The 113,288-nt window shown below is 46.3% G+C and overlaps 2 protein-coding genes across 2 annotated transcripts; both read right to left on the bottom strand.

Annotated features, from left to right (window-relative positions):
- Positions 1 to 31,429: 31,429 nt before the first annotated feature.
- On the bottom strand, positions 31,430 to 49,417 carry LOC8026244 (ATP-binding cassette sub-family A member 2). The gene is made up of 11 exons (XM_042289331.1): positions 49,411 to 49,417; positions 49,145 to 49,259; positions 47,068 to 47,353; positions 44,328 to 44,478; positions 41,071 to 41,328; positions 39,775 to 40,001; positions 38,252 to 38,578; positions 37,045 to 37,226; positions 34,985 to 35,158; positions 33,842 to 34,064; positions 31,430 to 31,674 (listed from the first exon to the last, which is right to left on the bottom strand). The coding sequence occupies exons 1-11, from the start codon at positions 49,415 to 49,417 to the stop codon at positions 31,486 to 31,488; spliced, it is 2,139 nt and encodes a 712-aa protein (XP_042145265.1). The 3' UTR covers positions 31,430 to 31,485.
- Positions 49,418 to 52,908: 3,491 nt separating this feature from the next.
- Positions 52,909 to 91,738, bottom strand: LOC121047064 (phospholipid-transporting ATPase ABCA3-like). The gene is made up of 10 exons (XM_040501938.1): positions 91,729 to 91,738; positions 89,340 to 89,614; positions 87,468 to 88,269; positions 58,439 to 58,627; positions 57,441 to 57,625; positions 57,014 to 57,139; positions 56,651 to 56,768; positions 55,898 to 56,052; positions 52,980 to 53,263; positions 52,909 to 52,915 (listed from the first exon to the last, which is right to left on the bottom strand). The coding sequence occupies exons 1-10, from the start codon at positions 91,736 to 91,738 to the stop codon at positions 52,909 to 52,911; spliced, it is 2,151 nt and encodes a 716-aa protein (XP_040357872.1).
- Positions 91,739 to 113,288: the final 21,550 nt, after the last annotated feature.

The following is a 113,288-nucleotide window of genomic DNA, read 5'->3' as shown; positions in this document are numbered from 1 at the left end:
TGCTATTCTTGTTAACTCTGATTATTCAGGTTGTATGTAAGCTTTGTACCACGTGGCTCGTGGCAGACAAAGACGTTGGCTTAAAGAGTTGGGCCGGCACTGGATTGCTAAAACTTCTTAGATAAAGATGCGTTAATTTTTTTTTTTTTTTTTTTTTTTTTTAGGAATAACAGTGAAAGGCGATAACGAGGGTTCGGGGGACCTTCTGGCGGATTCTCTGCTTGGATAGATAACTGAAAGCACCTCTTGTTAGGGTTTTTTTTTTTATTGTGAAGCTATGGTAATATTTTTTTTATAATTTTTTATGATATAACTGGATTATTTTATATGCAGCTTGTCTTTTTAACTGTTTGTGTTTTTGATGCATTTACTTTTTGTTATATTCATCTGGTTGTATTTAATTTGGTGCTGTTGAACTGTAATGCGTGGAAAGGACTCGTCAGGCCGAAATATCTTTTTCCTCTACCGCCCTGCCGCCCTTGGTCTGCAAAACCAAATATATATATATACATATATATATATATATATAGACAAAAAAAAAAAAAAACAAGCACCAAAGCTTTAATGGATGTGAGGAAGAAGACCTTTTATGAGCCTAAAGCGCCGTTCCATCGTTGTCACGTGGTTCTGTAGAAGCCAGGCAAGCACGCTGGCTTTTTGATGACTTTCCTTCCTGGCATGTTTTCTGTAAGTCCCAAATTTTCTTTTGTGAACGCTTTATTTTATAATTTCTTTAGTCTTGGTGTACTCTTGATGTACCTTGCTTATGCCTTGATTCAATTTTGAACATTGGTACATCGAATTCTAGTCCTTAGATATTCGAATGGATTTTATTCTGCCGACAAAATCCTGCCGACACACTATAAAGGCACGCTAAGAGGGATTTTCAGATCGTCTTTTTGTTACGTAAACGTCATAAAAAAATTACAATCGCGCATGACCTTTTGCTTTATTAAGAACGCTACCAAAGCTCGCAACACGTTTCTCTACCTATAAGCACCATAGGATAAAAACTCGGCCAAACATTGCGACACGCCCCCCCCCCCCCCCCCCCCCCCCCCCCCGCCCCCCTCCTTCTTCTCCGTCTTTTTTCCAAAAGAGGCGTCAAGATCGAGTGCGCATCGGAATGCACTGCCATTTGCAATGGCAGCGGTGAAGCGGTGTAGCGTGGAACCGGCGTTGAAAAAGACTCCGATGCGACGCTGATGTTCTGCCGAGCTGTCGGTTTAGAAGAGATGTATAGGCGCCGTATCGCCGCTTCCCACTGTGGAACAGCATGTAAAACATTAAGTGAATTCCGGAGCCGATTCGCCGTTTCGTTGTGTGTTTGAACCGGGCTTAAGGATGTACATCGCAGAATGACTTCACCGGACGCCATATTTGAGTGCACTGCTCGCTGGACATGCTCATAACGCGCTCACACTCGGAGGTTCCCAAGACAAACGGTCTTGATGGTGTAAAAAAAAAAAACGCGTTGCAAAAACGCTGTGGAAGCTGGCCGTTGGCACGCACTGCGGCTACGCACTTAGCAATGGTTGTATGTGGATACACCATAGAGGCAGCGTTTAGTGAAATTCAGAGTTTGAAATGGACAGAAGTGTCGCAATGAACAAAATCTGTGTTGTTGGCGTTTTTAACCGAAGTAACTCCTAGGACGCGTCGTTTTCCCAGTCATAAGAGGGGTCTTTTCTGCACCTGCACAATGGCGTCTTCAAGCTGGGGCCCCTGCCTGGGACTTCTATGCCTGGCCATGGGTTGTGACGCCTACCACAACGGCGCCCCCCTGCGCCAGTGCGCTCAGATGAGGCCCTTCCACCGTCCCCTTGGAGCACCGCAGACGGACGCGGCGTACCCACCTCAAACGGTGCCCTCCCCGTACACCGTCACCGCAGACAAACAGACGGATCAAGTTATCAACGGTACCAAAACTTTGCTAAGTCTGCCCAGTGAGAAATACTAAACTTGGCCATCTCTTTAATCGCAAAATCGTTGAACACTTGCAAGTGCGGTACAATTTCTTCGAGGCAACACCCCTACCCACAACGCACAAGGGGTTGTCCTTTCCTTGGCTGCACGGTACAGTCTTTTCTTTTCTTTTTTTCGTCTTTTCAGAGTTTTTGTGAACCATAGTTCTTGGCAATTGGCGCGAAAACTGACTTTCGGAATGAATTTATTTAGCAGTTCTTCTATCTTGCTTTTGAAAATCAACCAATTTTCGTGTATGGATCGGTCATGAAAAGATGACTCCAAGGATCTGAAAGACGTGGTCGATTCATTATTTATGGCGTCGTAATTTCCTTTATCATAGAGACGGATCGTTTTCTTGTATGTTTGGCGTGATATCGGAAGAAACTCGAGAACAGCGTGAATGACTCTGTGGTCACTGATTTCGTGGAGGAAAGTAATGGAGGATAAGCTGTCCGGTTGACTTGTTAGTATTATAGGTCGAGAACGTTTGCAGATTCGTTTGATTTGCGTGTTGGTTCTGATACCGATTGGGTGAGATCGAATTTGAGACATACTTCCATAAATTTCGTCGTTTCTTAGATTTGACGAGCTAGTCCAATCAGCGTTCCGGTGATTAAAGTCTCCAAAAGGAGGACATGTGCGTTGGGGAGTTCTGCTGTAAGTTGACTTAAGATGTTATTGAGCTTACGGGAAAAGTCGGGACTGTTTTGCGGGGGTGTATGGCATACGCCGAGTAGAACAGTCTGAGTAGCTACCTCGTGACGTCACTCGTAAAACTTTGGTTGGGGCTACTTGGTTCATATCGTTTAAAAAGTCCCTAGATCTTTTCCACGAATCTTCAAATCTCCTCTTAGTTACCGCAACTCTTTCCCTATCTACTCGTCCATCCATGTCGGTAAATCATAGTGCCCCCTCCATAACCGTAGTCATCCCCCCCCCCCCCCTTCCCAAGAGGGTGGGACGAAGCCCCATGCACCTTAAGAATAACACGTTCTATCGTTTACTTTTCGCGGTTGCATATGTCACATATAGTGTCTATTTCTTGTTATTTGTCCCTATATGTTTTCGTTCTTAGCACCCCCGTTCTAAATTCAAACAGCAATAAGCTCCCAATGAATTGTCATACAACTGTTCCTTCTTTATTTCTTATTTTTGTGCCCTGAATGTTGTTAAAGCTGATTTTCCCTGCATTTTCTCTTCCCACAATCTCCTCTCAATTTCCTTTACTCCCTTTTCTATTGATATGCTCCGAACTGCCCCATCTCGTTGTATGTATTTAGATCTCAGCTTGCGGGTTAAATTTGTCCCCTTTATTGTGTTTAGGCTTTTCATATACTATATAGGGTGGTCCAAGTCGCCAGGCTCGATATATAATGGACCGCAAAAATCGACGCCTCCACGTAGCAAACTAAATTTTTCGTCAAAGATGTATTTCACAGATCGTTTCTTTTTTTTTCTTTTTTTTGTAAATTTACAGCGCATAGTTCTCTTTCTGTGAAAACTTAAGCCAAGAAACTTGCCAGGGTCTACGACGGGCAGTGACGCAGATGGCAGGGGTTCAGTAGCGGGGTGTGTTTGGGGTTCGTATTGATAGATGGCGCTACCTCCTTATCGCGACGGCTCGAGACCACCGTGGTTTATTAAAATTAACATAATATTTTTGAAATGTACCTTCGGTTAAAAAATAAATACGGACAATAAAAGCGAAACTTAAAGTTTAAAAAAAAAAAAACGCGTCTGCAAAACGGCGGCGCTTTTGCTGCCAACGGTTTCGACTGCGTGTCGTCTCCTTTCTTTCGCTGGTCGGCTGCACCTTCGGACGCTGCTCCCGACGCCATCTATCAATACGAACGCCAAACACACCCCGCTATTGGACTTGGTCGTCTGGGTCGTCGCCCGCCGTAGAGCCTGACAAGTCTCTTGCCCTTATTTTTTTCAGAAAGAGAGCTACGCTTTGTAATTTTACAGCAGAAAACCGACCTGTGATATACACCTTTGACGATAAGTTTAGATTGCTATGTGCAGGCGTCGATTTTTACGGTCCATTTTAGATCGAGCCTAGTGACTTGGACCACCTTATAGATGCTTGTACACCCTTTCGCTGCCAACCATCCTCAATTTCAGCCAGTCCTTATTCAAATTTTACTTTACTGATCGCTTATCTACTCTCGAAAGGTGCCCAACCCATATCCCCATGTGCTCTCTCATTCAGTGCATTCCCATGTGCCCCCATTGCCAACCTACCCACCCCCCTCTGCTGTATCTGTAAACCTGCCTGGATTTCTGACCTCATACACAATACCGCATTCCCAAATGACAGTCCTGGCACCATGACTCTCTTCCATACACCCCTAACGACTTCAAACCTATTATAGTTCCAGAGTGCCCTGTGTTTCATATTAGCTGAATCTCGTTTCCCCTTCTTTGTTACAATAATCTTCATGTTCTTTTAGATAGTTTTTTCTCTCACTTAAGCGTACTCCCAGATATTCGTACTTTTCTACGTGTTCTATCACTGTGTCCGGTATCTCCAGGGGTTCCCCCTTCTTGTCGTTGAAAACTATTATTCCCGACTTGTCCCTACTGAATCCTAGGCCTAAACTGTCCCCTTCCCTGCTGCAAATCCTTATCAGCTCCTGTTATGTCTCACGACTATCTGATACGAGTACAATGTCGTCTGCATATATTAAGAGACAAAGATGAAAGAGCGTGTTGGTGAAAATACAGGAGTCAAAGAAAGAATAAAAACACTTAGGGACAAGGACAGACAGCACAGTTCTTTCAATGAAAGAACTGTGCTGTCTGTCTTTGCCCCTAGGTGTTTTTATTCTTTCTTTGACTCCTGCATACATTAACCCTGGCAATACTTGATTCAATTACTGAATCAAGGTTTGCACCCGCAGTCATCGCGTGTGTCCCATGACACGTGCGGCCCATTTTAAGTCCCGGTATATTACAACCCCAAGATATTTAACTTTGCCTGCTTTCATTAAGGGACGGGAATGTCGAAATTTCATAAGTCAAATCAAGAACTTCCTTTTTGTTTGTTATCGTCCTGGCAACCGAGTTATCACGATTAATCTTTATACCCCAGTCAAGACCCCAGTGTGACAAAGCCTGTAATGACGCATTCAGATTTTTTTTTATTTATTTCACACTACATGACACAATCATCCCCGAATGCCTGACCGTCACCGATGGATCGATATCCCGACCCAAGTTGTTTACATAAATAAGAAATCGCAATGGCCCCAGCACCGAAACTTGCGGTACTCCGGAGTATACATCCAGTGTTGTTGAACATTAATCGCATATTTGCACAAAATTTACCCATGCGCTAAGATAGGCTTCTATCCCGATAGGATATCCTCATTCCCCTAAAAAATCATCCCTGGTCTTTTTCTGTCGTCGTCCCCAGTGAAGCTAAATGGCACCCGAACCTTCAAGGGGTTCTTCGTGCAAGCGAGGGAAACGACGGACCTGGACAAGCTCGTCCCCGGCACGTTCGCTTTCACCGACTCTGAGACCAAGACCGTAGACTGCAGCGATATCCCGAACGTGAGTCGGCACGCTGAAACAAAAATGTCAGACGGTGCCTGGACCCAGGGTTGAGCAGTATCGCGATACAAAGAAGCACCTTAGAGATACCCTTTCCGGTTTCTATATTCACGTATCGATGTACGTTTAAAAAATCTATTTCTGTCTTAGTAGTAAAAACCATATACTGCTTCCGCCACGATACTTTGCCGGGCTTAGCTACCGCCTTATATTTGTTGTGAGAAATAGAAATAGACTCGGCGCGAGCTTACCTAATCGCGTTAAGTTACCAAACAAGTTCGTAAGAAGGTTGCAAAATAAATGTTATTTAAAAAAAAAAAAAAAAAAAAAAAAAAACACGAAGAGTTGAGGTGCGCGCTTACTGGTTCAGATTACACAGTGCTGTGTCATTCTTATCTCTAAAAGTGCAAAGAAAGTCCTCGACACCATAATCTAAACCGTGAGACAAAAAGAAATAATTAAACGGAAAAGACGGCACAAACAATGATTTTGTGTCGCCTTGTCCGTTATTTTATTTCACCTTGTATCGTTATTTAGATTATGACGTTTACTAATCAGCTCGCCTGCAAACTTTTGTTCCTGGCAACTCTCATTGACACATCGTTTCTTTTAGTGCTGAATCTTTGGAGTTGATAGTCCTCTATTCTATTCGAGGAAATGTTCGCACACCCGAATGAATATCTGTCATAATTGTTTTAGCTCTACGTGACAAATCCTGTTTTTTCTTCGAGAAGCTGTTTAGCTCTTTGTCACTGGGGAAACTGTTAAGGTCCGTTAAAGGGATGCTGAACCGAAATCTGGATTCCACAAAACACGCGGCTAAAGCGTGCGACGGGATGCTACAAACACCAGAACATCATTCATACAGGGATATCACGAACGGATGACCCTATTTTTAAAAAAAAAAAAAGGGGGAGGCGCATTTGACTGATATGTTTACGTCTTGTTTCTCCAAGAAGGAGAGGGAATGGCCTTGCGTCTTCTCCGCTTCGCCGCCTTGAGGGGGCGAAGCGAAGAGAGGAGGAAACAAGATATCTTCACGTCACGCGCCTCCTCGGCCTGGTTCAATCTCGACCTCTTTTTCCAAAACTACGGCCGTCCATTCGAGATATCGCCTTACGAGTAGTGTTGTAGGGATTGTAGCGTTGGGCGCCTACATTACCTGCATTTTTTTATATCCAAATTTCGGTACACCATCCCTTTAACACATTGCACCCGAGTAGGACCGACCGAGACACGAAACGTGTTTAAAGGCCCGTTCACACTCTTGACACCGAGTAAGACTGAGTTAGACCAGACCGGTTTTTAAGCCTCCTGCGACGTCTTTGGACCAGCTCCGCTGCATCGCATTCGGTACTAAGAAGTCGCAAGAGACTTAAAAGTCATTCTGGTCTTTCTCGGTCGCAAGAGTGTGAACGGCGCTTAAGTAACCGGCGATGGCTTAGGACCGGATGCGCTGCTGCGGAGCAGGTCCTAAGCCGTTGCAAGAGGCTTAAAAACCGGCCTAGTCTCAGCCGGTTCTTCTCGGTCGCAAGAGTGTGAACGGCACTTAAGTAACCTACGATGGCTTAGGACCGGATGCGCTGCTGCGGAGCAGGTCCTAAGCCGTTGCAAGAGGCTTAAAAACCGGCCTAGTCTCAGCCGGTTCTTCTCGGTCGCAAGAGTGTGAACGGCACTTAAGTAACCTACGATGGCTTAGGACCGGATGCGCTGCTGCGGAGCAGGTCCTAAGCCGTTGCAAGAGGCTTAAAAACCGGCCTAGTCTCAGCCGGTTCTTCTCGGTCGCAAGAGTGTGAACGGCACTTAAGTAACCTACGATGGCTTAGGACCGGATGCGCTGCTGCGGAGTAGGTCCTAAGCCGTTGCAAGAGGCTTAAAAACCGGCCTAGTCTCAGCCGGTTCTTCTCGGTCGCAAGAGTGTGAACGGCACTTAAGTAACCTACGATGGCTTAGGACCGGATGCGCTGCTGCGGAGCAGGTCCTAAGCCGTTGCAAGAGGCTTAAAAACCAGCCTAGTCTCAGCCGGTTCTTCTCGGTCGCAAGAGTGTGAACGGCACTTAAGTAACCTACGATGGCTTAGGACCGGATGCGCTGCTGCGGAGCAGGTCCTAAGCCGTTGCAAGAGGCTTAAAAACCGGCCTAGTCTCAGCCGGTTCTTCTCGGTCGCAAGAGTGTGAACGGCACTTAAGTAACCTACGATGGCTTAGGACCGGATGCGCTGCTGCGGAGTAGGTCCTAAGCCGTTGCAAGAGGCTTAAAAACCGGCCTAGTCTCAGCCGGTTCTTCTCGGTCGCAAGAGTGTGAACGGCACTTAAGTAACCTACGATGGCTTAGGACCGGATGCGCTGCTGCGGAGCAGGTCCTAAGCCGTTGCAAGAGGCTTAAAAACCGGCCTAGTCTCAGCCGGTTCTTCTCGGTCGCAAGAGTGTGAACGGCACTTAAGTAACCTACGATGGCTTAGGACCGGATGCGCTGCTGCGGAGCAGGTCCTAAGCCGTTGCAAGAGGCTTAAAAACCGGCCTAGTCTCAGCCGGTTCTTCTCGGTCGCAAGAGTGTGAACGGCACTTAAGTAACCTACGATGGCTTAGGACCGGATGCGCTGCTGCGGAGCAGGTCCTAAGCCGTTGCAAGAGGCTTAAAAACCGGCCTAGTCTCAGCCGGTTCTTCTCGGTCGCAAGAGTGTGAACGGCACTTAAGTAACCTACGATGGCTCAGGACCGGATGCGCTGCTGCGGAGCAGGTCCTAAGCCGTTGCAAGAGGCTTAAAAACCGGCCTAGTCTCACCGGTTCTTCTCGGCCGCAAGTGTGTGAACGGGCCTTTTATCGTGCGTTCCTAGCGTGGACGGTACCCTCCTCGTTCCAGACGGCTATCACGCACACCTCCAATGTTGCCAGAACTGAAATCATTGCTTCCTGGATTGGTCCCGCCGGTTTCAACGGAAGCGTGATATTCCGGTGAGACGATTTCGTCTGTCAATCTTATATTCTGATGCTTTTAAGCAAACAAAAAAAACATGGTATGTGACAGGCATGGGTCGCAGCACGTGCACATAACATAGAACGACGCTCTCCTCATAGCAGACGCTAAACGAGTGAGCTGCGGGCTTTAGCGTTCGTGCCATGCGCGCGAGTTTTTCGTTTCTTGTTTTTTTTTTTTTTTTTTTTTTTCTTGTTTTGTACGCTTTCTGAATTGGACCGTTCCCAACGAAGCCGCAGCACCACGCGACTCTTCCATCTTCTCCGTTCCAGTTTGTCTTCTTCCCAGAGTTGTCGCTGCGGCAGAAACGCCGGCGCTGCAATCGCATCTACCCCGGCGTTGCGTCACATTCTGTATTGTCGCGGCTTTTGCCCCAATATATAAAGCTAAAAAGAGGCAATTTTATAATACATAATGGGGTCATGTGTACGATGCGTTTAAAGTAACCTCGTACATAGAGAACTTTGTTTCTGTGCAAGGGTCTCCACGACAAAGGTATAAAAAAATATAAAAACATTTTGTGAAGAGTTTTTTGAGTGAGCACCAGTGAACTTACTTTGTGATTTGTCGCTCAGGGCCACCGTTGTTGCACACTTGACCACGTATTGGCTCGGCATCTACTCAAACTCCTTCGATATCAACATGCCAGTAAAAAGGCAAGCCGCACAAGTAGGTCACGCTTTTCCTTATCAGCATTCTTCGTTCACAAGTACTTCACCGTACTCTAGATAGCTTTAATTTAGTTTAATTCGGTCGTCACTGACAGGAGAAAAACGTCAGGGAGGAGTCCTAGATGTCTCACCTCCAGTCCGAGATCTTCCATGGTGCTTCAATGCCTCGCCAATGTCGAGCGTGCACGCGCACCATGCAGGGCAAAAGCCAAAGTGCGCGTGCTGGATGCCCGGCGGTCGAAAGAGACGCCACCCTCACCTTCTTAGTGACTATAGTGAAAACGTGCGATTAGACAGTGCCGCCGCGGTGCGGCACCTAGCAGAAGCGCTTCGTATGGACCACGGCCGGACAGGCAATATATAGACATCCTGTGCAGCAGCCACACCGTGGTGGCACCCAACCTTAATTTCTAAATCAATATCAGCTTACCCGACCGCAGATCTATACAAAATGTACGGGGTCACGGTCGACGCTAACCCTTTTCACGCGAGACCTGGAAATTCAGAACACAGATCCCCTTCGTGCTCTGAGGGACGCCATAGCGATCGTCTCAAATGCCAGTACGTCTGCTCGATCCGCCCAGGGGGGCGGAAAGCAATCTGCTAAAAAGAAGAGGAGCGAAAACATATTTCTCGCGTAGATTTTAACAATCGCACTGACACTGAGGAATGTCGTCCCGTGGTGATATCCGGAACCTCGAACACACGTGTTCTCCGTTGAGGCGTATAATCCAGCGCGGATAGACGAAAAACATGGCGGTGTGCACGGCCGCCATTGCCGTGCAACGCTGCGTGGGCACGGATTGAACTCGAGCTTCGAGCACGGTGTAAGATACACTCTTTAGGTGAGGACACGGCGAAGCTGAAAGGGTGGCGCGAGGAATCAGATAGCGTTCGTTCGACGGGCATCTGAAAGGCTGCATCATTCCGCGGCCACCGTGTTCGTAACGTGCCCGCTCTGCGTGCCCGCGGCTGACAGTGTCGCCGGCGGCCAAACGGTGAAACTGTGTGAAAGCGAAAAGAATTATCTCGTTGCCATGACACCCCGCGGTACAGCGCGGTCTTTCTGCACGAGCGACAACCTCGCTGGAGCTCTGCGCGTGTGAAACATGAGGCGGCAAGAGCCGTCTTGTGCACTGATGCCCGCCTCGTGTGTCTTACACCGTGCCCAATGTGCCCACGGGTCGACAAATCATCTGCCGGCACCGCTTGAAACCATAGTGAAAGAGAGAAAGAGAGAGAGAGTGAAAAGCGATCTTTGTCGACACGTCGGGAAGAGCGTGCTGTCCTCACCTGAAGAGTATTATTTTACACCGTGGCTTCGAGTAACCTCCGCGGGTCGAATGAAGGCCCGTTCACACTCTTGCGACCGAGTACGACTGAGAGAGACGAGATCTCTTACAACTTCTTAAATGTTTCTAGAATAAGGGGACACACTGACATTGTGGCGCCATCGATGCGGTGACCCTAGAACTGCATTTCACAAAAGCGAAGGTTTTGCGGGATTTCCGAGGTCAAATGTGTGTAATACCCATAGAAAGGCTCGTTTATAACATTGACAAAAGTTTTTCGAGCCAAAAAAGAAAGGATATTGCGCGAGAAATAAAAAAAAGATATGCCGGACCGCCGAGTTTACACTGCTTCCCAATAGATGGCGCCAGTGTGTTCTCTGGTTTAAGAAGTTTTAAGGAACCCAGGTTTAAGAGGTCGCAAGCAGTCGCAAGAGTGTGAACGGGCCTTAACGTGAGGACACAGACAGAAAAGGCTGGAGAATGCCTTTACTCCAGAACAAGATCGAGAAACGGCCGCGGATGGCGCAAGCTACCGCCCGTTATAAAGGGCACAGCTGTTAGCATCCTCCGTCCATCCTTCCGGCGCACCCCCTTTAGGTGTCGCGCGCTGCCAATACAAGCTGAGAGAAAGGACGAGATAAATACGGGCTGGGATGTCTCAACTTCTCGCTCAATTTCTACAGGTATGTATCAATAATACTTTTAGAAAAAATATTAAAAACCTTGCTGGATGTAAGCTTAAATATGTTCCTGTTTTTATTTTGTTTTAATTAAGATGGGAACAAAAGCTCGGGTTGAGTGTTTTGAAAGAGTGCTTAAGCGCCTGAAAGTCTCGCACAGGGCAGTTTCATCACTTGCCGTTCCTTTGAATTTATCAGTTGAAATGGGACTTTGTCTGTGTTTTATGTTGTTCTTGTTCAGACTTCATCCTTCATACCAACGCAACCTTTGCAAATATACTCTTCTGAGTGGTGTGCTCTTGTTCTGCATCTTTAGCCCGCGAAGTTGTGTGGCGTGACCGCGTCCTGCTTGGAAATGCCCTCCGTCGGCGAGAACTTCGGCCGAGCTATCCTCGCGTACGTAGCCGACGACACGGGCATCCTCTTCGAGCTCTCCATCAGCACCAGCCTTGATCACATGTGGGTGGCCTCCGGGCTCTCCAAGACTCTGCAAATGGTCCGTTTCCTCGGACCACATTTCTCTCGTAGCTTAGTAGAGCCGCGACCCTGCCTCTCGGTGAACTTACGGGCCGAGCTTAAAACTTTTATTGCGCCATGTTGTCGAGCCTAGAGTGCCTCAATGTCCGTCTGTTTAGGGTGATGCCATCCTTTGTAGTATCCAACGCCGACAGCAAGTTCTCACAGAAAGAAATACGAAGAAATGGCTAAAAACAAAATGTCGCCGTAGCATAGTGAGCGTCAACAGCCCTTGCACGGAGGCGTTCTTTCACTCGCTTCATAACAAAAAGAAAAATAAGCGTTCGTAACAAAAAGGCCAGGTGTCCTCACCCTAAGCAAAGCGCGCATGAAGGCAGCCTAGTCAAGCCTAGCATAGTTTCTGCAGGGCTCAGACGCTGTAAAAACGTCTTGTGCGAGCGCGTGGCTTCTTTCGGCTTTTTTTAATGCGAAAGCATTAACTGTCTCATGGAGCGAGCTGACGTCATCAGTCTGAAGCGCGAAAACGGCAGATAGTTTCCTTCGGTTCCATTGGCTGGCGCGCGTCGACGGGGCTCCCATTGGCCGCTGCGCTCGTCAGTTTCCACGACCGCTCACCCCATGGCGTTGCGTGTCCATCAGCGCGTAGCGCCCAAGGTCACCAGGAGAGCACGCACGCCGACCGGCGACGAAAAGTACGCAGCAGACGACAAAGGGAGCGGACGAGCGGCTTCCATGCTTTCGCATTCACAACTCACAAGAAGTGCTTAGGTGTACCTCGATCTTGTGTTCGCACGAGAGGGCGTACAAATGAGACACAAGACGAAGCCACGTGCTCGCTTAGGAGTAGAAACTGTAGAAGGTATTGTGGAAACTACCCGAGCCTTGCGCAACGTAGCACAAAACGTCTAGCATAATGATTGTCTGTACACACTGTGCGCCTGGCAAGTTGTCTCTCGACAATTAATAAATTCAAGATACTTCGATTTACCACATAATTTACAATTTCTTTCTCCGCTTTCTCTCTGATAGGATGAGAAAATACTTTTAAGACATGTCTAATAATAGTAATACAATTTCTTGGTAATATTCTGGTCGATTACGGCAAATTTAACCTAGTCTATGGCAACTATTATGAAGTCGAAGTACTCTCGTTAATGCGTTACGCTGGGCTCAGTAGGCCGATATTTCTACCATAAAAAACACTTGCCTGCAGTAGGATGTCTTTAGTACCGTAACTGCAACCGGTTTGAACAAAGTTACCTGTCAAACCATGTTTCACAAATAACTAAAACGTAATGCTTCATTTTCGTGTGTGTGCGTGCACACCGAGAAATAAAGGGAAAGGAGGAGACAAGAGGGGACGTCAGAATGCCGATCGCTGATTGGTATGATTCGTGGGAAGACCTACAGATCTGCCTTTGTCTACACTGCACTCATCGAACGCGTTAAAACGCGAAAGCCAAACATTGGACGCCAGCGTTCAGCGCTCCAACGCGCTCGACGAGTGCGATGGAGACGAAGGCAGATTGCTTTTGGGTCTACCCACTAATCCTTCCAATCAGAGTTCGGCGTTATGACGTTACCGCGCGCTCTTGTTTCCTCCTCTACCTCATCCCTCTATGTTCCTGACCTCAGGGACAGGCGCATTTCTCTATGTTCTTGACCTCAGGGATCCGCTCATGTAGTGGAATGCCTTCTCAACAACGGCCAAGTGGTCATGCGTGAATCATGGAACCATGACAACAGATCGAACTCACTCATTACGCGGGTAAGCCTCGCACCGTTTCTTTCCTTGAGAAGTTAATGGTGGACCAAACCAGACGCATTGCAGCAGCTGTGCAACGGGGTCGCCTCCCATAACCGGCCTTTACTTGTTGTTCCATCTTATTCCATTTAGGTCACTTCATCGTGACCATAGCAGGACAGGTTATTGCCATTTTAGACTCTACTGTTTCCTTCTCCCCCGGCAACCCATACGCAAGATGCAGACGAACTTGCGCTCCGCAAATGGTGGATACGAGGCAAAAGTATAGCCTCGGTGTTTACCCACTGTGTCCTTCCAATCGAAGCTCGGCGCTGTGACGTCACGGTACCCTTTACCCGACACGCAGACGAACTTGCTGCCCGTATAGAAGACAAGGCCGGTTCATTACGTCACTCTTAGTGGATCTCCAACCGATCCCAAAATGTAGGAACGTTAAAGGTACTCAGCGAAGCGACCCGTCCTGAAGCCTTGGAGCGTTTCGACGAGTTGACGTCGTGGTCCTTGCGAGACGCCGTTAGAGAGCGCTGGCGTCGACGAGGACGCAATACTGGCGACGCCCAGTGAATCTAGGACAGTCACCAAGAGCTTGTGAAAGGTCGGGCGCGTCCCAAGCAGGGTGTAAGATAGACAGGAGGGGAAACGGCCCATAGAAAGCGCCGTGACCGGATTGGGTACTCATCTGCTTGCGGGTACCCCCGATTTGCGACAGATGGCGCTGCGGCGAGAAGAAAAAAATCGGAATCGAATTTGCATGGAACTTTATGGGAAAGTGCGCAAAATAAACTGAGAGCACGACAGTTCTCCATTGAAAATCCACGAGAAATCATCTCCGTCGGTTAAGCCGGTCGCCACCGGTCGCCCACCCGGAGTGAGAGTTCGTGGTGCTCCGCATAGATGGCGCCACAAAAAAAGAGAAAACCGACGGGGACACAATCCGGTCGCTCATTTGGCTCTCGTTTCCCCACCTGTCTATCTTACACCCTGGTCCCAAGCTTTTTCTTTTAATCCCTCCACAGCCAATCACAATGCTGCATTAGCTGATAAGAACACCCGAGAGCCAATCACCAAGCAAGAGGTGATAACATAATAAGCCATGCCCACCCTCAAGCTTTCAGTTACTATTTGATAATCACCAAATTTCTGCTCCGCGTATTGCCGCAGCCCACGCCCGGTCTGGTCTTCAAGAGAACTGGCTTCACCGATGGGACACTGACGTGCTCGTGGCATCGTGCCTACGCCACTACGGTCCACCAGACGAGCTTCGACACCCTGAAAGACAAGTATCACATCCTCATGGCGTCGGGACTCTTCACGCCGGGCACGACGGGTCAGTGCCTATTCTACTAAAGCTCTCGGCGGTTCGTGACAGAAATAACAATACTACGTGGAAGACAACTAGTAGAGCCCCAAGTGGAAAACAGGCTGAAGTTCGACGAGGGTAGCCTCAAAGCGGCAAACGCGCCTGTCTTGGCGTCATCGCGTGCTAGCGTCTGCCGAGCGTGACGCCAGTATGCGCGGAGACCCCCGGGACGGACGCGACTGCCGCTTTGAGGCTACCCTCGTCAGCCTGCTTTCCGCTTGGGGGTGGGTCGGGGGTCCACTAACGTTGACGTCACGTGCAGGCCTTGTTTCCTAGTAGGTATTGGACAGAATCAGTGGACGCATATATGTTTTCGATTATCGAGAGGCCCCTTTTCCAACGTATGCTCTTTTATAGTCAAAGCCGCGGGATCCCTTTAGAGTGGACAGAACTTATTGTCACTATACGAAGCAAAGCTTTATACGAACTACGAGACTGTTTACAAACAAATAAAGTGTCTCAGTTCAAAAAACTCGCCTTTGTGAGCATGAAATATGATAATGAGTGTGAATTTGTGAAGTGCGATGCCAGAGGCGTTACAGTGGGCTTTTTATGATTGTCCAAACGCTCCCAATGACGTCTTTAATACGAATGGTTTTGTGTTCGTCAACGAAAATAAACGTATAGTGTCACACTGGCAATTATGATTGTTTTAGTTTAGGAACGCGACGACTCCAAGCTTCCATGTAGTTTTTTTTTCTTTTTAATACAGAACTTGTTATTTGCTTTTTGCATCTCACAATAGGTAGCTTGTTTCACACCTCGTAATGTGAAGGCGAGGTGAATTCTAATCGTATAGCGTCACGGATAGGAACCATGAGACGGCGACACCGAAACGTCTCGGCGCTTGTAGTTGAGAGGACAATAACACGTCCTTTTTATAGCTGTCACTCAGTTCACTTGGCCATCTGGTAAGGCAGGAAATAACATGTTATTTGTGCTTACGTGAACGAGACCGTTTCCAAAGTATTCCGTCAGGCCAACGCACCCGCACGTATTTCAGAGAAGCGAGGCCACTTGTCACGCATCATCACTTCAAATCGGGTGGACCTTAAGGCACTGAAAACTCGCCACAGCGTCTGGAACGTCTACTTCCTCATCAGGATGCACGGTAACCCCGGATATCTTAATTTATTTACTTACGTTTGCCCATCACAAGTTTGTGTTTATTTACGTCTGATCCTCGCGCCGCTTGGGGCATCGTAGCAAGGAGACGGGTACACAAAGAGTCGAGGAATGAAGACGGTGAATAGAACGCTGGGAATAGTGAGGAAGGCTACAGGTTCCAGTCTCTTACGGTAAGAAAAAGAACTGTTCGGCGACGGTGTGACAGAACTTCGAATTTGAACGGGTGATCTATAGCCTCTGAGACATAGTACGACGTCATCAGGTAGTTTTTCTTCTGAATTATCGTTTGCTCGTATTAAGTTTTCCCTTTCCTTATCGTAAATTAGAAACCAACACACTCAACCATCTACATTACGTTTTGTATTGACTAATTAATGCCGTACGCATGTATCAAATAATATATTTATTTACTGTGAGTTAAAGCATTCAAGAAAAAAAAAAAAGAGTAGCAGCTGCAGGAACTACAGTCGGTGACAAGCAAATATGCGGTGGCAAATTCGTCTAAAAAAAGTTAAAATTCACTTATCCGTCGTTTTCTTTTTTGTTGTTGCGTCATTGTTTAATATTATTCACTGTGAAATAGTTTTCCGAATTAAGAGGGTATAATACCTCCAAACGCCATAAAGAATACAAGTAGATTTTTGACGTTTTCAAAAAATTCCTGCATAAGAACCGCTCTTTGTATAGACCCTTTCATCTCAGTAGTTGCCTGACCGGCGGGTAGAGGGCGCTGGCGTACTCGCCGCCATTGGGTTGCTTCAATTAGGTCGGTTTTGGTTTCAATGTGCACGCGATTATTTTGCTGTTTCATGCCGTTTTCGCTTAATTTTACGATATAAATTTCTTTCTTGTAGCACACGGCGAATGAAAAAATAGTACTGATCAGCCACTTGGCGAACCACAAAGTGGTTTCGAGCCTAAATTGTGGTCTTTTTTTACGAACACCATATGTGTCTGATTACGTCCACCTTTAATTTCGGCCAGGTTTGGTGGTGAAACAACTGCGCTGATGCACAGGGAGGATTACCATTGTCCACGGCCGTACCCGCGGACACTAATTTCCAGAAGAAAAAAAAAAAAAATAAAGAGCAGGACAAGCTCCGCTTGCAGCGTGCGCTGGTTGCCTACCGCCGTGCTTTGGCTGCGCGTGTACCGAGCAGTACGGAAGTTAAGATAGCTCGCGCTCAAGTCAAAGCTGCTACTGCTAACCTTATACTGCAACAGACTATATTGCATGAGTGCTTAGTGAAAAAGCAGGTCGACAACATGATTAACAATCAGTATAATCACCAAAAACAGATGAACTGACAAGTCTGCTGTTCGGTGTTTGGTTTCCGTGCACCAACCTTTTCTAACTTCGAGAATGGAAGAGTCTCCTAGAATGACTGGAAAAGTTATCACGCAGATAATATAAAAAAAAGATGGGATATTGTCTCGGCGTGTTTTAGTCAAAGGAAGTAAGCTTTCAAGATTTTGATAGGCCAGCCTAGGCTGACTAGAAAATTTCTTTAACTAAAGTACTTATTAACAGCATTTCAAAATGCAGACCTCATGAAATAAGCTATTTGTTATATGGACATTTGGTTATGGCGTTCTCAAAGTATGAGAATGGTGAGATAAGTTAATGTCAGACTTTAAATAAGGTCTGATATTTATCTTCCATAAAATTTGCCAAATGAAATTGAAGAGGGCAAAATAAGTGATCTCTGGCAAATTTGGCTGAAGCCGAACGCCAGACGCCACTCAATGGACCTGTGTAAAAAGCTGTTTACAGATTTAAAACGATGCGCTTTGCAGATTTTCACGTCGCCAGCTACTGAAATTAAATCTCTATTCGTCGTCGACAACCGGCTGCACTCGGGTGATTTTCATGCAGAAGGATTCTCTTCGGCGTCACATATTGTGAATCTCAGGCACTATCAAGCTGTCTGGGACAGTTTTTTACGCGGGGAGTCCCAATCTTTGTGTTGAAATAAAGTAACTGAAACTGCATGGCTATCTTTAAAAAAAATAACTTAAGCAACTGAAAGAATGGACGTGGGACCAAGCACAATATACATTTTGGTGGAATTAATAAATGAACCGGTCAAGCGAACGCTTTTATCGCACACGCGATTAAGAACGTCAAACAGATATAGGTGTGGTATTGCGAACAAACAAGTTGCCTAATGTTGACGAACGATTATTTCTAGCATAAAAACTGTAATTCAAACTAAGCGATTTTTCCGGCATCTTGTCCACAAGTTCCCTGATGTATAATCAAAAGAAACTGTTTTCGATCTGAGGAAAAACACGTGGCGAATTACGCTGAGTATTTTTGTTTCCTTCCTTGAGACCCTAAATGCGCACTCATATATATATAATTACATTGGGCTTCCTATTGCGAATGTTTCACCCTTGCTAGTAAGAAAACCTGAGTTCTAATAAGTTATTAGTATTTGAACCCTCGGGTTCTCTTGAAGTCATATATGTATTCAATATGCGCAAATGCTAACGCTGATTCCTGTTCCCGTATAGCCTTTTCACACGCATCCCGCAAGCCGACGGTAAAGAATGGTCAAAACGTGTTACAAAATTAACTACAGAAGTTCCGCACATATAGATGTAGTGCAATCACATGGTAAGTATAAGTATCGGAAGACACTTTACGGAGTAAGGCAAGCGACTCGATGAAACGCGACGAAAAACACGAATTTAACGCATCCGCCAAGTCGCGGAACGGAGAGCGGAGCGAGGAGTTGAAGCAACCTAATGGCGTCCGCATCACGTGATTCCAAGATGCAGCGCCCATGCGACGGAGGGTGAAAAGGTCTATATGCTTGAACCTTTTACGACAACGAGATTAATACTTACTTTGTTCATCGCTGCGGATCATATCTCTCAGTATTTAGGACATACATTTGTTTTTAAAAATGTGAAATCGACTAAAAACGGTTGTTTTGACACCTTTGGGTTCAACGAAGTTTTACATCATTTACTTATTAAAAAAAAACATTTATGTTCGCACCATTTCCTATCAAATTTAATCCGAAATCGATCGGTATAAAAATAATTAGCGTAGGTTAATCCGTTTCGGAATTGCAGCGATATTTCCGAAAGCAAATTTTAAACAATATTTCATGTGTTTTGCTTTTTGTTCTCCTCCCGCTGTCCGTCCGTAAGGGCTAGACTTCTATACAGAAATTCCAGTCCTTGCGGAGTTCCTATACGGTTTCTGTACAGGTTCTTGCTGAAGCTCCTATACTGGAATACTAGCAAGGACTAGAGTTCTTGTACAGGCTCCCTACGGGAGCCAGAGTTGCGCGTCTGTTTTCCACGTGCTGCCACGCCGCTATTCGCCGAATTGAGTCACGTGAGGAGCAGACTCCGCAAGCCGGGCAGGAAAGCCAGCGCTACGGGGATGAACGCGCAACTCTGGCTCCCGTAGGGAGCCTGTTCAGGAACTCTAGCAAAAAGTAATAAGGACGAGAGATCAAGTAGTTCCGTCGTGAAGCTTGGTGCACACATTTTTTTTTTGTATTCATACGCGATTTTCTTTTGCGCGAGCAAGAGCGAGCGCTGGTCAGTTCAACGCAGCTGCGGCTTCTAAACGAAATATCAAGGGACTACAGTGGTGCCCACCTACGCCATCGAGTCAGTGGATCCCACCATGGCTCTAGTCTCTTTAAAAAAAAAATAATGAAAGTCTTTTGACTTTTGCTTCTCAGTTGTGCTATGTCACGCAGGTCTAGCTTTGCTGCCACGCAAAAATGTCGTCCCGCTCTACCGGTCCTTTTCCTTCCCTTTACAATTGCGCGTTCTAAGTGCAAGGCCATATCATAACGCTCAAAGGCCTGTTCACACTTACAGCGGAGCGCTAAGCGCTACGTGAGCGCTCGAAGTAGCGCTCACGTGGCGCTTCCTAGCGCGTGACTTCGTTCTAATATAGCGCGTGATTAGCGCTTTAGTAGCGACTTGTTAGCGCTTCAGTGGCGCCGTTCTAGCGCTTCAGTAGCGCTTCTTGTACCGCGGTGATGCGGATTAGCGCGTGCACTGCGGTTCTGGTTCCTGTGGTTGGGTGTGCATCAGCAGCACCATGGCGGACATGTGGGATGCTGAAATAGAAATGCGACAAATGCTCTTAGATACGTGATTATGTGCATATGTGTGTGGACGGCTTAACGCCCAGAACAGCCTTCTGGGTGCGCGAAATCTTTCGCCATCGAGATACCGACGGGTACCCGACGAACCTTGTTCCCAGGCTGAGGGACCTTGACGCAGAGCTCTTTCGAAGGCGATTATTTTTAACTGTGTGTCTTTGAAACCAGGGTCACGCATATTGAATAGAAAGCGATGAGGTCGTACCGAATCAATAAGTCGGTCAGAGTCCAGGACTCTAGACCGCCTGCCCGACCCTTTGCTTGGAGGGCGGCTCTTTCTTCTGTTGGTGAGGGTAAATGGAACGCCACCCCATCCGCGTTTCTCTGTTTCGGTTTCGTCTGTTTCGTTTGCGCTCAAAATTGTGCGGCAAACTGCCGTAGCTGATTGATTACAGAATACAGATACTGATACACTGGAACAGCGTCGAAAGGTCAGTATGCAAGATGACGACGACGACATTGAGAGGATGACACACCGGGCGACGACGGCGCCTCGATCTCAGCCCTGGGCCTCGGTTCCTCGGAGGCGGCAGATTCAACTATGGCTGCGCTATCTCATTGGAGCCTGATGCTTCTAAAGCCCCTCTATCCTGGGAAAAGTGGCAACATTCATGGTTGAGGAAATGTGCGTCACACGTGCCGCAAGCCGCTTTCTCTAAATTAAAGTGCCACTAAATTAGCGTAGACTCTAGCTCAGTAAAGGCTCAGTGCTGTGCTGTGCTGCCATAATCTTCCAAGGGCTGCATGTTGCACGTTCCTCATGTATGGATGCACGTTGCGCTACTTTTAAAACAAAAGGAATTCAGATGCTTCGACCCCAGTGGACCCTAGAGCGACTCGATATGGCAGCGTAGCTGCCAGAGTAGCGCCACGCTTTTCCCTGTGCCGCCTCTCACCGTGATTGGTCACACGCGGTACCATAGCAACGAGCTGAGCTGGCTCGGCTTCCTTAGCAACCGAGTGACTACTCGTCACGTGACCTCGCAAGAGCCGTGATGTCACCGGTAAGATGGCAGCGCCCAGAGCTGGTGGATACGAGTTTGTTCGGTGCGCGGTAGTCGTAATGTGCCGCTGCTTGCCGACGATTTCAGACTTCTTCGTGCTCTCTGACGCAGGTATAACGTGAAGATCTGAAAGAATGTGACTTTATACCTTTTCTGTTCAAGATCGCTCTGGATATTAGCACCTGTGCGACAGCATCAGTCATATCGCCGCAGCGGTGCTCGTATTCCTGGATGTGTTCGAGGATCGATAAGACATTTTGCATGCAATTTTCGCATACGCCTAGCCTTGTTTGAACGTTGGAATGTCTGAGAATCAATGCGAATTGTATGCGTCGTATGTTGGACCTTGGGGAAGTTGTTTCAGCCCCAGGTAACCGCGTATTCACAAACTTTTAGCGAGGAAGCTCCTGTGATCTTTACATTTTGTACTAATCAACGATCTTACGATATAGCTTTTAGGATCAAATTTTCGCATTTTCTAGCTGCCTTTGAATGTTGGAATTTCTGAGAATCAAAATGAAAGGTATACGTCGTGTGTAGGGCCTAGGGGAAGTTTTTTCAGCCCTGGGTCACCGAATAATCACAGCACCTTTAAGCGAGGAAGCGCCTGCGACCTTTAACCTTTTGTACTAATCGACGATTTTACGAATTGAGAGTTCTGAAGACTTTGATAAACGTCCTTTTGTTGCAATAGCTTGCATTTGATCGCAATGTTTTTCTTTTTTTTTCAAGTGACAAGCAGGCGTTTGCTCAAATGACGTATATGAAATGACCTGCTCTATGAGAATGCATAAACACACACTATTAAATTTATATGCTCAGAGGTGTGTTCGTCTTTGTAATTAGTAAGTTACAGACAATTATTTTTCACGAGTGTAATATTTATTTTCTGTAGCTTGGCCCGTTTTGTACTCATTAATGTCCGTGTGCCATGATGCTATCATCATGTGTCTATGGCTCTAAATATTCTCTTTGCAATGCCTACAAAAGCCAAAATGACTTCAGCCGACCCCAGCTCACGCATTTGACACGGAAACTGCATCACTCGGACTTATGCGCTCGTCAACAATCAATTTGTCGATGAATATTTGAATTCGCGTTCGTGGCCAATGAGTGCACATGAGTGCACTTGCGAATGACAAGTTCTATGGTGTGCTTAAAAAGCACGGTGGAAGCTTGGGGTCATATCACCGGTGCCCTAGCATGTCACGACCGCGTGATTCCACTGTTCTCTCTTGGGTTGAGGATTAAAGCTAAGGAAGAAGTTAAAGAATCATTTCATGGCCCCTTTAACACGGGTATACGTGCTACACCAGATAAAAATATTGACATTTTGCATGCCGGTAAACTTCCGGACGACCACTTGACCTGTCGGCAAGAACACCTCATATCCGGCGTCCGTCTCTTTTGATGGCGTTAACAATCCTCTGTAGACCACCGTGCTGTCCTTCTTGGTTTAACCCCGTCGACTTTTCATCGCCCAAAACGAGGGTGATACCGTCGTCGACGTCGCTCCCCGCCAGTCGGTGAGATATTCTCATCTTGAATGAATGATGGGGTCTTGAAGAAGTATGGTACTAAGCATACATTCTCTTACTGTGGGGCAGTCGAGCAGCAGTCATGTCCCAAGGCAATCGTCCTGTCGTGAGCGGCGTAATCGGATTTTGTTCCATAGGAGCGAAGTCCGAAAGTGCAAGGACGGTACGTTCGTTCCACGAAGCCGCCGCCATCCCGGCGGCGCGGAAAACCACTCTCCTTGTCCGTGCACGCTGCAAATCGTCTCATTTCGCAGAAGAAACAGACACCGCTCCTGCAGAGGCCCGTGCCGTACCGCCATGCAAAGCGTCTTTTAGGTCTTTTACCACTTTTCAATTAACGAATGGAGATATCAACTAGATAAAGGTTGCCGCTCGGCGTCGCTAGCAGTGCTGTTACCATAGAAACCTCCCAGGCCCAAAATGGAGATCACTATAGGCGCTTCTGACGTCGTGTATCTAGATAATTTTGCGTCGTGTCGCTACTCTGGCAGCTACGCTGCCGTATAGAGTGGCTCTAGTGGACCCCAGTGACCAACAGCGCCATCATGTACCTGGGGCTCCCGCACTCACCAATTGAACGGCGTGCCAGATCCCCGTGTCTCGCTGCTGACCCGCCCAACCCCCTCCACGAAATCTGAACTTCCGCGAATCGGACTGCCATCCTCCCCAATACCAACAACCCATATCGTCGTCTTCTTGCATGTATTTACTCATCTATCATGCCCACTAGACGCGGCACCGCGGGCCTCCATGGTACAGGCCGTTGCTTTTCCGCGGTGCCGCCGCTCTCCAGAGCCAAAGAAATAACGACTAAATACTAAAGACTACCACCTGCTTGGAGTTTTCGGTAGTCCATGCACCATAGGGCACACAACTGGCCAGACAACGTAGATAGTCCTGAGGACGTCCTCAGCTAATCGAGACATCTTCGTCCTGACGAAGACCTCATCGGGACGTCGGGAACTAGTGACGGCATTCTAGTTCTTTCAAAGACGTCTTGAGGACGTTTTCGGGTTCTCTTGTTTAAGAAGACTAAACAAGTATTCTCCCGAATGATTTTCAAAAGTACAAAATGTTTCCATGCCGAGAAGAGAAAACGAAACCAGAATGAGTACGAAAATAAGAATTCGTTAAAGAACATTTAGTTGAACATCTTAATTGCGGCCGCCGAGGCCACATGCCTCGGCCATAGAGTTATTATAATAAACGCTAGAGGCTCAGCTGGCGCTAGTGTCTACGGGACTTCCGGTTGCAAATTGAAGCAGACAGCACGCAGTCTACTTTTCCAGTCTTCCTGTGTATTCCTATGGGAAAGCACGCGCGAATTTTGTCTCGCCGCCGGAAAATAACATCAATAACTTTTGTTATTTCGGTTGTACCGGATAGTATGTACCTTTATTAATACTGTGAAAGTGTAATTGCTTTAGTTACAGCATTGTTACTTTACCACTGAACGATGTTAAACTTCGCTATATTTCAGGCCCAAACCTTTGTTTCATGGCAGGTATGTAGAAACGAGCGACGATTCCAAGCAAAATAACAATCGAAAGGAATGTAGAGTGTGTTCAAAGTTCGCCAGCATTCCGTTGGTGCTTATATATTGCTAATATGCTTGTCCTCACTATATGAAAATGCCCCCGTCGTGCATCTTTACGAGCGGTTAAAAAAACGTTCGAAACGTAAAGAATAAAGTACGTGGGCTACGAAAGGTGGATTTTTTTTATTATTTCCTATGTTGGGCAGTTCTTATCGCGCACCTGTTCTCTGGCTTCCCCCTATTTGCAAAGATTTGGAGCGTGCGGGTGATGATTTGAACACAGAACAAGCATCTTACCCTACCGAAAATTCCGGTATAACTTTTCGCTATCCGGAATATGGAACCGGAAATCTATCTGGATTCTATCTGGACTCTATCTGGAATTTAGGTTTTCAGAAATTATTCCTTTGTTCTCAATCTGGATTTCGGGTCTCCAGCAACAAATTTCCGGTTCCATATTCCGGATAGGCAAAGTTATACCGGATTTTTCGGTAGGGTTAGCATGTATTCATGAGCAGAAGGAATAAAGCAGTACTTATTTATTGCAAATCGGACTATATTACGTGACTTTCAATTTATTTTGATCGTCTGCAAGCACAAGGAGTTACTTATCCAGTGTTACTGCGTAGTTCTTGCGTCTTTTTTGGTTTTCCACATGTCCTTCGTTCGTGTGGCACGTATACCCCCATGCTGAAAAGCGCCGGCGCCGTGTTCGCGCTAACAGTGTCCGACAGTGCACATAAATACATGTACGAAGCGGCTTAAGCACCGTTTTTCATGCCACGATTTTAAAATAAAAACGCCGTAACTGACCAATTATTTCATCTGTGTGTCTGGGAAACGTTCCAATGTGCCTAGTAGGTACGAACTATTCGTGATATTTGCTCTTATAATCGAGCGCAGGAAGGAAATGCACTCGCTTTTTTCCGTAGAAATGCATTACCGGAAGTCAATTTCGGACTGCTTGCTGTCTGCTTCAATTTGCAACAGCACACTGGCGCCAGTTGAACCTCTAGCGTACATTATAATAACTCTATGGCCTCGGCGGCCGCAATCGCCGTAGCCTCGTCATCAGCATCCAACCGCATAGGTTTCTCCCGTGCGAAGTGTGTTTTGGGTCCCCGCCGCTCAAAAGCTGTGCGCTCACTACCGGACTCGTCGAGAAATGTTCTGCGCCACCAGATCCTCGCGTTCTAAATCTACGACCGGGCACTCTATGGCTCCGTCGCGGAGCACGTGGAGCGAAAGGTCGCGCCGCAGAACCCAGGGATCCTGGGTTCAATCCCCACCCCTGCTCGTTTCGATCTGGATAAGCATCGTACCGTCGTGCGTTCGTGTATCACTATTGCACGAAGCACGTTAAGGACTCCAGGCTACCGGTTGTACTGCACTGGCTACATTGCTCACATACAGCTGGGAGACAAGTCGCCCGTTGAGACAGACCAAGTTCTAGGCTGCATAAACATGCACACACCTCAATTTGTTTCCAGACAGGTAAGGTAGTACCGCTTCATTCCACCGTGACATAGTAAGATCACTGTTGAAAGAGGTGTTCATGACGGGCAATAGAATAGTGAATGCCCGAGGTTATTTATGAAGACACTAAAGTTATTTAGAGGTTCATTTGATTTTGCCTAAAAAATTAGAAAGGTGAAGAGAGTTAGAAAGGAGGGAGAGCCCGTTTGGTTTTCTTAGTAATCCGAAAAACGGGAAGTGTTAAATTTAGAAGAAAAAAAAATTGTTTCGGGCGCCAAAACACTAATGTCAAAATTCAATTTGCATCTCAGAGTAAGCACCTGTATGTTGGTTAAGAAAATATATTGTAATTGTTCAAAATAAGACAAATATATCATGCTTCTTTTTTTTTTTGTTCTTATATCCACTAGCCACCAAACAAGGTCTACGGAGAATTAAAATATGTGAAATAATGTTAAATAAAAGAAATGTTGTTCGGAATAAGTATTTTAGCCTTCTTTGCAACTCATTCAACTATTTCTTTTTTTATTTCAAAATACATATTAGTAGGGTGCCTTCATGTGCGCTTTGCTTAAAGGGATCGTCCGGTCGAAACCGGAAGTACTAAGTTGTTGCGTTCGTTACATCGAGGGAGTTTCATATAGACAAACGTCATTTTTATTTTGGTATATGATCTCCCGTTATTAATAAAACCCTTCATGAGCCTATGTACGAAAGTGCACCCCAAATTTCGCCAGTGTCAATGGCTGACATCCGTAGGTGCTGCGTGACGTCACAAAACACAAAGGTTTGTCGGATGGTGGGGATAACAAGCGTTGGTCGACGGGTGTCTTGTATTTTGTTTCGAATTATATAGTCTCCTAGGCAGTACCCTACTGAAACACGGTTCTTTTAATGCAGTTCCCAAGCACGTGCAGAAAAAGTCCCGCCTTTTAGCGGGATATTACTCGCAGACAGCCATAAGCTTCGAGCAAACGTATGCTGTTTCGCGCAAACACAACTGCGAAGGACGCGATCGAACTAGGGCGCGCTTGCAAAGCAAAGGATGCAGATTTCGCCTCTGAAGTGGCACAGCTAGATACACGAAGCGGCATCTGGGCACATATTTCGGCGGATCCACTGGATCGGTGATGAGGCTGCGGGTCGTTCCCCCAGAGGCGATATCCGCGGGCCGAAGGCAAACTGCGAACCGTTCAAATGCATGTCGTCACTTGACTTGGACGAGCCTGGTGAATCGTAGTCACGCTCCATTTTCACACGCGGGTCAAACAGATATCGGGCTGCACGCGTGCTAAATACAAGTTCTGGTATCATTTCGAGATGGCCTAGATGTTGGTTTCGGTTTCGCTGCATAATCAAGGTCCGTTCGATTCGGCCAGGAAGTTCTGGTAGCGGCAAAAGCCCCTCAAAGAAAACGTTTGCATTTCGACGATAGGTTCGTGGCACCAGGATGATTTTACGTCGGGAGTCGCTGGCGGCAGCGCGCGGTCGGCATACCGGTCACCTCGAAGAGGAAGGCCTGACGGTAGCGTCTTGTTATCGACCGTAACTTCGGCGTCAAGTTGAAGCGAGAATCGGCAAAAATGTCGATTCTCGGCGTTTTCCCCAGGCCCGTTAGCGGGCGTCCACAGATACCAGCGGACAAAGCATGCAGTATTATGCTCAGCTACGGGGACATGCGAGTGTCAACGCACTAAATCCAGACCTCTGAAATGTATCGGATCTTCAGTATGCATCCAAGAGCAACTGAAGGCGGGGACTATCATGAGGGCAATACCTTTCCTGTGTCTGTAAGTAAGAATATCAACACTGTGGATCTCCGCATAGCATCAAAAAGAAACAATTTACGTGAGCCAATATTTCAACACTCACCACAGGGAGCCAAACCTACGCGAGCAGGTGCCCAAAACGCTTTCAGAATATCATAATCAAGCAAATTCCTACCCCCGGTTATGATCTCAATTCCGCATCCACCGCGGGTACGTTATTATCATAAACGAGAGGAAATACAACCTCCGTATCGGCGTTATTGTTAAACATTGCACATTTGAGCAAGAGCTGCGAAAAATGGTACCGCGAGCAGAGGCGGACGAGCAGTGTCGTCTGCTATCGCCGTCTGCTCTTGTCGTCTGCCTCTGCACGGAAGCTGAACTAGTTCAGCCAGTTCAGGGGAATCGAACAGACCTAAATTGACTGGCCCGATTTGGGCGAGGAATGGGTGGACGTAGTTCAATATCGTTGGCACCAGCATCACACCTCAGCTTACAACCCTTCTGTCCGCTTAGAGCTCAGCTCGTAGCTTTCTTCTGTGAGATGATTGCTGCATAAGCGAGATCTCGGTCTTGACGGGAACCCAGTCCCTACGCACGACGACGATCCACTTTGCTCGTCACTGCACGTCTCGCGGAAAAGTGCGGAACGTCATATCTTGGCTCGCATGTGCTGCCCGGTGGATATGGCACCCAACCGCGCAACAAAAACCTCACCCAACCACGAAACAAGTCGAGCACGACAACAAAAACGAAGCACGCTGAGGTGTTCACTCACAGGCAATCGACGAGACAAAAATGCTCGCTTTGTGTTTTGTGACGTCAGAGCTCCAATGTTGCCAACGAAAACCGCGTTTACGCTAGAATGCGATTGGAGCAGTATAAATTCAATTACTCACGCAGAGGGCCATATAAAATTCAGTATTGCACGTACGATGCGTTTCGAGGCAATAACAATGATATTCAATTGTTTTCTCGAATAAAAAATTTGACCGGACAATCCCTTTAAGGTCTGTTCACACGATGCATCTTTTAGGCGCGCAACAGTTTCGCGACACTCAAGTTTCGCGAAATGTGCTCGTTCCCACGTACCGCTTCACGTGCAACAACGATGACGTTTAGACTCGCGAAAATAGTTTGGGTGTTGACCATAAAGTGGCGCTTCAGTTGAAAGCCAACATCATCATCATCACCATTAGCCATTCAGCGCCGTGTTCTCCATCTCCCGCCACATTCTAAGAGTCAAAACGCAGGCGAGCTGGTGAACAATCATAATTAAGAAATAAAACCTTAAGACAAGGAAACAAAAAGGGACATACACAACACCGTCTTAAAGTGAAAAGACGGTGAGAGTGCAGGCGAGCTAATGGTAGCTAATCATGTCGTATTACACCTGAGACTGCGGTGGAAGAAATCGGAAGAACTTTCAGTAGAAGGAACAGGCACACGTTCTCTGTGCCTGTTCCTTCTACTGAAAGTTCTTCCGATTTCTTCCACCGCAGTCTCAGGTGTAATACGACATGACCGTCTTAAAGCCAGCACAGCATACAGCTGTCATTTATTTCCATTTACTTAATTTACTCTTAAATTGTCATTTACTAGTTGTTGAATTGTCATTTACTGCCATTTACTTTATTTACTTTTGAATATGTCTAATTTGGATGGAGGTTGACAAAGAAGAAGACTGTTGTGAAAGTAATGGGAGCTGTACGCTATGCTGGTTTTGAGGCGGTACTGTGTACGTCCCTTTTTGTTTCCTGGTCTCAAGGTTTTATTTCTTAATTATGACTAAAAATAGACGCGAATTATCATCATCACGAATTACGTCTTCGTCCATCGCTGGATTTTTTTCCCGATATGCTACTCACTTTTCCTTCAGTGGTGCTTGACGTGCTTGCGGAAGCGCCGGCAGTATCCATCGTTCGTGGTTTCGGTTTTTTTTCGGATTTGGCTCGGCCACAACACCGGCAGTGAAGTGGTCTTCTCAAACAGCTCGCTCCCCCTTCAAAGACCACGTGAGAGCGTTTCTGAGCGGCCATTGGCGGCGCCCCCAGAGTGATTGACAGGACTCGGCAGAGTTTCAGCAAAAGCTCGCTCCAGAAGCGAGGTGTGCGCGCAACTTTTTTTAGATGCGCGCGTCCTTTTCGGACTCGTTCAGACGGCGCAACCATTTCGCGAAACTATGTTTCGCGACACTAGATGCGCGAGAAAAATGCATCGTGTGAACGGGCCTTTAGGGTGAAGACATCTGGCAATTTTGTCCCACACCTTTTTTATATTTTTTTTTTTCAGAAGCGCGTGAAAAAGCGTGTCCCTGCACGCGTTTGTGGCGCTGTCTGTGCAATGGCGACATTTTGTTTTCGTTGATTTATTTGTATTTTCCCCGTGAGCGCGTGCTGTCGGCATCGGATTCTACAAAGGGTGGCATCACCCTAAGCAGAAGGACATTGAGGCACCCTACATATTAGGATATCTCTGTTCAACCCTGCACGATCTTAGGGCTCATTCACACTGGAAGCGGATCCGCGTTCGCAAAGCGGTTGCGAACGCGGTTGTATAAAGATTCAGTACAATTGCACGCGCATTTGATGACATCAAATGCGCGTGCAATTGCACTGGATCTTCATACAACCGCGTTCGCAACCGCTTCGCGAACGCGGATCCGCTTCCAGTGTGAATGGGGGGTTAGGGTGCTTGCGAGCCACGCTTGTAGCGCATGCAAGCGTTTGAGCACGCGTGCTAAGATAATAACACACAAAAAAATAGAACCGACAAAAGTATCGCATTCAGAGCCGTATCAGGCCTTTCGCTAGGAGTCTGCTGATGACTAGTTACACGTTTTTGCAACGTTCAAAAAGTGCCGACCAACGGAGCCATCAATTGTAATTCTGTTGTGTCTATGTTTATACAGCGGGAAGTTAGTCAGCTCTGAGGGCATCTGGTGTCTTCGTTGGAGATGAAAGACATTGCAGTATACCGCTGCTTGTCTGACGACTTTAACGTGCATCACGCAATAGTGATACATGACAGCAGGCCGGTACGATGCTCATCCAGATTGAAACTGGCAGAGGCGGTGTATTGAATTCACGATCACCGCTCATTCACACTGGAAGCGGATCCGCGTTCGCAAAGCGGTTGCGAACGTGGTTGTATAAAGATCCAGTACAATTGCACGCGCACTCGATGACATCAAGTGCGCGTGCAAATGTACTGGATCTTTATACAACCGCGTTCGCAACCGCTTTGCGAACGCGGATCCGCTTCCAGTGTGAATGAGCGGTCAGTGAGCTTTACAACGTGAGCTTTCGCTACACGTGCTACCGATCCAGGAGCAACGAGACATCGCGGTCGAATTCGAGCTCGAGAGAAAAACAACAGCAACAGCAAGAAAATTCCGGTTTGAGGCATTTAGTACTTGTTTCGCCATCTCGTTTAACAAGTTGAAAATAAAATTAACAGGGTGATTTTATTTACACAAATACGCCAATACAACATTATTTTGCTTTCTTGTCATGGTCTTAAAATTAGGATTACAGACACCCCTAATACGTACGGCCAAGCGTTTTGTCACGTTTGTCTTCTAAATAATTGTATTTTCAAAAATGCCACACAACGCGCTAAAAAAAGTCAAAACGGTCATAATTCTGGATTTTATTAAAAATCTCCAGCGCTCCAAAAGAAAGATCAAAGGGCCGTACAACCTTCATTACGTTATCATAAGTAACCCCCAAAAGAATGAACACTATCGTGCATTTTTGAAATTCAGGTTTGTGTAGCGAAATTTGCCCAGTGAGTGACGAGGGTTGAATCCCCCCTAAAACTTGGACATCATTGCGTGAAATACGCCTGCCCGGTTCAACTACGCGCATTGGTGTCACCCCTTCCCGTGAAACAAATGGATTATATTTAATTCTTGTTCAGTCGGAAATAGTCGTATTTAGTTTCATATGTATTTAATTGGTAAACACAAACCAAACTTGGGAAAGGAGAAAGTCTTAGAGCAAAATAAAGGCTTCAAGCTAAAATAGTTATTCTCACATCCTGTCCCGTGGATAAGACCACGCTTTCTCTAATATTATCTATCGTTATTAATATTAGGCTTTAATAAATGGCAAGGCCTCCAGACGTTCAGAAGGTCTCGCTGGTCTACCGGACCTCTGCCAGAGCCGCTGCCATGCTTGTCTCGTTGCGTGTGAAGCTCCGGTAGATGTGCTCCAGCGATGTGTCCGTGATGAAGAAGTCCTGCAACTTGAACTTCCTTTTGATCTTGCCCATAAGAGTGAACATCTCGCTCCACAGCATGCTCACTTGGGTCATGCGAAACTCCAACAGGCCCTGGTATCAGAAAGTTAAATTAGCCGAAAAAGGCACCAATAGACTGTTCTCCTATTCCTTCCGATGTATACTCTCGTGGACACTTTTGGCTATTGCCGACGTTCGCGACCAAAGGCGTCGCTGGACTCGGTCTCCTACGATTAGCCAAACGCGTCCTAAGTATGCTGAATTCTGCTTACATTAATGAAAATAAAAGGTATTTCAGACTGACAACTTCGACGGTGCTGAATTAAAGGGGGCACGAAGCGATATCGGTTTGAAATGTTCATGAATCTGCAGAGCCGCACTGGTCCTAGTCTGGCCCAAGTATATACTCGCCAAGAACGCCGCTGACTCAGAAGCTTCTTTGTCAAAAGGGGACTATTTCTTTCAGTCTTGCCTTCGCAAAGCCCGATGACGTTATTGCGGGATCCAAACCACCCGCCGTAGGATAGTCGAGCGCGTTCCATGGATTGGGCACGAGAACTGCGTGTGCACTCGACTTCGGCTCGTAACAATCAATGCCTTGGCGGACACTCAGGCAGTGGCTCGTGTTCAACCACTGCGTTGATGAACAGCCGAACTCTTACAATGCCTGGAGCTCAGCCCGCGTTTTCTACTTTGCCAACACTAGCGCGTGGCTATGACGAACGTTGGCAGCATAGGATAGGCAACAGGCAACGTGGCCGCTTCCTCTAGCTCCGCGTTGAGGAAATGAACAATGCTCTTATTTTTAAAATCTTTTTTGGAGAGTGCCATGGCCTAGGAAGAAAAATTGATATAAGTTTATTCAGTTATTAACGTTAGTGACTTATTCTAGGTAGTATATAGCGACTGTAGCAAAGATGTATGGCGAATTGCTAGGCAATTTCGATGGATACGTGAATCGTTCTCAAAAACGCTTAGCGAGAGCTGCACCTCCTGGCTGCAGCGATATGCAATGGGTGTAACGTAATGTAAATTTCCCGCTAAATTTGGCGGGGAAGCTGAATTGGTGTGTAGGTCACATGACGTTTATTTCCCCGCTAAATTGAACGGCGAAACTAAATTGATGTGTAGGCCACGTAACGTCAATTTCCCCTCTAAATCTAGGGGCGAAGCCATCTGACGTCAATTTTCCCGCTAAATCTAGCGGGTATGATCAATTTGTGTGTAGGTCACTTGACGCCAATGTTTCCGCTAAATTTAGCTGGGAAACTTAATTTGTGTAATGGTCACGTGACATGACGTCAGGAGACATAGCTTCGCCCGCTAAATTTAGCGGGTAAACATAATCGGTGTGGAGGTCATGTGACGTGAATTTTCCCAGTAAATCTAGCAGGGAAACTTAATACGACTCTTCTTAGTCCCGCCTCACGAAATCCGGAGTAACTATAATCACGTGACATGTAGTCATGTGACATCATTTTCCCCGCTAAAATTAGCGGAGAAATTGATCTGGCGTTCAGGTCACCTGAAGTCAATTTTCCCGCTAAATCTAGCGGGGAAATTTAATCCGGCTCCACGAAATTCACGACAACTAGCCAAAGAACGTTTCGCGTTAAAATCGTTTCATGACCCCTTTAATGACGCGATAACTTCTCGCTACACCGTGGTTTTTACACACACAATCGAAATTGTCGCTTGTAAGCATCAAAGTTGACAGTCAGACAATTGTGGTCAATTCTGGCAAGCCGACCACAGCGAAGCTTTCGGTCTCGCACGTAATCCAGCGTCTACAGATACTCTGAAAAAAAAAAACGACCTTTAAAAACCCCCCAAAAAGTGTTTTTTTTTTTTTTTTACATTCTTGTCGGGACGGGCGTGTCAGAAAATGAATTTTATGCGGGAAAAAAAGTTAGAGCGATATTGACGGCGAGAGATTTATTTGAAATCCTGCGCGCGAAGTCCATGACGTCACGGTTCATTCCGGAATGACCATCTCGGTCGTGAAGGCGAAGCCGATCCACCTCTCCCCACGCGTCCAAAATGCCGACAGAAAAAAAAAAAAAAAAAAAGTGAAAAGGCAACTGCCGATCAAATCGCGTCTCGCGCCGTCATTATTGCTCTAAAAAATTATTTTCTCGCGTAAATGTTTTTTTTTTCTGACGCGCGTGTTCCAAACAGACTGATAAGAAAAACATTTCTTTTTCTTTCCCAGAGTTTTTTTAAAAAGTGACGACCGAGATTGCCGCTGTAGGGCTCGTACCTCGTAACTGTGCGCCAACTGAGCCTTGGGGAAGTTCATCTTGACGGCCGTCACCACGTCCTTCTGGTACACGAAGTCCTGCTTCTTGTCCGGGTACGTCTTGACGGTGATGGTGACACCCTTGCCAAACTTCTGCTTCAGGTGCGGCAGCGAGCCCAGGCACTGCAGCCTGCCGCTCCCCAGGATGGCTATCCGGTTGCACAGGAACTCCACGTCCGTCAGGCTGCAGCGCGCACCGAATCAATCAATCAATCAATCAATCAATCAGTACTTCATTTCACATCAAGCGTTGATGTAGGCTGCAGGGGCAAAAAGACACAAAAGATTTGACTTGACAAGGACTGAAGCCTGGTTCAGACAGTTGCGTTTGACTGCGTTTGACTGCGTTGCGGCAGCGGGAAACCATGACATCCCTGCTGCTTATTTCGCGTGCCATGATGATTCCTTGGATTGGATTCCACGCTTCATACGAAGCACAGATGTGCCGGTGACTCGCTTTCCGTACTCGACGCAACGCAGTCAAACGCACTCAAACGCAAGTGTCTGAACCGGCCTTAAGGCGAACGACCGAGTCAATTGCCTTAGTAATGACTTGGACTGATTCTAGGATGTTTATATATGGCATCGATGCGGTGACACGGCTGCTCGGAAAGCAGAGTCGCTCCACATGCCTAGTGATTGCTGGGGAAATGAAAGAGCGGTCGCTCCGCTCCTGCCGAGTGGCTTTTTTTTTTTTTTTTTTTTTTTTTTTCTTAGGTGAAAACGAAACTGCTTAGATCGGCTGCAGTGAGGGGTATTCTATTGAGCCTGCATCCAAGCCTAAATTTGGCACTTGTTTCTCAATTTAGGCCAGAAGTAGCCACATGAAAACCGGGAAACCAGAAGTGAAGCCTATCTCTGGCACGTGTTTAATGACTTTGGCCCAAAGAGGCCAGATGACAGCCAAACTGCCAGTAGTGAAGTCCGCCACTTGTTTGGAGTATTAGAGCCACGATACCCACTTTCCGACCAAAGGCTTTCAAGTTTGTTTCTACCTTGGCACCTTTGGGATCTTTAAGGACCTAAATTCCCAAACAAAATCAAATTTCGACAAAAAAAAACAAAAACTGCCACCTAGGCAGCTTTACCCACTGTACTGTGTACCTGTGCGAGGTAAGCACGATGGACATCTTGGCCGTTCTCTGCAGGGCGGTTATGTAGTTGATGACCCTCTTGCGCGCCGTCGTGCCGATGCCTGCGTAGGGCTCGTCTAGCAGTAGCACCCTGGGCATGCCGACCATGGCCAGGCAGAGCGACAGCTTGCGCTTGTTGCCGGCGCTGCAAAGGCCGAGGAACTCGGCGCTTGGTATACGGCGCCTGTAACGCGTCTCACAACTTGTCTTGAGCTTCGTGTTTACCGCGACCTAAAAAGTTGTCCCTCCATTTTTGCCTAACGACGCCACAGAAGTGTCATGGCGGTGTCACAGCAGGGGTAGTAGATGTGGCAGACGCTAGTTTTGCTGCATGTGTCCCTCAAGCTTTACACGGAAGCTTCGAGGGCTAGGAGTTGACGACGGCGCGACGACAGCAGCCGTCGCGTTCTTTTTTCTATAACTTTGACGCCCAACCGCCGTGATAATCGCATCCGACAGCGTGACACTGCAGCCTTTGTGACGTAATTTGTTGTCACTTTGGGGCTGCTTCCGATGCATGGACGGAATGCGGAGAGCAGATCGTCTGCTTCCTGCACAGGAGTTACGGTGACGTCAGAATGACGCTGAGCTCTTATTGGCCGATTAAAAAAAAATATAGTGGGCAGACCTAGAGGCATCTAGCATCGAGCTCTACCCACTGTACCATTTCAGTCAAAGCCAATCAGGGCTCGGCGTCGTTCTGACGTCACAGCAACTCCTGCTCCGGAAGCAGACGACTTGCTCTCAGCATAAGATTCTAAGCACACCCGTCGGACACGCGTTCCATGCGTCGTATAGTTACAAGACTAACCTGTATCGTAAAGGCATTGCTTTTTCAATGACCTTACTATGACATGTGATTTGTATCCGTCATTTTATTTTGTACCTTTTATAAATATTCAGCGTGAGCTGGGAGAAGTCCCTACTGATGTTTGTTGTTGTTCAAACTAGACTTCATTATCTTCTCGTTCGTCTGAATCGGATAAAACTAATTTGAAAAGAAAAACAGAAATCTCATGTAAATGCAACCGGAGAAGAAAAAGCTATCTAGAATTTTCTCTGAAGTAACGAAGACTGCTTGCAGATTAGTTGCATCGACAAGTAATGAAATGACATGGCTGAGCACTCTGACAAATAGTCAAGAAGATAATGAAAACAACTTCCAAAAACTGATCTCCAGTTAACTGATTGCTTCTGATGCCTCACGCACAAGTTTGATGTCATGTCCGAAAGTCGTGCATGAGCAAATTAGATTTTTTTTATAAAAAAAAAGTTTTGTTTTTACTTTTCGGCGAAAATGTGTTTCTGCAGAAAGTTAAACTTTTCCAAGTCATTATTTTTCTGGCGTCCTTCTCGATCCTAGGACCATAAGTCGAAGTTTATTTATGTACTTGCTTAGAAATATTGTCATACCACTGTTGAGGACCATTACAGGGATTAACAAAAACAATTTGGAAAAACAAATAGCCACAAATAAAAAAAAATCTAATTTCTCGTCGTTTAACAAAAAAGAAGGGAGCAAAATCTATCATTAGATAAAATGCACTATGAAAAATGTCACTTTGGGGCCCGATTCAGTTAAGAATTGAGCGATGGACTGTTGGAATTAAGAGATTCTTGTTTATGATCCAAGCCTCGGTGGGCAGTAGTTTCGCAGTCATTATCCGTCATATAAAATTTTTCTATTTGAAGTTTGTAAGTACGAACTGTTTTGGTGCGAGTTTGTCCACTTAACCGTCTTGAACATGCAGCGTGAGGTATATATATATACTTGAATTAAACTTAACCATGTGTCTTTGATCTTCAAAGAAGACAACTTCTCATTAGCGAATTTTTGTCTACGAAAATGAGAGTGGTACATGGAAAGCAACACACGTGAGACGAGCCTCCTCCGTGTATGTGTTCTACTCATCAACATGATGAAGCACCAAAATTATTTTTCGCCATTTTTACAGGACTTCCATCACAATTCGTTCGCGACATCTCCGTTGGAGGTGCCGCCTAACCGCAGCTTCTATTTGCGTTTTTTACCTGTAAGTGCCCACCAGGTTGCCGGCGATGTCTGCCAGGTCAAAGATCTCGAACAGCACTTCCAGGTAGTCAGCGTCGTTGGCGACGCCCTTCAACCGCGAGTGAAGAATCAGCGTCTCTGTGCCCGTCAGCTCGTCCACGAGGCCGTCCCGTTGCGGGCAGTAACCCAAGTGAGCTTGGACCTACGCAGACAGGCGCTCTCAGCTTTTGAGCAGCGCCTCGTAAATTAGCAGTGTTTCGAACGTGCCACCCAAGCAAAGCCCAGAACCATTTATCCGTAGACACTCAGGGCACCTAAGTATTTAAGTCGAATAAACAATCGAGTAAAGGACCGTTCACAGACTTGCGTTTGCTTATGTTATAGTTGGTGACAGCTCAAAAGTTTAGGATAAGCTCTTCCCTCAAAGCTCTACACTATCCACATTTAGTGGAGCGAACGCTGGAGATGAGATGAGTCCGTCCTCACATTTTCTCAAGCGTTCAATCTGATCAAGTGGAGAAGTGGGGGGATTTTGTGAGGAGCTTGTTTTGCACTCTTCAGGCCGGTTCCCACGTGCAGTGCAGCGCTGATACAGCGCTATTTACGTGTCTGCAGCCACTCATCGTCTGCCATGAGCGACAGTTTTGGCAGTACGATACAAATCTAGTGAACGCTTTCGTCAGCACGTGCTTAGCGCGAAGTCGGCGGTGGGCGTATAGACGCTTTCAGCGCGCGCCAAATTCAGCCGCCATAGCCGACCTTCTCTTGTCTTACCGAGATGTCGAGCGACTGAAGCGGGCGTTGACGAGTCTCCACAAGGGCCTATGCTGGGGAGAAGGACACGGTAGAATCTGAAATGGCAATTAGCTTTCCTGCTGTGGTAATGATGAAGTGGATCGAACGGAATAAGAGGAAACAAAAACTGAAGGTCGGTTATGGCGGCGCCCATGCACAGCTGCCTGAAAGCGTCTATAGCGCTGCGATGTATGTGTGAACAGATCTTTACCATGTCACTAACTATACTTCGTTTCACCTTAGCGAAGGCTAGAAGCGCGAGCTCATAGCGTTGACAGCTGCTCTTAAGTCACGAGAGCTTGTGCCGCCGAGATGTGCCCCACAGCAAGGAGCTCGCGCTTGTAGCGTTTCCTGCGGTACATCATAAGGTGAAAAAGAGCATACACACTGCGTTGGTTCAGGAGTCTAAGCAAGTTTTCCCAAGGCGCTCACGAGTCTGGTCTGCCGAACGATCGAAAAGCCGTCGAGGAAGACGTCTCCGTCGGCGGGCAAGACGTCGCCCGTGAGGATCCTGAAGGTGGTCGTCTTTCCGGCCCCGTTGACGCCCAGCAGGCCGAAACACTCCCCGGTCCGCAGGACGAAGCTGAGGCCCTGAAGCACGGGCTTCTTCTGCCACCAGCCGTACGCCTTCGTCAGGCGGCTCACAACCATGGCGGGTCTCTGGTCTGGCCCGAGCGGTCTGGCGTCTCGACCAACAGACCCGCTCAGGGTGTCGACCAAGGCGTTTTCTCGCACGGCATCGGAGTCCTCAAGCATCACCTGTAAATGGTGTAAATGTTTGAACGAGTGTCTACGCAGTCAAGGAGTCACTAAGGTTTTTAGGTTTTCTTTGCCTCGAGAATTATTAAAATGGTAATGAAACGGCATTGAATCATGAAACGGCATATGTCCGCCCCAAATTAGAATTTTCATTAGCTACCTGGAGCCCCATGCATCAGAAACACCTAACCGCTCGCATCGAATCAGGTCGGAATCGCGCAGCACGCTTCTTAGCAGCAACCTATTTCTTTAACGCGAGTGTTTCTCCCCTCAAACGTCAGTGCTCGTTACCTTTGCTTGAAGTGCGTCGCACCGTCTCTCTCATGTGCATACTACATAAGTTCTATTACAACCATTGTTATACAAACATTTCTTTTTTTAACCCGCCCTATAGATCACCCCATCGCACCATAAACAGCAAAAGGTTTCAACATATCACTGGTTCAACAAACGAATTCATTGATTCAGTTGTACCGTATCCGCACAGGAACAACTTTCCCGAGTTCATAGCCACCATTACTGACACTAAACTATTCAGTGAAAAACGTATCTTGATCTGTCAAATCTACCGTGTTTCTTTCCTAATTACACATACTTCGTTTATTATGTTATATTTTTGTCATTCTCGTGATACATCCAATCATGTAATCACAATTCAACTTATTTTTTTTTGTGCAAAGTGAGTGACACCTGTACTGCAGTTTTGTGTATTATTATTTATTGGGTTTCTTTATATCTATATATGTTTATATGTCTCGCCCCTTTTACACAAAATTCTCAACGAGCCCGTAAGGTTTGACGAAAATATAAATAAATATATCTGGACGTGACGACCTCTACGCAAGCGTACTGACAGAAGTTCAATATGTACTAGCATACTCGCACAAAACAACACATTCTATAGTTTTGTAAGATGTAAGGGTAGTCGCACTGCTTATACATAATACAAAAATAAATCGGTGCTCGCACCAGACATGATAATAAAATCATCCGTAGACACGCCTCAAACATGTTTTAATCAACACATGCGTCGAACATGTCTGCACGCAGTTTGTGTGTGACCGTTCACGAAGGGAGAATCACTCCTTACACAATCTCGGCAGAGGGTCTTTTGTCTGACGTATCAGGAGTGCGACCACGGTTTTCAAGGATTTATTTCCATCAGCATCTCCTCTCATTGCAGGTAGATGGATCACCTTGGTGGGGGAGGCGATCAACTTTGGCGTTGCGGTGGCTCGGACGTTTTCTTGGGGCGCGCTGAGCAGTCTCTCTACGCGGAACGCCCAGCGGGACTCGACGAACATGAGCACGAGGAAGAGGACGAGTCCCTCGACGGCCAACGTGGTCGCCTCGTAGAAGGCCGAGTACGGGTGCACCGACAGGGCCTGGATCGTGGCGTCCTCGGGATGCTGGCCTTTGGGCACTGCGGAGGTTTGGAGGGGAGAGAGCAAACACTGAGATGAAACATTTACGCACCTAGCGATTTACTTTAAAGCTGTGTGGGAAATACGCTTAAATTACTTGTTTCTGTCGCAGCGCTCGGTTGGGGACGCTGGACCGATTGAACACGAGTTCATGCCGACGCAGCTATCGCGTTCAAAACGTGAGTTCGAACGACGTATAGATGACGTGAAGTGCAGAGGCACCAGTCATGATTGGTTATTTCACTAGGGACATGCGCCGGTACCCGAGGCCGAAGGCAGCAGATGATCTTTAATCGAAAAGAGGAGACAAGACTCGGCCGAGAGAAGAAAATTACAATCGAGTTATCTTCCGTACTGCCTGAGCCCAAACTTCCTTTCTTGCACGCCCATCAATGTCATCTTTTCCCACATGTCCCCCGTGCTAGACCGCACGAGTGTCGTCAGTTCACTGATACACCGAGGCACACGAGCAAAAGAGAAACATGTAAACCAACGAAAACGAGTGTGCGTCTCACTCTTGTGTCCCTTCACGAGATAGTGCGGCTGATTCTCACAGCACCTAAAATTATGAAAACCCGTGTACTAGAATATGCTTACATCGTTAGAGTGAGATCGAACGCAGACGCAGATCGGACACAAACGCTGTGTTGGTGTTCGGCTGGGCCGTGTGTTCCATAAGAACGTTCGATGTCAGGTACCGGACCGATTGCTAAGTTGGCGTCACCCTGACGTGATGCGACGTGAAGGTAGTCGAGGTTGTTCACATGTTTCGGTTACCCTGAGTAGTCTTGGGAGAGGTCTTGTTTTGTTTTTTTTGGGGGGCGGGGGGGGGGGGGGGGGGGGGGCTAAACATCGTGTTGCGTGGCAAACAAGCCGGGCAAAGCACCCTCTATATGTTTTCGCAACGATCCCTGACAGTACTTATAAAGATAATTGGCTTTCCTAGTGACTTCAATAACCTTCTTTCTTGTGGAACAAGCAGCGATACTGTACAAATCTTGTATGAGCCGCAACATTAACGTTAACCCGAATCTAAAAAAGAAGGATTGTGCGAGCCGGGTCTCTCACCTTCGCAGCATAGTTTGAGTGATAACTTGAAGTCGATGGCGTGCGTGTGGCAGACGCGCTCGAGGTTCACGCCGCCCGTGCGGCAGATCTTGTTCTCGCTGCTCAGCTCCAGAATCTTGGTCATGCCCCGGGAGTAGGAGAAGGAAGGCACGAGCAGCATCGCCTGCAGCATCACTTCGAGTACCACCATGACCAGAGGAGCGTTGATGGTGTACGCGAAGTGTTCTACGAACACCGTTCCCAGGCAGCCCAGGAACGCTGGGATCGAGGAGGAGGAGGAAACTTTATTATTCTTCCGGGATCAGGTATTGGGGGTGGTGAAGGCCCAGAGGGCCGCCGCGATCGCCAGGGCCCGGGAGGTGGTCAGGACTTGGGCTGACTCCTCCGGGTAGCGCAACATCCGCTCCCAGAGGTGAGGGCAGGGAAGAGGGGGGTATGGGTCTGGCGGGGCATTCGCAAAGGGAATGGTAGTGAGTGTCGAGTACCCCGCAGGGCAGGACAGGCGGGGGTGGTAAAGAGGTGTGGGTGAGTTTGTATTAGTTGTGTTCGGTAGGGGAAAGTGTGTGTTTGTAAGAGGCGCAGCATGTGTGCTGCTTCTTGGGAGAGGTGGGGGTGCGGGGGAGGGTATTGGCGGCGGAGGAGGCGGTACTGTAGGGTAATATCCCTGTACTGCAGGAGGGAGGTAGGCTTGCCTACAGGAGCATCGCATGTAGGCGCAGTTGAAACGGCGGCTCGGTCGATAAGTTCGCGAGGACGATCGTGCACCATCTCATTAGCGCCTACGCCTGTGTGGGCTGGTGTCCACAGCAGGGTCACGGTGTCGGATGGAGGGTTGTTTGTGGGCAGAGAAGGCCAGAAGGTAGGACACGGACGCATCTTCTCTAATGTTTCGAACCGTGGATATGGAAGATTCGGCCCCGTCTGTGCTCATTCCGTTTCTTGTTTATTCCATCCTTGTGAAAGTATTATTTAACAGTGGTAATGTCTGGTAATATAATATGTAGACAGGGCCCCCGTCAAAGTTGTGTTCGTTTTTTTTTTGTATTCTTTTAATTGTTAACATACTCTAGTAAGTTTCAATGGTACTAGGATGTGGCGCTACATTAGGCTAAAATGCATAACATACCGTAGCACCGTAGCGTTATGTAAAAAGTATGAAAAGCATTAAAGGCCGACGTACATCCCCGGTTTTCTGCAGGGAAGATAATCCTCTTAGCGCTCCCCTCTCCTAAGCTGCGAGGGGAGCCAAGTTGGGGCAAGGTAAAAAGTGGAGAGGATGTAGGAAAGAAGGAAGCGGGCCAAAGTGGAAAGCGCGAAGTGTACGTCGGCCTTTAAACGAAAAACTATTAGTAGTACTGGGCGGACAGATAGTCTTGTTTAATACCATAACAATCATAAGAAAGTTGCCCAAAGGGATTGAATTTATTTGGAACAGTCAACGTTATTCGCAGCACTAATTGCTTTCTCTTATAATACTTTATCAAAAAAACAGCGTTGTCGAATAAAAAATGCAAACGCGCCCCCGTCTACACCGCTATAAATCTAAATTACATAATTGGAGCATAAGCATGCTGATCAGGTTCAATTTAGACCATACTTGATCAATTAAGGGAGGCATCACTGCACCAGTATAAGTGACATCAGCTTTGCTGAACCGTTTAATGCGTCACTGGACGTAGAAGTTAACAAAAAAGTGAGTAATTAAAATATAGTAGGATTCGAACGATGTGACGTAGATATTTGAGCGTACACAAAATGAAGGCGGTGATGGCGAGGGTCGAGTAGCCCTGGATGGGGTTGTCAAAGAAGAAGGACGTGATGTAGATGCCTGGAAGGACGGCGAATCCGTGCAGCAGGTTGAGAAGAATAATGGCCTCTGCAGAAAGAAACACACAAGCATGTGGGAATAACGAGGGAACATATTTCCTACCTTGTTTCTAAAGCTCCAGATTAATCGCACTCTAACTTCCAGGGAGCCCCAATGCCCGAGTCCCACTACAGCGACAAACAGAAACAAGCGACAGCGGCAATCCCTCAAACCACAGTCTTTCGCGATTTGACAGGCTTTGTAGAATAAAGGAGGCTATGTTCAAGCACGAGCATCATGCACGCGATCATATCTTTGGCAGGCTCGCAATCACTTGTGCTTACTTCACGAGCACCGAAGGACTAAACGCCTGCCAAAGGTACCATTGCGAGCATGCTGCATGAGTTGGAGGCTTGTCGCTGTCGTTTGTTTAGACATAAAACTAAGAGGCTAAGCTGCAGGTATACCTGCAGCTTAGCCTCTTAGCTTATAAGCATGAAGACACTAAGTCGTCTAGTGATATATGTCGATTACCACTACGAAGCTTCTACAATGTATTTTTTCTTTTATATTGGCGAAGGAAAGCATTTTTTTTTCGCAAGAATTATACTGATATCTATCCACAAGAAGAAACCGAAAGTAACAAAAATGGCGAAGGTAGAACCGAGACATCGTTGTAACTGTTAGCACAAACATGTTTATGTTGCGAGCTAGAAAACAAACAAACAAACAAAAAAAAACCTCGTCCTGTCTTCCACCATCTTATATTTAATTTTTACTTTCCGTTTATTTTCGCAAGATTACCTCTTCGTCGAATGTACCTGGTCATTTTAAAATACATTTCAATTTTACACTTAATCGCTCAGGATGCTATTGGCAGAATGCACTTCCATCGTTGTATTAAATACTTGTAAAAAATACCGTAATTATTAACAGGATAAGAACAGCAGGGGCCCCTTTTAAATGCCCGGCCTCCTGCACGTGCTCCTTGCCTTCTGCCGTGCTTCGGCAAAGGGTTTCCAAGGGCATAGCTCGCGCTAGAAGTGGGACAATCAAAGGACATGGGTGCCATTCTCGATTACTGGCAACGTGTGCCACAAAAATCGTCTTTGTGGTCGTCCTTACATGATTGGCAAAACGCTCACTTGGACGTGTTGAGTATGGTGGCTTATACTTTCATTAATGGAAATAGAAGGAGTGTCAGGCTGTCGACTTTGCCGGTGTTGGTTTAAGGACGCGACTGCTACAAGCGTCCGGCGTGGCTTTTTACACACACCATCGAAATTGTCACTGGCCATCAAAAATTGACAAACATAGCAACCATAGAAATACCTCGTGGCTAATAAAAGGGTCCGCAACCCAGTTTTATTCTACCCCCTCCTAAATATGCAAAACTAACAAATCTCCCCAAATGCATCGTCCCGTAGTTATCCGTTGATAAAATGCTCACGAGTGTCGATGCCCACGAGGTAGTTGAGCTGTGAGAGCAGGGGAGGCAGTACAAAGAGCGCCGTGCCCAGGTAGAACATGAAGTCCCAGAAGAAGTTGGCCGACCAGTACAACAAGCTGCTCACGCCATTCATAAAGTGCAGGTGCTTCACCTGTTCACAAGAAAAAACGCCTATTTTTATCCGTTTCATTCGAGCGTATTGAAGAAAGCACTATTCCAGCGTAAGCTGCAAGAATATTTATTATCAACTGCCATCGCGAGAATATCTTGGTCCTTGACCTAAAACTCAATCTGCTGTCTGATGGAGCAAGTTGAGCTACACGCAATATTACCATATTTTAAGATACAAAAATAGAAGATATCAGCATAGTTTTAATTAATCAGTCGCTTAATAGGTTCATAGGTCTGCTTAGTTGTGTGCTAATCACGAGAAAGTGTAGCCTTGCAAACTGTTGAGATCCCATGTCAAGTTTACAATATATGTTCTAATGAAACTACGAACTCTATCACAATTGAACACTGTTACTGACTACATATAATGTTAAAAATGCGCCGACTAAACACCACAATGTGCCAACCATGTGATGAATCGCTCCGCGAAAGAACCAGAAAATGCACCAGCTGTGACGTCGGCGTGACATTTTCAAAATGGCTGGGTCCTTAATGATTACGCAATAATCTCGGTAGAGGACTATTTGTGTATCGCGGAGAAACGATGGCTGGCGGTAATGAGGGTAATTCTGTGAGAAACCTCTGGCGCATTCTTAATCTTTACTTGATTTTAACGGGCTACAAGTGCAGAAGTCCGTTGTTGCCATTGGCTACTTTAAAAGGCTACAAGTGCCTTGTCATTAATAAATCCGATGAATAGGGCCGTACTACTTACTTCCGTTTCTCCCTCCAAAAGCATGCAAACCTAGGTGTGAGAAGTGGTAACTCATGATGACTTCACTGCGGGACCACAGGTCAGCCGTAGTTTCAGAGAGGCATTAAAACACTGCAACCCGATGAAGTTCATGGATTTGACTCAAGCCTCAAATGTGCCCTTGGCTTGGCGTTCACGGCATTCGAATTGGAGCTCGTGTTCGGTCACTGCCTTAACCAAAATTGACAATTTCTGGCAAAACGACTATGATGCGGCATTTTACGGCAGCATCAAGGCTTAAACCGAGATCCCGTGTTCGTCTGCTGAGGTGATTACGGGAGCTCTATTTTTTTTTCTTTCAGTTTCATCTGTAAACGCACGAAAAGGAAAGATCGCAACCTGAATAATCTGGAAAATCATGGATATCTGGGAGGTTGATACTTAAACAAAAACATAAAAATCTGAGCCTGAAAAGTGTAAAATCAACACCTCCTTGATAAGATGGCCTTCGCGGTAGTCTCCCTCCGAGAGGTTGAATGATTGGATAGATGAACGATAACGGCTGTATTGTCTATAGCGGGCGGTAGCTTGCCCCGCCTCGCGTAGAAACCAAAAGGACAGACATGGGACATCAGTGTTGCTCGGCTGGGGCTCGTATCCTTACTGATTGAACACGAGCCCCACTAGGCGAACGCTGACGTTGAACTTGTGTTCAATGTGCACATGGTCTGACATATATGGGGCGCGTCTGAAGGAAATTTAAACCGTGTTTTTCGCACCACGAAAATAAAAAAAGACCTCGTGGAGAGCTCAAAATTCGTCAAAACGTAGCCCCAGGCCCCCAGCCTTTCAAAAAAAAAAAAAAAAAAAAAAATGATGCCGACGTTTTAGCACTAACCGTTTTCTTATTCAAAAGTTGATGTGGTTTTCTGAAATTTTCAGTGGAAAAACGGGGCCCATTTTCGCCTGATTCCGGTTTTTGTCCCCATAGAGCTTCATATGTCCCAGAGCTCCGTAGGCCGCCATTTTTCCATTCAAATGTTTGAGAAAATTGCTTATAACCTTCGAATAAGATGACGGTTGGTGCTGAAACATTGGCATCTTGCTTGAACGGCTGGGGCTACGTTCTGACGGAGTTTGAGCTCTCCGCTATGTCTAGTTTATTTTTGCGGTGCGAAAAACTGGGTTCACAAAACACTAGTACGTGAGGACACACAGCTGGTGAACGCTGCGACGCGATCGACCAGAAATAGTCCTATTGCCGCGCACCGGAGCAGCCTCAACCGACAGCGCCTCCGCCTATATACCAAGCGACGCGACTGAAAAAAAAAAAAAAAAAAAAAAAAAAAAAAAAGTCATTTTTATTATACCCTTGCGCGCGCTCTTTCAGATCAGAGCGCCTGCTTTGACCATGACGGACGCTGGCTCGACCACCGTGCCAGAAACCTTTCCGCTTCAACGCGTTAAAAAAAAAAAAAAATGTTGCCGCAGTTGGTGCACGAAACTATGATAATTGACGACGCACTGCCTGAGCAACACGAGTAGCGCAAGTGTCAAGTGCTACATGACGTCACGCCCCCAGAAACGACTGAAAAAACAAGCGTGTCTCCAACCGAGAAGCATGGGAAACCAGGCCCGCGACAGGCTGACATTAGTCGCATATCAAAGAGCCACTTAGTGTCGCCGTTTGCAACCGAGGCGAGGAGGGGGACTTTATCTGGCAGCTGCGACGCGTGCGGTGTCCACACTGATGTGCATCTTACACATTGGACCTGGGCTAGCTTCCAGTGAGTGACGAAGCAAATCTACCACTCTTGCCTCTTTATCTAGGTGATGCTGGGGAAAATACGGGGGAGACAGAGCCACGAAGGTTACCTGAGTCACCCTCTCTATGACGGGATAGATGACGAAGTTACTGCACATGAGGCTGGACACCATGGGAAAGAAGATGGAGCGCAACACCTTGGGCATGACCTCGCGGTACGTGTTCTGCTGTTTCACGAGTTCGTTTTCGTCTCTCTTGACGGACGGGTGGGCCTTGACGCTGAACACCATGGTCGCTGTCGGGTTCTGGGTTAGGTTGCGCAGCCGCGCTGTGTTGAACGCGCTGAGCGCCAAAAGTCCCGCGTGGGGGCCTTCGCCGTTGTACCAGAGTAGTGTCCTGCGCATGCGCGGAAATTCGTAGTTGTATGTACGATTCATGTGTAAAGGCCAGCACCTCTTAGACAGCTTTCAAACCTGTGTGTCACGCGACATGAGGTCACGTCCCGGAGGCCTGCACTGGCGCTGATTGGATACGTGTGCCGCGTCAGCGTTCGCGTGGGATATGATAGGGAACGAGTTCCACGCGAACACTGACGCGGCACTCGCATCCAATCAGGGCCCGTGCACGCCTCCGGGACGTGACGTCATATCACGTGACACGTAGGCTTGAAAGCTGTTTAGGAACTACTGCAAAGGCACACAGCAGCATTGCGCGTTGGGATTGGTTTTCGCACTGCTCAATGAGGTGCTTGTTCCTTACGAACGCGTGTCATGGATTGAGCACGTTTGGGGAGTCCGGTGAGGAAGTTGGAAGGGGGGTCAACGGTGGGGCAAGGAGGCGTGAGCGAGAGAGGCATTAAACGGGCGACCGCGGTGCGGCAAGCATGGACGAGCTAGAGTAACTGTACGGGCTCTGCTTGCAGGTTCAGAATATCGCGATCGTTTTTCTTGCGCCGCCAATTCCTTATTGAAGGAGAAGCGGTGGAGCCTGTTTGTCGCCTTGTGTTTGTGAAAAAGCATCCTGCCCTACAATCGAACACGCTGAAAGGTACCTTGATCGTTGAACATTATGTGAAGCCAATAGGTAGTGTATACTCGGTTTTTTTTATAACGCGAGCGATCTCTGAAAACATGTCTCCAAAGTCTGGGAAGCAGGCGACACGGAGGACGATCGCTTGGCTCGCGTCTGCGGCACTCGCGGAGTGATACGCGACCGGCACGTCCAGGCACCTCGGACGAGACAACAACGCGAAACTGCAACTTGCGAACGGACGACATTTTCGTCGGCTACTACGTTCTACCGACGGCGACGAGAGAAACAGGAGACAAATGACTGGACGACGGCGCACGCGCAGCGTGTCGCCGCACCATATCTTCTCTGTGTCGCACGCCGCAGCATACAGTCTCACAGCCACGCCATCCGCTCCTCCGGGTCTCCTGCGAAAGCCACGGCCGCTCCCGCAGTGCGGCCTTGGATACAACGTGGCCGGGAGCACCATTGCGATGCTCTGTTCCGCAAGCGTAGCATATACTGTTAAGGCCTGTTCAGACACTTGCGTTGGAGTGCGTTTGACTGCGTTGCGTCGAGAACCGAAAGCGAGTCACTGGCACATCTGTGCTTCGTATGAAGCGTGGAATCCAATTCAAGGAATCATCTTGGCACGCCATATAAGCAGCAGGGATGTCCTGGTTTCTCGCAGCCACATCGCAGTCAAATGCAACTGTCTGAACCAAGCTTTACTCTAGGGCGAGCGTGGGTAAACCTAGAATGAGAGAGCGTTCAACTACACGGTCACGGTCACGTATTTTATGGACACCTTGATGTGACTATGTGGGCATGCGACGTCTGAATTTTGTTTCTGTTGCCTGGACGCCAGATGCAAATGATCAACATCAGTAAATTAGTTACTGCAATTTCTAGAGTTCTAACAATCGCGAAACACACGAGCATTTCATTTCAGGTGTAATCTACCTTGCTTGTATCTTATCTTTTTTTTAAAAAGCACGGTTCTTGCTTCGTGATTCGGCATTCCTAAGACGTCAGCCTCATTTGCGACGGTGACTGCAGTGCGGCTAGGCATGGAGACAAAGCCCCGATCCGCCGCACGTTCAGCAGGAAACACGTACTACGTTGGACCTCTCGATCAGTGGAAATACGCCCTTAGAACTTTGGCGGGCGGACACCCACCCTTTTTGCTTGGTCATCTGGAACCCGGCGTGAATGTCGAAGATGTAGTGACGCAGAGAGTGCTGAGCGATGCCGAGCAAGTATTGCGCAATATTGTAGTCCGCCGGAATGTCGTCTGTCTTAAAGCTTTGTTCGACGAGGACGGGCCCGAGGTACTTCTCCACAAATGCAGACTGCGTCTCGTGCTGGACAAAACCCTGCAGCCAGGGTGCAAGGAGTCTCAATCAGAGTTATCGAAAACACATGAAACGATGTGCAGCGCTTACCTGTCATTTCTACGAAATGCCAATACGTACAGTCTGCAGTCATGTAATAAGCGTCAGTATGATCCCATCTCACTCTATAGCTGTATTAAGGTTTTCTTGTATAGGTCTGCCACAAACTACTGCAGTCAAGGCGTGCTCAAGGCCATACTTCAAAGTCAAAGCGCGAGCTCCCGACAGCAATACTGTTTCTTAAAGTAGAATCTGGTGACGCTATGCTGAAACTTTTAATTACCATTTATATACCGCAGGGTTGACTTAAAAAAATATTAAATCAGTGCATAAGGTCGTAAAGTATAATTCGCTTATCAGTCATCATTAAAATTCACATTTCGTTGGGGTAGTCGGCAGATCACCAATTTTAGCTATGTTCAAAAAAAACAAAACAAGCACGGATGGATTACTTTTTGATTTCAAATTCAGCTAGCTGCTATTACAGCACGACTCGTTCGCTCCCAGAACTTTGGTAGAGTTTTCAAGAATGCGGTGGGGAGCACTTCGAATAAGAAACGTTACGGCATCTAATTTTGGTACGAGATTGAATCTGTCCAGAAATCTCTTATGAACATGTGCGCGGTGCAAGAAGTAATGCGGTAAGTAAACTGAGTGGCGAGGGCCGTTCGGTAGTATTTTATTAAGACCAAAGTTTCTTCGCAAGATGTATAATGAGATCAAAGGTTTATTGAAGTATCGAATACCAAATACCCGTATTTTTAAATGTTTATTTTCAACCTCTTAGAATCTGCAGACGTTACTAATACGTCATGAAAGATTTGATATTCGGGTTTGGCATTGACTGATTTTTGTATTGACTTTTACTGACTTTTGTAGCGCTTCGTCGCAATAGGGCACAATATGCCATGTAATTTTGTTTATATCTCCTCTTTTGATACGGTTTCACAAGAGACCAGCAGTATGCATCAATAAAAAAAGTCGTATTTTTTGCCCACAATGTGCAAAGAAAGGCAAGCCATAACTGTAGCACGGTCGCACAATGCGGGTGGAATGTAGTGACGGCGGAGTCGCGTCGTGGTTAATTCTCATATCCGTCGTGATTGACGTCGTAGATACTACTGACGACTGCCACCAGTGGCCCCTGAAGTAAGTGGGTAAGCTCGCGGTGGAAGTCTCTAAAACCATCCAATATTACGCATAATAACCGGATACTTCGAGTGGGATTTCTCACAACGCGAGTCATGTTTGAAAACAAGTCTTTCATGCAGACGACACGGTGATTCTCCCTTCGTTGCGCAATTCTGGGCGGAACGCCACGGCTGCCCTTTTCGCTCGCTTGGCCCGGCACAGTGGATGAGAAATCCCGACTTCCCTCTCTTCACGAAAACACGATAAGGATGCAGGCGAGCTAGTGCAAGTTTACCATTGTGTTAAAACACCTGGGACCGGTGTGAAAAAAAACTTAAAACTGCCAAAAGTAGAAGATACAGTAAAAGAAATCAATATACGACGTCTCGACGTTGTCTGACTGATTTCTTTTCCTGTGTCCTCTACTTCTGGTTGTTAAAGTTCTTTCATGCCCAGTCGAAGGTGTTTTATCAAACTGGTTCCTTCTTTTCGCAGCAAGAGGAGAGAGAAGAAGGTTTTTTCCAGTTGTTTAATTCTTGGCGCGCGCGGCGACGACAAGCCAAGGGGGGATGAAATCCTTGCAGAGTATCGCCCATCAAACTTTCGCTTTAAAATAATAATAATAAAGAAAGCGCAGCTCCAGCCGCACCTTTCCGGAGCCGAGGACATCGTGGAAGCGGTAGTACAGCTCGTCTCCCCTGCCGCCCTTGGCGTGGCCGCTTCCCCGGAGCGTCACTTCCTCGAGATAAAAAAGCGAGAAGAGAAGCAACGGCGGCAGCAGCCAGCTGAAGAGCGGAAGCCTCCACTGCCGCCACGTGCAGATGGCCCGCTTGGCGAGGAGCGCTCGGATGCGCTGGACCAGGCCCGGCTCCGAGGAAATGTTGTCTGCCATCACGTTGACTACGGACTCTTCGGGAAGCCGACGAAAGCAATGTCAACCCTAGCGAAATTGGCGGCACCTAACGGCTAGGGCAGAAAACTGTGGTGCAGGTTTTTTCGCCAGATTTCTCGGGGGAATCGCATATTCACAGCGCCTGGCGGTCTAAAGAAGAAGCAGTGAAAGAGGGTTCCAAAACGTGATAAAAATCGCCAATATATTTTCGTGAGCTCTCGAGTAAAACCTAATGGTCCATCTCAACGTTTTTTTTTGGTTTGGTTTCTTTAATGGCAACGCTATTTTAGAATGCGTCCTCGCAATTTTTTGGGTAATTCGCCCTTTGTACCCTCCTCGGCTGTACTCAACAAACGAGTAGAAGACTTGGTTTCAAGCGGACAACCAAATAAATTGTCATTTTTTTCTTCGGGAGGAGTGCCGACGGCAATGTCACAATAAGGACTTTTAGCAAACCGTTACCGCGTTCTGCGTAACGCACAACCGGAGCCTTTGAAGCATGCTTTTAAGCGCGCGCCACCGAGACCGCGGGGCGCCAACTTAAAGGCATGCTTCAAAGGATCTGGCAGTGCGGTACGCAGAACGTGGTAACTGTTTGCTAAAAGTCTCATATATAAGTAACAACGACAAAAACACCTGAAACGTGCCTTTTTTTTCTTCTTCTTTAGAACCGACATATTTTGATTTGGTTTTATAGAACACCTCTTCAACAACTTGAACTGCTGCAAATCACCATGCAGGCCTGTATTGTTTCAGGGGAGTGCGATAGTGTCAGTCGCAGAGCACACGTCTGGATTGAAACTTTGTTATTACTATAAATATATTTTATTTCTCATAAAAAAGAAATCAGATTGCTCGATAGCCTCGCCCACGGCAAAGTTATCACCAATGAGAGTCAAGCCAGCTGTTGGCTTGATGACCACTGTACTGCAGTATCTAAACAGGGCAGAACCATAGGTTTAAATATTTCTAAAAACGTATACACCTTACTGGTGTATCTGCGAAAACAACAACAACAACAACAACATATTGAGACTTCGTTCGTGTCGTTTCTGTGTTTGTCCCTTGTCCGAATCCCCAGTCCCGGGTTTACAATGCACAATTGTCAGGGTACGATTCCGTCTTCATGCAGGGTTATGTTTCAACACGGAAATGACCCCGCCTGTCTTGTCTGCATATGTTCTTTTTTGTATTGGTTGATGAAGACAAGAGGGATTAAATGTGCAAATATAGGGAACGAAAAAAAAAATATAGGCCTCTGGCACAATATGTAACGATTCGATTTGCTTCCTATATGTTAGTTTGCTAGAAGGCAGGATATGAACAAAGGCTTTTACCTCTGGCCTCGATGAACTCGTTCTCGTCGTCGAAGTCTGAGTGCATGTGATGGCGGCGGAAGTGATGCTCCTCTCCCACGCGCATAAGCACATCCTCAAGCGTGGTCACAGTCAGCCCCAGAGACTCGATACCCAACTTGTCCTTCCCCTGCTCTAGGTCTCTGAACATGGCGATGGTGTGCCTGGTGGTCACGATCTGCCCCAGCACAAACACGGCCTCGTTGTCCGAGTCGCTCTGCAGACGTGCCCGGGGCGCGTACTTGCGGAGCAGGGACTCGATGACGGACACGTTACAAAAGGCCGCCTTGTTCACTTGCATGTGATAACCCGTGCCGAAGCGCTGCTTGAGGAAGGCTGGGGAGCCCATGCACCGGATGCGGCCGTTGGCCATGATGGCGATGCGGTCGCCCAGGACATCTGCCTCGTCCATATGCTGAGTGGTGATAAGGACGGCGCTTTGCCGTCGGACCTTGAGCAGCAATTCCCACATCTCGCGCCGGGCGTCCGGATCCATGTTGGCTGTGGGCTCGTCGAGAACGACAAGCTGCGCGTAGAGGCCATTCCTTTTTATGCCCGAGTCTCCACCCCCTAGAGAGACAAACAAAAACTACCTACACCGACAGGCTTGAAACACGTGCAGCATGCACGCGAGGGTATCTTTGGCAGGCTTGCAATCACTCGTGCTCACTTCACCGGCCCCGAAAGAGACCGCAAGCCTGTCAAAGGTTCCTTCGCGTGCATGTTGCATGTGTTTGGGGCCTCTCGGTGTTTCCTGTTTTATGTTTGTCGCTCTGGTGTAACTCTGGCTTTAGAACTCCGTAACTACGAACACCTTTGTCTTCATGCCACTCTGATTCCTGGTAACAACACAAAGCAGTGCAAGGAATTTGTAAGCAAATGAACTTCCAGAGGCCCACGTTGAACCTGAGGCTCGAGGAACCGCAGTAACTAACACATACGGAGCATGTCTAGGCAATAGACCCTTTCAGAACTGCGCGCCATCTGGTCTCTGCTGCGTTATATATTCTCGTCCGACATTGTTTGGGCACGTAGTCTGAACCTGTGTTAGACACGAAAGCTTCGATAACGTTCGGAGTGCTCAGCGCAGCTCGTTTTGAAAACGAGTGTGACGTCAGCGCTTGGCGAATGCTCGTATCTACGGTAATCGCACGCTTCGTGCCCCAAAAATGGCGACCACAATTGTTCCTTGAAGTGGTTTTGAAAACGGTCTATGAGGATTGCTTCTGATGCTGCTGAATGAGGTTACACTGTCTCAGAGAGAACGGGGGGGGGGGGGGGGGGGGGGCAGGGGAGGGGAAGGAAGTAGTGCTTTACCGTTTTCTCTTTTTAAGTGGCTTTCAGCCGCGACACCATGTTCTTTTCAAGCACAAGTAGAGTCGTCGAGTTCTAGGGTTTAGTCTTCTTACCTTTGGTGTGGCGATGATAGCGAGGGCCATACAGAGACGTCGCTGGAATCCCGGGGAAAGCGAGGCTGCCAGCGTGTTGCGTACTTCCACTAAGCCTACTTCGCCAAGGAGTGTCACCAGTTCCAAACGAAGCCTGTCTCGTGGGGCACCTTTTACCTATATTATATTGGAAAACGAGGTTTGATCCCGCTTGGGGTTTTTTTCCCGCTAAAGTCGCTTAACAAGATCAGCCATTTCTTTGTTGCTTTAATCTGCTAGAAAATATATACCAAGAAGCTATTCCTGACATTCGGTGGTGTTTGGAGAAAACCTAACATACCGACGTTTTTTTAAGCTCTACAGATGTTTCATAAAAAGCCGCGAGAGTTACACTTATGCCGTTTGTCCAGGTGAGTTATACGGCCAAAGGGATATAATATAGGGGGCTAGTCGTAACGATCAGTTGGCGAATTTATTAAGTTTTGTTAAGTAACTTCTGAAGTAGTGAAAATAGACATGTGGTTCTAATTAGAAACCTGCTGAACGTCATCGAACACGAGTAAATCAACTCTTTTTTAGAAGGATTTAACCTAGGCGCAGGATTTTACGGCGTTCCGTAAAAATGTTCCATTTGGACGCCTTTCCTAGGTTTAGGTTTCTTATCGGAGCGCATCCCGGCGACCGCGGTCCTGCTCCCCAGTGGCTGAGACGCGCAACACACTTGCGCCCTACTTCCCTCCATCCTACGAGGGAGGGGAGGAAGTTGCTTTTCGCCAAGACCACCAGGGAGCAGGACCGCTGGCGCAAAGATGTGCTTCGGTAAGAAACTGGAACCTAGAAACGCGTCCGAATTAGACGTTTTGTAGCGTTAGCTATATTGGCCGAGGTCGCGGTGTAGCCGAGCTTGAGCAGTTTCGCGTGGCCCTCATAATGAGCCGTGCTCATTATGCGCAGCGCGAGGTGGCGGTGGCGGAGCTCCGTATAATGAGCACGGCGCACGGCGCCGCAAGCTCCGCATAATGAGCACGGCTCGCATAATGCGCACGGGTCATTATGAGAGCCACGCGAAGCCGCCGTCGCGCCCGCCTTGCCCACCTCGCCGGTCTGCGCATTCCAGCGGAGTGACGTCATAGCCGCGCGGCCGCGTGCCCAGCTGTGCGCCTCCGTTGCGCAGTAGCCAGGTCTGACGCTGCACCGGAGCCGCTTGATAGCGCCTCTCATTTTGTGCGCATAAGCTCATGCTACGTATATTCTGGCATAGCCGAGCTAAGCCACCGCAATTTTTTCAAAACGCCGTAAAATGCTGCCCCTGTCTTATATCTTCATAAAAGTTAATTTAGTAGTTTTCAATGATGCTTACCAAGTCTCTAATTGGAACCATATCTTTTTTCTAAGTAAAAGGTTAATTAACAAATTATACTTAATTAGCCGACGGATCGTTATGATTAGCCCCTTATACTATTCTCCCTGGCCGTATAACTCACCTGCACAAACCCCGTGAGTGTAGCTTTCATGGCTTTTCTTGACAAATCTGCAAAGCTAATGAAAAAAAAACACACCTTGTAGTGTTTTTAAACAAGTTTATAATAAATTTAATATACGTATGTTAAAAACGGTATCTAGCTTTTGTTTTTTATAAAATGAGAAACATGAAATTATTACTGCGCTAACACGAAACTGAGGGCCATTCGGGAAACACTAGTGCTAAAGGTAATACTGGGCATTTACCACCTCCGTGACCAAGGTTAGACTCAGAGAATGCATGAACTCACCGCCGCGAAGAAAAGCAGATGCTCCTCGACGGTAAGGTCTCTATAGAAGATGTTGTGTTGGGCACAGTAGCCTACGCTTTTGCGGGCATCACGGGTAGCGTTGAGGATATCGTACCCTCCAACCAGTATTGTGCCAGAAGTCGCGCCGATATACCCTGTAACCAGTCATCGGTCCCCACGCAACATCATGAATCAATAGACTCCGCGACAACTTTACGTTTACTCTACCATATTGAGCAGTTCGTATCGCATTTATAAATACTCTATGATCACTGGCGGTAATTACGAAAGCAATGTACACTCTAAAAGAAACCCGTACGTCTACTTTCCCGCACCACACATCGGAGAGCCGATCCCCGCAACTTACGGAGGCCGCTCAGCGAATGGCGATGCCGAAACATATGTTTAGACCAAAAATCGCTGTCTGAGTTGTGACATTAAGCAATGCAACATGTCACGTTTGGATTGTTTAATCTCACAACTCAAACTGCGTTTTTTGGTCTAAACATATGTTTCGGCATTTCCATTCGTTCGTTGAGCTGCCTCCGTCAATTACGGTGATAGGCTCTCCGAGTGTCGTGCGGGAAGCCAGACTCACGGGCTGTTCTTAGAGTGTAGTAGTGTATGTGACACGACGAACACAAAAAAAGACAACAGAATTTAGATCCAATATATTTACGTGTCGACTGACGCCGGTTACACAACTGCCTCGGAAATTAGAGCACGTTTGCACCAAGTCGGCTTACCACTTACCAGTGATCATGTTGAGAGTAGTAGTCTTGCCAGCACCGTTGTGACCCAGAAGCACAGTAATTTGACCCTCGAAAACGCGCATGTTGCAGTTGGAAACAGCCACCGTGTCCTTGTAATTCTGCGGAATTATTTTTTTTGCTATGTAACCACTGCCACCGGACCCCCAAAAACATGCAGCGGGCGAAGGATTTGACAAGGCTGTCGTTAGGTAGCGAGTGTATGATCTCAAAAAGACTATTGCGACTGCTTTGCAGATGAACGAAAAAATCAAAATAACTTCGGATGTTTTGGTTTTTTTTTTTGTTTCCATCTTTCGCATATTGTCGGCGAATGCGTGCATCATGAGGTAGAGGTGGCACATACCTTGTTAACCTGTAAGAGTTCGATGGCGACCACCTGATTTTTAGGCTCGGTCTCAAAGTTGAGTTTCTCCTCGTCCGTTTTGTCGACAGCTTTCAAGGACGTCATGCCCGGAAACCAGTAGCTCTTCTATGGTACAAAGAAGGGTTCGTATAAGTATCACAATAAGAGTCATCTTAGGTCAGAAGGGCACGCAATGCCATGATACTTCAAGCACAAGCACAGCGACAGGAACTATAAAATAAATTAGCGTAGTCATCCTCCGACGGCTCATTCACGTAAAAAAAATATGAATCGTATGAATGATGTGCAGAATATAGTAGTAAAATAAAACTAATCTACAGGGTTTTACTAAACAAACGAAGAAAGGAAGGAGATGCTCACGCAAGCAGGCGCCGAGTCTAAGTCTCAGGAGAGAATTTTTACTTACCATGAAAGGGTAGCCGACAGGTTTTGAGATACCGGGACCGATGGGCAGCACGTTGTCGAGGTACCACACTAGCACTATAATTAAGACATCGGACAGAAACCCAACCGTCGCAATCTCGAACAGCGTCACGTTGTCGGGCGTCTCTTTGGGGTCGTAGAAGTTGCTCCAGTTGGCACCGCTGTCCACTGCGAGGGTTGTAGCGCTGTTAGCCCAGAGAACCTACGATCTCGTGTGGCGTAGAAAAACAAAAACAAAGTCAGTGCCAGCTGGGCGTGACGGAGAGCGAAGTCCACGAGTGCGGTTGCTGTAATTAGCGTTCAAAACTATAACTCGCGCTCCTGACCATTCTTTTGGGGTGACATTTGAGGGAGTAAAAGGTTTGGAGCTAACTTGGACGAGCTGCATAGAAATGCTCTCCGCCCGAACAATATTTAATATATCTATAAGGAGAAGTACGCAATGTGGTGACCTAGAACCATGAGTACACAGCTCCTAAATTGTACCGTGACCCGAATTTTGAAATAAGTTAAACATCTCACCTTTAGATACCCCTTTTTGTGGCTCAAAATTTTCCCCTATGTTTGTCTTTATGCTGTTCACCATGTTGCATGACGGTGCTCCGCCATTTGTCTCGTCATACACCGGCGAACGTGATTGTCATTGGTTGTTTTATTAAAAAGTATTAAATTGTCGAATATTCGTCAGCAGAATAACACCTAGCAGAATGCGGCACACTTGTCTACGGCCGACAATCTTCGTAGAACATCGCGGTTTGTGATCCTTGTTCACACAATTCGCCAGAGTAGGAAGTAGGTCCCTTTAGCGAGAGCTTTGAACCGGTACACCACCGCCGACTTTTCTTGCTCATGCTGTTATGACCGCATGACGTCGCAGCGTAACGTGACGTAACGTGACTTTGTGTCCAATGTCACGTGACTTCACCCCAGTCTGCGTGATCGAGCCAGTGTATCCTTTATTTGAGCATAGGACGCGCTCACCAAATTTCTCGAAGCGGTTAAGAACACGAAATCCCCAGTGCAGGTTCATCCCGGGGAAGATGCAGGTCCAGAGTTTATGTCCGCGCGCTATGAAATGGTAGCCGTGGCCTCCGGCGTTGTCCAGTATCAGGAACGGGATGACGCAGCTGAAAGTCCAGTACATTATTGCCCCGGCCACGGCAGACGACGCTGCGATGAACACGTAAAATGACACATGCAGTCGTCTCTTATCTGCGCTGTGTTTATATTTAGCGGGAAGTTAGTTAGGCCCCAATGGGCCACCCGGGTCCCTAAACTCGTCAAACACAAAGTTGGAGCAGAAAGTTCGCGGAGGGCGCCGATTGGACGTCGGCGAAAAAAGCGCCAAGTCATCGTCGTGATAGGCCAATCGGGGCGCTCCGTCAACTCTTGCCCCAACTTTGTGTTTCACGAGTTTATGGGTCCTGGCCCCCTAAACTTGTCAAACACAAAGTTGGGGCCGAAGTTAACGGAGCGCACCGATTGGTCTATCACGACAATGACTTCGCACTTTTTTCCCCGACGTCCAATCAGCGCGCTCTGCGAACTTTCGGCTAGAACTTTGTGTTTGACGAGTTTAGGGCTCCTGGTATCGCCACTGAAGGTAAGACATTTAGCCAGTGCAGTACCACTGTGCTACCTGAAACAATATAAAGCATATTGTAAAGCGCAAAAATGAAAAAAAAAATGAAAACAACACGGACACAAGGAAGAAGACACACACACACAGGCACCACTCACAACTAGAGTCGCTGGATCTTGGAAAGTAGCGCCATTGCCTTCCCACCTGCTAGCCGGACACAAACAAATACCAACATACAGGCGACAAAACCCCTCAAAGTGATTGGCTCATTCCTGTCGGTTGCTATGGTGATCGCAATTTTGAACCCTTTCGAGACTTCGCAGCTCTGACAGGGTCCAGAATGACGATCACCATGGCAACCGACAGGGATGAGCCAATCACCTTGAGGGGTTTTGTCGCCTGTATGTTGGTATTTGTTTGTGTCCGGCTAGCAGGTGGGAAGGCAATGGCGCTACTTTCGGAGGTCCAGTGACTTCACTCACAACTATATTTGAAAAGAACGGAAAAGAAAGAAATGTACATCTCGTCACCTCGCATGCGCTCGGCCGGGGGTTATTCAGTTTATCAGCCACTAGCAAAACCTTCTCAAAAAATCCTATCTCAGACAAGATTCTTTTTAGAAGTTTTCAGGCACAATAGTACCGTTTCGCGTTTCACGCACCATAATACTAAAGCCCCTTGATACTTCTTTTACAAGTAACGACAACAGATACAAATGACAAAGCACATTCCGCTAGAACAAGATGGCGGCATCCAGCTCAAACGTCTGCTGCGCACCGCCATTCGCTTCCTAAAACCTGCACCGACACCCAGTCGGCGCTTCAAAGAATGTCGCTACTCGTAGGAAGCTGTTATCTACAGATTTCACATAGTACCAGGTAGGAAAATGCCCCTCGCGCCCTCCTCTTTTCACCCTCTCCCGAAAATCACGTGACGGCAGGGGCTTCTTTTGTGTCGGCTTTTTCTGTAGGGATAATCCTCAAAAACCGCGAAATGAGCGGCTAGCTGTGATCGCCACAACGACCTTGAGACGTCCAGGTGTCTTCCCTCGTTGAAGAGGGTACGTTCAATCCGCGAGATTCAGGAAGCCAGCGCGACCGAACGCTTTTTCCCATGAGCTGCAGCTCCGAGGCCGCTCGGTCGGTGTAGATCGAGGGGTCGTGGTATGCGTTGTTCGTTCCAGTAGCCGCTTTCTGGCATCGCGCGGCTGCTGGAACCATTCCCGTGTCTGCACAAGGATTGGCTTGCGCAATAAGGGGTTCAGGTCGTTGATAATACATTTATTTGCCAAACTTATAAATCAAGTGGCTTTTCCCAATCTCTTCTTTATTGTTTGAAACACATCTCCTCTCATAGGTTGTATATCTCATTTTGGACTTTTTTGCGTATTTATCCATCCTTACCTCTGCTGGATGTTTGTTTTATTACTTGATAAAGACCTTTAAATATTGGCGCGGGCTTGCGCGATCAACGCTGTCCCGGATTCATTCAAAATTGGAAAGATTGGCGTCAAAAGCGGTTGAAGAAGCAATCCGAAATCCTTTCTTCTAATGAAGACGGCACAATTGTAAGATAGGTCATTGCTTCACTTGCCTCCACAACGCCCCATCGTTTGCACTATCGCAACTGCTCAGTAACATAGCTGTATATCACATTTTACTCATGGTTACTATAGATGTGGCCCCACAGGCTTTCCCGTCATCAGTAAGTCGATGTTTTAACGACCGGCGACTCTCCTGAGTGAGAATAAATATTATCACCTTCCATCAACATCCACCCCTTTCTCTCTCTCCACCCCACCCCCCTTTCCCGAGTTGGGGAAGTATCAGGCCACTCCAAGAAACTGCCTGCAGACTGCGCTTTTCGGCTACTCATCCTCAACACATTCGAACCTGGAAGTAAACATATCGCATGAACGACGCCTGTTTATTTGCAACCTAAATAATGTGGCTCTACTGTTGAGACCCAATCAATTTCATCATCAATCATTATTTGTTACAACTTCATGGTGAAAGTGTGTTCGTCGTGATGCCACAAAAGTGGCCGATTCAAAGGGAGAAATAGGTCCTCGTATTTATTTTGCGGAAATACTCGCTTCTGTGACGCTCTAGTGCGTAAGGTCAACGCACCCGAGGCAGTGCGTAATACTTTACGACTGTCTTTGAGGATGAAATATTTGTGGGAAGTGCGTAAAATTGTTTACACCACAAAAGCATACCTAAACACAACAAAATATCGCAACTGCAAATAAAAAAAAATATAAGCTTGCGAAAGCCGTTGCTTTTATCTCTCTCTCTCTCTCTTTTCGCGCCACTACAAAAAATAGCGGCCGAGCAACGAAATTCTATCAAAACTTCGCTTCTTGGAGAAAGGACAGCAGGCTATATGGTAGTGAATCTGCCAGAGAGTTTGTAGAAATAATAGGCGACCATTGAACCTAGCCTTTTACACAAATCATGCCCGGGATATCTCCATTTTCCTTCCACGCGATTAGAAGGAAAGACGCTGAGAGAATTCATGTGCATTAACACGCTGCTTCTAAAAGAAAGTACCAGATTTATAGTGCATGTCAATTTAGATGTAAATAGCTTAATCACTGTGCACAAACATTCGTGGCCTGGAGGATGACATGGAAGCATGGCGGAAAGCAGCTTCCTGAAAATAGAAGTCTCTATTGCATTGCACTAGTGTGAAGAATTATTACGTATTTTCGTCTTATTTCCGTGCCAAAATAAAAACAGCGTTTAGGAACCGAACCCTGTGCGTTTTGAGGAGCGCCGAAAGGACATAAAAAAATCGGGACAACCTGAACAATACAAGGCGCCTTGCGTCACTGAGCTTTTCCTGGTTGCTTGTTTTTTCGGAGCCTTTCAAAACGGGATGAAAAAATTATGAACCGATTGACCCTACTTGCCACATTAGAGCAGTTCATTTTTATTACGACAGGCTCTCTTAGAGCGTCTTGCATAGTTCAGCTTGTACTGGTCCGTTTTTATTTTCGGTTCCTTTCAAAACGTGAGCTCTAAGCCACTGGACCAAACTACCACATCATAATCTGCGGAAGCGGAGAAGTGGAAATGCAACAAAATGAAAGATTCGCCCACGATATTTGGGGCCTATAGAAAAGCGGACCGGATGGAAGGGGGCCAAAACCTCTTTCAAGAAACACACAATCTTCTCTTCCATTCTGTCAAACAATTTGATGTGAAGGTGTACTTGGCTATGGCATTATTCGTTTAGGAATCAAGCGAAACTTTGTATCGGATCATTATACGTCTACGTTCACTCCCATTCGATGCTTATCATGTTTTCGACCAGGGATGGACAAAATACATGCAAATATGTATCGAAATACAAATACAAAATACTTCGTCAGAAATGTATTTAATTACAAATCTAATTACAATTCCAAAAAAGCATTTAAGTACAAGATGCAAATACAACCAAATGTATTTGGTCGCCTTCAAATACTTTTCCAAATATATTCCTCAAAATTTGCGTCAGTGACTTCAGGGCACCTGCAACGGGTTTCTGGGTATCTCATTTTAGTTTTGCATCGCACACTCGGGAGTTAGTGTGCGAGGCTCTTGTAACGTAATAGAAATATAATCCCAAAGAAATATAATCAGCTTGGAGGTAGTAGGTAAAAAAAAAATACAGAGCTTCAAGCAGCTTTTTTTGTCGATTACATTTCGGTATAGACCAACAAAGAACCGAGACGACCAAGACGCGCAGCACTAGCTTGAGAATTTTTTATTGTTGCAACTCGCACCAGTTACGAAAATCTGGACGACCCGTGCATTTAGAATGTTCCAGGCAAAAATATGGATGGAAACAACCCCAAGATTCTCGGACAGGCGAGCGCCGTTACTACTTACGCCATCTATCGGCCGCCGCCGCGCCGGCGCCCGTAACTCAATGGACCAAAGCGATCTTTTTTTATACAAAGAAAACTAATCACTCAATCCCTTTGCACTTTTGTGTCACGTTTTAATACGTTGCCCTCAATCTCCACGAGAAGTTTCGTGGTCCTGGGTTTATATTAAGTCTGGCCAAAATGCAACCAAACTTTTACTCATTGGTTCCTATGGCGAACCGCAGAAAAATCATACGTCTTTTCAACATTCGATGCAAACCCTAAGAAAACCACACGATCAATTTAGTTGCATTTTGCTATATATATAGCCAATGTCTCTAGCTCCATGGAAACAGTTTTTATTTTCGAATTACTTAAATTTAAAGTGGTTCCCCAGGGCTTTAAATACCAAAAAGAATCCGCAGTTGGTGAGGAGACTCGAGGATTCAGTGACGTTGTTGCGTTCCTAAATACATTTTTTTAGCAACATATGTAATGTATAACAAAACGGCAACTACACTGAATATTTTCTTAATTGATAAACACAAAACTTAAATGCAGGTTTTTTTTTTGTTTGTTTTTTTGTTCTTATCGCGTAATTAGCTCAAATACATTATACTTAAAGCGCTGAATAATTAAAGAGTCAAAGCGTTTTTTGATCCGAACTATCTTTTACAAAGTGTCCAAATTTCATTTCACCAGCTATTCCACTTCCAAGAGTGGTATTAAAAATAAAAATGCCAAAATGAGTGGGCGTGGTCCAGACACTTTGGCAAACGGGACATGAAGAGTACCATTTATGGCGACATTTAGCACGCTGTTACTGCTAATTAATCAATCTTCTGTAGGTTTGCTTCGCGTGCGCCCAAGAGCTTTTGAAACGGCCCAGTATCTCTTAAGTCATCACAACCTCAGACGTCAAAATCAGGCAAAAAAGGGGTGTGTCCCAAAAATTTGGGCATACCCGCCGCCAATTGTACCATCAATGGCGACACTCAGTACTCTATAAGCCATAATAATGCATCTCCTCCAGTTCTGCGACGCATATGCCCGAGAGCTTTTGAAGCGGCCCAGAATTTATTTAGTTATCACTCTCCAAAGCTTGCCTCAACCGTCAAAATCGGCCAAAAAAGGGGCGTTTCCCACAAATTTGGGCATACGCGCCGTCCATTGTACCATCAATGGCGACACTCAGCAGTCTGTAATTGATTATAAGGAATCTCCTCTAGGTGTATGACGCGTATGAACGAGTGCTTTTGAAGCGGCCCAGAATTTATTTAGTTATCGCTTTCTAAAGGTTGCCTCAGACGTCAAAATCGGCCAAAAAGGGGGCGTTCCCCACAAATTCGGGCATACGCGCCGTCAATTGTACCATTAATGGCGACACTCAGCAGTCTGTAATTCATTATAAGGAATCTCCTCTAGGTCTATGACGCGTATGCTCGAGTGCTTTTGAAGCGGCCAAGAATTTATTTAGTTATCGCTCTCCAAAGGTTGCCTCAGACGTCAAATCGGCCAAAAAGGGGGCGTTCCCACAAATTCGGGCATACGCGCCGTCAATTGTACCATCAATGGCGACACTCAGCAGTCTGTAATTCATTATAAGGAATCTCCTCTAGGACTATGACGCGTATGCCCGAGTGCTTTTGAAGCGGCCAAGAATTTATTTAGTTATCGCTCTCCAAAGGTTGCCTCAGGCGTCAATATCGTCCAAAAAGGGGGCGTTTCCCACAAATTCTGGCATACGCGCCGTCAATTGGACCATCAATGGCGACAGTCAGCAGTCTGTAATTCATTATAAGGAATCTCCTCTAGGTCTGTGACGAGTATGCCCGAGTGCTTTTGAAGAGGCCAAGGATTTATTTAGTTATCGCTCTCCAAAGGTTGCCTCAGACGTCAATATCGTCCAAGAAGGGGGCGTTCCCCACAAATTCGGGCATACGCGCCGTCAATTGTACCATTAACGGCAACACTTAGCAGTCTGTAATTCATTATAAGGAATCTCCTCTAGGTCTATGACGCGTATGCCCGAGTGCTTTTGAAGCGGCCAAGAATTTATTTAGTTATCACTCTCCAAAGGTTGCCTCAGACTTGAAAATCGGCCAAAAAGGGGGCGTTTCCCACAAATTCGGGCATACGCGCCGTCAATTGTACCATCAATGGCGACAGTCAGCAGCCTGTAATTCATTATAAGGAATCTCCTCTAGGTCTACGATACGTATGCCCGAGTGCTTTTGAAGCGGCCCAGAATTTATTTAGTTATCGCTCTCCAAAGGTTGCCTCAGACGTGAAAATCGGCCAAAAAGGGGGCGTTTCCCACAAATTCGGGCATACGCGCCGTCAATTGTACCATCAATGGCGACAGTCAGCAGTCTGTAATTCATTATAAAGAATCTCCTCTAGGTCTATGACGCGTATGCCCGAGTGCTTTTGAAGCGGCCAAGGATTTATTTAGTTATCGCTCTCCAAAGGTTGCCTCAGACGTCAATATCGTCCAAAAAGGGGGCGTTTCCCACAAATTCTGGCATACGCGCCGTCAATTGTACCATCAATGGCGGCAGTCAGCAGTCTTAATTCATTATAAGGAATCTCCTCTACGTCTACGACGCGTATGCCCGAGTGCTTTTGAAGCGGCCAAGGATTTATTTAGTTATCGCTCTCCAAAGGTTGCCTCAGACGTCAATATCGTGCAAAAAGGGGGCGTTTCCCACAAATTCTGGCATACGCCCCGTCAATTGTACCATCAATGGCGACACTCAGCAGTCTGTAATTCATTATAAGGAATCTCCTCTATGTGTATGACGCGTATGCCCGAGTGCTTTTGAAGCGGCCCAGAATTTATTTAGTTATCGCTCTCCAAAGGTTGCCTCAGACGTCAAAATCGGCCAAAAAAGGGGCGTTTCCCACAAATTCGGGCATACGCGCCGTCAATTGTACCATCAATGGCGACGCTCAGCAGTCTGTAATTCATTATAAGGAATCTCCTCTAGGTCTATGACGCGTATGCCCGAGTGCTTTTGAAGCGGCCAAGAATTTATTTGGTTATCGCTCTTCAAAGGTTGCCTCAGACGTCAAAATCGGCCAAAAAGGGGGCGTTTCCCACAAATTCGGGCATACGCGCCGTCAATTGTACCATCAATGGTGACACTGAGCAGTCTGTAATTCATTATAAGGAATCTCCTCTAGGTCTATGACGCGTATGCCCGAGTGCTTTTGAAGCGGCCAAGAATTTATTTAGTTATCGCTCTCCAAAGGTTGCCTCAGACGTCAAAATCGGCCAAAAAGGGGGGCGTTTCCCACAAATTCGGGCATACGCGCCGTCAATTGTACCATCAATGGCGACACTCAGCAGTCTGTAATTCATTATAAGGAATCTCCTCTATGTGTATGACGCGTATGCCCGAGTGCTTTTGAAGCGGCCCAGAATTTATTTAGTTATCGCTCTCCAAAGGTTGCCTCAGACGTCAAAATAGGCCAAAAAGGGGGCGTTTCCCACAAATTCGGGCATACGCGCCGTCAATTGTACCATCAATGGCGACACTCAGCAGTCTGTAATTCATTATAAAGAATCTCCTCTAGGTCTATGACGCATATGCCCGGGTGCTTTTGAAGCGGCCAAGGATTTATTTAGTTATCGCTCTCCAAAGGTTGCCTCAGACGTCAATATCGTCCAAAAAGGGGGCGTTTCCCACAAATTCGGGCATACGCGCCGTCAATTGTACCATCAATGGCGACACTCAGCAGTCTGTAATTCATTATAAGGAATCTCCTCTATGTGTATGACGCGTATGCCCGAGTGCTTTTGAAGCGGCCCAGAATTTATTTAGTTATCGCTCTCCAAAGGTTGCCTCAGACGTCAAAATAGGCCAAAAAGGGGGCGTTTCCCACAAATTCGGGCATACGCGCCGTCAATTGTACCATCAATGGCGACACTCAGCAGTCTGTAATTCATTATAAAGAATCTCCTCTAGGTCTATGACGCATATGCCCGGGTGCTTTTGAAGCGGCCAAGGATTTATTTAGTTATCGCTCTCCAAAGGTTGCCTCAGACGTCAATATCGTCCAAAAAGGGGGCGTTTCCCACAAATTCGGGCATACGCGCCGTCAATTGTACCATCAATGGCGACACTCAGCAGTCTGTAATTCATTATAAGGAATCTCCTCTATGTGTATGACGCGTATGCCCGAGTGCTTTTGAAGCGGCCCAGAATTTATTTAGTTATCGCTCTCCAAAGGTTGCCTCAGACGTCAAAATAGGCCAAAAAGGGGGCGTTTCCCACAAATTCGGGCATACGCGCCGTCAATTGTACCATCAATGGCGACACTCAGCAGTCTGTAATTCATTATAAGGAATCTCCTCTAGGTCTATGATGCGTATGCCCGAGTGCTTTTGAAGCGGCCAAGAATTTATTTAGTTATCGCTCTCCAAAGGTTGCCTCAGACGTGAAAATCGGCCAAAAAGGGGGCGTTTCCCACAAATTCGGGCATACGCGCCGTCAATTGTACCATCAATGGCGACAGTCAGCAGTCTGTAATTCATTATAAAGAATCTCCTCTAGGTCTATGACGCGTATGCCCGAGTGCTTTTGAAGCGGCCAAGGATTTATTTAGTTATCGCTCTCCAAAGGTTGCCTCAGACGTCAATATCGTCCAAAAAGGGGGCGTTTCCCACAAATTCTGGCATACGCGCCGTCAATTGTACCATCAATGGCGGCAGTCAGCAGTCTGTAATTCATTATAAGGAATCTCCTCTACGTCTACGACGCGTATGCCCGAGTGCTTTTGAAGCGGCCAAGAATTTATTTAGTTATCGCTCTCCAAAGGTTGCCTCAGACGTCAATATCGTGCAAAAAGGGGCGTTTCCCACAAATTCTGGCATACGCCCCGTCAATTGTACCATCAATGGCGACACTCAGCAGTCTGTAATTCATTATAAGGAATCTCCTCTATGTGTATGACGCGTATGCCCGAGTGCTTTTGAAGCGGCCCAGAATTTATTTAGTTATCGCTCTCCAAAGGTTGCCTCAGACGTCAAAATCGGCCAAAAAAGGGGCGTTTCCCACAAATTCGGGCATACGCGCCGTCAATTGTACCATCAATGGCGACGCTCAGCAGTCTGTAATTCATTATAAGGAATCTCCTCTAGGTCTATGACGCGTATGCCCGAGTGCTTTTGAAGCGGCAAAGAATTTATTTGGTTATCGCTCTTCAAAGGTTGCCTCAGACGTCAAAATCGGCCAAAAAGGGGGCGTTTCCCACAAATTCGGGCATACGCGCCGTCAATTGTACCATCAATGGTGACACTGAGCAGTCTGTAATTCATTATAAGGAATCTCCTCTAGGTCTATGACGCGTATGCCCGAGTGCTTTTGAAGCGGCCAAGAATTTATTTAGTTATCGCTCTCCAAATGTTGCCTCAGACGTCAAAATCGGCCAAAAAGGGGGGCGTTTCCCACAAATTCGGGCATACGCGCCGTCAATTGTACCATTAATGGCGACACTCAGCAGTCTGTAATTCATTATAAAGAATCTCCTCTAGGTCTATGACGCATATGCCCGGGTGCTTTTGAAGCGGCCAAGGATTTATTTAGTTATCGCTCTCCAAAGGTTGCCTCAGACGTCAATATCGTCCAAAAAGGGGGCGTTTCCCACAAATTCGGGCATACGCGCCGTCAATTGTACCATCAATGGCGACACTCAGCAGTCTGTAATTCATTATAAGGAATCTCCTCTATGTGTATGACGCGTATGCCCGAGTGCTTTTGAAGCGGCCCAGAATTTATTTAGTTATCGCTCTCCAAAGGTTGCCTCAGACGTCAAAATAGGCCAAAAAGGGGGCGTTTCCCACAAATTCGGGCATACGCGCCGTCAATTGTACCATCAATGGCGACACTCAGCAGTCTGTAATTCATTATAAGGAATCTCCTCTAGGTCTATGATGCGTATGCCCGAGTGCTTTTGAAGCGGCCAAGAATTTATTTAGTTATCGCTCTCCAAAGGTTGCCTCAGACGTCAAAATCGGCCAAAAAGGGGGCGTTTCCCACAAATTCGGGCATACGCGCCGTCAATTGTACCATCAATGGCGACACTCAGCAGTCTGTAATTCACTATAAGGAATCTCCTCTAGGTCTATGACGCGTATGCCCGAGTGCTTTTGAAGCGGCCCACAATTTATTTAGTTATCGCTCTCCAAATGTTGCCTCAGACGTCAAAATCGGCCAAAAAGGGGGCGTTTCCCACAAATTCGGGCATACGCGCCGTCAATTGTACCATGAATGGCGACACTCAGCAGTCTGTAATTCATTATAAAGAATCTCCTCTAGGTCTATGACGCGTATGCCCGAGTGCTTTTGAAGCGGCCCAGAATTTATTTTCTTATCGCTCTCCAAAGGTTGCCTCAGACGTCAAAATCGGCCAAAAAAGGGGCGTTTCCCACAAATTCGGGCATACGCGCCGTCAATTGTACCATCAATGGCGACACTCAGCGGTCTGTAATTTATTATAAAGAATCTCCTCTAGGTCTATGACGCGTATGGCCGAGTGCTTTTGAAGCGGCCCAGAATTTATTTTGTTATCGCTCTCCAAAGGTGGACTCAGACGGGAGAGGCCCTTTCGAGCGCACGACACTAGCCGGCCTCCAGGTGAGGCGCTTCGTTTAGAACCTGCCAGGTGGCGCTGGTGTTCGATTCCGGAGCACTCCTGCCAGCGAAGCTCGCGCCAAGCGTAGCTGTTTTTGATATTAGCGGTTCATTAGTGTGGCCTTTGAATGCTTCATGGGTGTTTCAACGTGTATGAATAAATTGGTTAAAGCTTACTTCCACAATTTAGTGAAAACTGGGGTAACCGGTCTTGCATGCTGGCGCGTAGCGCTGCGCATCCGTCTTCTTTCTCTTCGTTTTCATTGCATAGCGACAAAACTCGAACCTATGTAATCACAATGCCAAGCACTTGATAATCACAAAAACAAATTGCAAAAACGACCGTAGACACTACAGAAACCATCCGAGAACGTACGCGACGCCATATCCCATGTTACAGTAGCCATGTCCTCCGGATTTCGACAACAGCGCCACTCGCGCCAGTCTGCACTTCTGGCTTCACACGGCCGATGGGATGCCGCCGACATTTTTTCCACTGCCCCTATATTCTAGTTCAGTGTAACTAGAGCGCCGACGTTAGAACGCGCGACTCGAGAGCGCTGCGACAGGAGCGCGCTTACCATTAGAGTGCACGTCACAAGAGCGCATGACCAGTAGAGGGCATGTCACGAGATTGATTACCTTGTCCGAAAAAGAAGCTTTATTGTACGCAAACACTTTAAAGCACACAGAACCACTTGACGATCGATCGGCTGGGTGCAGGAGCCGAGATTGAATGTTATTTCGAATGGTGAAGTTGTGTACATTAGGAAGTGACTTCCAACTCAACCATAACCACATTTTCTGAGTTCCATGTTTGCGAAGCGCTGCTCAACAACACAAGGTGCACCTCACTAGACTGTTACTTTCTACCACACAAACTTGTGGTGTAGTGGAAAGTCATCACTTGGGCCACTAACTTTAGCGCGTCGGTGTCGTATTGGCCCTCACAGCATTCACAAACACGTTATGAAAGTGCGTCACACACCGCTAACAAATAAATGCGCCCCGCAAACTCAATAATGAGCGGCCGCATCATCGACGTCTGTCCTGAGCCGGCTCTGCATGCCATTCGTGCCTTCTTTCTCTGGACAGCATCTCCGTCGCAGTGCACACCGATGTTGCGATCGCCGGAGTACGATAGAAGCTGACCGTGTAGTTTCCGCTTCTTTTTTGTTGCGCGAGCGCTTGCTGCAGCCCAACGCACCACCGTCTTCCATAGCTCCGCTGCAAATCGCGGTCGTCTCAACCACCAGCATGGTCGAAACCGGCGTGCGACGTTCTTCTGTGGCGTAGGTGCAGCCCATGTATAGTACAATGGTTTGTTTTAGGCTTCATCTAGCAGTCTGAAGAGTCTAGGACATTTCGGTGCTCGAAATATTTGGTGTGCGGAGTTTTTGGTGCGTGGTCGTGGAACACAAAGCGACGCAAAGAGTCGCTTTTGTCCTTATTTTACGATTATTTTTTGCCCGAACTTCATTAAAAAATGTCATCTTCTCTTTCTGCTCGACTTTTTAGCAGATACCACCGCCCCACGGGGGTTAGAGCATGTGTTTCTCGCCTCCGACCACAATGAATAAACTTGCACCCCCGTGTATCGTCTTTTGGATAGCCGGGATCAGGGACTGCAATGGTGCTCGACGATTCCTCAGGGGCGTTGCTAGCAACGCCGATTAGGTCACAGAGCAGTGAGCACACGCGTTTTGTAAATAAAAGGGGCCCACATTACCCTTTGTGCATGATTATATTTCTTTTGAAGGCAGCTGGCCTCAGGCTTTATTACGTATACGACGACTCACTTGTGATACGTGGCCGTTATAGTATTTGGGAGGGCTAAAAACTGGCATTCTTTCCGGAATATATTATTATCAAGACACCCATGCGAATAACTTCATATGCGTATGCTTATGCACGTTACATACCTATCATCCAGACAAAATTATGACAAATCTTAATAAAGATGTCCTACACGTATATTCTAACCTTTAAAATATTAAAGCATGCTATTGCCAGAAATGACGGGCCGTTTACACCGAAATATTCGTGTACCTTACGTCTTCTATGAACATGTCCTCACAGGATCACACAGGCCAATAATTGCTTCATTACACCTATCGTATATTTTCATTAGGGGAAAAACATAGTCAAATAAGACATCTCGATAATTACATCCCTTATATTGGGTCCGGACATTTCGTCGAACGCCGTTTCATCGAACGCCGTTTCATCGAAGCCGTTTCATCGAACACCGTTTCATCGAACGCCGTTTCATCGAACGCCGTTTCATCGAACGCCGTTTCATAGAAGCCGTTTCATCAAACGCCTTTTCATCGAACGCTGTTACAGCCTGCAATATTTTTGCAATTTATTTTGATTTTTATACACAACGTCATCTAATTCTCCATTTTTTTAAATCACAGTATGCAGTGACGAGATAAGTTCCATTGTGAACATGTCCTGCTTCGAGAAGAAAGCCTTCATGAAACAATGACCCCTCTTCATGTCACATGAAACAATTAAAAATGAGACAAAAAAAAACAACAAAAGAAACAGAAAGCACGATGTGCTTTCTGGGAAGCGGGTAGTGTTTTATTGTTTGACAGCGTGTACCTGTAACCTTGGGTTATGTGAGGATCCGAAAGGGTTACAGAGTACACCCAGGGCTTCACTATTGTCTGGTGCGGGTTGGCCTTCCTAAGAAAGCGTCCTGAAGATGATTCATAATAGGCAAAAGGGTCGGTAATAAAGTTGACAGTGAAGGGGAGGTGGTTCCAGTCCAGGTGTAGCCCGAAACCATGTTGGCTGACACTTTGTGCAGCTTTTGACTCTGTAGAGTTTGAAAACTAAAAAAAAAAAAAGCAGAAACGTTCAATTTGAGCATAAAGCTGATACTCAGAGTATCATTATATTTTATTTCGTGTGCTCTCCTGGCAGAGCATCGTTTTATTATAAGCGTGCTGCCCTGGCCGTTAAATGCTTTTCGTGAATAAACCTTCAACTAAGTGTAAGTGTGCAAATGAGCTGGTGTGAATGGCACATTACCGAAACCCCCGGACAGCCGGTAAAAAAAACGACAGACATTCAAAAGTGTTTTAAGTGTCGGTTCTTTACCTCCAGTATCATGTTTTCTGACAGGTACATGAGTAAAACTTTTCAGTAAGTCGCATACCCATTTGTTTTTATACCAATGGTTTTTATTTCTAGTAATTTGGCTCCACCCTAAAGACTGTTTCTTAAGTGACTACCTTAGTCTTAACAAATGTAAGGTAAAACATCTACAAAGCACTGTTATGCCTCAAAACTCGATACAGAAAAATTCGATGAAACGGCCCTAAGCAATTCGATGAAACGGCGTTCGATGAAATGGCGTGCGATGAAATGTCCATTCATTCGATGAAACGGTGTTCGATGAAACGGTGTTCGATGAAATGTCCGCTAGCTGTCCGCAATGCCTGCTGGAAAGCTCAGCTATTTGAACTTCGAAACGTGTATTTACACAAAAATATCCATGCAGCAAAAAGTCTCTGCACCGAAAAGTCCGTGCTCCGAAATGTCGGCGCCGAAACGACCTACACCGAAACTCCAACAACCTTGCGAATAAAGACAGAGCCATTTGACTCTCCTTGTATTTTTTCTAAATTTGTAAAGCGCCAAGTATCCGGGTTCATCAGAGATTTAAGCCATAACTGCAGCGACTGGCGGCTTCATAATAATATATAAAAACAAAACTTATGCAATCTTTCACAAGAGCAGTCGTTGAAACAGGGCGCTCTCGCACTACCCCATGCCTCCCGCGCTTGAAAATATTGAATTTAAAAAAAAAAAAGAAAGAAGCAATATTGGAGCGGGGTGTGTGTGATTCATGCTGAAAGCGAGGAAGGGGGGGGGGGGGGGGGGGGGTAGGGGGTGCACTTATCATTCTTCTTTGTTCAGTATACCAGGAACTCTGTGATAACGTTATTGCCCGTTCAAGGTTTTCGAAACGCACAATGGGTCGCTTTAGAGCCTGCTTGCGGAATTCCTTCGGGTCGCTGAGGTGGGGCTTGATGGAAATAGGACATCCGGACGCTACAAGCTGCTCCAGCAGATGCACTGCTGTGAGGGTTTCATATGACTTCTCGCTCCTTGGCGCGCATCGCTGCACCAAATCCGAATGCCACGTGTCACTTTTCCCAGCACTGAGTCACCTCCGATGTCTCATGGTATCGAGGCGCTCGAGGGGGAAGGGGGGGAGAGGAGTCGCCACTGCGTTCTTTCTTGTGTTCGGGTTCAATGTTTCAAGCCCAAGTCTGTAAATAACGGGGAGCCTTGGGAGAAAGCTTCGAAAACCAGACAGCTTCTTGTGCAAATCGTGATTGATTTGAGCCTGAGCTACGAACTACGTGCATAATCAAATGTCCGAAAATATTTGTACCCTTTTTTTATCCCTTTCATCGCCTCATCTAAAACTTTCTGGTTTTCTCTTGCGTAAATGACATCTTTAAAACAATTGTGATCTTGGGTGTTCCCTATTTTAGACAAGCTTAGTAGCACAAGTGTGACACAAATAGGCGGCGCACACCAAGTCACTGAGCCAGAAACTTTCTGGTTGTCGCGGGGTAGTCAGCACTGCATAGTGTACCCGTGTTTGTCCTCATGCAACTACCATTATATTGCCGGAGAAAAGCAGTTCTTTTCTTGGTCCGGACATTTAATTGAAAATATGGCATAGAATATAGTTGTCCTTCGATGCAAAAGGAACTATTTCCGAAAACGAGAAACGATCTCCAAATACTATTTTAAAGCATTCAATTAAACGCTTTGATCAAATGGCGTTTGATTCCATAACGTTCGATTAAATAGCTTCGATGAGACGGCGTTCGATGAAGTGTCCGGACCCAATCACCAGCATTAATTTAGAATTTAAAAAAAAAAATCCTAAAAATGGTCGAATGTCCATTGCGTCCGCACTTTATTTTAGCCCGTGTTTCGCCCGGGTAGGAAAAAAAAAAATCGAGGTGAGCTTTTGCCCGGGTCTGTCAAAAAATGGGTGAGCTTTTGTCCGGGTCTGTCAAAAAACGGGTGAGCTTTTGTCCGGTGAGCTTTTGTCCGGTGAGCTTCTGTCCGGTGAGCTTTTGTCCGGTGAGCTTTTGTCCGGTTACCATTAATTTGAAATACGAGTTAATCTTTCCTACCTTGCTCAGTCCACGGATAAAACCACCTCATCTGGTTGGTTGCTAATATCAATGACCTAACTTTATTATAAATGCCATCAGTGACGTTTTTGCGGTGGCCCGTGACCTGCTTCTTTGTTTCTGCTTATTATTAGTAATTATTTGTTACAGATATACAGACTATTTTGGCAGTGTATTTACCTTCCGCTCTATAACGACTTCGGGCCACGAGAGCGCATTCGATAAACAAGTACACAAAAGTAGTAATTGTGGTCGCGTTGTCAACTCCATCTCTTGCTTAATCATGTATACAATGCGTAGGAAGAAACGCGTTGATAGCAATATAAGGGGAGAAGCTTGGAAAATTGTTAAGCGGGCGTTGGTTTTTAAAAGCCGGGGATCTTGAAGATGTGTGACAAAACGCGGGGGTTTGCGGCAGGGGTATGGAAACGGGGCTTTCGGATTTGGATTATTTCTTAAACTAATCATGGAATGGGGCAGAATCGTAAATCTCGGCGAGGAGCACTTTATTCTGTCAGGAAGACCCGGCTTGCTTTTGTAAGTAAACGACCGTTGAAACAGATAACAGAGATACACTGGATTCTCCAGTAGCTTCGAAAAGCCACGTTACGTTCTCCGCTCAAACCGTGACATTGAACTTTAAAAATACGTGGAACAGAAAAAAACGATCAGATAGAAAAGCTACACGGACTGAGTGTATCTCCGTTTCACCATAACTTGGTAAACGGCGAAAGCTACGATCCCCGTTGGCCAATCAGAGCATGGGAGCGACGCACGAGACAGCTCTCCGTGGGAGGATCGTGTTTCTATGGCACATCGTCAAGTGCTTTGCTCCGATGCCCCGATTGGCTCACGAGGGTCGTAGCTTTATATCCTGTCTTCAAAGGACTGGCTCTCACAACGCTTGAGCGAGCACTTAACCCCTCGCCTTGTCCTGTGCGGAAGGTACTCCGTGATAATGGTTTTGTCCGGTTCGACATTCTGACAATATACAATGACACTTTTGTGAGCTGCTTGGAGATGTCTTCGGGGTAATCCGGGAAGTCAGACATACTGCTTTGGTACAAGATTATGTTCTGTATACCCAGGGATGGACCACACCGGACGCTGCAAGTCGTTCCAGCCAATGCAGCGCTGCGAGCGCTTCATTTGGCCTCGTGCCACACTCAGCGCATGTCACGTGTCACACACTCGGAACTGATTTACCTCCGATGGCTCGTAGCGTCCGCTGCGGTCCATTTTAAGGTAGAACGGATCGTAACAGAGTACGCTGCTTTGTGTTTGCGAATAATGGACCGCTTAGAGTGGTTCATTGGTAAATCCTGCTTGAGTTCAGCCTGAGCTCGCAAACTCTGGACACAATAAAACTATGTGGCGTAGAAATAAAAGCCTCTGAAAATGTCGGTATCGTTTTTCTTTTTTTACTTGTAACTTTTCTTATTGCTTGGGACCGAGTTCGGCCCTGGAAGCTGTTTGCCGCACTGTAAATTTGTCCAGTTATTAGTGAGTGTAATGATTTTTATGTAGGTGATAGGCCCTCTTGGGAAGAACATATCAGAAATAGTTCAATGATATACCTTGAAGACATTGCCAGATAACAACTCACAAATATTGGGTAAAAATGTCAAAGTTGCCTAGTTCGTGTATTTCGAAGCGCTGCATTTCGCATGGAGACAAAATAATGCAACATGTTAATAGAACACCACGCGATATAGTGTAAAATATTTTCCTCAAGAAAAAAAAGAAAAACGAAGTTTTTTTTTTTTTAATTGCACGCTGAAGTTGGGGAACTTATCACATTGAAGCACGTTTGAAGCGTTGTAAATATTTTCAGTTATAAAACTCGAGTAAAAAAATATTTTTAGATGATTTACCGTTCCGGAAAGAATATACAAAAAAAAATTCAACGCTATATCTGGAAAATATTACGAGATATGCACTCCTAAACATCAGATACAAATATCCAAGTTACACGCACGCACACACGCACGAAGGTACACAATAACCTGAAAGCCGAATGGAGTGGCTGATGTACGAGTAGTGATCAAACTGTTTCTGCGGTTGACATCATGGAACGTCGCGTTCATGTGGGAGCTGTAAAGGTTAGGTGATCAAAAATGCACAATCATGACAATCAGAGCACATATCTCCAACATTTTTTACCCTCAACAACCTCTCCCCCCCCCCCCCCCCTCCTTTTTTTTTTCTCGCTCAGAAAAAAAAGAAAAAGAAAAGAAAAAGAAGGGAGATTATTTAATGATGCGACTTTTGCCGACGGTGCACGCGCGCAAAAGTACATGTCAATCGCAAAAGTGTTATTTACAAGATAAAGTACACAGGAAAGTGATTGTCGCTTTAGATGTCATTAGAATTGGTTTTAGTAGTGCACCCATACAGTAGCCTAACCACATAGTTTTAACCCAACTACGTGAAAACGATCAGTTCTTTTGTTGACCCGTTCAAGACTGGCAGTTGTTGAAATATTTTAGCAAAGCGAAAACCGGGTATCGGCGCAAATGATAATCTATACGCAAACCCGAGCCCCTGAGACTTCAACAGTGCCTCCGGTATATGTGTGCGTGTGTTCACCTCGATTGCAGAAGTCATTCCAGATATAGTCACGGCAGTCCGGAAAGTCGAAGTGCTTCCGTCGCATTCCAATTAATGCTCGGAGCCTTTATTCTTGGCTGTAGGTATAGGTTAGGTTAGCTCGCACCTCACGTGTGAACCTAAGAACAAACGATTCCGTCAAAGCATTTTATGCTGCACAGGTTACGCCACCTCAGCTTATCGGATATCAGTGATACATTACAATAGACTTGAGTAGCTCTTGCTGTGTTGCAACTTACAAGCACAAGTAGAGAATTAAAGAAAAAAATATTATCTTCTTTTTTTATTAAAAACGAGCTTGCGAGAGCACGGTTATGGCCTCATCTCATATGTTGCGCTGTAGTACAGCATGGCGACACCACTGATTCAGATACTTTGGAGTTACTAGCGCATCGTAAAACCTCGTTGTCATCGGCGGCTTCCTGAACAAGGTTGCGGCATGACAGTAATATATTATATTGCGCCTACATTGCACTGTTTGCAACAGCAGACTGATATTTCATTATCGACAAGCAAACTCTACCTGCAAAAATTAAATGTAATACGAAGAGAATGCCCATAGTTTTAGTAATCAGTAATTTGTAATGTGATATAATTAAATTTTAGAGATTTTTAAGAAAGGAATCGGTAATGTAAAACAGTTAGTTTTGGAAAATGCTTTTGCCATCTCTCGCCTAGAAATCTAAAGAGGGCGACTGTACTAAAGTGATTAACCATTTCGAGAAGAGATAATGAGTTGAGAAAAATTAACGCAATATTGTAATTACACTCCCAAAATTTGACGGGTGAACTTGTACTTTAAACTTTTGTTTACGGAAAGGTGGAGTTCTAGTCACCGGTGTGGCCACGTGCAATATGACGTCTAAACGCGGCACTGGTCACTAGTAGGATCTCAAAACGCAATATAAAAATGCAAGGAACCGGAAAAAAAAAAAAGGCTCTGCTTCGTATTATGGATTTTTGCAGATCTCAATATTTGGAGTTTCGGTCAAATTTCAGAACAAAAACAACGGTCTGACAGCCCCCAGCACTGTTTATTTCAACGTGTGTCCCATTTAGGCAACACCAGGTGGGTTGGGGTAAAAGCACCGGACATGTTAGAGTACGCACGCTGGCATAAATTCCCGTCCCGTAAACACTTTTTGTAAGGCTCGCCGCTTCCTCTTCAAGTACCCAGGGTCACAATACACTCTGTAGTACCGTATTTCCCGGACTATATAAGTTTAAAAGTTGAAAATTCACCCGATGCGGACTATCTACAGGTGCGGACAATACAATGATATAATTTTCGAGATCCTTCACTATGACAATCGTGAAGGATTTTATGAGTAACGGACTATACTAATGTTGATTTACGTACGATAAAGCTTCATCGTGAGCTAATAGAGTAGGCGTTTGTCAAGGTCTGCTGAGTATGATACTTTTTACGTTGGGACTAGGTGCTAAGTGCGGGCTTTGCACTGGGTACCGTTTGTGTACCGGGTGCGGACTATCTAAGCAAGCACTTTTATTTTTGACGCAAAATATTTCCCTGCGGACTATGCACCGGGTCCAGGCTATAGTCCGGAAAATGCGGTAGTTCCTTCGAACTCTAGGGTTCTTGGACGATGGCCCTTAAGGCCCGTTCACACTCTTGCAACCGAGTACGACCGAGAGAGACCAAACCGGTTTTTAAGCCTCTTGCGATCTCTTAGGACCAGCTCCGCTCAGCGCATCCGGTCCCAAGAAGTCTTTCTCGGTCGTACTCGGTTGCAAGAGTGTGAACGCGCCTTTAGCCTATGCCCATCCTCACATGGCCTTGGGTCACTTTACATGGACGGCAGATGCAGTCAAATGCTCGGAGTAGCCAAGCATGCTTATCGCAAAACAAAACAAAAATTCAGAGACAAAACCGAAAGGCTAGGCTCTGAAATGCTGCAGAAAGGAGAGTTCGGTTTCGGGCGCTTCTCTGGTATCGCCGGAAGAAAGGGGTCGCTGTGCCTCCCGCCGCAAATCGCCCATTATGCGCTTAGCTTGGCTTATCTGGCCCCGAGATGCAGCAACAAAAGGAGTCTCCCCGCCGTCAAGTCAACTGTGGGAGAGGAGGAAATGGGAAGTGTGGCGAGGGGAACTTTTTTCTGGTTGAAAAATATTCTGCAGGTTGGTCTTTGAGCGCCGCGTGGTGGGAAGTTTTGAAACTAGCCCGAATGTCTCGGAATCTTGGCCTTGTCAGGCTGGAGAGCATCATAAGTTGTCACAGGCACTTATTTAGCCAGTCTGCCTGTGAACGTCGATTTCGTCACTATTCTTGCCTTGGACAAGCACCGTAATCACAAAGTCACTAAACGCTAGTGCTTGATTGAGAGACACTGCATTCGGTGCAGAACATAGTTTTCTTCCTGCTCTGGACAGTGACAATCAATTTGAGGGATGTATTTTCGCCCACAAAATTGTATTTAATTACAATTGTATTTGAAATACCGACGTTTTAGTATTTAAATACACACGTGAAATACATTGCCCAATTTGTAATTAAATACAAATGCAAAATACACAAAGTATTTGAAATACGTATTTCAAATACTTGTATTTGAAATACTGCCCATCCCCGTTTTCGACTATGTACACGGGGTGGTTTTCAGCGGTACGTTTTTAATCTGATTGCCCGCCAGAGCGCGATCCAGAACGCACTATGGCCGTGGGCCGTCGCGCTCTTCTCCTTCTTCTCTGTATCAATATATAATCAAAAACGCGGGCCGAGCCGTCAATCGTGCATGGTGTTGGGAACCAGTAACTCTGACCCTTGAAATGCAGGCGTGACGCAAAACCCGGAGGCGTTTCGTTCGCCCGCTTACGTTCTTCTTAGGCGGCGGAGATTGTCGTTTAGGGGGGTTTATCTTCTGAACGGATCCAAGTTACTCGAGCAAGCTCGCATCCTGCTCGCAAAGCCCAGCCGCTCAGCAAAGGTAACGGACGGTGGTTCGAGAGGTGTGCAACCCTTGCCCGCTTGGCCTTCCCAACCACTTCTCCACTTCCGTAAATTTTGAATGTTGTAGGTTGGTCCAGTGGCTTAGAGCTCACTTTTTAAAAGGAACCGAAAATAAAAACGGACCAGTACGAGCTGAACTACGCAAGACGCTCTAAGACAGGCTGTTTTAATGAAGATGAACTGCTCTAATGTGGCAAGTCGGGCCAATCGGTTCATAATTTTTCATCCCCTTTTGAAAGGCTCCGGAGAAACAAGCAACCAGGAAAAGCTCAGTGACGCAAGGCGCCTCGTATTGTTCAGGTTGTCCCGGGTTTTTTATGTTCTTTCGGCGCTCCTCAAAACGCACAGGGTTCGGTTTCTAAACGCTGTTTTTATTTTCGCACAGAAATAAAACAAAAACACGTAATAATTTTCTACACCAGTGCAATGCAATAGAGACTTCTATTTCCAGCAAGCTTTCCGCCATGCTTCCATGGCATCCTCCAGGCCGCGCATGTTTGTGCACACTGATTAAACTATTTACATGTAGATTGACATGCACTAGAAATCTGGTACTTTCTTTTAGAAGTAGCATGTTAGTGCACATAAATTCCCCCAACGTCTTGCCTTCTAATCGCGTGAAAGGGAAATGGAGATATCCCGGGCATGATTTGTGTAAAAGGCTAGGTTCAATGGTCGCCCATTATTTCTACAAACTCTCTGGCAGATTCACTACCATATAGCCAGCTGTCATTTCTCCAAAAAGCGAGGTTTTGATAGAATTTCGTTGCCCGGCCGCTATTTTTTGTAGTGGCGCGAAAAGAGAGAGAGAGAGAGATAAAAGCAACGGCTTTCGCAAGCTTATATTTTTTTTTATTTGCAGTTGCGATATTTTGTTGTGTTTAGGTATGCTTTTGTGGTGTAAACAATTTTACGCACTTCCCACAAATATTTCATCCTCAAAGACAGTCGTAAAGTATTACGCACTGCCTCGGGTGCGTTGACCTTACGCACTAGAGCGTCACAGAAGCGAGTATTTCCGCAAAATAAATACGAGGACCTATTTCTCCCTTTGAATCGGCCACTTTTGTGGCATCACGACGAACACACTTTCACCATGAAGTTGTAACAAATAATGATTGATGATGAAATTGATTGGGTCTCAACAGTAGAGCCACATTATTTAGGTTGCAAATAAACAGGCGTCGTTCATGCGATATGTTTACTTCCAGGTTCGAATGTGTTGAGGATGAGTAGCCGAAAAGCGCAGTCTGCAGGCAGTTTCTTGGAGTGGCCTGATACTTCCCCAACTCGGGAAAGGGGGGTGGGGTGGAGAGAGAGAAAGGGGTGGATGTTGATGGAAGGTGATAATATTTATTCTCACTCAGGAGAGTCGCCGGTCGTTAAAACATCGACTTACTGATGACGGGAAAGCCTGTGGGGCCACATCTATAGTAACCATGAGTAAAATGTGATATACAGCTATGTTACTGAGCAGTTGCGATAGTGCAAACGATGGGGCGTTGTGGAGGCAAGTGAAGCAATGACCTATCTTACAATTGTGCCGTCTTCATTAGAAGAAAGGATTTCGGATTGCTTCTTCAACCGCTTTTGACGCCAATCTTTCCAATTTTGAATGAATCCGGGACAGCGTTGATCGCGCAAGCCCGCGCCAATATTTAAAGGTCTTTATCAAGTAATAAAACAAACATCCAGCAGAGGTAAGGATGGATAAATACGCAAAAAAGTCCAAAATGAGATATACAACCTATGAGAGGAGATGTGTTTCAAACAATAAAGAAGAGATTGGGAAAAGCCACTTGATTTATAAGTTTGGCAAATAAATGTATTATCAACGACCTGAACCCCTTATTGCGCAAGCCAATCCTTGTGCAGACACGGGAATGGTTCCAGCAGCCGCGCGATGCCAGAAAGCGGCTACTGGAACGAACAACGCATACCACGACCCCTCGATCTACACCGACCGAGCGGCCTCGGAGCTGCAGCTCATGGGAAAAAGCGTTCGGTCGCGCTGGCTTCCTGAATCTCGCGGATTGAACGTACCCTCTTCAACGAGGGAAGACACCTGGACGTCTCAAGGTCGTTGTGGCGATCACAGCTAGCCGCTCATTTCGCGGTTTTTGAGGATTATCCCTACAGAAAAAGCCGACACAAAAGAAGCCCCTGCCGTCACGTGATTTTCGGGAGAGGGTGAAAAGAGGAGGGTGCGAGGGGCATTTTCCTACCTTGCGGAAAATGGTTTCGTTGGTCGGTCTTTAACGTGCATCACGCAGTAGTGACGTACAAACGCACACTGGTACGATGCTTATTCAGATAGAAATGGGCAGGGGTGGGGATTAAAAGTAGGACACCCGGGTTTATTCGACACAAGCTTTTGCTTCATGTGCCGAGCAATTGCGCGTTCCCGGGTCGCAATTAAGAATCATGCAAAAAAAAAAAAAAAAAACATGCGAGAAGACGGCTGCTACCCAATCGCAATATTTAAACGAATTCACGAGGTGCGGCAAACATTGTCGATGGTGCTTTCTATATAAAAATTCCTCCAAATGGAAATCAATCCTTTTCGATAGCAAGACTAATTACAGTTGTCAATTGCAAGGGTAGCATGATATTCGACTTAAAACCCAACCTAATCTGTCTAATACCGAAATATTTGTTGTCTAACAATGTTTAACTACGAGTGATAGAGACCTAATTTTGTTAGATACAAGTAAACGTAAAATATCGGCATGTAAATCTTTTTATTCCTTGGTCGCTTAATATTTCTGTAGGTTTGCTTAGATTATTTATTTATTTATTTATTTACTTTAAAGGCCCAAATGGGCATTATATAGGGGGGGGGGGGAGCGATAGTACAAGGTTTAATACAATTGGGTCAAGTGGAAAAAAAAACGATTGCATATAGTTGGCATAAACAATGTTAAACAAGCAATAAACAATATAAATGACAAGAACACTGGATGAAAACATGACACAAAGTAGCACTATATAAAATGGTACATATTACTTAAAAAACTAATGAACATATCAGGTGAAGTCATTAACGCGATTTCTCTGGGGAGGCTCTTCCATTCGCAGATGGCAAGAACCAGAGCGGAATTCTTGAACAAGTTAATCCGGGCAAAGATGAGCGATACTTTAAAGTGATGATCTACGCGAGACGAAATGCGATGTGCAGGCTGAATGAATGAAGTCCTAAAGGGAGATGATTCATGATGAAGCTTGTGAAAAAATGACATGCGAGCAATGCTGTACTGCAGTTGGGTTAGGTTGAGGTTACGTTTAGGGATGTCGCGAACTTTTTTCGATACGAAGTTTCGATGATCGAATCAAGCGTTTCCAAAGGTTCGAAAGATTTCGAATTTTCGAACTTTCCATATCGAGAAATTCGACGGAAGTCGAATTTTCGAACTTGTTAAACCAGGAAGGTCGACGCTTTTCGAAATTTCGAACTTATTACGCTGCAAAATTCGATGCTTTTCGAACGTTTCAATTTGATAGACAAAAGAATTCGATGATTTTCGAACTTTCGAATTTCTTCCACTAAAAAGTTCGAAGCTTTTCGAACTTTCGAACTTCCTACGCTAAGAAATTCGATATTTTTCGAACTTTCGAACTTATTAATCTAAATAATTCGAAAATAGTCGAACTTCCGATTCCTGAAAAGCCAAAAGTTCGACGAACTTCGAATTTTTAGGGTAAAAGTTCGAAGTGCGTCAAACTTCGAAATACGGGCGGGCGGTTTCATTTGGATTTAAGCAGTGATGTACATTCGTAATTTTTTTTCTCGCATTTTCACATGTGGTGCCGCGTTCTTTGCGAAAGACAATGCCGTTTATTTCATTCATCTGGCATGCTCCGTTTTAAAGAAATAGATTCCCGAAGGAGCAAGGAAGGACGACGGGTTTTTGACAATTGCCGTTTGTGCCATATTTGAAGCGCGCTGCAGCCGAAGATATTTATGGTAGAGATGTTAAACTTTTTAAAAATGATCAATGTATAACCTAGGTAAGTGTCGTCTTAAGGTATGATTATTGTTGTTCGAGACGAGTTTCGAAGAAATATCCAAATATGTATCTACGGGCCCAAAACTTGGTAATTTTTTTTGTCGAAATTGTTTGAGGTATCGCATTTAAATTAACACCGCAGACAGTACACATCATTACTATCTGCAGAATACAAATTATTGTATATATTTTTCTTTTCACGTTGAGGAATAAATTAACTCAGGGAGAAAGATTTCTAATATTGTTTAAATTCGGGACGTCATAAAAACCAAAAAAAAAAACCCTTTATTATTATTTCGGCACGTCATAAAAAACAAAAAAAAAACATTTATTATTTTTTTTGTCATTTCACTTTTTTGGGACGTGTTTCTTTTAGCCTGTACACATTTTGGTAGGAGAAATTAGTTTCATAGTTCTCGGCCTCTGAATATGCAAGAATACAACTCTCCCGGCGGGTTCTTGATAGTTTTTTTTTTCTCCAGCTTTTTAGTTTTGCATTTATTGTTATGTTTATTTATTTATTATTTCTTACCAATGGCACAGTTATTTAGGTCGAAAAGACATAGCTTTGAACTTCCGAACCACTAAGCATGTGACGAGTAGTGCCTTCTGACAACGAGTTTCTAACAATGACCATCTACGCGATCTTTTATGCAGTGAAGAGCGACAGTAGCTATTCATATGCATAAATAATTTCAGATTAAAATAAGCTCGACCATTGCCTCTTTCCTCGTATTGTTTTCTTTAACAGTCCGAAATATCTGAAGGGGGGGGGGGGGGGGGGGGGGAGACTGGAGAACCCCACCTCCCCCCTCTCCCCCTCCCCCCCCTCCCCCCCCCCTTTTTTTTTTCTATTCCGACGCTGCTGGTATGGTAGAACGCTCCTCGACCTCAAGCTGTGTCGGCTTCTGTGCTTTTTGCTCGGCGTTTCTTCCGTCTCCGAAAATAAACCACCAAAGCAATTACAAACTAAAAAAAAATGTCGAGGTGCAGGCGAGCTGGTGTCTGTTGATCATGATGCAAAATCCCGAGACTGGGAATGAAATTCGAAAGAAATAGTGTAAGAAGAAAAAAAAAAAAGGAGGACAGGACAAAGTCTCAAACTCAGCTGAGTTGAGTTTGAGGCGTTGTCCTGAGCTGAGTTTGAGACATTGTCCTGTCCCCTTTTTTCTGTCTTCTTACACTCTTTCTTTCAAATTTCATTCCCAGTCTCAGGATTTTGCATCATGTAAACTAAACTTACTATATGCCAGGGTCACTCGGGCGGCGTTCGAGCGGATTACTACCAGCGTGCAAGGGGGTGGGGAGGCAGTTTGCCAGATTGCTTCAAGGTTTTTCTGAGCCTCAGTGGCACTCAACCACCTGCCTGCCCCTGGCTAGGGTGCTTTCATGTGCGCTTCGCATAGGGTGATGGCAACTGCCTGTTTCCCTTTCCCACACCCTCGTCCACCGCCATTTTGTTCCTCTCATTGTTTCCCCATGCGCCGGAAAGTGGCCTTTGTGTCCATCGGTAATCCCATCCGAGGGGGAAAATGCTAATCCTCCCTCCGTGGGTTCCACAACGCTGCTCCGAACTTCTGAGATAAGGTGCTTGTTTCCGGGAGGGTTATAAGCCCCATGGATTATCGCCGAGGAACAAAATGGCTGCTGGTTTGTCGGCGAGTGGTATTACAAAGGGTGGCATCACCCTAGCAAAGCGCACATGAAGGCTCCCTACCCCTGGCCGTTTCGAACTGGATGAGTATCGTTAAACAGTGCGTTCGTGTGATCACTACTGCGTGATGCACGTTAAAGACCCCCCCCCCCCCCCCCCCCCCCCGCCCCCCGGGCTGGCGGCCACAATTACTGATCTGCACACGTCACTCTGCGCTGGCAAATAATCCAGCACATCCGGGACACTTGTCGTCTCATTTAATTGCCTGACCAACTTCGCGCAATCTGAATATCACACCCGAACGTTTCTAAACCTGATTTCGTAAAAACCAGTGAGGCGTGAAAACGTTATTTGAAACAAACTGTGGCGGATCATGAAAACCGGACTTCGAACTTTGCGCACTTGGACTTTAAAGAAATTCGAAACCTAAGTTTGTTTTTCAAATTTAGCACTAACAGAGAATCGAAACCTTCGAACTTTTCGAACTTTATGTGGAAAGAAATTCGAAACATTCGAATTTATCAAACTTCATGTCTATAAAAATTCGAAACGTTCGATTTTTCGAATTTCAGATCCAAAGGAATTTGAAACATTCGAATCTCTCGATTTTCAAGTTAGGAAAGTTTCGAAATCTTCGAATTTCTCGACCTCAAGTAAAGAAATATTCGAAATAGTCGAACCCGAACTTTTAGAAACCGTGAAAGCTTCGAACTTTTCGAATTCGAAACCACGATTTTTGAAAGTTGCGAATTTTTCGAATTCGAATCTCCGTACGGTCAAAAATTTTGAAACCTTTCGAATTCGAACATCAGTTCGGTTCGAAAATATCGAAATCTTTCGAAGTCGAACTTAGGGTGGTTCGCGGCATCCCTAGTTACGTTCTATGTTCAACACACTGGAAGTACGGGAGAAGTCGCGGGTTATAAATCTTGCAATTTTATTTTGAAGTGCCTCAATATGGTTGGTTAAGTAAAGCTGATGAGAGTGCCGTATGATGGATGCATATTCCAACTGCGACCTGACGAGGGTAATATATATAGGCTAGGAGTTTAGTTCCTTTCTTAGCTTGAAATGAAGAGCGTTTAAGGAAACCAAGAGTTCTGGAAGCTTTGCGGTTTACATGTTAAATATGAAGGTTCCATGTTAAGTTAGCTGTTAGGTGGACGCCGAGGTATTGAATTGACGCAACGTTTTCAATGCGGTCCTCTCCAATCATGTACGCGTGATGACTGATTTGTAATTTCGTTGGAAAAGTGACAGCTTTAGTTTTGTTCATGTTTATTTGCATTAACCAGGTGGTGCACCGTTGGTGGACAATCTCTAGGTCCTCTTGAAGTATGCCAAACTCGTAAAAGTGCGGCATTCTAAATTGTGAAATTTCTATATCAGATATTCCATCTAGCTCCATTGAAATACAGAATTATTAGACAGCTGAGCACTGTTACTGTCATTCGCGACCGTAGTTCGCCTGACCAAATTTTCTAGAGCCGAATATTTGAGCATGATCCGTGGTAAACTCACGGTTGGCGAAGAAGAGTGACAGGAGTGCTGCGTGAAGCATGCAGGAACTGCAAAAGTTCATGAGTACGCAGAACACCAGGAACGGGTCGCTTCTCTGGATGAACGACCGTCCTTCATCGTTGCGCTTGATGCACAAAAAGATCATCATCAGGGTGACCGTGATAAGGTGCATGAAAAAGGCGCTCAGGTAGTGGCTGGCCCAGTACACCCAGTCGCTCACCCCTATGATGCGCAGCATCTCCTTCATCCCAGAGGTCTTCTCGTCCGTCAAACGCGTCGCAAAGACTGCGAAAGGCACCAGCATGCCAATGCTGAAACGACTCAGCACGAGGGCATAGTTGCTGACGTCAGTTTCCTCGATGTAGGAAGGGTACGGGAACCGCTGAAGCCTGACTGTCGACACGTCTTCTTTCTTAAGGTTACGGTCAGTTGCAACGTTCTCGAGATGCTTCTGCTGGAGTGTGCCCACGAGTGGCAGGATGGTGCTGACCTCGCTGAATCGATCCTCCTTGGCGGGTCCTGGAGGTCTTGAAAGGATGTTCTCGCCGAACTCCACATGTACGTCCGCAGGGAGATGGCCGACGATCAGGGTAAAGTGGAGGCTGTCCGGGGCTTTGATGGTGTCCTGACGGATGTCTTTGAAATGCAGGCCGATGGTAGTGGTGACGTTACCGCTGGATTTGTTTACGCTATCCTCGAGGTGCTTGATGCTGTCCGCGGCCGTGACGTCGGACACACCAAGGACGCTGCTTGATTCGTGCACTAGTTTGGCCAGATATTGAAAGTTTGGATGGTACAATATCTGCATTGTAAAAGAAAGATGAAGGCGATATGTTTCAATGTTAATGTTTTAATATTGAGGAGAAGGAAAAGACTACTTGATTCACAAGACAATGACCACGGTGATGTATGTTGCTCTTGTCCTATCCTTCAGTTGTTGGTGCATATACACAAGAAGGGATTAGCCAAATAGTAGTGAGATTTGATGTTTTACTAAAAACACCGAGACAGGGACGAGAAGGAACGGACAAACACAAAGTTTCAAGCATGCCGATGCTGAAACGATGCTGAATTTCAGTTTTTGAGACTCTGTGTCTGTCCGTCTCTTCTCGTTCCAGTCTCGGGGTTTTCGGTAAAATGGTTAACCCCCCCCCCCCCCCCCCCCAGCTTGTTAGCGCCCTAACCTTTTGTTCACTATTAGTGCGATTTTAATTAAAAATATTAAAGCCATTCTTTTTTTTAGCTAAATATTGTGCTTTGAAATGGAGAGGACCTAACAACGTAATTGTTGAATACCGGAATGTAATCATGGATGGTTTAGCATATGACTGTTTGTACCAAGCCAACGAAAATTGCTCCAAATGAAAGGAGGTTTGTCACGGCGAGCGGTACCCCGAGCTCTGAGAATGGTTGCACCGTGTAGCGGTAACACTGGCGCATAAATATGCCCAAGTTAAAATAGTAGTGCTCTATTGTTTTATGCGTTTTGCAGTATGTGAACACAGATATTTAAACAGATGATGCGAAATAGTCCTAATTTTGTTTGTAGAGCCCTCGTGGATAGAAGCAGCCGTGTCTCCCTGGTTTAATTGCTTGAAATTTTACAAACTTTTTGTTGGTGAAGAGTCGGCTTGAACTTAAGGAAACGAGCGAAGGAAGGACGGAACAGGACGAAGCAGCTCTACCAATATGTACAAACTAGCTGAACCATGCATCCATACCCTTCCGTTTTCACAAGAGACACATACCCTTTCGTTTTCACAAGAGACATACAAAACAGTGGTTACCCACTGCAATTCACCATAGCAATTCAACCAGCAGAAAGAATCCAAAATGAGCATATGTGCCGTGTATAAGAACACAAAGTCACACCTTGACGATGGCAGCGACGTCTCGGGCTCCCTTCCAGTACTTGGTGGGAGTGCTGGGCGGGAAGTGCGTGTCCGGGAGGGCCTTCATTCTCTCCGTGGTCACGGCGTACTCCTGGATACCCAGCAGAAGAACCACGATGAGAGCCACCTCCAGGACCGTCGTCGTATAGTGCCGTAAAAGCCGTTTAACGTAGACGTCCTTCCAGAGGAAAACGTACAGCTGCCACAGGCGGGTAGACCACACGCTGGGCTTTGGTTCCCTCTGAGGCTTGACAACTGCGCATACACGGCCAGGGCGGCTTCAGGAACTCCTAGGCACGTTTAGCTCAACGCATTGATACATACGGACAAGTGATGCAATTTCTCATATTATGGACACAAGATAAGTTTCCGCTTAAAGTATCGGCAAACCATTCGCCGGAGGATCGGTAACCGAGCGTATTAACGAACTTTAGCTCAGAGCACGTGGAGCGAAAGCTTGAGTTGCAAGACGCAGGGACTTTGGGTTCCAACCCTATTTAGGCCCATTTCAATCTGAACAAGTATCGTCCCGGCGTGTGGATGTGTATCCCTACTACGTGATGCAGACTCCGAGGCTAGCAACGGTACTGCACGGGGTAAAGTTCTAGTCTACAGCTAAGACATAAGACGCCCACTAATTCCTTGCTGGCTAAGCAAGCACACAACGCAATGACCTTATTTTCCAGTTTTATGGTGATCGCAGACATTTGGGTGCTTGGTGGAGAGTGGGCGACACTGGCCATGATTATGATTTAAAAAGACGACTTCCCGGGCTTTTGAGGCTGTGGGCAGCTGGGGCAATACTGTTTTTCTCTGCCGGAGACTGTTTAAAAAAATGTAGAGTAGGGAAAACTATTTCCTGCGATTTTGAAGAGAAATGGTCAGGCAACTGTGATATTAAGCTGCGCTCAAGGGTCGCGACCCTGAAGCGTAGCTGAAATAGTGGCTGCGCTTCAGGGATCCCTCCACACCGAGCTGCGCTTTGGTCGAGCGCGCTGTGACGTCGAATGAATAACTGATATCTGTTGCTGACACAATATATTATAGCATTGCTATGCATCAACGACCTATATGCATCGACGACCTATATTCACGCTGCCCTCTCAAGGCCTAATGGCAGTATAGTTATAATTATATTTTAGCGAAAGTATCATTTGCAGACCCAGGCAGGTCATACAAAATACCGTCTGCAGACACTGTCTGTTTCTTCCATGTAAGACGGTCCTCTCACATTAGGCATACAAAAACTATCTGCAGATATGTTCCAAGCATACATGCGTATAAAAGCAAGCATGCTTCCAACAGGCATGAGGCACGTTCGGAGATAATCCATCCTTTCTTTAAATCATGGTCCCGGAGGTTCTGATATGAAAAAAAAAAATCATTAGCCATTCCAGTGTGTGAAGGCGGATGCCAAGCGGAGCTGTTTAGCACGCGACACAGACGTTACACAGAATTTTGAACAAAGCAACGAACACATTTATTGTCTTGACCGGTGGTCATCGTGACGGAAGGTACTCTCTCCCATGTCAAGGACCATCGCCGCCCCGAGGAGCCGGAGGAAACTTGATGGATGGATGGATGGATGAATCCGGCTGAGCCCTTTGGATCGGGCGGTAGCTTACGCCACCTAGCCATTTTGTTTTACCATTTAAGCTTAGAATATTTAAATGTGAAATCTATATTCACTCCGCACTGCAAAGAAAGTGAGGCTATGAAACCCCCTTGCCACCAGTGAATAAGAAAATACATAGTTTTCTCTCGCTTTCTGCCACCATTCACTTAATCTTTGCTTGGTACGCGCGACGGGACCGCCACCCGGCGGAAGGAAAGGAAATTCGGCACGCAAGCGGCTCGGAACGACTCCAAAGAGAGGGCGGTGCGAGCCCTCTCCGAGTCTTTGTTGACGCACACGAAAAATCCACGAAATCCTAGCCATAAACAGCTTCGCTGTAAAAAATACGTTCGCGTTCTATGAATTCACGAGTGACCATGACAGGCTTTCGAGCGAAAGGCTCGTGCCACCATTGGCGGCATGCACGAACGTTCTCTGCCCAAACACTTCGACCCTTCGATTTCCCAGGATAGGTGGACTCTGCATGCCGTCGCGTCTGCAGCGAGCAACTTGTCGTTTGTATGATGTATGAGCAGTTGGACATTGACTTAAGATGAAGGCCAATCCCGAAAAGAGGCCCCGCCAGCGAGCGTTGGCGTACGTCTACATATGTTCGACGAGGCAGAAATAAATGGTCTATCGATTCAACTTCAGCACACGGTAGGCGCATTGGTTGGCTGTACGGATCTTCTTCGGCGGTGAAGAGGCGTCACGCGCCGTAGCAAAAGGGTCGCCAGTAATTGAATTAACTTACCCGTCTCCATCCCGAAGGCAGCTAGCTGTGCCTTTCACCCTGTGTTCCAAGAACGACGGCAGACGCGAGTCCCCGCGCGAGACAGTGCGAGCCTGTTTGCCAGAAAAGCTGCATCGCGGGATCGTCGACTTCCTCGGTAGGGGAGGAAAAACACTTTTACTACGTCATTGTCTTTTCATTTTTTGCCGGGCGATTTAATATGATGTCAGATGATTACCCCATTAATATTTTGCTACAGAGTCACGTATTTTTTTTAATAAAGCCCAAAAAAACAACAACTGCTCGAAGCCGATGCCGAAACCTGCGCACGGAGGTCGGAGAACTGTTAAAGAGAGTGTGCTGGAAGTCACGTGGCTACACCCGACCGTGCGCTTTATTTCTTTTCCTCTCCGTTTTTTTTTTTTTTTTTCGTTGCTTACAGCAGACGGCATGCGTTGCGGGAACCGTTTGCCGTGCGATTGCTTTGCAGTTAAGTTTGTTCCGCTCGCTGTTCTGAACTTCAAGATGAGCTGTCTTGTACATTGAAGAGTTGGAAATGAGTAGTGAATGGCCAGTGACCGGTTCCGAAAAGAATGCCCCCAAGATGTTTTGCGGGGAGCTGCTCCCACTGCGAGACGTTGGGGCGTCTTTTCTCGCGCGTTTGTTGACTGCGGAGCACACGTAATACACGCGTAAGACACGGCACCTTGTTTTAGCCAATTAGGTGATTTGTTGTCTAGGTTCAAAAGAAAAACAAAATAGTGGAAATGGCTTTGAGATCAGCCTTTTACTAAGGTAAGCTCCAGATTTGTTTAGATTCCGGCCCCTGTGGGGTATTGTACTAGACTTTTTTAAACATGTTTTTTTGTCGCATGAACAAAAGGAGAACCTGAATCCTTTCGCACTATGTTTGACATACTGGGGCAGGCTTCGGAATGTCATGAATCAACTGATGGACACTGCAAGCTATGACGGCACACTTCCGCCTAAGCCATTTTATTTTGAGCACAACGGGGCAAACAATCCACGGCTTCAGGAGAAGTGTGGGGACGCTGAGATCGAACCTGAAACAAACGTCATAGATCTGCTCATCCCATCACTTACCTGAGCCAGGCCCCTGTTTGTTTTGACATAAACAAGCGTCGTAGAGGTGTGCGGTCATGTGATCACAGCAGCGTGAAGCACGTTACAGACCTCAGGTTAAGTCGCAGAACCTACTGACTGACTTTTACCACACTAAATAATTTACACCCCCCCCCCCCCCCCCCCCCCCCCGTCGAACCATGCACCTAATTTCAGAGGTAGATCGTCCTCTCGATGTAGCTTGCAAGTGTCGCCATTGCTGGGTACTGGCGGTTATTTCTACTTGCTGGTTTCTCCGAACCAAAACTTCTGTGGTGTGAAACTAACATGGCGAACCGAAAGCTCGCGGTGCATAAAATACTGGCATGACCGTGAATGACCTCACATGCAAGCTATGTATTTAAACGTCCACAAAGCCTTTTTTTCTTCTTATTTATAACCAAGGTGAAAGACGAGGGAAATTACGAAAGGTTTAGTACGAGTACATATGTTTAGAAAAATTGCAGCGTACTTCCCCTGATAAAGGACGTCTGAAAGAGGGAAATACTATTCAACTAATAATACTTGGAGTTGGGCTAGTTGGTTTGACATTGATGGTATGCTGCGTTGCGTAGTTACGCGGAAAAAACACTGGAGAAATGAAGTTAAAGCAGAAGGACAGACAAAACATGCATGAATTGGCGCAGACAAACAACTGTTTAATTTCTTTTTCTTTTTTCTCCCCCCGACCCGTATTTCTTAGCCGCAATTTCGGATATACGGGTCGGGCGGAGAAAAAAGAGAAAGAAATTAAACAGTTGTTAGTCTGCGCCACTTCATGCATGTTTTGTCTGTCCTTCTGCTTTAACTTCATTTCTCCAGTGTTTTTTTCTGGTTAACTACGCCAGCGCAGCATACCATCAATGCTATTCAACGCCATCGCTCTGTCCGAGAGTGAGAGCCCGGCCACCTAACCTTACAGCTACACTTCTCACTTTTCTATACCAAAAGACGAAGCCCGTCCCTACATCTGGAAAACAAATATTCTGGGAAAGAATATTATGCAAGATTTATTTTGAAAGCCGCTTTAGTCAGGGAACACCGGTACATCCACGACACTTCAATAATCTGAGAAGGGTTCATACTTTTTTTTTAGGATGAAAGCACCATGTGACATATCGTCTGGGTCGTCCCTCAGTGGACTTGCTCAATTCTTATCATTATTTTTCGCATGCCACGGTTCTCATGAAAGCCTGAGTATATTCTCGTAGCGGGAGATCGTTACATAAAATAAGATAAAGCGCAGTGGAAGAAAAAACGGTGAGCCACAGTACGCAACAGACTTACGTTGACCGCTATGATCCCAGTACATGCGGCGACGCGACGCGACTCATGGCGGAAATTTTCATCAGATTCGATGACTGCGCCATCTACTTCCGTCCTGGATTTTTGGATTGAATCGATCTAGGCCTCCCCACACCTCCCTCTTTAGCGGGAGATGGGTGGCCAAGTCGTCTAGCACCCACCAGCTCGGAGAACGTGTAGCGAAAGCTCGCGCTGCAGAACCCAGGGTCCTGGGTTCAAAAGACCCTTTCACAAATTCAGTGCCCTCTAATGGTTACAAAATCAGTCTAAATATTTATATGCTAATGGCGATTATAATTGAGTACCTATTCGTCAACGGCAGATGTACGAAAGTTACGGTTTTGTTCGCTGTGTGGTTATTTCTCGATTTGTTTCATTTTCGATGCGTACCACTGATATCTGTACAAGGTGCTTAGTTGAAAAAAAAAATTGATAAAATTCACCACATTCTAAAAAGCGTTGCCAAGCATGGTGTCCAGGCTTGTGCCTCACGCGCGCAAGCACGTTGACGCTGCACGTAAGTATAGCTTTGGCAGGTCTGCACGTGCTCGCTCACACGAGGAGGAACATGCCAGACGCCAGATACCTTGTTTGCAATCGTGTATTGTCATGAGTTGTCGTGCCGAAGCTGAACATTCCTAGGATTTTGATGACAATCCCCAATGCGTAGCACACAGAAGTTTCTAATGGCGAATTCCACGGGGCGTTTTGGAGCGTGCCGGGCTCAGTTGACCAGATCCGGACTGGAGCACACGATCCGAACGGGGTCGCGCCGCCTACGGATCCCCAGTGGAACATGACCACTGCTCCGGGATCGGCGGATGCCTTCCCGTCATTCAACTGCCCGGGAATCCCCTTACCGCAGCCGCCGCGGTCGTTTCGAAGACGTTTTTCGCAATCGCGGCGCTAACACGTGTTCGACGCACGAGTGGCAGGAATGGCTCAGGCGCTTCTAGCAAAGGTTGCCGGAATGCCCGTAGCGCGGCAAACACCTTCTCTTCTCCTTCCTGGAAAACGAACCGGCTGTCGAGCCAATGGGCAAGCAAGCGGCCATTACGAATTCTTCTGATGTCGAGACAATCTAGGAGCCCAGCCTGCCACGTGCTTCTTCTTCTTCTGAGGCGAGATGGGCGAGATGAGGCGAGATCGGCGAGATGCCCCACGAGAAAAGAAGTCACGTGTGTGCGCCGAAGGCTGGCCCGGCTGGCTTCCGGTTGAATCGGCCGAAATCGTGGGAGCGACTTTTCTCGGATCCAGATCGAGATCTGGATCGGGAGCTAATCCAAAACGACCAGTGAAACACGTCGGTCTCGATCCCGATCGCCCAGTGAAATAGGCTCGCAAAAATGATTTGTTGGCCTAGTTACGAAAATTAAAAAGCGCAAAAGACAAGGACAAGAGGGAGACAACACAGGACAAGCGCTTACTCGCAACTGACGTTTTAATTCGGAAGATGAGGAAGATGAAGAACCCTAACGTTAAATGTTAGAAATATTTATGAGAAAGGAGTGAAAGGATCTGAAAAGACTTAAAATTGAAAAAGAAAATAGAAAAAAAGAAAAAAGAAGAAATTAGTAAAAACAATAGGAAATGGTGGGCATGATTAAAGTAACAGTGAAAGAAATGACAGTGAATATATTAAGAAAAAGGAAGAGGAAGGTAAAGCAAATTAAAAATATCTAAGGAAAATATTTCATGTACTCTAATTCTTTTGATGACAAAGTCACCGAAGGAGCGCTGATGCAGGCGTCTCCTTTGGTCGCAATCACTTCAGCCTCAAGGATTTCTCAAGTTCGCTTATCTGGACACCTCTTCAGGATCCTTGTGCTGGACAGTAGCGGGGCGCATCTACAGTCCCTCACATGTAGAGCGAGATGCCCTGACGGAGAGGATTTTAAAGATAGCGCATGTTTTCTGAGCCTTACGTTGTGGGAACCATGGGGTTCCTTCTATCCCTATCTAGGCCTAGCTTCAAGCAGGCCGTGGGAGTCGTCGTCACCAATGGCGTCGGCCTCCCGGATACAAAGAACCACTGCAATAATACTTAAAAAACAAGCGAGCTGGTGATGATTCATGGTAATAAAACCGGAGACTCAGGAACACAGAAGGGGCATTCCCCGAAGGGGCCGGTTCTTCCTTGCTCATTTTGGGTGAACGCGCCATCGGCACACCCTTGGGAGTGATTATGGACGCGTCCCGTTTTCGAGTGACCTTCTACCGGCCTCCCCGGGCGCGTCTATTTCCCGCAGGCTACATAAGCCGGCCACCCACCTGTGGCCGGGGCCAGGGAGGAAGTGGCCGAGTGGGCTAACGCGTCTCAGCTCGGAGCGTGGAGCGAAAGCTTGCGCTGGGAACCTCCTGGGTTCGATCCCCGCCGCCCCCGCCCGTTTCGATCTGGATGAGTTTCGTACCGGCACGCGTTCGTGTGATCACTACTGCGTGATGCACGTTAAAAATAGACAGTTTTAGTATAGCGTCGCTGGCTCTTGCGTACGCAATACGCAATAGTATAGCGTACGCTAAAAATGACCTGCTCGGACCGAATTTAGTTGTGCGTTACGTTTTCGAGTGAACACCGCGCATGATCTTGGTTAGATTTGCTAGAGCTGCAGAATTCCGCGTGCTTATAGAGCAACCATGCTCCTGGAAAGAAATATTGAAAATGAAAACGTGTGTAATCATTTTATTTCAAATTAAACCAAGCTGCAGCTGCTTCGTCAAGCGCGCTTTTCTGCGGGGTACAGTGGCTACGAGTAAAGGCCGGTTCGGACACTTGCGTTTGAGTGCGTTTGACTGCGTTGCGTCGAGAACCGAAAGCGAGTCACCGGCACATCTGTACTTCGTGTGAAGCGTGCAATCTAATTCAAAGAATCATCTTAGCACGCGATATAAGTAGCAGGGATGTCCTGGTTTCTCGCTGCCGCAACGCAGTCAAACGCAGTCAAACGCAACTGTCTGAACCAGGCTTAAGAGTGCGTAGCCAAATTCGAACACGGAGCCTCCGTCAATCTTCCCTTTGAAACGGCACCTTTTATCAATGCTATCGCGGAATGAAATTCATGACCTACTGATGTCCAGTACATAGCGAGAACTTCGGCGATTTCTTTTAGAGTCGCTCGTCCGTCGGCGATGAACTGTGCGAATAGGCTTAGCGTTGAGCAGATCGCAGCGTTGACGCACATTCCAAGCGGCGAACATTTTCACTGTGCACTCCTTCAGCTGCACGGCGATCTGATTCGACCGCCGTAGGTCCCGGAAAGAATTGCCGAGCTGAACACCACGCAATTTCACGTAACACAGAACTTCGAAAACACCACGTCGCCCTTGCTGCGCCAGTCGAGGTAACCGCCATCTTGAAAATGGCGCTCTCGTTGAGTCCGAGATCTCTCGAGAACGTCCCGCAGAGCCCGCTAGCCCGCCACGCAAAATCCCCAGCGTTGCGTGTGTACGCAATACGCTAGCTCTTCTATTGCGTTCTGCGCACGCGCACTCCCGACCCGCAATTTTATTGCGCACGCAAGACTTTAGCGTACGATCCACTAAAACTGTCTAATCCCAGGTTAGCGGTTGTACCGCACTGGCCAAATTTCTCATTAGGGAGTTTTCGTAGACCGCGTCCCCCCTTCCGCTATGCCCTCCGCAACGAAAAAGCCGCTACAGCGCTTGCGCGCCGATAGCCTTGACTGTGGAGTTCCGGGTAACGTAGCGGGTTGCGGAGGGCCGTTGCGGAACGGCGAAAACCAGCTACGAAAACTTCCTATTTACAGCTAAGAGACCGATTACCCGTTCAGGCGCATCTCCATCAAGGCTGTATAAACATAAAGAGCAAGCCATTTTTTTTTTTGTGGCCGGGGCTCTTGGTTAGGGGAAGCTACGCTCGAGGGAGCATTCATCGTTATTTTACTGCTCCCCCTTTTCCGTGATCCTGCCAGTTACGGCAGCGCGGACCCTTCTCCTGGTGATCCTGTCAATTAAAGCAGCGCCAACCTCATTTCTCTTTTGTTCCGCCTACGGCGCAAAGCGTGTGGCGTAAGGCCAATAAACACGTTTCTACGGTACCCCTGTGTTTGGTGTGGTCTCCCGTCCACCGGAGCCTAGCGGCAGTCAACGGACGGACACGGCCGTAGCCGCCATAGCAGCGGACTACGGAGTGGGTTTTGCCTCACAGCGATCAGCAAGGTAAGTCGAAACCCACCTTTTGCACCCGACGAGTTACGGAGTGGGTATTTGCCTCACGGAGGACTTTGGGGTAAACTAGAATCCCACAACGTTGATGCATCTTCCCGACTGTCCTACATATACCTTCCCACAGGTGAACGGGGTCAAATACACTACCCCGCTGCAACAGTTGACGTATTTGTTGTCGTGCCTAACACTGCATTTGTCAGGCTTTTTGCGCGGGGTGAGCTTTTTAAGCTTGTCGGGGGCTGAAAACACAACCGGCACTTCGTATTTAGACGCAATTCTCTTGAAGTTGTGAGAGATGCGGTGTATATAAGGGACGACCGCCGGTCGACTTCTTTTTTCTCCACTTCTCTTGTTTGTTCTGTTTGGTTTTATCATGCATTCAACAACGTCAGACAAGATGGAGGTGGGGTAGCCTGACGCCTTGAGCCTTGATACTTGCGCGTTAAAGCTTTCCCTTGCTGAATGAATGCAAGACTTTTTCAGGGCAGCGCTCAAACAACTAGACACAATGCTTCTTTTGACTAGTTTTGAGTGTGCAGATTCATATTGGAGTATTCGTTTCTTGGATCTAGGTGAATATATCCAACAGACGTGGTCATTTTGAAAGGTGAGTCGCGTATCCAGAAACTGGAGGTTGTTGTTAGTCGGAGTCTCATGGGTGAGATTCAATCCTTGGGCTTGACCTAGGAATATATTCTCGATGATGGTGATGTCGTTTGCGTCAGGGATTTTTGTCATGGGCACAAGATAGTCGTCAACGTATTTGAATATGCGTGCGACTGGATAGGACGTCAAACCCTGGAATATGCCCCTGTCACACTTTGAAAGAAAAATGTCACACAAAATGGGAGCTACGCATGACCCGATGCATATTCCTTTTTTCTGTATGTAAGTTTCTCCTGAAAAAGTGACAAACGTCGAGCACAAATAAAACTTCAAAAGCTCTAGGAAAAACGCAACTGGTATGCCACAGGTGTTTTGAAAACCTAGGGCTTCATTGGAGTCGATGCATTCGCTGACTGTGTTAAACAATTCTCTGTGTGGTATTGAATAAAATAAGTCTTCAACATCTAGGGAGAACCCATATCGTGTTTGAGTTGAGTCGTCTTTGAAGTATTGAATCATTACTTCTGAGTTGGAAATCAAGAATGGGTCATCAAGTTGGAGGACAGACAAATGACGCAGAAGGTACCGCGACATTTCACCCTGCCAAGATCCCTTCTCAGTCACAATTACGCGAAGAGGACATTCTTCCTTGTGGGTCTTGGCCGTGAAAAAAACTTCCAATTGGTCGCCTTTGGATGCGATGATTTGTTTTCGTAGTTGGTAGCCTGTGGCACAGTTGTAGAGCCTTGGCCTTGACAAGCTTCGATTTGAAGTCAGGCAGGCGGTTGAAGTTTTTTCCCAAGTTTTTTCCGAATTAAAAGGTCAGTTGCGAGTAAGCGCTTGTCCTGTGTTGTCTCCCTCTTGTCCTTGTCTTTTGCGCTTTTTAATTTTCGTAAATATAGGCTCGCTCAAGAAAATTCTATCTTGGCGCGCTCCAAAACGGCCAGTGGAATTCGCTGTCAGATAAACATGTGTTATTTTTCTTTTTTTTTTTTTCTTTTTTAGGAAGAACAGTGAAAGGCGGAAACGATGGTTCTTTGCTTGGATTCTTTGCTTGGATTGATAACTGAAAGCACTTCTTGTTATGGGGTTTTTATTGTGAAGCTATAGTAATATTTTTATAATTTTTTATGATATAACTGGATTATTTTATATGCAGCTTTGTCTTGTTAACTGTTTGTGTATTTTATGCATTTACTTTTTCTTATATTCATCTGGTTGTATTTAATTCGGTGTTGTTGGACTGTAATGCATGGAGAGGACTCGTCAGGTCGAAATGCCTTTTTACTCTACCGCCCTGCCACCCTTAACCTGCAAAACCAAAAAAAAAAAAAAAAAATATATATATATATATAGACAAAAAAAAATCAAAGCTTAATGGATGTGAGGAAGAAGACCTTTTATAAGCTTGAAGCACCCTTCGAATCGTTGTCACGCGGTTCTGCAGAAGCCAGCCAAGCACGCTGGCTTTTTGATGACTTACCTTCCGGGCATGTTTTGCGTAAGTCCCTTTTCTATTGTGAACCCTTTTTTTTAGATAAAACCTTTAGTCTTGGTGTACTCTCGATGTACCTTGCTTATGCCTTGATCCAAGTATGAACAGTGGTACATCGAATGCTAGTCTTTAGAGATTCGAATGGATTTTGTTCTGCCGACAAAATCCTGCCGACACACTGTAAAGGCACGCTAAGATGGATTTTCATTTGTCGCGTAAACATCATTCAATATTACAATCGCGCATGAATTTTGCTTTATTAAGAACACTACCAAAGTTCGCAACACGTCTCTTTACCTAAGCACCATGGGATAAACATTCGACCAAACATTGCGACACGCCCCCTTCTTCTCAGTATCTTTTCCAAAATAGGCGTCAAGATTGAATGCGTATCGGAATGCACTGCCATATGCAATGGCAGCGCTCAGACACGGTTAAGGTCTGTTCACACGTATACGGTGCAGCGTGGAACCGGCGTTGAAAAAGACTCCGATGCGACGTTGATGTTCTGCCGAGCTGTGGGATTTGAAGAGATTCGCCGCTTCCCTCTGTGGAACAGCATGTAAAACATGATGTGAATTCCAGCGCCGCCCTTACAAAAATATGTATGGACGTCCTATGTCCATACTTTTGCCGTTCTATTACCTCTTTGTCCATCCTATGGATTCCTGTAGACAGTTCTTCGACCGTCTATGTACCACTGGTTTGCCACAGAATGGACACAACAACGCTATAGAGACCTTCGCGAAAGAAAACGTTTTTCATTCCTTCCTATTTCCGTTCTATGGTCCCGGTGAGTCTATGGTCATTATTTTTCCTCTCTATGGTGCGAGCTATATATTGGTGCATTATTAAGTTATGCCGGGTAGACGTTTTCTTTAGGTGTAGCGAGGTGTCCGAGTTAAAGTGTTGTTAGTTAAGTTTCGGGTATCAATATGTTACATTGATGTCTGGAGTGTATCCAACCTCAGGGTATACTCATTGTGGAGATGGAAGTGTTTAGTATGTGCCGGAATAATGTTTTTATTTTCTCAGTGGAAGGTAGGTATATGTGGGTCGCTGCGGCCCCCGTAGATATTCGCAACTTTCACAACCCATAGGGGGCGCACTGGTGCCTATCAAAATTGCGGTCATCTGGATGATCGTCGTTAAAAAGCGGCATACTAGGCTGGGTCTGCGCGCGACGCGTAAGTAATTGTAGTTTTGCTATATACGCGCAGTATCAGAGACTTACTTTATGGTTTTTTTTTTGTTTTTTTTTCACGTCAGGAAAGTGTAGGCAAGCCATTTTATTATGAGGCCAATCATCCAGGAGCTAGGGAGTGCGATTCTCACACCGCAGTACCACCATCGCTTAAAGTGGCTTCTCTATGGACCCCGTAGGGACTCCGTGCAGACCCTCTATGGCTTTTCTGCAGAGTCCATAAGGAGCCCGTGTAGACCCTGTATGGCTTCCCTGTGGACCCCTTACGTACTCCCTATAGACCTTGTATGGCTTCTTTGCAGACCCCTAAGGACCGTACACTCTTTAAAATGACTTTTACAGAGCACGTTTTTGCGTAAAAACAAATGGGGAAAAGCTCTTTTTGTAGAACCCTTTATTGGAGATCAGTACAAAATGACAAGAGCGTGATGTTTGCATACACTTTTAGCTTACAGGGCTTTGCAGCACAATTAATATTTTTTTTTTGTTTTTGTTTTTTACAGCCATGCTTAACCGGCAACTTCAGGTAGCGCGTCCCGACTTGGGTGCGTCCTAACTTCGGTGGCAATTCGCGGCGCGTCCGCCTGGAAGACGGGGGTCGGCATCCCTGAAACCCCTACCGTATATGTTTCGGCGCCAAAGTGGCCGATTAAAGCCAAAGCAGAACAGTCACATGCTGTCGAATATCGATAGTCCCAAACCAGCACACGCAGTCGTGCAGTTATCCGAGTGGCCGCTGCGGGTGGAATGGTGGCGTTGCGATCGCGATTAGTTTGGTTTTCGAGTACAGATCGGTGCCGTGTTTTCAGTGCAAGCTCTTTAGCAGTTTCCCAACTGACTTGCTCTAGAAACGTTGATCGGTGCGGACCCCGTAGCAGACCCCCTGCAGACTGAGTGGCTTTTCTGCGGACCCTGTAGGGACTCCCTGTAGACCTTGTATGGCTTTTCTGCGGACTCCTTGTAGAGTTTACGAAAATTAAAAAGCGCAAAAGACAAGGACAAGAGGGAGACAACACAGGACAAGCGCTTACTCGCAACTGACGTTTTAATTCGAAAGATGAAGAAGATGAAGAACCCTAATGTTAAATGTTAGAAATATTTATGAGAAAGGAGTGAAAGGATCTGAAAAGACTGAGAATTGAAAAAGAAAAAAGAAAAAAAGGAAATTAGTAAAAACAATAGGAAATGGTGGGCATGATTAAAGTGACAGTGAAAGAAATCATGCCCACCATTTCCTATTGTTTTTACTAATTCCCTTTTTTTCTTTTTTTCTTTTTTCTTTTTCAATTCTCAGTCTTTTCAGATCCTTTCACTCCTTCCTCATAAATATTTCTAACATTTAACATTAGGGTTCTTCATCTTCCTCATCTTTCGAATTAAAACGTCAGTTGCGAGTAAGCGCTTGTCCTGTGTTGTCTCCCTCTTGTCCTTGTCTTTTGCGCTTTTTAATTTTCGTAATGTTTAACCAACTAGGCCAACAAATCATTTTGCCACAGTTCCTTTCTTCTACAATAGGCCCCTTTATGTGTAACCTTCCATGTTCTTCTATGTTGGACCCTGTTTCTTTCTACATTAATTTAATCGCCATTTCAACATGCAAGGCGAGGTATTACTCCTTCGCCATCCGACACCATGTGGTTCCCCAAGACATCAACGGTCTGTTCGGCTGCGGAAGACCTTCAACGCATCACGCCAAGAGGATATGTAAGATCGTTCGTTCCGAGTTGTGGAGGCAGGTACGATTTTATCGGATGTGCCTCAAGGTTCTTGCTGGCTGTGGATGTTCGAACAGTGCCCAGTGGTCAAGGTACAACCACTTTCTGCGTTCAGCAAGCCAGATGACTGATTTCCTCTGGTGGTCCTACATCCCACACCTGAAACATCTCCGCACCAAAAACAAGGAGCACCAAGGCGAGTGTGTCACCGTGCTGGGGAATGCGTCGCTTCCTGCACACCTAGGTAAGGTCCTTGAGAAGGGTCCAAAATTCTGTACGACGCCCAGAAGGCAAGGCGCCCACTTGTTATCTACTGTTCACGACATCGCGGCGAAAGCTCCAGAAAATGACAGGCCGCGATGCATCGATGACTGCGTTGATGTGCTACTGAGGGTGGGTCTAATCGTGCACGCGAGATTAAATTTTCAAGCATTGTGGGCCACTTTCATCGTAACAATATGAAACTGTTACTGTCCGACAAAGAGGGAGGATTCGTTGTGGCACCCCAGAACATCTACCTAGAAAAGGCGGAGGTGGCCTTGGGAAAAAACTTCAACCGCCTGCCTGACTTCAAATCGAAACTTGTCAAGACCAAGGCTCTACAACTGTGCCACAGGCTGGATTTAAACCAACTACGAAAACAAATCATCGCATCCAAAGGCAACCAATTGGAAGTTTTTTTCACGGCCAAGACCCACAAGGAAGAATGTCCTTTTCGCGTAATTGTGACCGAGAAGGGATCTTGGCAGGGTGAAATGTCGCGGTACCTTCTGCGTCATTTGTCTGTTCTCCAACTTGACGACCCATTCTTGATTTCCAACTCAGAAGCCGTGATTCAATACCTGAAAGACGACTCAACCCAAACACGATATGGGTTCTCCCTAGATGTTGAAGACCTATTTTATTCAATACCACACAGAGAATTGTTTGACACCGTCAGCGAATGCATCGACTCCAATGGAGCCATAGGTTTTCAAAACACCTGTGGCATACCAGTTGCGTCTTTCCTAGAGCTTTTGAAGTTTTATTTGTGCTCGACGTTTGTCACTTTTTCGGGAGAAACTTACATACAGAAAAAAGGAATATGCATCGGGTCATGCGTAGCTCCCATTTTGTGTGACATTTTTCTTTCAAAGTGTGACAGGGGCATATTCCAGGGTTTGACGTCCTATCCAGTCGCACGCATATTCAGATACGTTGACGACTATCTTGTGCTCATGACAAAAATCCCTGACGCAAACGACATCACCATCATCAAGAACATATTCTTAGGTCAGGCCCAAGGATTGAATTTCACCCACGAGACTCCGACTAACAACAACCTTCAGTTTCTGGATACGCGACTCACCTTTCAAAATGACCAAGTCTGTTGGATGTATTCACCTAGATCCAAGAAACGAATACTCCAATATAAATCTGCACACTCAAAACTAGTCAAAAGGAGAATTGTGTCCAGTTGTTTGAGCGCTGCCCTGAAAAAGTCTTGCATTCATTCAGCAAGGGAAAGCTTTGACGCGCAAGTATCAAGGCTCAAAGCGTCAGGCTACCCTACCTCCATCCTGTCTGACGTTGTTGAATGCATGATAAAACAAAACAGAACAAGCAAGAGAAGTGGAGAAAGAAGAAGTCGACCGGCGGTCGTCCCTTATATACACCGCATCTCTCACAACTTCAAGAGAATTGCGTCTAAATACGAAGTGCCGGTTGTGTTTTCAGCCCCCGACCAGCTTAAAAAGCTCTGCCCCAAAGTCAACACCCCGCGCACAAAGCCTGACAAATGCAGTGTTAAGCACGGCAACAAATACGTCAAACTGTTGCAGCGGGGTAGTGTATTTGATCCCGTTCACCTGTGGGAAGGTATATGTAGGACAGTCGGGAAGATGCATCAACGTAAGGCTCAGAGAACATGCGCTATCTTTAAAATCCTCTCCGTCGGGGCATCTCGCTCTACATGTGAGGGACTGTAGATGCGCCCCGCTACTGTCCAGCACAAGGATCTTGAAGAGGTGTCCAGATAAGCGAACTCGAGAAATCCTTGAGGCTGAAGTGATTGCGACCAAAGGAGACGCCTGCATCAGTGCTCCTTCGGTGGCTTTGTCATCAAAAGAATTAGAGTACATGAAATATTTCCCTTAGATATTCTTAATTTGCTTTACCTTCCTCTTTCTTTTTCTTAATATATTCACTGTCATTTCTTTCACTGTCACTTTAATCATGCCCACCATTTCCTATTGTTTTTACTAATTTTCTTTTTTCTTTTTCAATTCTCAGTCTTTTCAGATCCTTTCACTCCTTTCTCAAAAATATTTCTAACATTTAACATTAGGGTTCTTCATCTTCCTCATCTTTCGAATTAAAACGTCAGTTGCGAGTAAGCGCTTGTCCTGTGTTGTCTCCCTCTTGTCCTTGTCTTTTGCGCTTTTTAATTTTCGTAATGTTTAACCAACTAGGCCAACAAATCATTTTGCTCCTTGTAGACTTCGTATGGGTTTTCTGCAAGCACCCTATAGACACCGTAAAGACCCTGTGTAGACACTCTATAGAGTCCTTATGCACTCTTTATGGCGTCTTTCCATAGAGAGGGTATAGGATGACCACACATCATCCGTAGAGTAGGACGTCCATTGAACGTCCGTTGGCCAATATTCTATAGGGCACCCATAGGACGACTTCACGGAGGCAACAGAGGTCGTGGTCTGCCATAGATGCCTTTTGTTCTGCCTATGGACGCTGGTCTATAGAACGTCCTAGCAGTGTCCATACATATTTTTGTAAGGGCGATTCGCCGCTTCGTTGTATGTTTGAACCGAGCTTAATGGTGTACATTGCAGAATGACTTCACCGGACGCCATATTTGAGTGCACTGCTCGCTGGACACGCTCATAACGCGCTCACACTCGGAGGTTCCCAAGCCAGGCAGTCTTGATGGTGTAAAAAAAAAAAAAAAAAAAGCCCGTTGCAAAAACGTGTGGAAGTTGGCCGTCGGCACGCACTGCAGCTACGCACTTAGCAATGGTTGTATGTGGATACACCATAGAGGCAGCGTTTAGTGAAATTCAGAGTTTGCAATGGAGAGAAGTGTCACAATGAACAAAATCTGTATTGTTGGCGTTTTTAACCGAAGTAACACCTAGGACGTGTCGTTTTCCCAGTCATAAGAGGGGTCTTTTCTGCGCCTGCACAATGGCGTCTTCAAGCTGGGGCCCCTGCCTGGGACTTCTATGCCTGGCCATGGGTTGTGACGCCTACCACAACGGCGCCCCCCTGCGCCAGTGCGCTCAGATGAGGCCCTTCCACCGTCCCCTTGGAGCACCGCAGACGGACGCGGCGTACCCACCTCAAACGGTGCCCTCCCCGTACACCGTCACCGCAGACAAACAGACGGATCAAGTTATCAACGGTACCACAACTTTGCTAAGTCTGCCCAGTGAGGAATACTAAACTTGGCCATCTCTTTAATCGCAAAATCGTTGAACACTTGCAAGTGCGGTACAATTTCTTCGAGGCAACACCCCTACCCACAACGCACAAGGGGTTGTCCTTTCCTTGGCTCCACGGTACAGTCTTTTCTTTTCTTTTTCTCGTCTTTTCAGAGTTTTGGTGAACCATAGTTCTTGGCAATTGGCGCGAAAACTGACTTTCGGATTGAATTTATTTAGCAGTTCTTCTATCTTGCTTTTGAAAATCAACCAATTTTCGTGTATGGATCGGTCATGAAAAGATGACTCCAAGGATCTGAAAGACGTGGTCGATTCATTATTTATGGCGTCGTAATTTCCTTTATCATAGAGACGGATCGTTTTCTTGTATGTTCGGCGTGCTATCGGAAGAAACTCGAAAACAGCGTGAATGACTCTATGGTCACTGATTTCGCGGAGGAAAGTAATGAAGGATAAGCTGTCCGGTTGACTTGTTAGTATTATAGGTCGAGAACGTTTGCAGATTCGTTTGATATGCGTGTTGGTTCTGATACCGATTGGGTGAGATCGAATTTGAGACATACTTCCATAAATTTCGTCGTTTCTTAGATTTGACGAGCTAGTCCAATCAGCGTTCCGGTGATTAAAGTCTCCAAAAGGAGGACATGTGCGTTGAGGAGTTCTGCTGTAAGTTGACTTAAGATGTTATTGAGCTTAAGGGGAAAGTCGGGACTTTTTTGCGGGGGTGTATGGCATACGCCGAGTAGAACAGTCTGAGTAGCTACCTCGTGACGTCACTCGTAAAACTTTGGTTGGGGCTAGTTGGTTCATATCGTTTAAAAGGTCCCTAGATCTTTTCCACCAATCTTCCAATTTCCTCTTAGTTACCGCAACTCTTTCCCTATCCATTCGTCCATCCATGTCTGTAAATCCCAGTGCCCCCTCCATAACCGTAGTCATCCCCCCCTTCCCCCCCCCCCCCCCCTTCCCAAGAGGGTGGGACGAAGCCCCATGCACCTTAAGAATAACACGTTCTATCGTTTACCTTTCGCGGTTGCATATGTCGCATATAGTGTCTATTTCTTGTTATTTGGCCCTATATGTTTTCGTTCTTAGCACCCCCGTTTTAGCTTCAAAGAGCAATAAGCTCGCAATGAATTGTCATAGCCTGTTCCTTCTTTATTTCTCATTTTTGTGCCCTGAATGTTGTTAAAGCTGATTTCTCCTGCATTTTCTCTTCCCACAATTTCCTCTCAATTTCCTTTACTCCATTTTCTATTGATATGCTCTGAACTGTCCCATCTCGTTGTATGTATTTAGATATCAGCTTGCGGGTTCAATTTGTCCACTTTGTGTTTAGGCTTTTCATATATATAGGGTGGTCCAAGTCGCCAGGCTCGATATAAAATGGACCGCAAAAATCGACGGCTGCACGTAGAAAACTAAACTTTTCGTCAAAGATGTATTTCACAGGTCGTGTTTTTTTGTAAAATTACAACGCGTTGTTCTCTTTCTGTAAAAACTTAGGCCAAGAAACTTACCAGGGTCTACGACGGGCAGTGACGCATATGACAGGGGTTCAGTAGCGGGGTGTGTTTGGGGTTCGTATTGATAGATGGCGCTACCTCCTTATCGCGACGGCTCGAGACCACCGTGGTTTATTAAAATTAACATAATCTTTTTGAAATGTACCTTCAGTTAAAAAATAAATACGAACAATAAAAACAAAACTTAAAGTTAAAAAAAACAACGCGTCTGCAAAACGGCAGCGCTTTTGCTGCCAACGGATTTCGTCTGCGTGTCGTCTGCTTTCTTTCACTGGTCGGCTGCACCTTCGGACGCTGCTCCCGACGCCATCTATAAATACGAACGCCAAACACACCCCGCTATTGGTCTTGGTCGTCTGGGTCGTCGCCCGCCGTAGAGCCTGACAAGTCTCTTGCTCTTATTTTTTTCAGAAAGAGATCTACGCTTTGTAATTTTACAGGAGAAAACCGACCTGTGATATACACCTTTGACGAAAAGTTTAGATTGCTACGTGCAGGCGTCGATTTTTACGGTCCATTTTAAATCGAGCCTGGTGACTTGAACCACCTTATAGATACTTGTACACCCTTTCGCTGCCAACCATCCTCAATTTCAGCCAGTCTTTGTTCAAATTTTACTTTACTGATCGCTGATCTGCTCTCGAAAGGTGCCCAACCTATATCCCCATGTACTCTCTCATTCAGTGCATTCCCATGTGCTCTCAATGCCAACCTACCCACCCTCCTGCTGTATCTGTAAACCTGCCTGGATTTCTGACCTCATACACAATACCGCATTCCCAAATGACAGACCTGGCACCAGGACTCCCTTCCATACAATCTTAACGACTTCATACCTATTATAGTTCTATAGTGCCCTGTGTTTCATAATAGCTGAATCTCGTTTCCCTTTCTTTATTACAATATCGTCATGTTCTTTTATATACTTTTTTCTCTCACTTGAGCATACTCCCAGATATTCGTACTTTTCTACGTGTTCTATCACTGTGTCCAGTATCTCCAGGGGTTCCCCCTTCTTGTCGTTGATAACTATTATTCCCGACTTGTCCCTACTGAATCCTAGGCCTAAACTGTCCCCTTCCCTGCTGCAAATCCTTATCAGCTCCTGTTATGTCTCACGACTATCTGATACGAGTACAATGTCGTCTGCATACATTAACCCTGGCAATACTTGATTCACTTACTGAATAAAGGTTTGCACCCGCAGTCATCGCGTGTGTCCCATGACACGTGTGGCCCATTTTAAGCCCCGGTATATTACAACCCCAGGATATTTAACTTTGCCTGCTTTCATTAAGGGACGGGAATGTCGAAATTTCATAAGTCAAATCAAAAACTTCCTTTTTGTTTCTTATCGTCCTGGCAACCGATTTATCACTATTAATCTTTATACCCCAGTCAAGACCCCAGTGTGACAAAGCCTGTAATGACGCATTCAGATTTTTTTTTATTTATTTCACACTACATGACACAATCATCCCCGAATAGCCTGACCGTCACCAATGGATCGATATCCCGACCCAAGTCGTTTACATAAATAAGAAATCGCAATGGCCCCAGCACCGAAACTTGCGGTACTCAGGAGTATACATCGAGTGTTGTTGAACATTAATCGCATATTTGTACAAATTCCACCCATGCGCTAAGATAGGCTTCTATCCCGATAAGATATCCTCATTCCCCTAAAAAATCATCCCTGGTCTTTTTCTGTCGTCGTCCCCAGTGAAGCTAAACGGCACCCGAACCTTCAAGGGGTTCTTCGTGCAAGCGAGGGAAACGACGGACCTGGACAAGCTCGTCCCCGGCACGTTCGCTTTCACCGACTCTGAGACCAAGACCGTAGACTGCAGCGATATCCCGAACGTGAGTTGGCACGCTGAAACAAAAAAAAAGTAAGACGGTGCCTGGACCCAGGGTTGAGCAGTATCGCGATACAAATAAGCACCTTAGAGATACCCTTTCCGGTTTCTGTATTCACGTATCGATGTACGTTTAAAAAATGTATTTCTGTCTTAGTAGTAAAAACCATATACTGCTTGCGTCGCGATACTTTGCCGGGCTTAGCTACCGCCTTATATTTGTTGTCGGAAATAGAAATAGACTCGGCGCGAGCTTACCTAATCACGATTAAGTTATCAAACAAGTTCGTAAGAAGGTTGCAAAATAAATGTTCTTTTTTTAAGAAAAAAAAACACACACAAACAAATATGAAGAGTTGAGGTGTGCGCTTACTGGTTCAGATTACACAGCGCTGTGTCATTCTTATCCCTAAAAGTGCAAAGAAAGTCCTCGACACCATAATCTAAACCGTGAGACAAGAAGAAATAATTAAACGGAAAAGACGGTACAAACAATAATTTTGTGTCGCCTTGTCCGTTATTTTATTTCACCTTGTATCGGTATTTAGATTATGACGTTTACTAATCAGCTCGCCTGCAAACTTTGGTTCCTGGCAACTCTCATTGACACATCGCTTCTTTTAGTGCTGAATATTTGGAGTTGATAGTCCTCTATTCTATTCGAGGAAATGTTCGCACACCCCGAATGAATATCTGTCATAATTGTTTTAGCTCCACGTGACAAATCCTGTTTTTTCTTCGAGAAACTGTTTAGCTCTTTGTCACTGGGAAGACTGTTAAGGTCCGTTAAAGGGATGCTGAACCGAAATCTGGATTCCACAAAACACGCGGCTAAAGCGTGCGACGGGATGCTACAAACACCAGAACATCACTCATACAGTGATATCACGAACGGATGACCGTACTTTTTTAAAAAAAGGGAGGCCCATTTGACTGATATGTTTACGTCTTGTTTCTCCAAGAAGGAGAGGGAATGGCCTCGCGTCTTCTCCGCTTCGCCGCCTTGACGGGGCGAAGCGAAAAGAGGAGAAAACAAGGTATACCTTCACGTCACGCGCCTCCTCGGCCTGGTTCAATCTCGACCTCTTTTTCCAAAAATACGGCCGTCCATTCGAGATATCGCCTTACGAGTAGTGTTGTAGGAATTGTAGCGTTGCGCCTACATCACCTGCATTTTTTTTAATCCAAATTTCGGTTCACCATTCCTTTAACACACTTGCAACCGAGTAGGACTGACCGAGTCAAGAAAGGTGTTTAAAGGCCCGTTCACACTCTTGCAACCGAGTAAGACTGAGTTAGACCAGACCGGTTTTTAAGCCTCTTGCGATGTCTTTGGACCAGCTCCGCTGCATCGCATTCGGTCCTAAGAAGTCGCACGAGGCTTAAAAGCCATTCTGGTCTCTCTCGGTCGCAAGAGTGTGAACGGCACTTAAGTAACCTGCGATGGCTTAGGACCGGATGCGCTGCTGCGTAGCAGGTCCTAAGCCATTGCAAGAGGCTTAAAAACCGGCATAGTCTCAGCCGGTTCTTCTCGGCCGCAAGTGTGTAAACGGGCCTTTTATCGTGCGTGCCTAGCGTGGACGGTACCCTCCTCGTTCCAGACGGCTATCACGCACACCTCCAATGTTGCCAGAACTGAAATCATTGCTTCCTGGATTGGTCCCGCCGGTTACAACGGAAGCGTGATATTCCGGTGAGACGATTTTTTTTTGTCAATCTTATATTCTGATGCTTATAAATAAAAAAAACATGTTATGTGACAGGCATGGGTCGCAGCACGTGCACATAACATAGAACGACGCTCTCCTCATAGCAGACGCTAAACAAGCGAGCTGAGGGCTTTAGCATTCGTGCCATGCGCACGAGTTCTTCGTTTTTTTTTGTTTTTTTTTTGTTTTTTGTACGCTTTCTGAATTGGACCGTGCCCAAGGAAGCCGCAGCATGGTGAGACTCTCCTATCTTCTCCGTTCCAGTATGTCTTGTTCCCAAAGTTGTCGCTGCGGCAGAAACGCCGGCGCTGCATTCGCATTTACTCCGGCGCTGCGTCACATTCTGTGTTGTCGCGGCTTTTGCTCCAATATATAAAGCTAAAAAGAGGCAATTTTACCCTACGTAATAGGGTCATGAATACGACGCGTTTAAAGTAACCTCGTATATGAAGAACTTTGTTTCTGTGCAAGGGTCTCCACGAGAAAGGTATAAAAATATAAATACATTTTGTCAATATTTTTTGCGTGAGCACCAGTGATCTTACTTTGTGATTTGGCGTTCAGGGCCACCGTTGTTGCACACCTGACCACGTATTGGCTCGGCATCTACTCCAACTCCTTCGATATCGACATGCCAGTGAAAAGGCAAGCCGCACAAGTAGGTCACGCTTTTCCTTATTAGCATTCTTCGTTCATAAGTACTTCACCGTACACTAGATAGCTTTAATTTAGTTTACTACGGTCGTCACTGACAGGAGCAAAACGTCAGGGAGGAGTTCTAGATGTCTCGCCTCCCGCCCGAGACCTTCCATCATGCTTCAATGCCTCGCCAATGTCGAGCGTGCACGCGCACCAAAATGCAGGGTGAAAGCCAAAGTGCGCGTGCTGGATGCCCAGCGCTCGAAAGAGACGCCACCCTCACCCTGTTAGTGACTATAGTGAAAACGTGCGATCAGACAGTGGCGCCACGGTGCGGCACCTAGCAGAAGCGCTTCGTATAGACCACGGCCGGTCAGGCAACTATAGACATCCTGCGCAGCAGCCTCACCGTGGTGGCACCCAACCTTAGTTTCTAAATCAATATCGGCTTACCCGACCGCAGCTCTATACAAAATGTACAAGGTCACGGTCGACGCTAACCCTTTTCACGCGAGACCTGGAAATTCAGAACACAGATCCCCTTGATGCTCTGACGAAAGCCATAGCGATCGTCTCAAACGCCAGTACGTCTGCTCGATCCGCCCAGGGGGCGGAAAGCAATCTGTTAAGAAGAGCGAAAACATATTTCTCGCGTAGATTTTATCAATCGCACTGACACTGAGGAATGTCGTCCCGTAGTGATTTCCGGAACCTCGAACACACGAGCTCTCCGTTGAGGCGTATAATGCAGCGCTTAGAGTCGAAAAACATGG

Source organism: Ixodes scapularis, unplaced genomic scaffold, assembly GCF_016920785.2.
Source record: "Ixodes scapularis isolate PalLabHiFi unplaced genomic scaffold, ASM1692078v2 PGA_scaffold12__126_contigs__length_90152505, whole genome shotgun sequence".
NCBI classification, from domain to species: Eukaryota; Metazoa; Arthropoda; class Arachnida; order Ixodida; family Ixodidae; genus Ixodes; species Ixodes scapularis.
The sequence above is the reverse complement of the archived record's forward strand: the minus strand, read 5'-3'. Positions and strand labels throughout refer to the sequence as shown.

Coding starts and splice junctions, on each gene's coding strand:
- LOC8026244 (XM_042289331.1), bottom strand. Junction 34,065..34,984: donor ATCGTGCTTACCTCGCACAG/GTACACAGTACA, acceptor TGCGCGCTGCAG/CCTGACGGACGTGGAGTTCC. Junction 31,675..33,841: donor AGTTGGCGCACAGTTACGAG/GTACGAGCCCTA, acceptor TTCTGATACCAG/GGCCTGTTGGAGTTTCGCAT.
- LOC121047064 (XM_040501938.1), bottom strand. Junction 56,769..57,013: donor AACTCTTACAGGTTAACAAG/GTATGTGCCACC, acceptor ATAATTCCGCAG/AATTACAAGGACACGGTGGC. Junction 53,264..55,897: donor ATCTGCTTTTCTTCGCGGCG/GTGAGTTCATGC, acceptor CTCTACGCGCAG/CTTGTCGTTCTCGACGAGCC.